Below are 144179 nucleotides of genomic sequence, written 5' to 3'. Positions count from 1 at the left end.
CAGGGACAATCGCTCTCAAAGTTGGCAGACGCATTTAATCGAATGATCTCAAGCAACAGAAGTGCTGCATTGCATGATTTATAGAAGATAATTTCAGACCTTACCTGCTAAATTTGTAAACATCATAAGTCAATCCTTTCCGGGCTAACAAATAGCTGCCATTTAAAAATATGACAGACTATTAGCATAGAGGCATGGGCTAATACTGTGGATCATAGCCTGCAGAGAAGTAATTGGAATCTGACTGTAATTGATGAAGTCAACTTGTCGAGGGGATTTAAGTCAGTAACTGACAATGGATCTGCGGACACCGACCTTAGTCGGGGACTCAGAGGTTGACAGACTACTTCATTTGACATGAATTACAACAAGGCCATGAGGGAACTACTTACAGTTCAATAGGATGGACGATTGTGTGCAGTCAGTGGTGTAAATAACCAAAACATTAGTTGTGAAAAAGTTCAATAGGTAACAAAAAAGAAAACAATGCATGACCTAAGACCTTAAGACTGCATGTCTGTTTCACCCATGTCAAACTAAACATGACATCTAGCCTAATTGCTCTTTTTGTATACATTACGTGTGCCTTACAAAGTTGGTATGACTTCATTGTAAATGATCGGTGCAAAAGGAGTGACCTTATCTCTAAATGTCAAGACAATGAATGGATTAACATGGACTGATGCGTGCCAGTCTTTATCTGTACAATACATGCTGCTCTGAGTGTTTTTCTGTGAAACGATACAAACCACGCGAGCTGAGGAACCGCAGCTGAACACAGCTTCAGCAATTCAGGGCTGACAAATGAAAAGTAATTGACTCAGGAGCTAGAAATCAGACCCAGTGGAGGAGGAGTTATACTGAATACTGATCAGGTTATGTGATTGACATCTAACAACACAGAAAAAGCCCAAAGCACAGAGGGTTTCATCAGCAAGTGTGGAAACATTCAAATTGTTACAGACAGCTAGGATGTCTGCAGGTGAAAAGGAGTTGGACATTGTGGTCCTCTCTTGAGATGTATCCCCAAAAAGATGAACTCAAGCCAGAATTCCAAGACATCCATATCTATGTGCATATAGAATCATCAACAAAACACACAATACACTGTATGACTAATATATAACAAAGCTAAAACAAAAATGCCTGGTTTCTCAATTTTCTCTTTTAGGTTTAAAAAAATATATATGAACCAAACCAACCTGCTACAAAGAGAATCACAAAAAAACCAACCTTTGTAAAGAACCAAATCCCATGAAGCTTTGGGAAAAAGACATTATCAAAAAAACAAAAACTTTGTGAAAATGAACAGTGGGCAAATGATTCAGTAATCAAGTAGTGGTGGCTTTGGGAGTGGCCTCGTAGGACAGCGAAGCATTCTGGGAATTGTTGTCATTTCATTCCCATGAGAGAGAAATACATTTTCTGTCTTTTCTCAGTCTAGAAAGCACCAAATTCAAAAATAATTTCACATTTCCACTACATTATTGACCCGGTTTAAATATAGATTCATCTTCCCAGCGCTGAAGTACCCCTTTAAATAACTAATGCTTTTGTGCCCATCTGCTTGCCCATGCTGGTGTGAAAAGGTCTAAAGTCAATGGGAGAGTATTTTTTTTAGTTATTTAAAGAGCGTTTGCATCTGATTGTTCTGTTGTTAAAGGTGTAGACAGGCTTTTTAAAATATTTTTCTACTGTTGTCTGAGGTCAACTAAATGACGTTAATGTGGTTTTTACATTCAGAAATAATATAATGAATAATTCATAGGCTATTTTCTACACTGGTTTGAGGCTCTCTCCTGAATGCTGGGTTTTGATGAGCGTGCCGCACTGGATATTTAGAAGTGGATGGACCAAGTGGACCATGGATTTGATAAGAATTGCATATTTAAAAAGCTTCTGCTCCCCTGTCAGTTCACGTGAGGGAGAGATTGTTTTGAAAGCAGCAACTGGAATTATTCTCTCACGGGGCTCGCAAAACCATGATTAATTCATTAATTCATGATTCGGATCGCCAATGTCTCGTGATTTCAGCAGTTTGGCAGTGTGACACGAGATACAAATCATGAATCAATCCGCTGATTCATAACCGTTTGAATCTTTGTCAGAGAAGCCAATGCTGAATAAAGTCGTAGTTTTTGTTATTTTTGGATCAAAATGTATTTTCGATGCTTCAAGAGATTTTAATTAACCCACTGAGGTCACATATGGACTACTTTGATGATGTTTTTATTCCCTTTCTGGGCATGGACAGTAAAGCGTGCAGGCACTTCCATATGCTCTCGGACTAAACCTAAAATATCTTAAACTGTGTTCCAAAGATGAACGGAGGTCTTACGGGTGTGGAATGACATTAGGGTGAGACAGCCCAAGGACGCTGGGCTTTGCAAGCCCTGGTCCATTACATTACCTGTCCATGTCTGATCCTGAATCCCAATGAACCAACAAATAAAGGATTCTCCAGTCTTTGACAGCGTGCTAAGGTATATTCTGTTAGACACGTACACAATCAAAACAATCTGTTACAATGCAATAAAATCACGTATAAAAATCATGTTTTACTCGCATAAGTGTGTTGCACCATTCCTGTCGGATCCAATATAGAAGGTACAGTATCAATCTGTGTTTTATTTACAAACAATTCCACAGTGAAATTAAGCAAACAAGACAATATCTTGCCATCTTTGGCATGTTTGTTGCAATCAGTTTAGCTCCACGAGTCGGTGGGCGGGGCTATAGAAGCAGGCATACATATTTACATTTTGAGGCGGCGTTTTCCTGTTCCATTACATCATTGATCAATCTATATTTGAGAGCTCTTGTTTTCTGGGCCTGGTGTTAATAAAAGCTATTTATTTGACTAACAAGGAAGTTTTCAGCTCTGAAACTTATAGGGTAGTCTTATATCACAATTAATATGCACAGATAATGCGATATCACGATAATGAATATGCACGCTATTGTTATCGTGGGCACTTCAAAATATCATTAATAATAATTTATTAACAATTAATAATTTTTTTATAATGCACTCAAGAATACTTTTCCCAACAACCATATAAACGCTCAACACCGCTGTATTCTGCGTCAAAGGGACACGCGCTCAGATGTAAATGAGGAGCACATGAACAAGTGAAGGAGGCGCTGCTGAATGAAAGCCGCTCAGTGTCAGCAGATGGCGCTGATGAACTGCAGAATGCTGCGTTTACCCCGGAAACCCCGCAAACAAAAGCAACTGCGCTAGTTAGAGGTTTTTAAAACAGCCATTCATTTTTGTAATCTTAATGTTGTTCATCACAGTACCAAATACTTAATACTTAAAGACTTAATAGCGTATTTTCAAACTTAAACATTTTTATGTTTTAATCTGGACTACAACATGCCCTAATAATTAGAACTTTGAGACATACGACTTCATTAGTTAACATGTTAATTCATTATTACCAAACTGACAATGAAAAATACTTATAATACTTATTTTTTTTAATGGACCTAAGATAAAACTAACAATGATCAGTATTTCTTAACTAACATTACCAAAAACATTATACTTTCTGTACCAAATGTAGCTATTTCTCAATCTTGGGTAATGCATTAAATAATGAGACCTTATTGTAATTTGTTACCTGTTGTTCTTTATAGCCTAATTATTTTGCATTCTAATCTGTTTGATAATTGTACTTTTACAGCTCTGGAAAAAAAATTAAGAGACCACTTATTGATTTCTCAATGTTAAGTGGTCTCTTAATTTTTTTCCAGAGCTATATATATTTTTGGTACATTGTATTGTATTTAAACATTCAGTTATTTTTGTTATTACAAAAATAATTCTTAAAGCTGTTATGCTATGGCAACACTTTTTTTGCAACTTATTTCAATATCGTGGTAATTGCGTATACCGTGATAAAAGCTTCAGCAATTAATTGCAACATGAAAAAATTATATCGGCACATGCCTAATCACAATTCACTTTTATATATCAAAGGCTCAAGGTAAAGTTGATTTCTCAATTCATCACCACTTTAAAATTGCAAAATTGGATTCGGACATAGCCCAAGTGCACCTGCAACATACACTTCAGACTATGCACTCAGATCCTTAAAACAGAGCCCATAATCACTGGTAATATAATTTTAAAAAAATCTAAAATCACTGGAATTTTATCCTAGTTTTCTTTGTCTTGAATCTAGAGAACATATAATTTACAGAACTGTCATGCTCTGCTTTAATGGTTTAAAAGAAACAAAACAATAAAAAAAATTAAGTCATAGTAAATTATACATCTGCATTAGGGCAAGTGTTGCGAGTAACTCGTTCAAAAGTAATACATTACAGTAACTTATTACTTTATGCTGTTTATGGAATAGTGTAAGGCATTACTAATTAATTTTCAGTAACATTTTACCCCGGTACAGTAACGCTTGTGAGGAAGGAAAAGGGGAAAAAAACAGCGAGACATTAAAGAATGAAAAATGCAAGTTATTACCTGTTCGTGGCCATTTAATAGCCTGTGGTGTCCAGGGCCGGGTTTCCCAAAAACGATGCATCTTAGCTATAAAGAGCGCGGTCTACGAGCGAAGTTACAATCACTCGCAGCAATTCCACGTGTGTTTCCCAAAAATGTACTTAACCTGAACTCGCGAGAACGCGCTCTAAGTGCTACTTAAGAGTCGCTGTCCATTTGCGAAGTGCTGAAATATAACCTTTTATGGAATCGATTCCTCTGAACGGTTCACCTAATAATAAGCAACTTTTATATATATATTATAAGCAAATAAGCAAGCTGAGGCAATGACAAAATGGCTGAACAAAAAAAAGAAAACATAAATAATCAATATCCTTCTAGAGGAGATGGAGCGGGAAAATGTCTAATACATGGCTGGTTTTCGTGCACGTCAGCAAGTCATATAAGTTTATCTCTATTTTTCCAGTTTTTGAAGTATATTTTCTACATTACTTATTCTCTTTTTCTTTTTTTCTGTCATTTAATTCAGATGTATATTTGTATTTTTTGTTTGTTTGTTACCTGCCCTCATTAAAAAAAAACAAAAAAACAATAACAACAAAAAAATATATATAGTATTATCACAATGCACTTGAATAAAGTTAAAGGTGTAATCTGCCGGTTGTCCTGTAGGTGACCTCAGAACTCTCTCTTCTTACGATACACTTAGAACTTTACGATTACTCCAGAGCATTTGTAGATCTACGATCATTTTCAAGTGCTACTTAAGTTACGATGCTTTTGGGAAACAGACCTTAATATTAAGATCACTCGTACGATCATTTTTACGATCAACTTAGGCTTACAATGCTTTTGGGAAACGCAGCCCTGGATAGTAACAAGTGTGCTATGAACAGGGTTTTTCCTACATTGAAATTTTTTTGGCGGCCGCCAAAACAAATTTTTGTCCCGCCAAAGCCTTATTTGATGAGTTATTGTGCTTTATATATTGATGTGGATGACTAATAAGCGTGACAGGCCACACGTTAACTGAGTGACAGATAATGAGCAGAGATCTGCGCGCACTCTGTGTTCAAAATGATCACCGTCTGAGCTCTTTCTCACTCGCGCATATCAGTCAAAATCAGCTGAACTTACACAAAAGTAAAAGGTCGGAAGACTGACTCCATGTTCCACGTGGCGCGTTTGCGTGGCCAGAAAAATTATAATTTTCATTTGTAATGCCATTACCCACAAAGTGCCTGTATGGCTCTTTAATAAATAATAGTGAAGATGTTTTAGTTGTTTAAAGTATAGAAGATTATAACTGCTTGCTTATTTGTAGGTTTTACATTTGAATGCATGTTAGATATGGTTAAATACTAGATTTCTTTAAATGAGAAATTAAAAAAAGTTAATAACATGTAACCTGCAATATGCTCTTTAAGACCTGCACGCATCCAGTTACCTCAAATGTAAAAGTTCCCTCAGGGCTCGACATTAACGCTTGTCCACTTGTCCGGAACAAGTGGATTTTTTGAAGGGACAACTGAAAGAGAATTTTACTTGCCTGACAGACTATGAATAACTAGCGAATCACTAAAATGCAAAAATGATTGTGCATTAATTTAGTGTAAATGGCGATCGATAGTGGATAATATATAACAAACTCACACAGAGAAACTGCGGTAAACATTCAAAATGTGAAGTTTTTATATTTACAACATATACAGTTCATCACAACCAAGAGTGCTGTTTTTCCTGAATACCATCACGACTGAAAATGACACTTTTTTCATATGATGGTTCCATAAACAATTCATTATAATTCACTAACATCATTCGCTTAAAGTCACTTACATTTTAGATGCAATATTGAATGTTTTTGTTCCATTTCAGCAGCGAAAATCGTTCACACCAGAACCGTAACGTGTCTCACAGCAACAAGTGTGTTACTGAACGATTCAGCGTTTGTATGAACGACTCAATGACTCACTCATTAAGACTGTGACCTGCTGCCACCTGCTGGAGGTTTATTTTCATGTTTAACCATTTTCTAAAATTGCTTATTTGACTATTCAAAACTACAAATTTCAAAAGATTATTTAATGCAGTTGTCATTTTTCAGTGTAAATTATTTAATTTGACTGGTAACAGCCCTTTTAGTGTAATTAGTTTAGTTTAATTTAATGTATTGATCAAATTTAACAATATAAAATGAAACCTGAAGCATTGCCTATATTTAATCAAATTAGGGGATAATGGCCTGTATAAAAGGTCAAATATCAGAAATATGCAGATTTAAATATGTAAAAGCTGATTGAACACTGGTGAGAATATTGCTTTGGAATAAATTATATTTAAAACACACACACAATACAATATATATCGGAAATATATTTTTCCGGACCAGCAATTTTTTTACTCAGACAAGTGAATTAGCAATCTACTTGTCCGAAGGACAAGCACATGAACACATGCTTAATATCAAGCCCTGGTTCACTAAAGAAATCCTCGACTGTGTTTACCTGAATATTCGCCAGGATGTGCATTTTTACATTTTTTACCATTCAAACCCAAACTGTGAAAGAACTGAATCGCGATCGCATGTTGTCTGCAAAGCGTGTGCGCGGACTTCAGGTCAGAGTCCGGCAGTGTGAGCACATACAGCGCTTTATTCTCTTGAATAAATGTGCAAATATTTCAGTTTATTTCTTTTTCATGCATATACATTTAACTCTTCTGCATACAACAGTTAGTGAACGGTGGAAGCCTACCTGCACTATCTGCCTTATCTAATGTTCGTTGGGATATTAATGATATTATCGCTAACATTTGATATATGGCCCAGCCCTAATCTGCATATTAAATTTAGAATGTATCTGTGCTTAGTAACCATCTTCTCTGACAGTCTAGCATTTATATTCTGTCAGGAAGCCATGTACCCAAAACAGATTGTTTTGCTCAGCCTGCCAACATGAAGAAAAAAGACTTTGCATGAGAGAACTCTGCACTTTCCCTCAGCTCACTATGCAATGATAGAATTGGCCAATTTCACCACCTGCCCTGGGCGGTGTTTACACCTCTCCTTACTGACAGGAGAAAGAGGCTAATTAAAACCAAGGGAACACTTAAAAGTCTTGCTTGTCATTTAGGCCAGATGTTTTTAACCTTTTTAAGAAATGCGCCCACAATTTTATTAGACACTGTTAGTAGGTTTGAATTCAAGCCCTAAAGAGACAAATTAAGGCTATTAAATCTATCAAAAATGTCAGACAGGTATGCAAGATCTGTGAGTCACTTTTGGTCAGTAAATCAATTTGCAAAAGGAAGACAAAAAATGTAGTTTGTTACACAATGCAAATATCAGATGTAATACTTTCCCTAAGAGAACCACATTACCACCATGTACAAAAGTAACAAATCATATTCTGACCCCATTTCCTTCCACAATAGGCCAAACACTTTTATCAGACTGTTAGTAGGTGTGAATTTAAGCCCTAAAGAGACAAATTAAGGCTATTAAGTCTTTTTTTTTAAATGTCAGACAGGTATGCAAGATCTGTGAGTCACTTTTGGTCAGTAAAACAATTTGCAAAAGGAAGACAAAAAATGTAGTTTGTTACACAATGCAAATGTCAGATGCAGTACTTTCCCTCGTAGAACCACCTTACCGCCATGTACAAAAGTAACGAATCATATTCGGACCCCATTTCTTTGCACAATAGGCCAAACAGTCTTGATTTTATGGGACAAGTCTTGATGCAATTTACAAATTGTGTTGTTGTTTGAAGCACTGAGTTCAACTCTGCAAAGGCCTCCCTGTGAGTCATGCAGTGGAGTGAAGTAGGTCCAAGTGCATTTCACCCAAAGCAGCGAGTACATTATTTTCCCCTAACATGGCTCCCGTTTCGTCTATGCACGCACACACTGACACAATTGTCCCAACAAAGACCAATTTTATCCAGTTTACCATTGAGTTGGTTCCTTTTTATCCCCATTACTGAGCAAAATAACTCAGGGCTTGACATTAAGCATGTTCATGTGCTCACCAAGGACAAGTAAATCTTTAATTCATGTGTGTGTGTGCGTGTGTGCGTTTGTTAAATATAATTTATTCTGAAGCAATATTCTCACCAGTGTTCAATCAGCTTTGACATATTTAAATCCGCACTATGTCGATGTTTTTACCTTTTATAAAGGGCATTTGTTCCTTATCTTATTAAATATAGGCTATGCTTCAGGTTTCATTTTATATTGTTAAATTTGATTAATACATTAAACTAAATTAAGATACTATAAGGCCTGTTACCAATTAAATGAAATCACTTACACTGAAAAAAACAACTACATTAAATAATGTTTTAAGATTTCTAGTTTTGAATAAACGAATAAGAAATGTTGGAAAGTATGTTTAAACATGAAAATAAACCTCCAGCAGGTGGCAGCAGGTCTTAATGAGTGAGTCATTGAGTTTGAATAAATCATTCAAACGCTGAATCGTTCAGTAACACACTTGTTGCTGTGAGACATGTTACGGTTCTGCTGTGAACGATTTTCGCTTCTGAAATAGAACAAAAACACAATGTTAATGTAAGTGAATGTTAATTAATTGTTTATGGAACCGTCATATGAAATCAGTGTCATTTTCAGTCGTGGAGGTATTCAGGAAAAACAGCACTCTTGGTTGTGTGATTATGTTAAACTGTATGTTATAAACATAACTAGAGAGAAAAATCACACTGAATGCAGTGTTAGAAATAAGGAATGGTGAGAGAACTTTGTGCTTGGTTTGTTTTTAGACTTCAAACCAATCTTGGGTCTTCAGCTGACACAGTTTAAATCTTGTCTGGCTAGTGTGCTTCCCATAGTGTTTACGCATTAAAGGGTAAGTTCACCAAAAAATGAAAATTAGCCCATCATTTACTAACCCTCAAGCCATCCTAGGTGTATAAAAGTTATATTTAAATGGATAGTTCACTTTACAATATAAATTCTGTCATCCTTTACTCACTCTCAAGTTGTTTCAAACCTGTATGAATTTCTTTCTTCAGCTGAACACAAGGGAAGATATTTTTGAAGAATGTCAGTAACCAAACAGTTAACTGGAGCCATCGACTTCCATAGTAGGAAAAAAAAAATACTATGGAAGTCAATGATTCCAGTTAACTGATTGGTTACTGACATTCTTCAAAATATCTTCCCTTTCCCTTTAAGAATATCCTGGCTCTTTCAAGCTTTATAATGGGATTAAATAGTAACTTTTATTTTGAAGCCCACATCCAACTATCATAAAAGTAATCCATATGGCTCCATGTGTTAATAAAAGCCTCCTGAAGCAAAGCAATGTGTTTTTGTAAGAAACATATCCATATTTATAACTATAATCTCTAGCTTCCAGTCGAGTTCCGACCGAAGAGTGAACTCAAAACGTTTTAAGCCAGGAACACACAAAGACAACAGCAGGCCATCATGCAAAGTCAGGCCATATTTGAGTGTTGGCCGACTTCGTTTGTTCGGTGTGTGCGAGTGCATTTCTAAACATACTTTCAAAGATCAGTGAAAAACAAAAGCGTTGAGTTTTTCACTATTAGCATGTTTCCAAAAAAAGTACTAAATTATTCTACACTATAAAAGACCAGTTCAAAGTAGGTTAAAATGTAAGGACCTCACAAAATTTCCAAATGTTGAAATGGTTGAGTCAACATTTCCTCAATCAATGAGTAAGATGTCAGTGTTGTGGCAGAGGTCTTAGATCTGCCCAGCACACAGCAGAGAGATTGTGGGAAAACACTGCCTCCACATACCTCTCCACATTCATCTGTCCTAGAGTAAATTGGCTGCCACCAGGGTTGGCAAGGATCATCCCGCTGTAAATGAAGACTGAGCCAACATACACGGGCCTGTCAATTTGGCCCCAGCATCTTGGGACCTTCCGGTCCCCAGACCTGCCCGCTCCAATCCTCACCACTATTAAAAGGTTTCGCAATTCAACTATGGCCAAGGGAAATATTTAACCATAGTGCTGTCAAAGCGAAGACATATAAAAATTAAACCCCCCTCTTCCAGGGCCAAAGATGAGAAAGTTGAAGCCATTTACCGAAGTGGAAGCAGCAAGGCACATTACCTGGGAAACAGAGTGGTTTGTTTATTAGAATAGTAGTATGGGTCGACATACCTGTCAGCAGATTTTACATCTCACTCGGATTAATGTTCCTCTTGTGCGTCTGCATCTTCATCATTTTATTCTCCATTTAGCTGCTTTATGGCTGTTTGTAAACAGAAACAAAGAGCTACTTGATTTCCAACCGCTGAAGAAAAGGCTGTCATCTCAAGCCCTGATATAAACAGTGGTGTAATAATTGAACTGCTTTGTAAGCTTTGACTAAACAAACCACAAAGGGTGGCGGCCGTTGGACATGCTGGCAGCGGGGGAACAATCTTCTATTTGCTTTGATTTGTGTAAACCTATTTACCCGACAAACCACATGGACCAATTGAGATCAATGGTTTAATCCAAATGCTAAGTGTTCCTCTCTGTAAACACACGTTAATAATTATGTCAGTGAGGTGTCATTAAATTCCTGTAAGGTGTCTTGAGGGATCCGACTCCAAATGAGAAAGCTTTGTCTCAATTATGGGCAATTAAACACAGGGTGTTCAAGATGAGGTGAAATAAAAATTACCCTAAAAATATACAGACAAACAAATTGCATAATATCAGGAGTAATGCATCAACAATCCCCTGAAAAGCCTGCCTCCCACAATGTTTAATTTTCATAACTGCGGGGAAAGTGGTTTCGCAGTCTCTGTGGATAATTTCACATGCTTTTGTTTAAAATCTAATACGGTGGAAAATTACCTCCAGTACATTCATTTTCCCCCCAATCCTGCCTGATAAATCGTGCCATTTGAGATGAGAAGAAACAGGTGGGTTTTAAACTCCAGCTTGCCTGAGATGACTAGTGCAAGTCATTTCCATTTTGAGAGGTTTCTTTATTGCTCTCAGTTTTGTTACATCTGTTTTCTGCCATGCTCCTTCACCTTGCCTGAAGTTTCTTTGCAGCATCGGCTTGTTCAATTTGTATTCCTAAATTACCGAGCATGCCGTCACTGGCTTATGACTTTCTGAAGAAACACACCTGCAGCGAACCAGAACATATCGTTTCATCTGCGCTTAAACGCGGCGGTGTTCATGTTCGTTCACATTTTTAACACTGAGCTCTAATTGCGTTTCCGAATTAGAAGTACTCGAGAACGCTTAGACAACTGGATAAATTACTCTGAATTGTTTGTTTTTGCTGACTAACACTCATATTTCACAATTAACAACCTAAAAAGTAGTAATACTCACCGGTTGTCTTCCAAATAAGAGGATTTATGTTCGCCATGTCGATGCCCCGAAAATTATACTGTGTTACGGTTGAAGTGTGCCAACGTTTATCGCTGGTTGAAGTTGGTGGCACGGACTCGAAGTGTTGACCCAAAGTAAGCTACTTCTGTGTGAGCTTTGCTTCGCAACACGCGCGGCCATTCTGTCCGCGAAAATTTTGCTAATATGACCGTTATCTCCGCAACCGTCACTTCCGGCAAGAATAAGTGCTAAAATCTTTGATCATTCGTGTGCAATTAGAAAGTACTGGGGATTAACTAATTAAAGTTGACTATGTTCGTAACTGTATAACGTTAGCTTGTCAGTTATCTGACAAGATTAAAATAGTGTCGTGTGACGAAATGATTCACTTAGCACTCGGAAGTTTGAATCTTTTTTGCAAACCGATTTATTTAAACGGTTCAAAAACGGACTTACCAAGGCTGCGTCCGAAAACCTAGGCAGCTGACTCATTGCCTCATCAGACAATTACTACGGTGGCCCAGTAGTGCAGCCATACTAAATTAAACCACAACACAACGAAATTGCCACAACACAACGGAAACGAGTTAGAAACGAGCCACAACACAACGAAATCACACCACAGCAAGCCGGAATCACCACGACACAAATGCTCCCGAGGGCCTCAGATCTGAGTGCAATAAAGTTAGTTTTCCCTTGCCATTGTTCTATAGATTGGCCAGTCTTACAAAGTTTTAAACACTACAGTGTGTTTAAAGTGTGTAAACATTGTATATCGACATTAAATATCCATTCGAAATCACCTACAGGCATTATAGCTGCATATTTATACTCGAAAACGCTTTTACACGCTGCCATGTGTTGTGGTGATTCCGTTGTTTTGTAGTTCGTTTCCGTTGTGTTGTGGCTGGTTTCCGTTGTTTTGTGGCAAATTTCTTGTGTTGTGTACTATCTATCTATCTATCTATCTATCTATCTATCTATCTATCTATCTATCTATCTATCTATCTATCTATCTATCTATAGATAGATAGATAGATAGATAGATAGATAGATAGATAGATAGATAGATAGATAGATAGATAGATAGATAGATAGATAGATAGATAGATAGATAGATATTACTCTATGGAAATGGAGGAACTAAGGAATGCAAAGTGCGTGACACGGAAGCGACCAATAATTCCAGCATTAAACACCATTCATTTCAGTGTAGGCTATCTCAAGTGCACTCACTGGAAAATTGATGAAATTAATGCATATTTTGAAATGTAATGGCATTATAAGCCTCTCAGGAATATTGACAGAAGATGTATAACTATTATATCCAGATGCTATCTGTCATTTCAACAGTTTTTAGATTCTCTGAGATCTTCTGTCAAATGCGTTTATATTCATTCAAGGAATAACCTATAGCGCTTGAATGTAAAGAGTTGAATAAATTGGTTGCCCTGTTTTTTTAACCACCATTTAAAACTCCTTTCTTGGGTAAATTACATCATTCCTTTATATTCGCCTGTCATATATAAGTATCAAAATAACATTAGGACGTTAACAACATTAAAAATAAAAATAAAACACTATTCCAGTAGATGGCAGGAGAGTAACACGTATTGGCTCATTAGCCTTTTTTTCTATTTTGAATGAATTTTTATAGTTAATCAAATTTATACCTCTAAAATAAAAAATTTTGTTACTTTTTTGTACTGGAATGTTAAATATTTAGGATAATTGTAGGGAACATTACAAAGTCTAATGAAAAACTAAAATATCTGACTACTTCACGGTAAATCTTATGTATGTGCAATTTGTTATGATGAGCAGATTTGTAGATAGTTGGAAGATTTGTGTAAAAACTTTACATTTTTACACAAAAATTTTTTTAACATATGATTGGTTATTATTTTCAATAGAAATGCACGTGATTGGCTACAACACTCAAAGCTGTAAAATCATATGTTGTACTCTTGTGACCCAAATGAAGATTAACGTTGTCTCTTCTTTATCTCTTTCCAGAATAAAATGCTACTGTAAAGCCTTGGCGAAGTCAATGCGCATATTGTGTTAAAGGTGCACTATGTAGTATTTTTGCAGTAAAATATCCAAAAACCACTAGGACGGTGTTATATATTTTGTTCAGTTGAGTACCTACAATATCCCAGATGTTTCCAACTATTTGTAAATTGTGAGAAAATTGCTATTTTAACTAAGGACAGGGACGTTTCAGCATTGCATTTGAGGGAGTCGCCTGTCAATTGCGTCATATCTGCGCTACCCTCGGTTTCGGCTTTTATTTGGCAGGAGCGCTTTACTCTTAGCAGTGTGAACAAGTGAACGCACGGAGTATCGTCATAACATCGTTTTAAACACACTTAAATGTATCTAATATGATAAACAGAGCTGCATTACCTCAAAATCATAACCGGAAGAGCGGATCTGTGCAGGCGCCCGCCGACTGTGTCCCGTCCCGTCATAATAAAAGTCCCGGTATTCGCGAGGCGGGTATTTGTTTAACAATCGCTCCAGCAGCTTTGCTCAGGTCCACAACACTCGGTCCTGCTCTGCTTTAGACTACAGTAACGTTAATAACCGCATGCATGAACGTGATTTCTGCCCGAGTCCTATTTTCCACCGGCTGTGATGAGAAGACCACATCTCCCAAGATGCTGCGCTCACACTTTGCGTCATCAAACTACGATTTGTTTTGAATAGGCGCCCTCCAGTGGACGGAAAGTTGCATAGTGCACCTTTAAAGGGGGGGTGAAACACTCAGTTTCAGTCAATCTCATGTCAATCTTGAGTAGTATTGCATCCTTCATATCTCCAAAAAGTCTTTAGTTTTATTATGTTTATAAAATAAATATAGGCTGTACCGAGTCTTTCCGGGGAAAAAAACGAGCGGCTGAAGGCATATCGTGTGGGCGGAGCTAAAGAATGACGAGCGCACACAAAGCGGTGACGTCCTCAAGCGTGGAAAAGAAAACGCTACCCAGATTCAGCTAATACAGATATGATCCAGAATCAGATCCGGAGGCTGAAATAAATTGAACAGGAGAAACAGCAACAGCAGGACGTCCATCTCTGTGTACTGTATTTAGTGGCCTGTCAACATTTGTGTGTGTTTACTCACAGTTTATGAGGACATGATTCGGTTTATGGACTATTGTATGCGACTAAACCTTAGCAGTAGCAAGCAAAATGGTTTTGCACGGCAGACTTGTGTAACGTTCTACATAGAACAACAATGGAGTAACCGTTAGCGCATTTGAATGACGAAGCACGCTTTGTGAGAACCTCCCCTAGGTTTATTTTTGGGTGGTTTTACAATAATCAAACTGACACCTATATTGGTCAGCTAAACAAATGTATTTAAACACACACCATAGATCGCATGCTCCATTGATAAATTAACTAACGTTATACACGATCGTGTCGTTTACTGATGTTTACTTACGCGACGATAGCCAACAACATAGACATTGAAGCAGTTTTACTCACCGCCTGCTTCCAAAGCACGACCGGGAACCTTTATCGTTTTGACCGCTCTGTCAAAAACACACTTCTTTGGTAACTGCTGATTTCGTGAAGTCCTGTGACAGCAGTGACCGTGGAGATCCACTTTTGCGACGCGACTGAAGCGTGGTGTGACGCTTCTCGTCATTTCTGCGTTCAAATCGGTTGAATTGCAGCGCTGCCTTCCCGGAATACTGTGCTGAAGTGTTGAAGTCGCTTCATGTCACCCATAGGAATAAAGTGGAGCGGGTTGGGACAGAAGTGTTGCTCAGACGACTGGATCTGCAGCTGAGAGAGGTTTTATGGGCGTGCATTTCCTCTCTCGCTCTGGTCACACGCGCGCGTGCACCCTACCGGGAGAAGAGCCCGTACGGCCCATACAAGGACCTTCTGCTCTGTTGACATCAAGCGGACCCATACTCGAAAAAAACTCTCCGAAACTTGTGAGAAACCGGAAGGAGTATTTTTGACACAGAAATACTCCATCAAACGTCCAACATTAGTTTTTGAAACTTTGTCTATGTTTAGGATGGGAATCCAAGTCTTTAACAGTGTAAAAAGCTCAGAATGCATGAAACAGCATTTTCATGCATACTGAGCAATATCAAACAATTTGGAATAATCGCAGCCCAAGTCTCCATTTATTCACAAAAGATATCCTCTCCGCTAGATGGCACCTACATCAAATGATAACAATGGTTGTCCTTTTGCCACAGATGGCAGTGTGCAGATATTGCCAGTTGTTAGTAGATGTTTTTTTTTAATTATTATTGTGCATGTCTGCTGATTACATAATGCACCGCAACTGTGCCTGAAATTAAATACATGAATACATCACATATCTGTTTTAGAGCAACAGTTCTAAAAATAGCTAATAGTGATCTGGATGAATTAAATATTGTTTGCACACACATGCCATGATAAATGAAAAGGGAAACCAAAAAAAGAACAGTGCCAAGAACAATTTGTTCCGCAGCAGGAAGTGGTTTTGATCAGCAGACCATAATCACACTTTATCTCAACTCTGTTTGTGAAACTAAACTAAACTCAAAAACCCCTAAAAGATCACCAAATCAAAAGTTCACTTTTGGTTTTGTCAATCCCACTAACAGTGACATGTTGCTTCACCACATGAAGAAAAACAGAAAACAAAAATGTTTTAAAAATGCATTATTTTGTCATTCATTATTTAGAGGCTGCATCAGCATGATTGATTTGCAGGCTTTCTCTCCCTTTTTTCTGCCTAATTAGCCTTTGGGCACTCGGTCACAATAATACAAGCCATCTTTTGTTTCCTGTGGCAGCCTTTACTCTGGGATCCATATCCACGCACACATGGGAATACTACATGTCACTAGAGAGCAACTCCCCATCATGGCTGCCGGGCAGAAGTGGAGCCACACGGTGGAACCGCCACCATCCCTCTTACTGATTTATGATCTGGAGAGCAACAATAAAACAAGGAGGAGGCCCAATTATTCTTCTGAGGGAAACTGGAGAAAGTATTAGCCTTGACTGCAAGAGAAGTGGGTGTGGGAGAGAGGGAAATGAGTCTGGCCCTACACAGCAGGTTGCTTCTCACCCAAAACTCAGCCATCTAACTAAGTCATGGAGATACCGATCAATAGGCTTTAAAATCTGAAAACGGGGCTTTCAATCAACAATTTCAGTTTATGGTGCATATAAAAAGTCTATACAACCACTATTAAAACAACAGTTTTTTGTGATGTAAAAAATGAATAAGAAAATGTGCCAAACTGATAGACTATTATCTAAACAGACTGTGTGCTGTAATAAAGGGGTGTGCGCACTTATCCAGATGGTAATTCTTTTTTTTCTCTCTCCATCTCTCTGAAATTACACGATTTCAATGGCATTGCAGAGGTTGTAATTTTTACATTAAACCTGCAAAAGTTCTGATACGATTTATCTTTGTTTCCTTTTTTTTACATCACAAAAACAGCTGTTTTATCTCGCCATGCGTAGACGTTTTATATCCACTGTGTGAGTCAATAGCAAATACTGATCTCCCAACAGAGTTTGTCCATGTATTATCAGTGGGTCTCACATAAGCTTTACAATCTTGCAGTGCATGATATATAAGAAAGCTAGATATGACATTTTACAGCCCAAGAACATCTGAACACCCAGAGGAGAGAAAACACAAGCGCTTAAAAGAAGGAAAAAGAGAGCAGTCTTCACATGAAACACTGTGATTCATCAAAGTTTGATTAAAGCTCTGATATATGCCATCTCTAATAGCACTCAACAGTGATCACATATTAAACCTGGACTCTGAAAGCCGCTTGGCAAATGCTTTGATTTAAGTTCAATCAGAAGAATAAGGGGAAGATTGAGGATCCTCAATAAAGGTGTTTGGAGTGCCACCTGGTGACTGTTTACTATTATTGGTTGAGATTAAATGGAAATCTTGACAGTCGCTGTCAGATGAGGTTACTACTTTAACCCTTGTCCCCTGTCTGTGAGACCCCAAGGTCATTTTAATAACTCAAAAAGCATACTTAACATTTTAATATACATTACACATTTACACCATATATATATATATATATATATATATATATATATATATATATATATATATATATTAGAAATTATTAAAGACAATAATAAATGCGTTGAATTTTCATGAATTTTCACATGATACTTTTCACTCTTTGGTGCAATTTAAGAAAATTACTTAAAATAACTATCATTATTGGTAGTAGGGTTTCTGAGACCCAAAATATGATGATCATAAAGTCATTAATAGAACCTGAGTCAATTACATATATGTGATATGTATACATATATTACATATGATGATTACCCCCCCCCCCCCATATAATGGTTCAACAAATATTAATATTTTTCCATCAATATGAATTTAACCATCATAATAAGGATGCAAATGAACATCATAATTAGCTTTCCATCACAGATGGCATTGCACGTTGTTTTCCGTCTGTGCGTCTGCATTTGTGTGATGGGTTTATTTTGGGAGAATTCAGTGACCCTTCAAGAAACAAACACATTTTGTAAGGTGAATCACAAAAAATGAGGCAAACCCTACTCTGTCTTTGTTAGCCAATGAGATGCATTAATACTGACAGGACTAGGCAGATTGGGAGATTTATGACTAAAGTGCCATGACTTCTGAACCCTGTTTTGCCCTGGAGTGCTGTAATGAACACACAACCCTGCCCTCGAAGCACAGTTATAACAATTAGCATACAGACAGGAGCAAGATGGTACATAATTAACTTCTCAACCATGCCATGCTAAAAAACCATTGACATATGAGAACATAGATGTGTAAAACTGTGCTGGATTATCATTCGATAATGAGTTTGTAAGAACAGCATATGTGATATAATCTTTGTTCTTGTATGATTTGCTGTGCACGGTGAAGAGGTGATCTAAATTGATCAAAGATCTGAAATGGCATACGTCATTACAAACAAATAAATGTTTGCCACAAACATAAATCAGATCAGATACACCAGTTCCAGTAAATATATATTTTCTGTGACTGCAAACCCTCAACCAATATCTGAAGGATTCTTGGAGTCAAACCCTTTCACCGGCATTCTACAATTATATATATATATATATATATATATATATATATATATATATATATATATATATATATATATATATATATATATATATATATATATATATATATATATATATATATATATATATATATATATATATATATATATACTATTTGAATTGTTGGAAATGGATTCAGTACATATTCTCAACCATATTCAGCAATTAAAAACAGTGTCAACCAGTTTTACAACCAGCATTGACTGCATCTGCCAGGCTCAACCATTCCAGTTACTATGGGAAATATACATTTGCTAAATAATTCACAAGGGAGTCAGTCAATAAATGGCAAAACAAAGTAACTTACAAAGTAACTAGATATTTAGTTGTTGTAAATAATAAAAGTAGTGTTACTTTAGTTAATTGGAAAAGTAATCTGATTGTGTAACTCAACACTGTAAAAAAAATAATTCAGGCCCCAATTGAACATTTTCTAGTGACTTATCATATCTAGATGTTTCAGTTGGCCAAACTGAATTTCTGTAAATTGATGCAAATGAATTCACAGAAATTGAATTTGGCCAACTGAAAAAATTGCAGTAGATGTGATCAGTAATAAGAAAATATTAGATTGGGGCCTGTTTATTATTATTTTTTTTACAGTGTGGGACACATTTTGCCATAGAGATGATTTGGAGAAAAAAGTCCCAATTGACCTGAATTAATTAATTAATTACAATTTTGTCTGTTAATATATTAATGTAATATTAAAAAAAAAAAAAAAAAAATTCTCCAAATATCAAAACCTAGAAAATAAAACGTCTCATTTAATATTTAGCTAGATCAACTTTTTCTAAAGGTTAAACACCTCACTGACCATTTTGTTGAAAAAAAACAAAACATATTTTTAAGCATTTCAGACCTACTTTGAACTCTATATTTGGAAAGTGCCCATGCACTGACTTTCCACCCATTGAGCAGATAATGGTGGAAAGCTGCCCGGTGGGAGGTCTTAAAACCCTGAGTTGAATGCAGTTCTGCTCCAGATGTGTCACCCTGCCATTTTCCTGAGCAACAAAGCACAATCGCCATGCTCCGCTTGTGTGCTTTCAGAATGGCTGTGTCATGTCACTAATCTCTGGGTGCTTGCTTTTGTGTGTGGCTCCTTCAGCTATTCACTTTGAGCATGCCACACTTCACACCTCCTGTCCTCCTCCTCCCCCTCACTACAAGACAAGAGGCCATCTGCCCCTCTAATAGACTCCTTCTGAGGAGTGAGGTACAAGGGTGAGCCCTCAGATTTTTTTTAGACCATCTTTTGGTATTGGGGGAAATGAGAACGCAAAGAATACATTTGTTGTTTACGTTCACTGCTATAAAATTTACTCCGGAAATGTGAAAAGTGTCCATGTTATCTTTTTTATTGTAGAAAAAGTGTTATTTTGTGTTTTTAAGTGTTACACCTCTGGCCTCCTTCATTTATGGGTCAGGCTCCTTCACAGTCAAAAGTGACTGAAGCCTAAATGTTTTGTTGTTTTCTCTTTAGGAAAACCATATATTTTTTAAATAATATTTTTTAAATATTATTTCGAAATTTGAGGTGATTTTATCATACTATGCAATATTTATAATATTTTTATGAGCCATTTTCCCCTTTGAATATAACACAAAACTTTTTTTCTAATATATTTTTCAATTATTTTTCAATCAAAGCAGTATTCCATGTTAAAATAGAGACCAATGTTTGAAGCCATCTGGTGGGAGTTAAAAAAAAACACTTAGTGAAGTTCTAAACGTAATTTAGGGAGGAGCGAGCCCATCTAATCTTCCTATCAACAGCTAGAGTAGGCCTAGCTGTTAACCTTTCCTCAGTCTCAGATGTTCCAGCATCCACCACCTCCCCAAACTCCACCTTTATATTAGGTACCTTTCCCTACATAATCGTTTAGTCACTCTGGGGGTATATCGCAACCCATCATCAGTAAATGCAAGCAAGCTAAGCCAAATAAGATTAATCTAAATATTTTAAGATTATATGGGCAAACAAACTCATTAATGTAATGCCATGCTGTAACCGCTAGATTCCTGCATAGTTCTTTATAAAGTGGCTTTTACATTCTCTAGTGGTTTTTATATATGAATACTTATTTTTAAGTTGTTAGACATTGACATTCATAAAAACTGCTTTTTGCCAAGATTTATTTTTTTGATTTGAAGTGTCAGTTTTTGCATTGCTCTGTATACAGTCAAACCTGAACACATAAGCACATTTTCTTACACATAACAATACAATTCAATAAAACTCAAGCACAACTGAACAGGTATGCTTTATTTCAGCTTAATCAATCTGGGTCTGATCTGATTTCAACCTCTTATTTGAGCCTTTTTGCTCAATTTTACCATAATGTTACAGCAACTCCAGTTCATTTGTGTGTGTATAATACTGTTTTGTGTGTGTTTGCGTGTGTATAAGCAACATGATCACATGGTAATGCGTATTAATAGTACGAGTGTGAAACCTCGTGGAATGGATAACTCCTTTTGGTGTTTGGCGTGCATATGCTACGCAGTTTATCGCGTCCATATGATACGCACTTTATGGCGTATATATGACACGCTCTTGGGTAGGTTGGAGGTGGTGGGGTGGATGGTTCGTACGTATAATACGCTAAAAGTGCGCATCATATGCACGCCAAAACTCATTTTGCCGTATACATTCCACGAGATTGCACACTCGTACTATTATACGCATTCTCGTGAGATCGGGTTTGACAAACGTCACCAAGTGTCCCATTCCGATGAAGAGAAAAACATTTAAATTTCAAAACATAAAATGTTTCAGTCATTTCTGATTAAAAAAAGGCCTAGAGGGATTTAAGTGAGCCAGCCAGGATATTCATTTGAGCCACGTAAAATAACAACAACAACAAAGCTGAGACCCCTGAGTGTAGAGTTTTAAACATTTATTAATGTCTATTTCTAATTGAACAGGGAGTTAACACAATCAATATAGGGTCTGTGGCTCTGCGACCTTTAGTTTGCCTCCGGTTGGTTTTAAAATGTCATAGAGCATGAGGTCATGCTTTAAAGTGGCTTTTTTGATCATGAATAAGCCCCTCTCTCATTACAGGTGACACAGAGGTGAACTTGTCTGCATGAAAGACCAAAAGACAACAACGCAGCAAGATCTTTTTCTGACAACGAACCAGTATAAATTCTAGCTTGAACAGTGACCTCACTGCATTTTCAGAGAGGAAACAAACAAGGCACAACTTCTTGTTTTTAACCATGCTCTCACGCAATCAGTGCGCAAAACAGGAAAATGGGCCTATGTGACAGTGACTCATCAATGTTCTCGACTATTGATTTAATTTCAGACAGGCGATTTTACCATGCATAAACAGGCTAGTGTGTATGTGTCAGGGAAACTAGACAGGGGAAGTGTCTCTGAGGTTTAAACAACATGAGAAGTAGTAGCCATCAGCAGAACGCCAGCCAGGTTCACAGAGAGTTCAGCCACTGGTACACTGTGTTTGAAGTAACATGTTGAATGGCAGAAGTTTGGTAGGCAGTGAAAGGGAGAGCTAATTACCCCGCAGACATCAGCAGACGGCTTTCAAATGGCACTGGTAAAAACAGCTCTAGAGGAAGGTGCTCAGGCATTTATACTCTAATAGGCTACTTCTTAATGTAAGTGCTTTTAGAAAACCTGCTTTCTAGGGTGGTCTTGTCATTAGCTTGAATACAGAAGTTAGAATACAAGGACAGATGCTTTTCAGTTTTAAAGTCTGGGAAGAAATAATTTTGCAATTAGATGTTCTAATGGGGTTACCACTCTTTATTTAATACATTTTTTTTCAAACTGTAAAAAAACATCCAACCAGGAACTCTATTAATTAACTATGCCCAGGGTTTTGCAGGGATTTTCATATCGACAAGCTCTCTAACCGTCATTTATTAATATAGATTAACAATTAAATGATTACGCATTCTATGCAGGTGTATTTATTACCTTAGGTGCGTTCACGCCATGTTGAAATTTCAGTAATTAGATTTCAACTTGTAAATGAATTTGCAATTTGCAAATGAATTTGAAGAGAGAGAAATTGTCTAATTACACTTTTAAAAGTAAGTATTGGGTTTCAACTTACTCAAATATCTAATGATACTCATGTAGAAAAAGAAAAAGAAACTTTAAACTGAAATGTTGACATATCTTACTAAGATGCGATTCAATTTATACCCTTTACTATACAGAAATGGATCACAAAGATTCACAAAGTTTGTGAACCCTGTTTTGTTTTCAGACAGTTAATGTAACTTTTTTTTAAAGTCTAGTAATGTTACTGTAACTCATCAACGGCAGCTGTCACAATTGCTAGGCGACAACAGTCCTCCGTAGGCTAAAACGTCCCATTTAACAACGCTCAGTCCGACCTTCACAGCCTTCGAATGATGCAGCCTCTGGCACCCCGACTGAGCCTAATCTCTCCCAAGGTTTTTTTTTCTCCATTCTGGCCCCTTGCAACTGTTGCCTTTGGCTTTTGGCTTGCTTAGTTGGGGACACTTACGTTTCAATTATATTACCGATCTGCCCGCATTGACACTATATGATTATTGAAATTAGCTGGATAACATCACCGTTTTCTCCAGAGCAGCATTTGACCATTCTTTGTTGATTCCGCCTTCTCGCACGTCAGAATTGATCACTGCACAATACTGGGCAAACTAAAGTTTGCATTTTCAGGTCCCCAAAACGGACCGAAACGTATAATAACGTTTCTGTTTTAATTGAAACCTTGTCATGTAAACGCCCCCGGCTCACTCATTTCACAGCATGTGTGAATCTGGAAAGCAAAAGCCTCGGCTCATGCATCAGATAAGCTGTGTTCCAATTTTGTATTTATTTTTTATAATATCCCAACACAATGTTCACTGCTTCCTACTCACTGAACAGGCGTCATCAAATATAGACGAAACCTGAAAGTTTTCGGTAAGATTGTATATTTCTATAAATATACTATAAATTATATTGTTCATAGGCTACTGTTTACACCTTGTGTAAACACTTTCGCAACAAATGTTTTCATTTAATTTCTTGAATTATCACAGCATTGAGGAAATAATGTAAGCAAACTCAAAAACAAGATCAGACTAAACTACACAATGCAACAGTCCAACTGCAAGTCATTAAATTGTTCATATTAGTGTGCTATAACAAAGGCACTGTATTAAAAGAATGATTAAAAACACTGTAAAAAAATGACTCCAATTGAAAGTTCTAGTGACTGATCACATCTACATGTTTTAGTTGGCCAAACTGAATTTCTGTATTTCTGAATTGATGCAATTAAATTCACAGAAGTTAAATTTGGCCTACTAAATAAATTTGATGTGCTCAGTCACTAAACAATTTTCAGTTGGAGACAGTGTATTTTGAATGGGTTTATGCTTCAGTGTTTTGAGGCAGGTTTCAGCCTGATAAATATAAAAAAGTGATTTGGCCCTATAGGAACACCTGAGAACAAATCGTGGTAATCCATCTTCTGCAGAAGAAAAGCAGAGAAATGTGATATCGGTGTCTGAGGGCAAAGACAAAGCACTCAGAAGTTGGTTGAGCAATAATTTCTGGTGTCAGACATTGAGGACAATAATAGGTGATTCAGTCTGAGTAATGAACTGAAAGCACAGGTGTTGTCATCACCTGGAATGATAACACTGATTTAATTAACATCAGTCGTGAATGCCAAAAGAAAGTCTGCCCAAATAATGCTTTTAGTGCTCAAATAACAGGACATCTGTTAGGAAGCAACAGTCAACATGTACTATATCTGCATGGGTTAAAACATTCCCAGCACTATTTGAACTCTTCATAACACATGATGAAACCACGGCAAGGAAATGAAGTAAAATAGTGTCTCTTTTTGCATCCTCTATAGAGTTTAGCTCCCTCCTGGTTTCCCAGCTGCATCTGTTGATGTATCTTCAAGTCACTTCATTTTGTCAGTTACATATAAAACCAGATGGAAACCACCCCGGGGACGTGGCCCTGCTAATTCAATTAGACAGGCCTCAGCCGTAGCCCCAGATATAGGCAGTCAGTGGACACCCTGAAAAATGGCAGATTCATCCCCACTGCCCCCCTGAAGGCTCTGAGCACATGATTGATCAGACATTGATTTGATTTGAAGTGAGAGTGAAAAGCACTTTCTTGGGCTCTAAGTAAGAGGTCTGAACAAGATTTCCCTTGTCAAATCGTCTGCATCTTGTGAAGTGACTTTGGCTGTGAACAATAGGGGCTTACAGTTGTATGCATTTCAAGCATGATTCAAAACACATTGGTGTGTGTGAGTCAGAACAGAAGAATGCGGCATTTTGAGAAATGTACAGCATCCAATATCTGTCTAGTTTAAAAGAGTAAACTTAAATCAAGAATTTTGTTAATCGTCAGATCACAATATAGGTTCCATGTCTTTTTAAACAAAATGCTTTTTTTTATATTTGAGATATCCGCCAAATGTGACAATCCACATGTTGTCTAAAGGCCTGTTTACACCAAGGATAACTATTATGATAAAAATAAAGATATAGCTGTATAAATCATTTCTAAATTGTAGTATTTATAAGGATCTATTGAAAGAATTTCAATATAACTATGTTTTCAATGATGTATAAAGACCTTACATAATGAATCGTTATATTTGAATTGCCTTATAATGAGCCATTTCTATCTTCATACACCGCGGGTCCCCTTACAGGGAAGTCGCCATTTTGCGTCATCATGTTTCTACAGTAGCCCTAAATGGACAAACTGCTCTACAGAGTGCTAGTCACCCTCTGTGCTCTCCGACTATGACAATTTTGTCCTGTTTCAGCCCCCGTAGCTTCTCTGTGTGCTTCCAGAGGGAGGGGTGAGCTGTGGCTTATTGCAATTCACAACCTCACCACTAGATGCTACTAGATTTTACACACTGCACCTTTAAGAGAATAACAGTCACCAAGAAAGAAATGATAATGAGGACTTATATCACTGTAATCACTTAAAAAAATCCCCCACCTGATGAATGATAAAAACAATAGCCAATCAGAATCCATCTTGCTTTAAAAACCTTGAATATTTAAAGAGGGAGTAATAAACAGAACTTTAATATGTGTTTGTGTGGACGGTAATATAGTTATTGTTATAGTTATTTTTCTTGGTGTGAATGGGCAATACATTTGTTTCGCTTGTTCGAGCCTTGATTGACACTGTGTTAAACATGAACACAATGCTTATATCAGAATTATATTTTGGCTACTTCACAGCAATGCTCAGTTTCGCTGTCTGGATCCTGTCACCAACAGGTTTTATCGCTGAAGACATCTCAGAATTAACAAGTCATAACAGGAAAAAAGGGAAACTGTGGCGTGAAATATAATACTAAATAAACTAAGAGCCATTACTTACAAAGACCATAATGCAGGGAGCAAGATTCCCTATCTGTCCACAGAAAAAGCCAGGAGGCGGAAACTTTAGCCTGGGGGAAAGGGAGTCCTCTGTTTACCTTTCTTAAAACACAAAGCCTCATGGAAATCTCCTTTCAGTTTCAGACTTTGATACTATAAACTACAAATACAAATAACAAGGCAGTATTATCGGTTGACATGAGTTATTTATATAGTGTACAATGCATATAAATGTAAACGGTAACAGGGAAAGAAGTGTGTGTGCGTGCATGCCCCAATGAAAAGTGTAAAACTGTGCAATATACAGTAATTTCAGGATACATATATGTATCTGTGAGTACTTGGCCTCGCACAGCAGTCAGGCGTCAGAATCTGGAGCTCAGACAGTTGAGAAGCCTATAATTATGCCAAAAGTTTCACTGTGTGGCCCATCATTATAGCTTACAGCCTATGAAATTGAGGAACAAAAACAAGTCATGTTAACAGGTGCTTGTTTTTCATCTATCTCTCTCTTTCTCTCTCTCTTACCTCCAGACATGAAGCAGAGGAAAATTACCATTTGTTTTCAGCTTGCTGCAGGCCATTGCTCTGGTCTCATCTTTCAGAAACCAGATCTCGGAGAAGACAGAGTGTGCCGGTATGACTGGGCTGATTATGAGTGCTTTGTTTCAGTCTAGTGTTTAAAAAACATCTGCATCTCCTAGCTCTATATACCACAGCAGTTAGTGTGAATGTTCTTGATGCATTAAACTATGGTGTTTATGTTGGTGATGCAACGTGCCCTCTTTACCCAAATATTGTCCACTCTATCAGTCTGAGATTTGAATAATATAATAAAGAATATAAAAATAAATATATAAAAGAATATTCAGTGTATTTACTATGTATTATTTTATGACTGGTTGCCTAAATATAAATATTTTTATTTTTAAAAATGCAGTTTCAAATATTCATTAATATTTAGTATTTTCTAAAAGGTCCTAGTACCTTAAGTGAGTTAAGTGGATTTGTCAACTCTACACTTCCTTGTGGCTTGAAACATACAAAATATGATATAAAGTTAGTGGATATGATTTTTTGAAGCAACTAATGTTTAGCTTTTGCTTCACTCTGTGTCTTGACTGACTATCTCTCAAATATGACTTGACATGAGACTAATCACACATCAGAAACCTAATAAATAATAAACAACTCTGAATTGCATTGTGGGTGCCCTGAACACTCATTAGCAGTGTGCCTTTGACTCCGTTCAACCATTCATGAGATCTTCTGAGCTGTCATCTGGTACACCGTCCCTCTTTTCCGAGTCAAGTGAAGCAGAATTGAGCAGGCCATGTGTTGTGTGTGCTCTTTCTCCTCTACTTAAGCCACTCTGGCCATATGGGTGGATTTAGAGCAGGGAACACTTGAAACGGGGACCCCCCCTGACCCTTTTGTCACAGGCTCTTCTGCTGAAGCACACAATAGGCTCTGTTGGCAGTTCAGACACAGGTATATCTGTAAATAAAACAGCTGGTAAGTCAGTCGAAAATGTATGTTATAACTTTTTTACGCAACACATTTCCCTCTTATAGTCCCTATATGTTCTTTTTAGCAAACAAACAGGAAACATTCTCAGAACACTGACATGGCAAGGTTTATGAAAGGCTATGAAAAAAATGTTCTTTCAGTAACATTAATAGAGTTCATTCAAAGTTATCTGGTCTCCAATAATGTTCTCAAAACATTAGCACATGTAAACATTATTAGTCTGAAATGGATGTCTAGAGACGCAAGTTAACTTAACGCTTTTAAACTTAAGCAGCACAGGATTTTTGGATTAAAAAACACTGAAACATATATTTTGTTGACTTGTTGACACAAATGTTTCCAAGAATGTTTAAAGGGATAGTTCACTTTGAAATTAAATGTTGATATGTTTTAGCTTACCTCATGGGCATCCGAGATGTAGGAGTATTTGTTTCAGTAGTTTCAATTTTGATCATTTTAGGTCAAACCGTTCTTGTCTGTGGCTCACATAATGCAGGTCTATGGTCACCACCTCAAAGAGCATACACAGAGAAGTCCAAATTAAACAATCCCCCATCGTAAGTACACACTGATGGCCTAAGACACGAAACGAGCGGTTTGTGTGAGAAAACGAACAGTATTTATATAGTTTTTACCTCTTGTACACCACAGGAAACATACACGCGCACCCTCGGATCAGTAGGACGTAGTGGTGTACAAGAAGTAAAAACGATATAAATACTGTTAGTTTTCTCACACAAACCGCTCATTTCGTGTCTTAGGTCATCAGTGTGTACTTACAATGGGGGATTGTTTAATTTGGACTTGCTCTTTGAGGTGGTGACCATAGACCTGCATTATGTGAGGCACAGACAAGAATGGTTTGACCTAAAATGATCAAAATTGAAACTACTGGGGAAGCAAATACTCCTACATCTCGGAGGTAAGCTAAAACATATCAAAATTTCATTTCAAAGTGAACTATCCCTTTAAATCCAGAGAAATAAGCAATTTTAACCTGGACACAAACCACAATCATGCATCAATTACATCATACCTGCATAACCCTCGATTTCAACACAGTTAGTCTTATTGTTTAAATCTTTTTTTCTTGATTTACTTTGAGTACCATGTTTTACCATGACTAATATCGATCTAGTTTACTGCAGTGTGCAACAAGTGTCTCAGTTGCCGCCGAGCAAACGCACAGAGTGGCATTATAGCATAACCTTTAGCACACTCAAACGTATCTAATATGATAAAATAGCACTGGGTTACCCCACATATGCATGACCAGAAGAAGCAGACGGATAATAAAAGCTCCATTGCCCTAGAGCCGTGTGTCTCACATGTCTATCATTAGCAATCGCTTCAGTAGCCTCATTCCACCCCACCTGCTTCATACTACAGTAACGTCAATAAATCTTTAATACATTAACTCATCCATTAATATGATTTCTGCCTGAGTCCAGTCAGATTCTTTTCCACCGGCCGTAGACAACAACTTCAATGATTCTGCGCAATCAAGGCATCATCAAGCTACGCCTTTGTTTAGTAGGCCCATAAGCGACCTCTAGAAGTGAAAATTACATATTGTGCCTTTAACCATTTAATGGATACATAAACTGTAAAAAGATTCCATTGTTGAAAAGTGAATCCACCGTCAGAATATGGCACTGACATCTTGCTCTAATTTGGTACCTGCAAAGTGACCTCCGGATCTGCCCGTGCAGTGGAGAGCAGGAAGTAGAGCTGCAATATCAAAACCCTGCCAGCACTCACATAGTATCTGTTAGTACAGTTTACTGCAGAGTAACTCATGTCGGTGTGAAATAAACAGTTATGGAAATGTATTAAAGCTAAAGCTCCAATCTCCTTCTGAAAATCCTGAAAAAAGAAAGATGGCTCCTCAGTGATAGCTTCACTCAGAGAAGCTGTCAATCATGCCGTCACACCCCCGTTTTTAAAAAACGAAACTAAAACCAAATGTATTTTAAAAAACGCACACTTGAATTTACATCAGCGTGATAAAAATGACCTAAAATGACAGAAACCATCTTTCAAAAAAAGTCAAATGTTTTTGTCTGCGTCCCATTAGAATACATGGAGGGGTGGGGTTTACAAGCTATACTGGGACCAACCACCTGGAGGCGATCGAGGCACTTTGGCTTCACTTTTTAGGACGTGTGCGGCACGCTTGATATATACCCAGAATAACATCTATAGCAGCGATATAACATTGCATTTAAGCCTCCTGTGTAAATTAAAAAATGGTTAAATAATGAATTTGTTAGCGTAGAGCAGGGCTATTCAAATCTTACCCTGGAGGGCCAATGTGCTGCAGAGTTTAGTTTAGCTGTGATTTTCTAATGATCCTGAAGACATTGATTAGCATGTTCAGGTGTGTTTGATTAGGCTTGGAGCTAAACTCTGCAGTGCATTGGCCCTCCAGGGTAAGATTTGGCGTAGAGCAAACTTGACTAACTCATTATTAAAGGGGTCATATAATGGTACATGCACTTTTACAAGCTGATTGTGTGGAAATGTGTGTTGGCAGTGCCTGTACACAACCATCCTATAATGATAAAAGTATTTTTATTTATTTATCTCCTTTATATGTTTTCTCCTGTCTCAAATCGACTATTCGACCGTGTGACGCCATGGTCAGATGCCCCTCCAACGACTGTTGATTGAGCAGCATTTCACCTCAGACCCGCCCTGAGCAAGCTCATTTTGATGTTCCTAAATCCAAACCACTGAAGATGCAGTTGCTGAGTTTTGTTTTCATCAATACTTTTATGTTTGCGCGAACCGCAAAACATTTCTCACCAGACTGCTTTAGAACCGAGGGTCAGTATTGCTAAGAAGCTGCTTCTGAATAAATATCTGTACCAGCTCTTTGTGTTCCTGCTGCATCTCCAGAAGAAGTGTGTGCACGCATGCTTTCTATGTATGATGTTCTCAATATAATTCATAATCCCACGTTTATAATAAACAACCTGTTATGGTTATTGTGTTATTACAAACTGTGTACGCTGGTGATAAAGATAACGTGGACGTGGTAACAATACACTAAGCTTAATTATGTAGATGGTTTATAACGGTGTCTGTTACTGTAAAAAAAATCGTGTTGTAACAGTTATTGCAATGTATAGATAACGTTACGCATCACTGACAAACCGACATTAACCGTAAATTTTTTTTTATTGGTATTAGCTGTAACAATCTGTCAATGAACTAATGTACACATCAGTAAACATATAGCATTCTATCTCACTATGCTAACGTTATCCTGTCAGTACATAAAGATAGATCAAAGTGACATTACATTAAAGGAGTACTTCCGCGCTGGGAAGATGAATCTGTATTTAAACTGGGTCATTAATGTAGTAGAAATGTGAAATATTTTTTTTTATTTGTTACTTTCTAAACTGAGAAAAGACAGAAAATTAATTTTTATCTCATGGGAATGAAAAACAACAATTCCCAGAATGCTTCGCTGCCCTATAAGGCCATTCCCAAAGCCACCGCTACTAGATTACTGAATCACTGATCACTTTCCCACTGCGACCGTGGTCATCTTCATAAAATCAGTTCAGATAGAGAACAGACACTACAAATAAAAACTGAACGTGTGTGTTCAATATGTGATTTAGCCGCTGAGGGAGTCTCACAGCCCAAAATGCTGCAGAAGTCAGATATATTGACAGTCATGAATGAGCTCGTGATGAGAGCTGAGGTAAACGCAACGACACTCCTGGCATAGATTTGAAAACTTAACTTTCATAGGAATTCGTTTGAGAAGCTCTGCTGGCCGCACCATTTAAACACAATCATTTGAATATACTCCAGGGTTTCTACTGATACAAAGCCATATGCTAATAGCTGAAGTAACCCTTTAACCAATCATTCAGAAACGTCCTGTTTAGCCTTAATTGTTGAATTTCATTGGAGCTGTCATCTTATCCCGGGTCCGACTCCGGTTCAAATTGATAAAGTTGCACAGATGTGTCCTCAGACTTGTAGAGGCAAAATAATGTGTCGCCATTATTTTGCCTCTACTGTTGTCAAGGGCAACAGCTCTACGTGCAGGCCCACAGAAACAGAGGTGCGGGGTCATTTAGCATTTAAAGCCGTATACACTGAAATGGCTTGCTGAAAACAGAGCTGTTTTTTACCAGGTAAAATTAGTGCTTCTTACAATAAAACTTAAATTTAACTGAAACTGGGTTGGGATTTCTATTTCCCAGCATGCTTTGCCATGACACTCGAAAGGGAGAGAATCTTTGTGCTAGATTAATGTTAAGTGGTAGATGTAGTAGTGTTTAATGTTTTGCTATATGCTAATTTAGAAGAGTTTCTGTCATGTTGGGTTTTTTGGGGGGTTACCATCATGGTGAAAAGTGGAGCATGAGCTTGGCTTGAGAGCAAATATAAGTTAAACGTTTTATATTGTTTTATATTCATCTATTGCTATGCTAATCAAAGCATTGTGTAATTACTGAAGTAGCTAGATGTGTTTCCACTACTAAATATATTTACGTTGAGATTACATAAGTGTAAATTAAATTTAAATTTAAATTAAGCTTCAATTAAAACATAGTACAAAATACAAATCTGCTGCTATTCTGCTTACTTAAACCAAATGTTTTGCCAAATTATTTACAGTGGGGTGTTTCGCAATCTTATGACAAACCCAGTGGTCACTTTCCTCAGCTTCAGTATTGCATACTAAACCGCAATTTAGTCGTTAGTGAAGGAAGGTAGTAACTTATCATGGAGAAACAGCAAACACCCTTCCCTTCAGACATTTCATCCAAGAAAGGCTTGTGAGGCACTGCTGTGGTTTGTTTTGGGCTATGAACCAATAATGAATATAAATTCCAAGCAACACCCCAGGGGAAGTGTCACCATTTGAAATTTCATTTTACCAACCTATTTTTTCCTTTTTCATTACCCTTTCGTTTTCAAAGTCGTGTCAGGACATGTGGGCATAGAAAAGGTGTCAGTGATTTTTTTTCTTCTTATATGCAAAGCTTAGTGCTTCCTGTTGTAAGTCTACACCACAGGCACCCACTCGAAGCTCATGGTACAACATGTGACTGCATAACATGGTTTCGGTCTCGATCACATGTACACAGCATGCAGCAAAACGCCATAAGTGAGAGTTAACATTTCTCATTACAAACCAAAATTATCTGAATAGTGCTGTTCAAAACTGACTCCAAAATTTATGAAGGCACATGTCAAGCCTGTCAAACAAATTCTCTAGTGAATAAATTGCCCTCTCCTCTAATTTCAAAGCTCAAAGCCATGACCTAATGCTATAAGAGGAAGAGCTTTCAGAAAGTCAATAAGTCTGCCCACACCCAAGTAGGAAGCGCAAAAAGGTGCCTTTCTTAGATAAGGCAAACCTTTGTCCTTAAAAATGTCCATTGTTCAATCATAATACTTTCCTTAAACAATCTTACAATCTTTCAAAATTACATTAAGACATTTCCTAAATGTTTCTATGATATGCATTGGCTGAGAACTGTCAAAGTGCATCTGAATCACTAAAGTATCAATGTTTTAGTGTCATGGATGGAAAATAACTGTTCTTTTTTCCAGCACACACCTAAATTGAGAAATGTTATATATGAGTAACACTATCATTTAGGCATGATGGATGAAAAATATTCTGGACTGGAATGTGAACGGGCAAATTTGATCATGTTCCGCTAGTAATGTTTCACTGACTCTTGTTGAGGGAAGGTGGGTGAAAAATATGCAGAACATAACCACAAAGATGCTGGAATGAATTAGGCAACAGCAATTCAACATGCAGATCCGCATGTATTACCAAATATCCCAAGGCAGAAACATAAGCACCTTAGAAAGTATATATGGTATTGATGTATGATTTCCAGCTCACAAAACCCGCTTTACTGATTATGTGGCATCTGAGAACAGATACATGAATCTTGAACCTAAACTTGATCTTAAACAGAGTTTTGTATAAATAGCTGCTTAATTAAAATGTATCTAATTAAAATGTAGCTAGTATTTTATTACCCCCTTGAAATAACTAAAGAGAATCGTTTTATTTCATGCAAATGATTCATTTCTGTACTCATGTGATATTTATTACCTGTTAAATCTGTTAAAAAATAAGTGTAAATTTGACTTTTAAATGTTAAAAAACCAAACTGGATGACAAAATGCAAATCCCCCTACCTGCTTAGGGTTTTCAATGTCAGATCAAAGCAGAATAAAAAAAGAAAAAAAAATTCTCTGCACAAACAGCTGGGTTGTAATTACTGGAAACCCCCTAGCTCCGAATTTCATGATTAATTATGTATCACTGCGTATTTTCCAAAAAGCCCTATCTTATGAACCAGAGCTGATCCTTCAGCCCTCATATTATTATGTATGTGATCCTTTGCAAGCTTGCTGATGGCCATGAATGAGTTGTGGCTGCAAAACAAGCATTGTTTACTCTCTGGAGGCTTTACACATTTCGCTCTTTATCTCTGCTGCATTCTTTTACCTTATTTCCATGCTCATTCCCTGCTCCTTAGCTCCCTTGCCGCTCTTCACACTTTATATTTGAATTCTAAACAGCACACGGATCCTTTGTATTCTTGGTACAGACAGCATATACAGACAGATTGTGTTTAGTGCTCTCAGGACAGGGTATCTTATATTTCACAGGGGGGATTCTAGCTCTGGTTAGCGAAACACATCCTCCTGACCTGACCCCTCGCTCATATAATTGAAAGAAAACAAAACATGGTGGTATTGCCAGGTTAATAATTCAGCCTGAAACGACCTGTCAAAACCTGTTTTAACTTCGGCGGTGGAGTTGGAGTGTGAATCCACTTGAAAATGCTTACATTTTACATAAGCTTAAGCTCCGTCTTAAGCTCCCCTGTAGTTCACATGAGGGAGAGGAGAGATTGTTTTGAAAGCAGCAACCGGAATGATTTTCTCGATCACATGGCTCATAAACGTCTTTATCAAACAAACACAATTATTTATTTCTCATCCACCCGCAATTGATTGGACTATTATTTTTATATTACAGCCCGCACGATCGGTCAATTTAAGCGCGCGCACGCCACCCTTCAAATGTCAAGTCGAGAGAGACAACAGCACAGATCAAGAACGGAATATAATAAGATTCATCGGCCTGCCGGGCTTTGCGAGCCTTGGCCCATATGTGTGTGAGTCCAGTGTGCTAAAGGTATGCTCTGTTAGACACGTACACATAAGCAAAACGATCTATAACAATGAAACACTATTACATAAAACACGTTTTACTCACATAAGTGTGTTGCACCATTCCTGTCAGATCCAAATCCAGGATCGACCGGAGATTTGTTTACAAACGATCCCGCAGTGAAATGAAATGAACATGTCTTCCCCATCTGAGCTGGAACTTCATTAAAAATAATAAGTTCAACCACACATTCATAATATTAGGATCCGAAGGAAGCTTATGTGTTGAAGACTGTGTTCTTCCTCAACCAGGAATAGAGCAATATCTTGTTGTTAACCAGCACTTGGTCTAATGCTATTTCACGCATTCTGACTTTATTTACACTGTTAAAGAGCTGGATTCACATGTCAAACATGCCCCCCCCCCCCCCCCCCCCCCCCCCCCAAAAAAAAAAAAAACAAACTCTTGGATTTCTGTGCAAAATAAAGTTTTGGAAAGGTTTTTTGTTTTGAGTATGGTGCTGTATGACGGAAGTGCAGAATTGCTTGAATGGGCACTTCACCCAGATAAGCCAATGCGCATATCAACCAGACGTGAGCTGGAGTGTGCCTATCAACAAGCTTCGTTCGGGTTACAGAAGCCATCGGCAGCGCTGTCATTTTGTTTTTAGACCATGGAATCAACAATGTCAATTGTTTGTTTTTTCCAGACCAGCAACTGAGTTCTGCAAGTGTGTTTGTTTGTTCCTATGAGTCGAAACCCCGGGCAGTGAGTGAAACTGCATCAAATATCTGTTTTGTTGGCTATCGGTGTGTAAGTGCATACAATGTGAACAATACAAACGTATAGTGTAGCGAAAGTTATCATGGGATAATTCCATTTTGTGGCATTAATATAATGTATTTTGTGTAGGCCTATGTGTGTGTGTGTGTGTGTGTGTGTGTGTGTGTGTGTGTGTGTGTGTGTGTGTGTGTGTGTGTGTGTGTGTGTGTGTGTGTGTGTGTGTGTGTGTGTGTGTTCTTGACTCTTTAGCTCCACCCACTGCACGCCTGCACAAGTGTTTTCGGAAAAAAAATCGTTACAGCGTATGTGTCTTTTATAAATATGAAACTAAAGCTCTTCGGAGATATGAAAGGTGGCATTACTTAGGTACTCAAGAGTAAGTGTTATATGCCCTTTCATTTTAGCATTTACTCTCCCTTTCAAGTGCCTTGCAGGAGAAATCCCAGCTCAGTTTCAGTTAAATTTAAGATTTTCTAAATTAAAAGAAATAAGTTCATAAAACTCAAAACAATGAAATAATTTAGATTACTTAAAACTTAAGTTGACTAAAATAATTCGTTTAATTTAAATTTACCCTACACTCTTAAAAATAAAGGTTCCAAAAGGGGGTTTAGTGGCGATGCCATAGATTAGAAGAACCATTTTGGGTTCCCCAAAGGACCTTTCAGGAAACAGTTCTTAAAAGAACCATTTTTTAATGTGAAGACCATTTTGAACCTTTATTGTAATGGAAACGTTAAATGGATGGTAAAGGTTCTTTATGAAATAATAATTGTCACCTTATAGAGAACCTTTATTTTTATGAGTTTACTCACCATTTAATTTATTTGAGCATTAGGGTTTACAGTAAGACTTAGCCTTCCCTTTACAAAATAAAATAAGAATACAGAGAAGAAAAAAATCTGCATAGCTCTGCTGAGTGATTTATATCATCAGCAAAAAGAAAGCTCTACACATTTAAGTGTCTGAACTGTAAGGCATGTAGGATCAAGTGTTTATTTTTATGGGACAAAGTTACATGATCCTTAAGAAATTGCATAAAAAATGTTCTCTTGTCATCACCTGTCAGTGAACACTTTTACATCTACTTATATTTTTCCTGAATCACCTTCATTCCATATCCATTACTCACCAGAGGCCCATGCTGTTGATGTTTCACAGTGGACAATGGATGGAGGAATTCCATCTGTATGGTCCACAGGGCTCTAACTCAAAGGCCTGACCTAATGAGAGGACGGACAGACATAACAACAAACACTGAAGAAACATAAGTTGACTAGATGGCAAAGAAGTTCCTCAAAAATGAAATGAATAAATCACTTAAATAAGTGTCTCATGTTTCAAAGACATGCGATTCTGTCGTTGCTCACATTTAGTCGAGTCACAGAGAGTTTGGATCTGTCATGAAATGTTAGTCTAGGCATCAGACGGAGGTGACAGTGTGACCTTCTTCTTTCATCACTCATGGTTTCTTCAACAATCAGGGTTCTACACGAAACAAATTGCAAAGAGGACCAGAGGAGACCTGTCAAATAGTAAATCACACTACAAAGCCTAAAGCGACCGCAAGTAACGGCCTTCACACTGTTCTTCACCCAAGTAACACAATGTGATCATAAACAAAACTGCTGGGACGTCTGGGAGGACATTTTAGATGGTGGGAAAGTTCAGTTGATCTGATTGAATGAATATGTAAGGAGTAATGCACAGTCAGATCTTTTAAAACAAAATAAACCCTGGCAGGGTTTTCAGGACCCCCAGACACAAACCAGAGTGCCTTATATTGTCCTTAAGGGAATCACTTTACGGTAACGACCTGCTGACTACTCATTATCCCATTATCCGCCTTGTTACTCAGCTACTTAGCATATCTATCTATCTATCTATCTATCTATCTATCTATCTATCTATCTATCTATCTATCTATCTATCTATCTATCTATCTATCTATCTATCTATCTATCTATCTATCTATCTATCTATCTATCTATCTATCTATCTATCTATCTATCTATCTATCTATCTATCTATCTATCTATCTATCTATCTATCTATCTATCTATCTATCTATCTATCTATCTATCTATCTATCTATCTATCTATCCATCCGTCCGTCCGTCCGTCCGTCCGTCCAAACTGCTTTTGTTTTGTTAGCATCTAAAAATTTGGCTATTTTCTGCCAGGCATGAGTTACTCACAGATAGTACAGTTTTTATTTTATTTTTTTATTCACTTTGCAACTTTTCAAAACTTTCAAAAATCTTAGTTAAAAAAAATCGAACTGATCACACTTGTAACACAACTAGGCCTGCTTTTTTCAAAACCTGATCTCGTGCTTTTTTTAATTAAAGTTATACACATTTTAATTCCACATAATCATTTTTAAAACACAAGATTATATGTAATGAGAACATTTGGTATAATCACCGAAACATACAATATACATGTTTCAAATCACACTTGTATCTGAATTAATTACATTAACACAGGCTACAGATGCCACATTAGAAAATACACTTACATTACCTAACTTATGTCTTTGAACCCATATTGTTTGTAATATCAGTGAGCTATCAAAAGGTTTAATGAAGTTATAAAATGAGTTTTTGTGCTAGAACAGAGTTTGCTGGCGATGCCGTAAATGTTCCCACTGAGAGACTTTGTGGGGATTCTCCATAGATATAATGTTTTTTATACTGTATATTCAACTTTCTGGATTTTTACATAAAAAACACCCTCATTATTTAAGATTTATAAGCTTGTTTCCTTACAGGGACCTCAATTTAGGTCCCCAACGGTGACACAAGTCATGAGGTAGTGTGCATTCAAGTAAAAGTCTCCGCTGGGATAGAAAACATGAACACACTCACTCACTCACACACACACACACACTCTCTCTCACACACACACACACACACACACACACACACACACACACACACACACACACACACACACACACACACACACTTTCTCTCTCTCTCTCTCTCTCTCTCTCTCTCTCTCTCTCTCACACACACACACACACACACACACACACACACACACACACACACACACACACACACACACACACACACACACACACACACACACACACACACACACACACAGTGTTTATAGATAAATCACTTATAATGTAGGCTATAGCTAATAAGGAATGTCTATAATCTATGATTATACCAAATGATTCATTGATTAACCATTAAGTTCAGTTGCAGTTCTTTGAAAAAAGGGCACTTTTGATGATCTGTTGTGAGGTTAGTAGCCTACTAAGATTTTTGAAAATGTAACGCATGTGAAAATTGCGCCAAATAATTTTAAAATAAAAAGGCAGCATGCTTCCATTCTGAGCTGAGCTCGCAGCCCTCGGTGCCATGCCCTGCCCTGCTGAGCGTCTCCTGCGTCATGACCCCGCCTTGTTGACTATAACGAGGCGTGTCAGGCTCTAAGGAGGACTATTTAAATGCTTCTACAAGAGATCCGTTGACTGAAGTGTGTGAAGACTTTTGCGCGGTTTTTGCGCTCATCTGGTTTAACGACATGGATTTTTACGATGTAAGTGTTTTTAAGACAAATGTAAAACGCTCTGTAGTCTGATATTTGATTAAATACTTCTTTATCAGGCATGGTCTGTTGTTTATGTTTATCAATGTCTGGTAACCTGCACTTTGGTTGTCACGTTTTGCTATTTAGGTTTTGTGTGGTTTGAACTTTTTTTTTTCGTATTTAAGTTTAAAAATAAATAAATTGTGTTTATAGTATATTTTCATTGGTACTTTTAATGTCAACAACATGTTGCTTATGTGAAATTAATCAATATAATGTTATTTTCTGCAGCACATCATTTTAGACAACAGTTCAGACTCCGGGTCTGGGGATTTTGATGATTATGAACTCTGTGACCTCACGGACAACAATGACTTCCCAAAGATTTTCCTCCCTACCGTTTATGGGATTATATTTGTCCTGGGAATCATTGGCAATGGACTTGTGGTGCTCGTGATGGGCTTCCAAAAGAAGTCGAAGAACATGACAGACAAGTACAGGTTGCACCTCTCCATTGCCGACCTCCTGTTTGTCCTCACGCTTCCCTTTTGGGCTGTGGATGCAGCCAGCGGGTGGTATTTTGGGAGATTTCTGTGCGTCACAGTCAACATGATCTACACTCTGAATTTGTACAGCAGCGTGCTGATCCTGGCATTTATCAGCCTGGATAGATATCTGGCTGTTGTCCGTGCCACAAACAGCCAGACCTTCAGGAAGCTACTTGCAGAAAAGGTGATCTACCTTGGAGTTTGGCTCCCAGCGACCCTGCTCACCGTGCCCGATCTGGTCTTCGCCAAAGTCCACAATACGGGCATGAATACGATCTGCGAGCTCACCTACCCGCAGCAGGGGAACATGGTGTGGAAGGCTTATTTCCGCTTCCAGCACATCATCTTTGGCTTTTTGCTGCCTGGGCTGATCATTCTAACCTGTTACTGTATCATCATCTCAAAACTGTCCAAGAGCTCCAAGGGTCAGGCCCTGAAGAGGAAGGCGCTGAAGACGACCATCATCCTCATCCTCTGCTTCTTCATCTGCTGGTTGCCCTACTGTGCCGGCATCCTGGTGGACACTCTGGTGACGCTGAACGTCATATCTCACAGCTGTTTCCTGGAACAGTGTCTGGAGAAATGGATCTTCTTTACTGAGGCACTGGCATACTTCCACTGCTGTCTCAACCCCATCCTTTATGCTTTCCTGGGAGTCAAGTTCAGTAAATCTGCACGTAACGCTCTGAGCATCAGCAGTAGATCAAGTCACAAGATGTTGACCAAGAAAAGAGGACATATATCATCAGTATCTACTGAGTCCGAGTCATCCAGTGTGCTGTCCAGTTAATGGACATTTTTGTACATAAAACTTTCCGACACGGATGACTAAGCTTGCTTTCTTTTCTTTTTCTTAAAAGAAAAAAAAGGACTACTACACTTTTTGTACATTGTAAACTCTTTATTGTGTTGATAATTGTTATTTTGTAAGACTTTATTTTATTCCTCTACTTAAATTAAACTTTTTAAATGTAAGTCCTTTTTTTCTATTGCAGGACCTAAAGGCAGAGCCTTGACAAAGTCTGTGCTTGCAGAAGTTCTTATCAGTAAATGTTGCATAGTCTTTTGTCTGATTCATAATGCGTAGTGTAAATTATTTGTACATAGTTCATTGTTTGCTTTTGTGTGTGTGTGTGTGTGTGCACTTAGCTTTTCCTGTTTCCCTATAAGCTTTCTGATATTTATTTTAAATGGTAGCTTACACTGTAAAAATGTTTAAAAAGGAGTTGTAATTTAATCATGTCACAATTGTTGCATTTTGACTTTTTTTCATAATAAAAATGACCAGTTTAATGAGGTCTGACATGGTGTTGTCTTGCATCTCTCCAGTGGCACCACACACACACACGCACACACACACACCCCTCTACCTCCCCCCAATCTCTCTGTGGGGGTGGGGTAGAGCTGAAGGTCTGTCAAGTTACCAAAACAAAAGCTCCACCTGACCTCCCGCTAAACAGAATGGCTGAGGAGAGGGTCTGTAATTTTAAGAACATCTGTGTTCTTTAGTGTTTTAAGCAACTGCTGATACAAGACACCCATCAACCTACAAAGGGACAGAATTGGCTTCCCTTTGGGATTTCTTGTTGTATCAGATAACAAGAAAAATAAGTAAATCAGGTAGCTTGAAGATGTAAAGTGTGAAATGATAAAATCTACAATTTTTCACTTTTTTTAATAGTAATAAAAAATACAATTTAAATCTGTGAATCTCACAAAATCTTTCAAAAACATTCTCACAAATTCAAAAGATAAAATAAGGTATAATAATTTTCATGAAGATAACATAATGCACCTGAAAATGCAAGCATCTTAAAAGCTACTTTTTATAAAAAGAATTCCTGTTTGTACATGATGACAAAAACAAAACTTTTGATGTTGTCATCAAATATGAATGGGAAATTTCTCTTTCTTCTTTCTTAAGAGTCACGGTATTACTGTTACTTCTGTTTGAAACCCAGACACGTTTGATCTCTGTTTGCAATGCAAAGATCTCAGTCATTGTTGTGGTCTTTAGCTTGATGAATAATAATCAGGTTATAGCAGCAAATTAGCAGCCCTGATGTACCTATAAACCATTCAGGCAGAACATTGATATTCACAAGGATTGTATTGTAATTACCAAGCTCATGTTTAATACAGTATGTTAAAATTACAATTTCTAAAGAGTCCAATGAGGTGTGAAGTGCCCTGCATCAAGTCTCTAAGGTTTATGGTTATTTTTCACTGTCTGCTCCCACAGTAAGAGGCCAGTAAAAATAGAGCATTCTGTGCTGCATTTTGTTCATTTGGAAATGTCCTGGAATGGTTATGTCATTAGCATGAGAGCTGTTCTCAAAAGCCACGGCACACCATTAACACTCCATTGAGCTCAGCTGGACCATCTCTCCCGTCTCTAAAGTGCCATTTGAAAAGAGACCAACCAAAAGGAGATTCTGGAAATTTGCTGGGAAACCCTATTATCAACTCCACTTAACTTAGAATAACCTCAGCCAAGCACATCACGGGTCAAAAACTCTCAAAACACACTGAGTCTGTTATGATTAATATTTTAAAAGAAAATTATTATGAACAAAATATTATAAAATAACCTTTGACAAATGGTTTGTACACATGAAGGTACTAAAGTATTTTTGTTTTGTTTTTGCTTTTTCAAAGCATCTCAAATATGATCAGAAATGTGATCAACCTTATTTTGTGTATAAAGCTGGGAATGCTCCGAAGGATGATTAGACTGTATTTCCTATTCTTGCCATTAACTTATTATTACATTTACAATGTTTTGGCTGGGAGATCAGGAAGGCAACTTCCTGCATCAGGATATACTGTGATCAATAGCTGCTGAAAGACTTTATAGCCGCCATAACCGTGTCCTCATAATGTAGGGTTTACCGGGGAACAAACACACCTGATTTCCATGTTTTATGGGGATTGTCCATAGACATAATGTAAATTCTATCCCCTACACTAACCCCACACTAAATCTACCAATCACAGAAAACTTTCTGCATGGTTACATTTTCAAAAAACTCACTCTGTATAATTTAAAAGCTTCCTCAGGGGGACCTTGATTTGGTCCCCATGAGTCTCTGTATGCAGGTTGAAGTCCCCACTTATAACTTATTTTGAACTTATAACAACTGGATTGGCTAAATGACACTCATATTTTTGCGTCAAAAGACAGGCTTAAAAGATTGCCAAATGTGAAAATAGCATGGGAAGAAGAGAGAACATGAGAAGAATATTCAATTCGTTGCAAATAAAATTATTTAACAGAAAAGAAAAGGTATATAGGGCCTTTATTATCTCTCCGAAATTACAGGAGTAGGCTAGTTGGGGGTTTGCTCTTGAAAATGTCAATGATTTCATCAAAGTCAGCCGCGTTTCCATTACCCTCCAAATTGCGCAAATTGAAATTGCGAATTGAAAATGTGCCCAATGGAAACGCGGCAATTTAGCAAAAACTCTCATAGAAACAATTCACAATAGCCTACTCTGTCATTTGTAGTTATACAGATAAGTTCAAGACATAATTATAAACTATAAACTGCCTACTTTTATTTGTGGACTCAGGGAACAAATTATTTTGCATGCGCTCACTCCAAACGCTGTCTTCATTTAAAAAAAAAAAAATTGTTTATTAAATGCAAATTTTTTCTTTTCCAAAGCATTTCTAAATTCAGTTTATATCACCAACAAACGAAAAGTCAAGCCAAAATAACGAAAGTGGTAAAAAAAAAAAAAACATAAAAAAAAAAACATGAGTTAGGCTATACCATGCAAATTCAAACATTTCGCGCAGATGACGGTTTCGGTTTGTTCGGAGAGAAGACAAGATGGGGTTCTTTATTAAACTCATAAAAGACAAGAGGATTACAGTAATACTGGATTCTAAACACAGAAATGCCAAATTATCATGAAGACCTTGAAGCAGATCTGACACACACCTCATATCCGTGCCGCTTAAGTAACCTAAGGGGCTTTCCTTTCCATTAATGCTTGGACATTGGACACATCTCCTTCCAATAAAAATAATGGCTAGTGCGGTGGATGGGATATACAAACCTACCAAGTGCCATCATTTTGGAATGACCTATCGCGAGAAGAACATAGTCGCATAAATGCAGCTATGGAAACGCTGTCATTTCGCAATAGTTTTTTTTATCGACATTTAAGAAACATTGCAAATTTTTTTCGCAAATCTGTAATGGAAACGCAGCTACTGAGCTCTCTGTCAAATGTCAACAGACTGAGGGACATAAGGCGAGAAGTAGCCTAAGCATGGTGCTCCTATTTGGTGTTTTAATTCAGTTGACACTGGAAAAGACGCGTTCATGAAGCCTTACACTGTACATGAAGTCATTGGCAGTGTTATCAGAGTTGTTAGGCAGTGTTGTGTCCTGCTGCTCTCCTTTATCTCTTGTTTGGAGCTGACTCCGATACCGTTCGCGCACGTTTAAGGTACATAAACAACGACTGCTGCAACATCCTTTACTGGAAATTAATTTCACGTTCACAAATATCCGATCTTGAACCTCACTGTCTGCTGAACTTGCGCAGAAACATCAAAATAGACACAACTGTTTAAAATTTGTTAAAAACAAAACATTTAGACTAGCCTATTACCACAAATTATGAGCTTTGCCATTCTCAACCATCTTTTGACTAAATTAAAATATATTAAAAGTTTGTATTTTTTTTTAAAGAAAAGTTTTGGATGGGCCTGTTGAAATGGGTGGGCCTAGGCCCGTCAGGCCCACCCATAACGCCTGCGCTTATATATATATATATATATATATATATATATATATATATATATATATATATATATATATATATATATATATATATATATATATATATATATATATAAACACCACTTAGTATGATTTATAAGCTGTTTCCCTCACCAGATATTGCTTTGTGGTGACATTTTGTCCTCATAATGTAAGAGTTAACAGCACGCACGCAAACATACACAATAAACGAAGAATGTAGATTTTTATTTTTATTGTATTTTTATGATGCTTTATTTGGACGAACTAAGGAGCTCTAAAGAGGACAAAACAGTAACTAGGAACCTTTTATGCGGAAGCGTGTTCTACACGGATAAGTGAGGAAGTTGTGAATGTGTAACAGCAAAACACTCCTTCCTTTTTCCACATGTCCAGCGTTCCCAGTGGCTGTCATTTCACATCAACACAACTGAAATTATAATACCCAGTGCTGTTTTTCCCCACTACATTCGAAGTATGACTAAAGAAAATGTACAAGGGTGAGAATCCAATCTCATTGTTTTTTGTCGGATGCTTAATATTTGTGATCAATGCATTTATTAGCTAGCTAGTCTTGCTAGCTGAGTAATAGAGTTGCAGCTCATTGCATCAGCAGTTTAGAGACCTTTAACTATGACAGCTGAATAGGGTCTTTAAATAACAACAGGTGAAGTTAGACAGGACATTAGAAATTCTAGATATTCCTTTTTGCAACAGTGGTGACTTTTAGGTGTGAATTCACACTTAAGTATCTAACGTTAGTCTTAATGACTTAGTTGGGGATATAAATAGAATAATAACTATTCTCCAGTCTTAAGTGTCACATGTTCCGTCAGAAATAGACTGTTTTGCTGCTCAAGAAATATTCTCTCAGAAAACTGTTGTGCTCCTTAATATTTTTGTGGAAACCGTGATTCCTTTTCCGGAATCTTTGATATAGATAACATATAAAGTCCATAAGAACAGCAGCTTTTATTTAAAAAAAGTAATCTACTAACTTTTACTTTGACATAAGATAAATTTGATGCATCCTTGCTGAATAAAGTATATATATATATATATATATATATATATATATATATATATATATATATATATATATTAGGGCTGTAACGATACACCAAACCCACGATTCAGTTCGTATCACGATTTTTGACCCACGGTACGATACAAACCTCGATATGGGGGGGACAAAACAGTTTTATTCTGTACAGTATTCTGTAGCCTATTTTGCCGTCAATACCATATATCTGTATGGTCAATAGGCTACTGCCGACGTTTTCTTTGCGGTACCAATAGGCAATATATATTTAACATGAAGTATAGGGCCTCCTGTACATCAATACCAACAGAAGCGCCGTGTCAGACACGCTTCTGGTGTGCAAAGAAAGAGAAAACACCACGCAGCCGCCCCGCGGATGACACGCAACAGAAACGCCACGCTCACACCACTTTGCCAGCCGGTTGGGGAAGCTTCTTGAAACATTTACGGCAAATTGTGTGGGTCTTGTCAACTACACGATTGCCATCTTTGTTCTCCACCGGGTAGCTGAAATGTTGCCATACTGCTGACTTAAAAGTTGGACCTGGACAGGAAGGATAATTCTGGGAGTTGGAAGGGGTGTGTCGCGATTCTGCCTTCTTAGATCGCGATACAGGTTCGTGGACCTGCGTATTGCGATTTCGATTTCATATCGCATATCGTTACAGCCCTAATATATATATATATATATATATATATATATATCCAATCAAGTTGGAAAATTGAATTTATAAAAAAAAAAAAAAGTTTTGTAACCCAACATGATACACTTTTACCTTTCAGAAAACCAAGTAAAAGTGGCATTTCAATTACAAAGTGAAAGTAAGAACTACAATTTTGACCGCAGAAATGTTTGCAAACTTCAGATGTTCTGATCTTTTCATTTTAATTATTAGATTTGGCAGTTGAAATATTAATGTAGATAATTTCTATAATAATGCTACACAGTTCCCAAAGCAGTGTTACTTGGACAATCCTGTTTATGGTTTAATATATAAACCGCAATTTGATGAGTCATATGATAACAGCTGCTGTGTGGAGGGCATCTAAAACCTCCACCCTTATTTTTATATCCCTGCTTTGCCCCGGGCCTTGTGTTTCTGTGTAAATACATAACCCCAAATCTGGCATAGGCCTTTAATTATCGGCAGCCTTCTCATTCTCTTCTATCTGCCTCAGTGCTTCCAATTTCCTGTGAGCAGAAATTGCAGCGTTGCTTTGGTGGACTGTCATCCGTGAATTCCCTTGAAAAAACTGTTCCATGCTGCTCATACCTTCACTGTGGCCCTTAATGTCCTCCGTGGCATTACGTGCTAATGCATAATGTAGTGGTGGTGGTGGTGGGTTGTTTATTGCCCACTTTGGCACGGCCGAGGCCTCAGTAGAGGCCTGCGGCTGGACCATTTTTGCCTTGTTGGCAGGGGTAGTGCTTGGGAAGACATTCACAGATCTGTTTTGTTTAAACTTCTGCAGAACTGTGTGTGTACAGGCACTTGATCCTGTGTTGCCCGAGGGCTGCCATATGGTCGCCTGCCCGGATTCTGCTGTTTTTGGGGGTCCTTTGTAGATCAGAGTTGGATAAAGAGCAAGACTATTCATAGTTTCTTTGTTTTGTTCTGTTGTATGGAGCAATTAGTGTAATACAACATTCTGTTAAATGTCTGAAGGTGGAGGATAGGCTAGTCTTTCTCATGTTGTTGACCACCTGTTACTCTTGTGGTTTCAGATTAAATGGTCCCTTTCATTGCAATGCCATATTTAACATTCTTAGAGGGAGAACAGAATATAAATTTGGCAAATGAGTGATTTGTAACTGGCGTGTTTATAGTGGTTGGTTGGCCATGAAACCATGTGTTTTATGCAGAGTTAAATGGTAATAGAGATCACAGGGGCATTCCATTTCCTTTGGCCTATGCCCTGTGATCAGTTTACGTATTGTTGAGGTTTCAGTGTAATTGTGTTTGTTTTAAATAACTGTTGTACTGCTTGGTAATCCATCTGTGCCATATTAACTAATGATGGATGGAAGTTTTGGTAATTGTTGGACTCACTTGGTTAATGGACTTGGTCAGCCAAGTGTCTGCACTAACCTAATGACTAATTTAGTGCCAGTAAGGAAACTACAGTATTAAAAAAAAATAGTATCTATTCTCCATTAAGCAGAAATAAGCCAATGGCTGTGTTTTAAAAAAACAAAAAACAAAACAAACATATATATAAATATATATAGTTGATGAAAGCCAAAATCTGAAATGTAAAAAATTTATATTCTGAGTAATGCCTATTATTTTGTAGAGGGGGTCAAAATGACAATTTTCATCTGAGATTTGGAGCCAAATTAGAGGGGTGTACAATTACTTTTGAAAGATTTGAGCAAATATGGGGAAAACACAAGCAGTTCTTTTTGCCATTTTTTAACTGTCACTGTTAGCATAGTGAAACACTAAACAGATTGTAATAATATTCACACCTATTTCTATTTCAAAATAAAATAATGATGCCACCATCTTTCTAAAATCATTTTTACACCCCTCTAATTTGGCTCCAAAAATGAGACTAGTTTTTTTTTTTTTTTAATTTGACCCCTCTCTACAAAAATAGTGGATTACTCAGTAAATACACATCTGTGAAATTTAATATTCTGTCTTTCATCACTATATGTTTGTCTTCTACAGGAAACATATTAACAAAATAAAAATTTGAGCCTGGAACCTCTGGTTGTGTTGACACGGAATGACCTTAATGTAATTTAATAATATTGAATTAAATGGCCAGAAAAAAACAAGATGCTACAGTAATATTTTAAAATATTATTACAATTTAATTGTAATGTTTTCATATTTTATATTTTAAAATGTAATTTATTCCTGTGATGGCAAAGCTGATTTTTCAGCATCATTACTCCAGTCTTCAGTGCCACATGATCCTTCAGAAATCATTCTAATATGCTGATTTAGAAACATTTATTAATATTTTCAGTGTTTAAAACAGTAGTGCTGCTGATAATTTTTTTCTGGAGACCTTGATATGTTTTTTTGTAACATAAACAAAACAGAATAAAAGCGTTCATTTATTTAAAAATATGCATTTGAATAAAATACCCGACACCTAGCAGTACAAAGAGTACTAAAATGAATAACCACATATTACATATTTGCGTATATATATAAATATATTATAATTGTTCAGTACAATCAGATCACCATGGTTCCACCACACAACATCTTTTTGCCCACTATTAGCCATGTTACTTTTTGCAGATGTGATAATTTTTCTTGCCAACATGAATCAAATGCCATTAATCGTTGCTGCTCAGGTAGGCCTACTCCCACCCTAGTCCGTTGTTACAGTATGGGACAGTCATATCGCGTGAGTGATAACGTGTGTTACTGTAGTAGACAGACATCACATTTCCTGTACTGCTATAACTGGACTACCTAGACCACAGGAGCACAAACAAACATCACTGATGAAAGTTTAATTTAGCCTCTGTTGTTTTTTTGGGCACGCTGAAACAATAGATGAAAGACACAGCAATTTAAAAAGTCAGCGGGACACTGTTGGTTGGAATGCTTTTCCCCCCCATATATCAGCAAAGCTTCCCGGAAGGAAGCTAAAAAAGGTAGATGGAGGTTTGACAGAGCTGTTTTTGTTGTTATCCTGTTTCAGAGCCGGCGAGGAGGAGCAACAGGCCCAGTCCAAGAAAGGCCTGAAGAAACAGCAGAAGGAAGCAGAGAAAGCAGCGAAGAAGGCAGAGAAACAGGCCAAGCTGGTGAGGCTTCTGTTGTTTTGCAATTCCTGTCCTGTTGTGTGCTCAAACAGGTGTTTCTGCATACAGAATATTTTAAACTGTCACATCAACCATCTGGATTATTTTGTTTGCTCAACTTATTTCATTTGAAATGAATGAAATTTAGGCTGTGAGGCTGAGTACTGTGTGATCTGGCTTTTTAAAATAATTATATATATATATATATATATATATATATATATATATATATATATATATATATATATATATATATATATATATATATATATATATATATATATATAATATGAAAATTCGTTTTTTTAAAGAATTAAAAAAAAATGTACAGAGGTATTGTAGCAAAACAAATAAACTTTCACAGTAAGCAAAACATAAATAAAACAACATACAGCTCTGGAAAAAATTAAGAGACCACTTAACATGGATTTCTCAATGTTAAGTGGTCTCTTAATTTTATCCAGAGCTGTATAATAATACATACATAAGTATATTAAAACAGTACAAGGCACCAAATAATGCTGATGTTACATTATAGTAATCTTGTCTTAAAGGGATAGTTCACTTTAAAATGAAAATTCTGTCATCCTTTACTCACCCTCAAGTTGTTTCAAACCTGTATGAATTTCTTTCTTCAGCTGAACACAAGGGAAGATATTTTGAAGAATGTAAGTAACCAAACAGTTAACTGGAGCCATCGACTTCCATAGTAGGAAAAAAAAATACTATGGAAGTCAATGATTCCAGTTAACTGTTTGGTTACTTACATTCTTCAAAATATCTTCCCTTGTGTTCAGCTGAAGAACGAAATTCATACAGGTTTGAAACAACTTGAGGGTGAATAAAGGATTAAAGAATTTTCATTTTAAAGTGAACTATCCCTTTAACTAAACAGAGTTCTTTTTTGTCCGCTGGACATTTGTGGAAAGTTTATTTGCTTAAGTCATTGACACTCGAGTACATAAGTTTTATGAAACACAAGCAGAACAAATATTTAAAATCATTCTTATATAGATGAATTGACTGGAATAATTTACACAGAATCCACTACTGCTGTAACTACAACATTTTGTTTTTTAATTTAGAACTTTTAGTTTTAGTGTACGTGTAGAAATAAGTGGTTTGTGATCTTGCAGTGCTTGCCTTTGTACAGAAAAAGCAGCATGTGTTTTATCTTGATGTTAGCCCTTACGGAGGGTCTGTTTTCCCTCTACTGTTGATGTTTTATTGAAATGAGTCCCTCTCTTTGATTCAGGCCGCAGAGCAGCACGAAACTGATGAGGATGTAAGTACCACTCGCTTATCTGGAATATCACATTTCACATTAAAATGTTTTTTTATGCACTCACCTTGTTATTTATAATTTTTTATAATGTTCTGGTCACTTTTTCCCCATGCATTTACAATGAATGGGGACTAGAATTTTTTGTGGGGATGCACCATAAAAGTGGTCCAAATGAGTAATTTATGAAAACATATGAGCTCTTTGTTTGAGGAACATACCAATTTAAACTATTATTCACTGAATATCTTAACATAACCCTCTTAATGTTTTTTTCATGAACAAATTAGTCTTTTGAGTTTGAACTTTTTCAGTTGATCCAGGTCAGAAAAACAGTCTGAAAGATTTGTTCACAAATTAAATTGATCTTGTTCTCACATTCAACTCATTGATGATCCATTATCCAATCACAAGGTCCTCAAATTAGCGGCTTACTGGAGTGGATGATTATCAGCATTCCACTTTAGTAACTGGGGTATAGGGCTCATATGGACTTCTTGAATGGTACTCTGGTACTTTGGTACTTTTGTGACTTTCCTGAAACTTGGTGCTTCAGCAGTACCCATTTAAACATTCTCTTTTGGTGTAACAATGAAGAAAGTAAGTCTGAACTTTTTGTCTGAACTGTCCCTTTAAAATTCATTACCATCCCTGTCTTCTTTTCTCCTATCAGGACTTTGCCAAGGATCGCTATGGGATCTGTCCTATGGTCCAGTCCCAGCAGAAACTGGGTCAGTGTCCTTCTCAGTTTTTAAGTGAAGATTTAGGAGGGCATCTCATTTCCACAGGAGGAAGATAGACAGGTTTCACTTTGCAAAACTTGCCGTAGAATGATAATTAGGAATGTCTTCGAGCTTAAGAGATAATATAAAGCTTTCGGGATCTCCCTGATGTCTCCTTTAGCTCTCCCTGATGTTCCTCCCCTCACTGTCACACATAATAGTCTTGAATAATAGTACAAGATAAATCTTGGATGAGGAGTTAGGGTGACATTACTCCCAACTGTCCGGCTGGGAATTTTTAAGCTCTGCTGCTACAGAACAAAGTCGTCTCCCACCAGCATTGCTCTCGGGCAGAGATAGACGAAGCTTTCATGTGGGTGGATTCTGGATCAGCCAAATGCCCTGAGTACTTTCACTGGGGCTAAGCAAGACCGCCCCATCCCCGCTGCCTCATAATAAAGTCATATCGTGAGTCAGCTAAGCCAGGGTGACTCTGGGTTTGTCAAAACGGAGAAGAATTCACGTGATGGTCACCTTTCAGACTGGGCTTGTTATGTTTCATATTTATTAGCCCTCCTCCCGGTGGCTTTGTAATCCGAGTGTATGTCTTTGTGGGATCTGTGTACAAGGGGGAGTCCTGTCTTCTTTGATGTCTTTTCTCTAAAACTTTCTCTCTCTCTCTCTCTCTCTCTCTCTCTCTCTGTCTGTCCTGGATGGAGGCAGACAGGGCGTTGGTGCGTGTCCAGGACCTGAAACCCGAGAAGGCAGAGCAGCAGATCTGGGTGCGTGCCAGAATTAACACCAGCAGAGCTAAAGGTAAACTCCTCCTCACTATTACACAAGCTCATCTGCTGCTGAAAGTGTTGCTCAATTCATTTCAACACGTGGAAGCTGCTCTTACTAAAGCTCAAGAGTTTCTTATTTGACATTTCGGACATATTATTGCATTAATATAAACTTCAGTTAAAGTCATTGTATGGTCATAAAAAATGGGTTAGTATCATCTGAAACTGTAGAATATAAAGAAAGATATGGAACTGCATTCTACCATACTACAAATACTGTTGCTAGAGTATGCAGCGTTTATACTAGGAAGGTTCAAAAGTCATATAATACCCACATGACGTGGGGTGCACATTTACATTTACATTTACATTTACATTTATGCATTTAGCAGACGCTTTTATCCAAAGCGACTTACAACTCAGGAGAAAAGGAAGCGATCCGTCAAGAAGAGGCAACGAAACACAAAAAGTGCCCTAAATACTAAGATTTGTACACTGCTTAGAGTAGCAAAGACCAGAAAAGGAAAGAAGAAAGGAGAAATAGAGGGGGAATTTTTTTTTTTTTTTTTTTTTTTTTTTTTTTTTTTTTAATGTAAGATTAAGTGCTCATGGAAGAGATGAGTTTTTACCTGTCTTTTGAACGAAGTGAGTGATTCTGTTGTGCGTATGGAGGACGGAAGATCGTTCCACCAACCCGGAACAATGAAAGAAAAAGTTCGAGAGAGGGATTTCATGCCTCTCTGTGATGGTACCACAAGCCTTCGCTCATTAGCTGAGCGAAGGCTTCTGGTGGGTGTGTAGACGCGTAGGAGTGAGTCGAAGTATGCGGGTGCTGCGCTTGTGGAAGATCCATAAGCAAGAGTCAGGGCTTTGAATTTGATCCGGGCAGCGAGTGGTAGCCAATGCAGAGAGATGAATAGAGGTGTGACATGAGCCCTTTTGGGCTCATTGAATACAAGACGTGCTGCAGCGTTCTGGATCATTTGCAACGGTTTGATTGCACAAGATGGAAGTCCAGCCAGAAGCGCGTTGCAATAGTCAAGTCTAGAAATGACCAGGGCTTGGACAAGAAGCTGTGTTGCATGCTCCGTAAGGAACGGTCTGATTTTCCTGATATTGTGCAATGCAAACCTGCATGACCGAGCCGTCTTCGAGATGTGGTCTTTGAAGGACAGCTGGTCATCAAAGATTACTCCAAGATTTCTGACCGACCCCGAAGGAGTAATCAGAGATGAACCTAGCTGGATGGTAAAATCGTGTTGTATGGAGGGGTTAGCAGGGAAAACAAGCAGCTCAGTCTTTGCTAGATTGAGCTGCAGGTGATGTTTTTTCATCCATGCCGAGATGTCCGCCAGACAGTTTGAGATTCGTGCAGCTACTGTGGGATCATCTGGTTGAAATGAGAGGTAGAGCTGTGTGTCATCAGCATAGCAATGATAAGAGAGACCATGTGCCTGAATGATGGGTCCCAGTGATGTAGTGTAAATGGAGAAGAGGAGAGGTCCAAGCACTGAGCCCTGAGGAACCCCCGTGGTCAGTTGATGTGTTTTGGATACCTCTCCTCTCCAGGCAACCTTAAAAGACCTACCTGTGAGATAGGACTCAAACCAGTGGAGTGGAGTCCCTGTGATGCCCAGTGATGAGAGGGTGGACAGAAGAATCTGATGATTCACAGTGTCAAAGGCAGCAGACAGATCAAGGAGGATGAGGACTGATGATTTGGATGCAGCTTTAGCCAGCCGCAGGGCTTCAGTAACTGACAGTAATGCCGTCTCAGTAGAGTGGCCCTTTTTGAAGCCTGACTGGTTTACGTCCAGTTGATTAGACTGTGAGAGGAAAGATGAGACCTGGTTGAACACAACTCTTTCAAGTGTTTTCGCAATGAATGGTAGGAGAGAAACAGGTCTGTAGTTCTCTACAAGTGATGTGTCTAATGTGGGTTTTTTAAGCAGTGGGGTTACCCGAGCCTGCTTGAATGTGGTGGGGAAGATGCCGGTGGAGAGAGATGTGTTGATGATGTGTGTGAGTGCTGGTAAGAGTGTAGGGGAGATGGCTTGTAGGAGATGTGAGGGGATGGGATCTAGAGGGCAGGTAGTGGGATGGCTGGAGAGGAGAAGCTTAGATACTTCGTCCTCAGTGAGTGTAGAGAAGGAGGAGAGAAGATGTTTGGCTGTGGAAGTGGCTGATTCAAAAGTGTGTCTGTGTGGAGGTGTGAACTGACTGCTGATGAGTGTGGTTTTGTTTGTGAAAAAATGGGCAAGATCGTCTGCAGAAAGAGAGGTGGTGGGAGGTGGTGGAGGGGGACAGAGGAGAGAGGTGAAAGTTCTGAAAAGTGTGCGTGAGTCTGAGGTGGTGTTGATTTTGTTGTGGAAATATGCGGATTTAGCTGTATGGACGTCCTGTGAGAAGGAAATGAGCAGAGATTGGTACTTACTCAGGTCAGATGGGTGGTTTGATTTGCGCCATTTTCTCTCTGCTGCCCTAAGTTTGGTCCGGTGTTCACGAAGAACATCCGATAACCAAGGGTTAGAGGGAGTAGCGCGAGCTGGCCTAGAAGACAGAGGGCAGATAGTATCTAGACAAGTGGTTAAAGTGGAACATAAAGTGTCTGTTGCAGCGTTGACATCCATAGAGGAGAATTGTGTGGGTGACGGAAGAGAGGATGATACAACGGAGGAGAGGTGAGAGGGAGAAAGAGAACGCAGGTTTCGTCTGAAACTAACTGGTAGAGGAGGTGGAAGCATAAGAGTAGTGAGATGTAGATTAAATGTGATGAGGTAGTGATCCGAGAAGTGTAAGGGTTTGACCAAAGTGTTTTCTGTAGTGCAGTTGCGTATGTAGATGAGGTCAAGTTGGTTGCCAGATTTGTGTGTGTGTGAGGTAGTAAGAAGTTTGAGATCGAATGAGGATAGAAGGGAGTGAAAATCTGTAGCATACGGTTTGTCCAGGTGGATGTTGAAATCACCAAGGATTACAAGTGGGCTGCCATCCTCAGGGAATGAGGACAGCAGCACATCTAGTTCCTCAACAAATGTGCCCAATTGACCTGGAGGGCGATAAATGACTACAAGATGGATTTTAGCAGGAGCTGTAACTGTAATAGCATGGTATTCAAATGAGATGTTATTACAGAGAGAGGTGTGGGTTGAGTATTTCCAATTGTTTGTGATAAGAAAACCTGTACCTCCACCTCTGCCAGTGTGGCGAGGGGTGTGTGAGAAGGAGAAATTGTTAGAGAGAGCAGCAGGTGTTGCTGAGTCTTCTGGACGGATCCAGGTCTCAGTCAAGGCCAAGATATTCAGATTGGAATGAGTGGCGAAGGCTGGAATGAAGTCAGCTTTGTTTACAGCTGACTGACAATTCCATAGACCCAGAGAAAAGGAGGGAGGGATATTAGTAGAGGAAGGAATAAGACGCAGATTAGCAGTGTTGCGCTGCCGTCTGCGTCTGATAGTGGAGCGAGGGGTAGAAATAGTGGGTATGTATTGAAAGCACATTGTGAGAAGAGAGAGAGAAGGAGAAAGAGGATAGAGAAATAAATAAATACTTAAGTGCGTTCTCGGTGTTCGTTCTACGGTGGAGTCGATCGTAGGTCGAGTCGAAAACGAATGTCTTTACACTTGTCGGTCTTCACACGAGGCGGCTGAACACGAGGGCTGAACGCTCCCGCTGACGCTACCGCGACAGCGCTGACACGCTTATTAAATACACACTGATCACTGCTTGAGGGATAGCAGGTGTGGACGCTTTTATAATTATCCCTATATATTATTTACATATATAGAAAAATTCTGTGGGGCGAAATACAGTCATCTGAACAGGAATCCACCTGATATGGAATTTAAGATGAGGCAAATAATTTCTTCACATGGATTTTGCATTGAATTAAATTTTGAAATTAAATTTAAACAGGCAAGATCCCAAGACCACTATAAAACTGCTAAGTCTGGAAATGACCTAATTTCTGAGTAAGTGGTTCACCATCCATCTCTTCACTATCGGTAATGGACAATGAACTTTCTTTGCCCACCAAAATTTTGTTAACATGACAGCACGTTTCTTCATTTACCAAAATATGAATGTGAATACATTTTCTCAGAATGCACTCAACTTTCAATTCTTATTGTGATGAATGAACAGGAAGTATTATCAACCACTATTATGATCTCTGTATTGATTCATTTTTTTTATCAGACTGCCAAAAATTAAGGTATTGCACTGCATTCTGCACTGTATACACTGCGAAGAGCACTCTACATTTCATGTGCTGGTCATATAGTTAGAATATCATCTAAAAGTTGATTTATTTCACTAATTCCATTCAAAAACTGAAACTTATATAGTATATACATTCATTACACACTGACTGATATATTTCAAATGTTTATTTCTTTTAATTTTGATGATTATAACTGACAACTAAGGAAATTACAAAAAATCAGTATCTTAGAAAATTAGAACATTTCTTACGACTAATACAAAGAAAGAATTTTTAGAAATCTTGGCCAACTGAAAAGTGTGAACATGAAAAGTATGAGCATGTACAGCACTCAATACTTAGTTTGGGCTCCTTTTGCCTGAATTACTGCAGCAATGCAGTGTCGATCAATGAGTCGATCAGTCTGTGGCACTGCTCAGGTGAAATGAGAGCCCAGGTTGTTCTGATAGTGGCCTTCAGATCTTCTGCATTGTTTGGTCTGGCATGTTGCATATTTCTCTTCACAGTATCTGATAGATTTTCTATGGGATTAAGGTCAGGCAAGTTTGCTGGCCAATTTAGAATAGGGATACCATGGTCCTTAAACTAGGTTCTGGTTGCTTTGGCACTCAGCAGCAGTCCAGTCCTTTTCGTCTTTAGCCCAGGCGACACACTTCTGAAGCTGTCTGTTGTTCAAGAGTAGCTTGACACAAGGAATGCGACCGCTGAAACCCATGTCTTGCATACGCCTGTGCGTAGTGGTTCTTGAAGCACTGACTCCAGCTGCAGTCCACTCTTTGTGAGTCTCCCCCACATTTTTGAATTTGGTTTTGTTTTACAATCCTCTCCAGGGTGCGGTTATCCCTACTGCTTGTATACTTTTTCTACCACATCTTTCCTTCCCTTGCTTTTCTATTAATGTGCTTGGACAATGACAATGTTTTCAATGTTTTGTTAATTAGCTGATTAGAGTGTGGCACCAGGTGTCTTCAATATTGAACCTTTTCACAATATTCCAATTTTCTGAGATACTGAATTTGGGATGGTCCTTAGTTGTCAGTTATAATCATCAAAATCAAAAGAAATAAACATTTGAAATATATCAGTCTGTTTGTAATGAATGAATATAATATACAAGTTTCACTTTTTGAATGGAATTAGTGAAATAAATCAACTTTTTGATGATATTCGAATTATATGACCAGCACATGTATATTACATACAAGAGCACACTACATTAAATTACACACAAGAGCACAGTAAATTGGCTTATGCCACAGTGGAGTGCACCCAGAATGTCCTTACACTTTGAGTGGCTGTTATAAACATGTCTTCCCAATTATTTGATCTGACCACAATAAGTTTAGTTAGCTTAGTTAGCAATAAGTTTAGTTAGCAATAAGTTTAGTTAGCAATAAGTTTAGTTAGCAATAAGTTTAGTTAGCTTTAACCCAAAGTTGAATTAAAAAAGACATGTATTTTTAATATATAAAAGTGATAACTGGATTCTACTTGCTTAACAAAGTTTAAAAAAAACGAATTTTAGAAATTTAAAATGATAATTTCCTGATAATTTACTCACCCCCATGTCGTCCAAGTTGGTCATGTCTTTCTACAGTTGAAAAGAAATGTAAGGTTTTGAGGAAAACATTCCAAGATTTTTCTCCACATAGTTGACTTCAAGGGGGTACAGTGGTCCAAGTTGCAGTTTCAATGCAGCGTCAAAGGACTCTACAAGATTCCAGCCAAGGAATAAGGCTCTTATCTAGTGAAATGATTGGTCATTTAAAAAAACAAAACAAATGTATATACATTTTAACCACAAATGCTCAACTAGCATTCTCTGCGATGCGCCATGCTTTACGTAGCCGCTTTGGAAAGGTCACGCATGACGTAGGCAGAGAAGTACCGACCTTGTTTACAAAGCTAGTGTGCAAAGACTAAGTCAAATGTCCTTTACAAAATAAAAAAATAAAAAGTTAACCAACTATGTCGGACTATTTTGAAGTTGGAGTTTTTCACCCTACCCTACCTTTTTCAACATCACATTTTTAGAAACGTTTGGCTAGATAAAACCCTTATTCCTCGGCTGGGATTATGTAGAGCCCCTTTGAAGCTGCATTGAAACTGCAATTTGGACCTTCAACCCATGAAGTCTAGCCTGACAAGCCAGACCCACATCAAGATGTTTGGTCTGGAAACTCACCATTGACAGCTCAATCCGAGGGGCGGGATAAATGGTTGTCTTTCAAACTCCCTCTCCACGCGATAGGATAGCGCTACACCAACCAGAGCAACGAAGGTGAAGCAGAGCTTGTTGACAGATTAAACATTCGCCATATCCGGTCAGCAAAACCGTTCTTTTCTCAGAGAAAAGCTCAACTCCAAGTCTTCCAGATTCGTGGTCAAAGCTGATTCGAAAGACCGCCGCCGTTCGCCAGTTTCTGTGTTTACTAGAAGCACGCAAACGCAACTCGGCCGTCGTCATTATGGCCCCGCCCACCGACTCTATACACGATGTGATTGGCCCGGCAAGAGTTTGGCGTTTACAGCTCAGAAGGGTATTGAGAGTTGCTAGACGCCACTCGTGGGCAGATTGGATTTGCTGCCGCCAGGGTGCATCTAGATTTCTAGGCTACGTGAAGTCCACTATATTGAGAAAAATCCTGGAATGTTTTCCTCAAATAACCTTCATTTCTTTTTGACTGAAGTAAGACAGACAAAACTTCAGTTAAATTTATATTCTGACGTGAATTACTCTTTTAAATTAACATGCAACGGTCATAGCATACTACAGTTTGAAAAATGTATTGTTGCATACTTCATACTGTTTTTGTAGTATACTTTGTATGTGTAATGCACAGAATGCAGTAAGCTGTATGTCAGTATTTAACTTCAAATGTAGACTTATTTTCTTATGTTCCTCAATGCATGTACCGTAATGCACATTTGCAAAAGTAATAGTCATGACAAAAATATTTTTTTCTAGGTTTCCAGTCCTGTAATTTACCACACGCGTGATTAATGCGGGTGATGAGGACCATGGGGGATATGGGTGCCCTCAACATGTGCCTTATCATTGCCACATTTTTATTTGGATGAATTGTAATGTTGACGAAGGCTGATGAAAATAGTGGCCACTTTCACTACAAAACTGACATGCTTTCAGTGGTTGTGTTTTGTTAATAATAAATGACATTTATAGAAACTGTTCAGGAAGCTTGAATCCTCAGCTTAAGTGAAACTTTGTGGGTTCCCCTGTCTCTCCCACTCCCACACAATCAAAGTCTAAGTGATCTGCGTGTAAATGCCTGGTTTAAGAGTGCAGTAATGAATAAACCATGTACTATGGCTATATCATTAACTTTTCCTTCCAGGACAACTTCCATGTCAAGAATCCTTTAACCTCCAGCTTCCCTTCTGTCAGTGCACTCTGGCCTGAAGGATGTTCTTTATCACAACAACATCCTGGTTTGCTCTGGGATGAAGGGTTTGTTTTTTAAGTGTCTGTCAGTCTCTGAACACTGAGGGGGACTTCAAAGAGTCTGGGTGGTCTCTGATCTTGACCTGGTCCGTGTCAAGTTTACACAAATCAGAGTTTGTTCACTCTCAAGGTGTCTGATTAGCAATTTGGTGACAAGTCAGAAGTACGTACATTGTGTATTTCAAAGAGACATCCAGGCTGTTGATAGCTGATTAGTGCCAGTGCATTTGGTACTTTTGTTTAACTCTTCTGATTATGATTAGTGTTGAACCGAACTGCTCTACAATCTCAGGCCCAAATCTGTTTGTTATAAGGGTCTTTGACGGTCTAAATAGGAAATATTCTCAAGTATTTGGTTCATATTTATTGTTGATACAATCATTCTTGTAATTCTGGTTTTGTAATCGGAAACCATATGCTAACCACGAACGTGTTTGAAACTGCATTTGCAAAGCTTATTTTAATTTGATGCACTCATGCAAGAGTAAGATCCCTTTAGAGACTGGATTGTGAAAATGGGAACATTATTACCATGATGATAATAGATGTGGTGTTATTATTGCTCATACTTTGAAGAATCCCCTAACATTGTGTTTGTGTGATGTAGTAGGTTACCACTCAAATATTTGAGGCCTGTCAAGGTTTTCATGCTCACCAAGGCTGCATTTATTTGATTAAAAATAAACTAAAAGAGTAATAGTATGAAATATTATGTCAATTTAAAATGTAATTTATTCCTGTGATGGCAAAGCTGTATTTTTAGTATCATTACTCCAGTCTTCAATGTCACATGATCTTTCAGAAATCATTCTGACATGCTGAATTGGAGCTCAGAAACATTTATTATTATTATCAATATTGAAAACAGTTGAGCTGCTTAATATTTTTGCGTAAACTGATACTTTTTTTCAGGATTCATTGATGAATAGAAAGTTTGTTTGAACAGCATTTATTTGTATAGTCAGCATTAATGTGTAATGCTGAATAAAAGTATTAATTTCTTTAAAAACAACACCAACACCAACATTTGAATCATAGTACCATCCTGGTTTTAATGTACAATGTTGAGGTGTGTTAACTGACAGGTTGTTTTTCCTCTAGGAAAACAGTGTTTCTTGGTCCTGCGTCACCAGCAGTTTACCGTGCAGGCCCTGATCGCCGTGGGAGATCGCGCGAGCAAGCAGATGGTCAAGTTTGCAGCTAAGTGAGTAGGCTATGTTTCCTGTCAAACAATGGTGGGAAAAGTGAAGTCCTGGCGACTCATTCCAGTTGACCATGTTAAGTGGCGATCGATAAAGTTTCACTTCAGAACAAAAGGTCCATTTTTGCAGTCGGAAACAGCTTTCCCTCAACACCGAAATGGGTCGTTCCCTTTAAAACAACAAACAGTAGATACATCAGAGAGACAGGGATCTACTTAAACGTCTGGCCTGAATGAATGACTCTGGGTTTGGGGTCAAATAGAGGGTTGTGGGACAATAGAACCAACATTCAGTCACAAATACAACACACAATGTAGCACTTGAGGTGCCATTTAGTTTCTTATTTATTATCGATTCAGTCTGGATGTATGGAAATGTTTCATCAGATTCATCCGTTTTAATGCCTTTATTATGGTAGACAAGTCACTTTGTTTCCAAGACAACTTCCGGTCTTTTAAGAGGGTCCGAGGGTTTGTTGGTTGACCTTATTAACATCCTCTGCTCATGTAGTATTGAATGGAAGCTAAATTCTATTCACTTTATCAGTCATGAATTAGGAAGGGTGTTGTGGTCTGGGGAGTTACTTTCCAGTTCCTTACACTGCTGATCTTGTTTCCCATTGCTTACATTTTATTGTAAATGTTCTTGACTCAAAGGGTCCTGGTTGATATCTCTGCACTTGGTTATTTCTTATCTAACTGGAAGATTTTACCTCAGCAGAAATCTTAGATGAGAATTTCCCCACATCGCATATCACTTGGGCAGATTTTGTGTTTGTTAGAGAAACTTCCTCTCTTTGTATTACGCAAATGTTATTGGAGTAACATAACAGTTAAGTTGGAGAGTGTCAGTTAGGGGATGTTAATGAAATAATCTAGTTGCCACATGAAATGCCATTTTTGACTGTTGTTGCAGCATGTTTGACACACTCAAATTGTTCTATCAAATACCTTGTTAATTAAATTTATGTACCCGAGTAACAGACTTATCTAAAATAATGATTTGGCTTATTTGAAATTAATGAAGATCAATATTAGCTTATTCTAGGATGCTCATTCTCAATATTTACCTGGAATTTAGTTTAAGAGCAAACACACATTTCCTAAAACAGTTTTTTTGAAAGTCTTATTGACAAAAAAAATATCATGCTTGTTTGAATATTGCAGAATGAAGAATAAAACCCATTGTAAAATACATAAAATACAGTTTAGTCAGATTTACTAAACAGAAAATTAGCGTGAGAGCGCAATTCCAAAAAAACGCAGACGTGATTGGAAAGTTGTGCATGCTATCTTCTCCCCGGGGTCCCACAAATGAAAGAACACAGACACAGCCGGATCATTTCCATAATGACCAGCACAATCTACCAAGAGAAGCACAAATTAGCATCTGGTTTAAGACGTGCTTTTTTGGGTGGTAAATAAGGGTGCAGACACCTGTAAATTGACGAACGCAAACCTTAGTAAATCTCCTTGCATTACTCATTTAAATACTGTCCTCCCATAAATACTCTGTCTGAAAGGGAAACTCCTAGATATGCATATGCCATAAGGTCAGCCGCAAAAATAACTGCCCATGCCATTTAGACGTTCATTTTGCATTGTGCCTTTTAAAAAATAAAATTAACCCCAATAGAGGGTTTGCACTGGCGCAAGCTGTTCATTAATCTGGCTCATAACATAAATAAGTTTGGACGGGTCATGTTCAAAGAAATATTTTAAAACTCGCTGAAATAAACATTTTTATCATTACTTGGCAGAAATGTTTTATGTTTTCTAAAAACAATAATCAACTTGGATGCATTACAGTGTACATTACATGGTTATTTTATATCGAACCTACCATGGTAGATTTTATGCCTTTGTATGTATGGAAATTTATCTTGGATATCAACCAAGCTATAAAGCCACTTAGTGCTGATGTCCACCATAATTTTCTTTACACCACTTCACCTCCTCAATGCCACATCTGTGCATAATAGATTGTTACGGATTGCTTCCGGAACATAGGGTGCTCAAGATCCTGATTAGAGATTCTTTCCTGGTTAGACCATGCAACCTCAAACGCTACAGACAAGCACCATGTGCTTTGGAGCACAGCTCCTCCTAGATGATGGTCAGTGGATGTGTAGTCTTCATCCCTGAAACACAAACTCATATTTGAGACGAATAGCTCTCTATCTTACTTTTTAGCAGTGCTTGCTCATCTTCTTCAGTAAATATAGTTGAAAATCGAAATGTTTTTGGATAAAGCGCACAAGCGGAATCAGAGGGCAGGTCAAACACACTTGCTCCCTGTGTAATCCTCTCTTTATATCCACCTCTCCCTTCAGGCCAGCATCCTTTCAATACACGGACACTAATGCCGAGCCCATCATTGCGGCTTAGTGTTCAGTAACCAGACTTAATCAGGACTTATGAAGAGTGTCTGTATGGAGATTGTTTGAGCGAGCCGTGTGAGCAGAACTGATCCCAGAGCGATGTGGCCGCTCTCTGAGCAGCAGCTGGCAGGGACTGGCGCGTCTCAACCTCACTCTCTCTGGTCTCTCATTACTCCTTTGTAATGACTAGAGCTGAAGGTTGCAATCTCAATTTGTTCCGTCTGCTTCTCCAGCAGACAGTTGGCCGTCATCTTTACGTTTGACCTTAGAGAGGCGGCGTGGCTTAGGCTTGCCAATCTAATATTGTTTCACTGAAAGGAGTAGGTCATCCAAAATGAATGTGGTCAATTACTCACCCTCGCATTTAATTTTTGGACAGATCTTAAATGATGGTTCAAAGTGACCGTGTCTGTCATGCTTTGAAAAAATATTGTGTTCCACTGAAAAAGAATATAATGCTTAACATATTCATTTGGAATGAGAAGAGGTTAAGTAAATTATAGAATTGTCATATTTTGGCAAATTCCCGTTATTGCTAATATTTTTTATCAGTGTTTGTGGTGGTGAGAAACCTGTGGCCTTTCGGATTGTGATGTAAAGAACTTAAAATACATGCTGTTTCGCCAGAGTCAAAGTGAGGTGGTTTGTCTTCACAACAGCAATGTTTGTTTGAACAGTGAAAAGGAGAACTGTGTATATCACATGGGAGAAATAGTTGTAACAAAATAGAATTGCTTAGATGCCGTTGCCTAATGATATGATCTCATCTCATGAGTTTCCATGAAGTTGTTTTGCAGTTTTTGTTTCATGTGTGCTATTCGGAAAGTGGTTTGAAAAACAGTTTAGTTTTAAAGTGAAATGCTTTGTTGCAGATCATTATCATTAAGTCTTAAAAAGTATTTATTATTTTTAAAAATATATATGTTTTTGCTTTTTTAAATGAGACTCTCATATTCAATTTATTATTGTCCAATTTTTTTAAAAAGAGAAGTGTTCTGTATACTACCATTGGAAAGTTTAGGGTCTGTGAGGGGATTTTCTCTGGAGCAGGTTTTCATCAAGGATGTCTTTGTATATCGCTGCATTTATCTTTCCCGCGATCCTGACTAGTCTCCCAGTTCCTGCCGTTGAAAAACATGTCATGGTATTGGCCAGGTGATGAGCGGAGTCTGGTTTCATCCAGACATGACGCTTGCCATTCAGGCCAAAGTGTTTGAATAAGACGAAGATATTCAAGATGGTGTCTTTCCAGCTCGTGTCCCACATTCATCTCAAAGCACAGACCGGCATGACGCATCTTTGCTATAATAGGCCATAAAACAAATATTTTTTAAACAAATATAAAATGTTCTTATATTCTTAAGATTACCATTATTTACTTATAATCATTTAAATGTTTTACAGGCTAGTGTGTTGTTTCACTGATGGAAAATAAACATGCATGCTTATGAAAAAGATGTTTGAGTGTTTATTATTTTAAAATGTAGGCTATATCTGGAATAGACTACAGTATTCAAAGTAGCATATGCATTAGTTATACTCTCAATTGAATTTACAGATCAAACTACAGAAAATTACTAGTGTGTGTCACACGCGCAACAGAGGAGTGGCGCTATGCCTGTTGCGCGTCTTGTGTGTGTGCGCGACACACACTAAACTTTTTAAAAAATATCACAGGTTTAAATTGGGTTTACCACTGAATCGTGGGAATTTCTTGCTTTTCAACCGTGGTAAGAAAAAACCCATACCGTCCCAGCACTATTTACAGATGATGGAGGCCACTCTGCTCATTGGGACCTTCAATGCTGCAGAAATGTTTCTGTACCCTTTCACCAAATCTGTGCCTTGATACAATCCTGTCTCGAAGGTCTATAGACAATTCATTGGACTTCATGGCTTGGTTTGTGCTCTGACATGCACTGGGTGCGTTTACATGCACGTTCTTAAGCCGATTATGCCTAATAAGCCGACAATGAACATGGTCATGTAAACGCGGTAACCCGTTTTCTTTTATCAGAGTAAGGTCATAAACGGCGCAAGCATAAACCGGTCAGAACAGGTAGTTTTTTGTCTCTTACCCTGATTTTGCGCTGCATGTAAACGCATTAACTTGCTTTCTGTCTCGCTTATTAAAGTGCGCATGTGTGATAGGTGACAAAAATGCAAACTTTGAGCAGATTTAAATGCATCCTGTAGGGCTGCACGTTTTCAAGTTTTTCATTAACCGTTAACCGAGGCCCTTAGCGGTTAATACTCGGTTAACCATAGTGTGCGTCAGGGTTATTTTTAGCTTATTAATTTGACGATCACCATCTCCGTAGTGAACGCGCCTATAGAGAGAAATGCACATTATGGATTACATAATCAGAGAGTAGCCTATTTCTTTTCGTTTTAAATTGTTAAAAGACATTTCAAGTTTCTTAAGATCTATTTCATGTCTGCGAGGCGTATGCTGAGTTTCGTTAAATTAGGATGAGATGCGCTCCAGTTCACGAGCAATGCGAGTGGCCGCGAGGGCGCCTGCACGATTAGAGCATGTAACGTTAGTAAAATATGCAGCCGAGAATGATTCAAACAGACACAGCGTTTGACTCGCGCGGCTGAGCCTCTCCCGGCAGAGAAAGCATCTGTGGACTCGTCCCTTCAGCTCTGGCCATCTTGCTTTCAGTCCGCGATTAGCTTTTTTGTTTTCTTCATTATAGTTAAAGTAACGTCTGCTTTTCGCTAGTCATTCACAAGTTTCTCACTTCAAACTTTCTTTCTTCTGATCCGTTATGCACAGCGCGCGCGGCTCCCGCTCTGCTTCTGCCCTAATGCGACTTTTAGTCCAGTGCAACTTATGTTATTTTCCTCTTCATGACGCATATTTTGACTGATGCGACTCATACTCCGGAGCAACTTATAGCCTGAAAATGCGGTAAGCACTGCATTGCAATACTTGCATTTTGCCACTTCACTCTCATTTTTAAAGTGCTCCCACGCTTTCTTTGCCCGCTTCATTGCCGTTCATTGCCCGCTTAGAAAGCTGGTCATGACTTCTTCTTGTGGATATTACAAATGTCTGGGAGCGCTCTGGCGGTCTCTAGGGGTGCAAACATATTTTACAACTAAATTCAAGGCACGTCATTGACGCCACTTAACCGAGCAAAATGTTTCACTCGGTTACGCAATTTTTAACGGTTAATCGGTCAATCGGTAAACCATGGACACCCCTAGCATCCAGACAAATCGAGCTAGCGTTTTCCATTAAATAAGGACATATATCACAAACACAGACTCTTTTAAGACCCAGAAAATTGTAAAGATGTGTTCTCTTCTCATACAGCAGAAGTAGAAGAGTTTTAGTCAAAACGCTGCATCTGGAACTGCATGTAATATAAGAGCCGTAAATATCCCGCTGACAAACTTTATTTAACACCACAACTGATTTCACTACAAGGAAATAACCTGGTTTATTAATAAAGTCATGTAAACGCGGTTTACCTGCATTGCCAATTTACTGGTTTGATCAGTGGAAGCAGGCTGCACCTGAGCTCATTTTTGAGCTTCATGGTAAAGGCTGTGAATACTTATGTACATGTGATTTTTCTCATTTTTATTTTTAATACATTTGCAAAGATTTCAAACAAATTTCTTTCACTTTGTCAATTTGGGGTACTGTTTGTAGAGTTGAGGGAAAAATGTATGAATTTAATCCATTTAGGAATAAGAAGCACTGTGAATACTTTCTGGATGCACTGTAAATACAGCTGTTGATGGTTAGGTCATGTTAGTTCACAGTGCATTAACTAATGTTAACAAGATTTTAATAAAGTGTAAGTAAATGTTGAAATTAACATTAACAAAGGAAAGTGCAGTTTATTATTAGTTCATGTTAACTAATGTATGAATGAATGAATGAGGCATTTATATAGCGCTTTCATATGTACTACTGTACACCCAAAGCGCTTGTCAGGGGTCTCTCCTCAACCAACACCAGTGTGCAGCACCCACTTGGATGATGCGACGGCAGCCACAGTACAACGGCGCCAGTGCGCTCACCACACACCAGCGATAGGTGGAGAGGAGAGAGGGTGATAGAGCCAAATCAGTGGATTTGTTAACTATTCAATGTTCAATGTTGTTAACTATTCAACTATTCAATGTAGTTAACTATTGTAAAGTGTTACCAAATAAAAAGTTATTTTGAATGTATTATTTATCAAACTCTTGAAAAAAGTATAATGGTTTCCACAAAACAGTTTTCAAAATTGATAATAGTAAGAATTTTGTTGAGCAGCAAATCAGCACATTTGAATGATTTCAGAAGGATCAAGTGATACTGAAGACTGGAGTAATGATGCTGAAAATTCAGCTAAGCTTCATATGAATAAATTACATTTTAAACTTTATTAAAATAGATAAGTTATTTTAAATTGTAATATGTTTTACTGTGTTTTTTTGATCAAATAAATGCAGCCTTGGTGAGCAGAATAAATAAACAAACAAAATCATACCAATCCCAAACTTTTAAATTGTAGTATGGTCTCTAAAACGACCATAAATCTGTGTATATTTATATATTAAAATGATACATTTGTAATAACGTTTAGAGTGCAGTGTTTAACTTTGCAGGATACTGCTGTCTCATGTCATATCAGCTGTCTAAATGCATTTTTCCCATTCATCCTCATGCTGAATTTTTCCATTCACAGCATTACAAAGGAGAGCATCGTTGATGTGGAGGCTGTGGTGAAGAAGGTGGAGCAGAAGATCGAGAGCTGTTCTCAGCAGGATGTGGAGCTCCATGTTGAGAGGGTAGAGATCAAAGATTCATCTCAATTTAAGCCGGGTTCACACTATACAATTTTGGCCACGATTTCTGAGACAAATTTTGAAAATCCTAAAGCTTTTTATCCTCTGATCCTAGGCTAAAAGCTGAAGTCTTGGTCGTTAGTTTGACTTATTCACCGACAGCCGATTGATGAATGCAGTCAAATTTGACCTCTGAAATTCTGGCAGTGTCAAAAGATTTGGCACACAGTCCTGCAGTGTGACTTCTCCCACAGCAACCATCAAATTGTCTTCATTTTTCAAGACAAACTATGAGTTAGAGTGTTTAGCCTCCATTTAATTCCCGCGTGTAATGCAGCCCAGTTACCGCACGTGAATGGGTTGTTGATGTAAAACTCTGGACAAGTTTTCATGTGTCTTGACTGCCATATGGTCTGACATTAATGACAGCTGAGAGCCTAGATCATGGTCGTACAGTCTGACAAGCAGAAATCGTCAAGGACCATTATAAATTGCTCAGTTACACAATAATCCTCATTATCTTTCACTACAATAAGGCCTGCAAAAAGAATGTGTTGTCAATGTTTACTAATCCTCATGTTTCAAACCTGACTGTCTTCTTTCTTCTGTGGAATATAAAAAGAGCTGTATAGCAAAATGTCTACAAGCTGCTTTTATCTAATTCTGTGAATAGCGACCAGGGACAGTTGAGGTCAAAATTCATGTTAATTTGATGGAAAAGGCCCTTTCACACCAAGGGAGAATAACTATAGAGATATAGTTCTTAAAATCGTTCACACCTCACAGATAAAGGCACAGAGAAACAATATAGGTGGACGCACTTGCAGAACGATGTTATCCGAGCTGATGAACTATAAAAACATTGACAGCCAATCCGAATCCATTCTGCTTTTACAAGCTTGAGCATTTGAAGTGACAGACAAGCATGCACTTAGAATGATATCGCCTTCTAGTGCAGACGTTAATAAAGTTATCTTTATATGTATCGTTCTTGGTGTGAACCTTTAGACATTATGCTAGATAACGTCTTTTTCTTGAGGAGTCTTGTATTAAAGCTTCAACCATAGTTTAAACTCTCTTTCCCTTTTTCTGTCTTTGTCCTAGATCTATGTGATAAGCCAGTCTGAGGCCAGACTTCCTCTTCAGCTAGAGGACGCTGTCAGACCTGAGGGAGAAGGAGATGAGGTGAGATACAGAGAAGTGAGAAGTCAAAGTGTTGCGGGTGATGAGTCAAGATCCAAACTCAAATGCAAGCTTAAAGCGTTTAACAGTTCTCTCAGTTCTGTGTTACGATAATCCAGTCCAAGTTCAGTTAGGCAGGTTGAGTAAAAAGGGGATGTTTTCTCTCTACTCCTGCGTGCTTCTCTTTGTTATAAAGTTCAAGCATACTTCCCATTAGATACATTATATATGCAGCGCCAAACTTATAAACAGTAGTAAGTTACATTGTTGACAGTATTGTCGTTTTTTTAGCGTGTGTACAGTCGAACATTTAGCTTACTCCATGTGTTGGCGTGTGTGGATGCAGGCAAGTCAACTCATCTTTGTCCAGGCTGTGCTATTTTTCTCCGGAATTATGACCAATAAAAATGTCTGTGTCCTTTGAAACTAAAGTGTGCTAGATAACGCTTTTCATAGAAGCGTTTGTCAATGCGGACATTTGTTGTTAAAGGGGGGGTGAAATGCTGTTTCATCCATACTGAGCTTTTTACACTGTAAAAGACTTGGATTCCCATCCTAAACATGGGCTAAGTTTCAACAAAAAAAGTTGGATGTTTGAAGGAGTATTTTCAGAGTATGGGTCTATCTTACGTCAGATACGGCGGAATGTCCTTGTACGGGATCCTCTCCTGGAAGGGCGCGCGCGACTAGAGTGAGAGAGCAAAGGCTTTAGGGAAGCCAGCTGCTGCTCTGCAGTCACAGGACTTCACGAAATCAACAATGTCACCAAAGAAGTGTGTTTTTGGTTGTCAGGGGAAGACAACCCTGTACAGATTCCCAAAGAACCCAGCGTTAATGGGACAAGGAATTTAGTTTGTTTTTCCGGATCAGCAACGGAGCTGTGCAATTGTTTTTGTTCCCTGCATTTTGGCGACGATGGTTTATAAACAAGGTACAGTTCAACTCCGGATTTGTAGCTTATCTAATCTGAAAGATGGAGCGGTTCCAGCGATTAAGATTCACTGTCGTATGTAGTAGAAGTAAACCTGCTTCAAATATCTTTAGCTATTGACTAGTTTATTCAATTTCCATTGTTTTTCTATGTAAACACGCACTAGTCTGACCTGTCAAACCGTTCCGCTTGCTACTGCTAATGTTAAATCGCATACAATAGTCCATAAACCAACTTATGTCCTCATAAACCACAAGTAAACTCGCGATCATGAAAGGCTGTTAAGCAATTATATATGTATATATACTGTACTGTTAGATTTAGATTTTATTTTATTTTCTTATGACCATGACTAGTCAAACAGTCAGAGCTACAATTCTGACTGTTGCTGATTGCTGGCAGCCACTGAGAGGACGTTGTTCGCCGTTCACCGTTCACCACCGCTTCTCTGATGTTTTTCAATTGTTGCGGTTGCTTCTGGTTTGAAGGACTTTTGATGTTGGTCGCTGCGGCTGCTCTCTCTTCTGGGTGTCGGCTGCTCACTGGTCGGCTCCCTCGAGCTTGAACTGCATGTACCCGGAAACTTTGCCTCCTGCATGGTGCTGCAGCGATCCCCTCCATCTGGTGGTCTTCAGCTGTGTGTGTCATGCCTCGGCGACGTCATCAGGACACTGCTGAATAGGGAATATGTAGCAATAGAGTCTCTAGCGCTGGGAGAAATGTAAAACATGGAGTGGACCACAGTATACTGGAGCTTACAGAGACTTCCACCATCAGCTCTGTTTTCTGTTCAGAAAAGCTTTTTTCCATTGTTGCACTTTGAGATTCTTCGGAAGGAAAAGCGCGCCATAAATAAAATCTATTATTATGTTACAGTTACAGTAGATACCATTGAGACGTCCTGCTGTAGTCGTTGTTGCTGCTTCTCCTGTTCAATTTCAGCCTCTAGATCAGATTCTGGATCATATATGTATGGCTAAATTTGGTTGATCTCAATGGGTTATTTAGGATATCTTTTTTTTCTACACGATTAAGGATGTCAGCGCTTTCAGACGCTCTCAACGCAATAGCTGCACGTGCTTGTCATTCTTTAGCTCCATCCACACGATACTCCTTAAGCTGCTCGTTCCCCCCCCAGAAATACAGTGTATCTTTCTTATAAATATAATAAAACTAAAGACTTTGCGGAGATATGAAGGATACTGTACTACTCTATAGGTACTCAAGATTGACATGAGATTGACTGAAACTAAGTGCACACGCTTTAAGAGGACCCTTGTGTAAAAACCGAAGTATGCTTTAAGCTTAAGATGTTGTGGACTTTTCATAGCAAAGCTGGTCATCCAGCCATACCATACAGAACGTTTGCATACTGTGCACAGTATACATACTACACACATAAATGGCTATTTATAGCTTCTTTCTCTGCTCCTCTTTCTTGACGTCAGACAGTTGATGGTGTTTATGTAGTAAGACAAAACCAGCTGCAGTTGCTGTCCAGGTGTTCTCTGCAGGGATTCAACAATGCGAGTCAGACAGCATCTGCCGCCTCATTATGCCTGTGTCTTATCAGCCTGTGTCTTATCAGCCTGGTCTGAGGATGAGTTGCCTGTTGATCAGTCTTGAACTTCTACAGGCTTTATGAAGGAAAGATAACTTAGGAGCCATGTGGCAGCCACTGCAAGAGAAACTAATCTAGTTTTAAATGTAAATGCTACTGTTCAAAAGTTTGGGTTTGAGTCCCTTATGCTTAACAAGGCTGCATTTATTTGGCCAAAAGTACAGTAAAAACAGTAATATTATAAAACATTATTACCATTTAAAATAGATGTTTTCTGTCTTTTATATATTTAAAAATATAATTGATTTGCTGATGGCAAAGCTGAATTTTCAGCATTATTCCTCCAGTCTTCAGTGTCACATGATCCTTCAGAAATCATTCTAATATGATGATTTGCTGCTCAAGAAATCTTTATTAATACCAATATTGAAAACTGTTGTGCTGCTTTTTTTTGTGGAAAACAATGCTTTTTTCCCAGAATTCCAGAATGTTCAAAAGAACAGCATTCATTTAAAATAGAAATTTTTGTAACATTATAAATGTCTTTTCTGTCACTTTTGATCAATTTAATCCATCCTAGTGGACGAAATGTATTAATTTACTGACTGTTCGACTGGCACTTCATATTATATCTGCATAAATTTCAGCTTGTTACAATTTTTTTTTTTTTTTTCAAAAGAAAAATTTAAGTTCAATGGAAAATATAAATATTTCAAGCAAATATAAAATTAAATGAATAAAACATTCAGGCCAGCGATTTGGCATGGCAAGTGCAAATTAGTCTGGCAGAAAAAAAATCCTTTTGTTGATCTCTAATGGAAGAATCGTATAGGTTTAGAAGGATGTGATTTTGGACCAGTCAGATTTATTTGTGAGCTGTCAACAAAATGTTGAAGAAATTATTTTGGAGTAATCATGATCTTTTTCTTTCAGGAGGGAAGAGCCACTGTCAATCAGGACACCAGACTGGACAACAGAGTTATCGATTTAAGGGTAAGCCAAGAATAAAGTTTAATCATAAGCCAATACTGTTTAAAGTCAGCATAAAATAAGAATCGACACTATTTACTTTGTTAGCACGCATTACTAGCCTTATGGTGAACAATTAACCCATGCAAGTTAATACACGGAGAAATTTTTTTTTATCGTAGAATTATGGAAAACATTATCTAGATTATTTTATTACTTTAATATAATGCTAACATTGAAATCCATTTTCATTTTTACAAAATACTTTTTTATTTAAAACTTATTTAACTGTATGTTTGGCACCATGCAGCAGTGGTGTAAAATGGGACAAAAAGCCACAGGTGACAATATGAAACATTGTGTTTTTATTATGTCATGTTATGCTATGTATTTCAGCTCAGTTATTAAAACATTAATATTACAATATAACGAAGATAAAATACATTACAGGAACTATAGCGATAGTAACATATATGCGGAAACCTAGTAGCAATACGGGCTGGGCTTTGTGGGCACATACTCCTCATCACTGCTCTCACTGTCACTCTCACTGTCTTCTGGGATATTCCCTATTACTCTCTACTGAGTGCTTGACCTAAGCTGTCCCTGTTTGGAAAACAAAATGCAAATTTCTCTCGGTATGTATGTGTAAAGTTGACATTTTAATGCCATATGTAATTTTGAATGGTTTTATGTTGGTGTAGCAAGTTCGTGAATGTGAGGAAGGAAGAGGACACGGGGGTCGGCTGGACGGTTGATGCTTTCTTTATTTAGTATCTCAATACTCAGCAGCACACTCATCGTGTGACTTCTATCAAACTCAAAACACAATGATCACTTCCGGGTCGGCACTTCCGGCTTCCGGTTTCTCAGTCTCTGGGTCTCTGGCATCAACCGTCCGAATCTCTCTCTCCCTGGTCTCCGGTTCCACTGGCGTTTTATCCCCTCTCCACGGCCATTACTAGAACAAGATACAGGTGTTATTAATCTGTGTCCAACCCACTCACTTACCGCTCGTCCCGCGGCTCTCTCTCCCGCTGCAGACCTCGCTGAACCACGCCCCCCTTGCCACAGTTGATATTTTCAAACTTTTATTGTTGATATGCCCTGGGGCATTTGGCACATGGCTATAGCTGTCAGCCATCTTGGATTAATGATGTCATCAGGCAATGAATATTTCAAGAGTTCAGATGCAAAAGCCCCTAAAATCCACTTCGGTCAACATTGAGATAACGTTACTGAGTGAATGCTCTCTGCATACAATATCTGTTCATAAAATACTTTCACTTCAAACCACTAAATCCCAGCCTCAGCCCAAACAAAAGTAGTGGTACTTAGGTAGAAACCTATACATGCAAGTCTGACAAAAATGCTTATTTAAAAAAAAAAGACTTTTGCATTTGAAGTCTTCATTGTCACAAGACAGTAGCTACATTTTTGCTGATGATCTACAGTAGCTACAATTTTGCTGACGATCTACTGACACTGCCCTCATGTGATTTGGAGAAAATTACCATGATAAATGAACCCTAAATGGAGTTAAATTAACTGTCCACAAATGTGGACATCATGCGTGAAAGGGTTTTAATCGAAATTTAAAAAAATGTGCTTCCACTCTGGAATGGTGTTTGGGTAGAATATCCTTAACCACTCCCATCCAACCGTCAGTTTGCTGTGAGCAAGGCATGGTGAGTAGGTGTGCTAAAATAAAACCCTGACCTCTGTTCAATATTCTGTTTCTCTTGGGAATATGTCACAACACTGAAGTCGGTTCCGGTTCACGCAGACTTTAGATCCAAATAAAGTGGGGTCTTATTTTTTATCTGTTTTATTTTGATAAACATGACACAATATAACACTATTATATGAAAATAGTTTTTGCTGTTATAAAATGCGTATTTGCAAGCATAAGCGGAACTAATGGTGTCCAAATAAACACGTTGTCTGTGATAAATCCGGCCAACTGTGAAACGGCTGTATTGTCATCATTACAACTTGTGTAGCAGCTCCGGAGAAACTTCAGTGATTGAACCAGCTGACTGCTTTCGAATCGCCCTCGCGATATGATGGCATACGTTGCGTGGCGTCAATGCCGTCACAAGTTGGACAAGATCTCTTACTGGCATGCCCTGCTTCAGGTTAGACGCTAAACTTTTGACGCAGCAACGTATGAAGTCGAAAACACCCATCGAGATAGATGGGAATGCTATCGGATAGCTGTCTTCAGCTACCATACAGACCTTAGACTGTCCTCCCTGACTTCCTGATATTGTGAAATGTGGACAAAGCAAAAAAGGTTCTGAAATAAAGGAGAATCCCAAATAAGCTTATTGTTGATATCTATGAAGCCCCTGTGAGAGCACCTGTTTCTGAGACAATGCATCTGTATGCTTTCACACTTTCATTTTAGTGAACAGTAAAGCAATAAATGGTTTTCAGCAGTGGCAGGATTAGCTCTGACATAATGAAAGGCCTCCGTGTCACGCACCCACACACCACCTTTTTTTTTTTCACACACCAAATGAGATTAAATCTGGCAGTGTTATAGGACTGTCATAGCTCACCTAGATCTGTGAGAGCTGCTCTTTTTTTGAGAACTTCCAGAAAGTAAAGGCAGAAATCTGAGAGTGTGAGGCGGGGGAGTCAAACCACAGGACAGCTTTTTGCGCTTCTTCGGTTTTCACTGCAGCCTTGTGAACAATAAAGTGACGCGCACAGCTCCTTTCTCCACGCCTACTGTGGCAGACGTGTGAAGACGGCAACTGAAACCTGCGTGTTTCCACACTCCACTGATAACAGCTTTGCATATTAACTGTACAACCGCTTAAGCTTCACATACTAGTCACCAAATGTCCTGGCAGCATATCCCCAGTGCCGGGTTATCAGGATCTGCACTAAGAATATAGACAGACTGTCTTAATATGTTGACTCTTTGAAATTTATTAGCAGATTAATAAGAGGAAGTTTTACTGCATGTTTACTGCATGTTATTAATGTCATAAATTACTACACAATACCTGTTATTTAAAAATAAATTAATTCCTGCAGAAATATCAAGGAATATTAAAATGGTTATAGTAAATAAAAAATATTTCAATTTATGTTTAGCTATATTTAATTGCTTGAAATGTGCTTTTAGTGAGTGCAATCTCTATTTAATGTTTTTTTTTAAGGGTGCTTTCACATCTCTAGTTCGGTTCATTTGGTCCGAACCAAGGGCAAACAATTATACATTGTAGCATTTTTCAGCTTTTTTGGTTCCTTTTCACACCACACTGATTGCTTTGGTCCGAACCAGTTGAAACGAACCAAAACGCAGGCACGTGACAACATCCACATCACTCATTGGCCATGGCGTATTTCCTAAACTGCTTTTCGATTGGTCAGAATTTACTTTAAAAAAAATTACAACAGAAGAGGCAAAGCCAGCAAACTATAATAACACTATGGTGAGACGACTGCGCGGGCCAGTTTTGTCCCTGGCCATAAACTACTACACTGTGTGTATTTACCACAGTATGCAAACAATACATTTCTATGATGAAGTGCAGATGCGACGTGAAAACAGCACTGCAGACGGCAAGCGCGCATCACTCGTCACTTCAAGTGGAGGCATGCATTAATTATTCTTGACATCTATCAGGTAATAATGTCATGCACACAATGTCAGCGCAGCTAACTACGGCAGCTGGTGAAGTCCAAAAATGATCAGTACTTTTGCAATTGGTTCTGTTCAATGTCGGATGACGTTCTCACCAAAAAAATGAACCGCTCCAGAGTTTGTTTGAAAGCGTACCGAGACCATCTCTTCAAGGAGGTCTCGGTATGCTTGTTTGGTGCGCTTTTGGTGCGCACCCGAGTGCGATTGCTGCTTTCAGACCTGACCAAATGAACCGCATCAAAGAGGGAAACAAACTATAGTACGATTCAACCAAACTAAATGAGGCAGGTGTGAAAGCACCCAAATACCAGTCTAATTCATTAGTCAAAACTATGGCAGGAACCCGTTTTCAAATTATGATTCAATTCAATTAAATGAACTTTATTGTCCCCAATGGGGTAATTTGTCTTGGACTCTGGTGCCCACATACACATACATTGATAAAAACATAATACAAAATACAAACAAACAATACACCAAAAAACAACAACAACATACTACTTATTTAAAAGTCTAATCGACGATAAGCCATTAATGATAATTTGCACTTTTTTCCTGTTCCACAACCAAAGCTGTCTACCTAGATTAGGGATGTGCATTTCAAGCAAAAATAATATTCGATGATCGCTGGGAATTATTCGAATATTATTCGAAAATCGCACCCCTCCCCCGCATGCATGCAAACTGGCATAGGTATATCCTTAAATAAAAGCCTTTGGTCAATTAAACGCCGGGTCTCTGATAGTGGCGTGGTCAGCACAAACAAATAAAGGCCGGGGGGAAATGTGTGTATAATCTCCTAAATGCCTTTAATTTAATGTGCACTCAAGTTCATCGTGTAGGCTACAGTAGGGTTGTGCCGTGAAGGCTGACCAACATCACGCAATCATCCTGATGCCACGCCCGTTCTTGCGATCTCTTCTATAGTTAACCTAAAAACTTTGTAGGGATGGCTCTGTAAATTAAATTGAGAATATAACTGATGCATTTATACCATTTTAAATAGGCTTAACGAGGAGAGATGAGATCTGTGAAAATACCGTGTCAGGCAGGCTACACAAATATTGATCTTCTCGTCTTTTTTATACGTCTTAAACACTATTCGCACCGGATTAGTATTATCTAGGGACCTCTGTGATTTAGAAATTACTCCCCCACATCTGAGTTTTGCGTGGCGCGCATTCGCACGGGAAAAGCCTGTGATTTTACTCGAATTTACTGACTTATCTCCCGGATATGATGTCAAGACTTCGTTATAGATATAGCTGTATGAAATCATTAAACAGGCGTCGATTTCGTTTTGATTATTTTATAGTAATAAATAAACATAATTTCGTTTTTTATTTATTACGCAAAACTCAGATGTGGGGAATTAGCCTAATTGAGGTCCCTAGATAATACTAATCCCGTGCGTATAATTCTATAGCCTACTCTGCATTTAACTTAAAAAATATTTTATTTTGTACACAGAACAAACAGAATAGAATAGGCTTCAAAATAAACTATGTTGATGAAATATTGTAAAGTGGTCATGAACTATAGGCTACACGAACGACCGTTAATAAAAATAGGCAAAATCAAGAATGAATAGGCCGTATCTCCGAGAAAAGTGCGTCAACCTATTGGAAGCACGGGTGAGTAATTAGTTTGGTCAGAAAAATAACTAAATTATAGTTAAAAAAATTATGTAAAGCGACATATAAAGTGCATAAACTCTTACGTGGAAGGAAGCTTTTTTCCCCTCACGTGCAACGATAGCCTTTAGAAAGCGCGGAGTCATTAATTGGGTTAAAAAAATAACGAAATTATATATATTTTTTAATAGAAAATAATATTTATGTAAAGAAATATACTAAATTAAAAAGTGCTTAAAAGTACACTACTCTTAATGGAAGGAAGCTTTTTCTCTCACGTGCAACCTAAAGCACTGAGTAGGCTAATTAGTTGGGTTAGTAAAATAACGAAATTACAGTTTAAGGATAAAAAATATTTATGTAAAGAGATATAGTAAAATAAAAAGTGTTTAAAAGTGCACAACTATTCTCAAGTGGAAGGAACCTTTTTCACTCATGCGCAATATAGAAAGCGCAGATGCATCATTAGTTGGGTTGGAAAAATAACGAGATCAGTTTTTTAAAGTAGACAATAATATGTATGTAAAGAGAGAGCCTATATTAAAATAAAAAGTGCTTAAAAATAGGCTATACAACTCTTAAGTGGAAGAAGGCTTTTTTCCCCTCACGTGCAACCAGGCGGTGGAAAGCGGAGTCTGGTTCGGCTAAAATAACCTCACGTGCAACCTATATAAAAAATTAGGCGAGGAATAAACATTTTACATTTTTCTCAATGCTTGTTACCGATTAGGCTACAGTAATTCTGACCGAAATTGCTTTTTCGACTTTCTAGCTTGTTGTTGTATAAATAGTGATATGTTTGCATGTTTCGAAAAAAAAAAAAAAATCAATGATAGATATCTGTCCACTGGAACGTTATCGCTTTTATTCGCTATTAATTTAAAACGGTTTAAAGGCTACATATATGAAGAAAGAGAGGGAGAGAGACCAATGGTGACTGTTTAATTCATGATGGTATAGTTAACAATTAATTCACTGTAATGTGGATAAACGCGCTGTCCATGAATCTGTCGTCAGTGCCATTTTTTCAACTATCCCTAACTGACTGTGCAGCTCCCTTACATGGTCATCAAAAAGTTTCTCCAGTCTGACAGTGATCGTCTTTCTAGACGGGACAGTAAACTCGGGTTCTACAAACTCCATCAGACTTCTAACCCTTTCCTTCTACAAAGCTGATCGGAAGCATATCTTTAGCGATCATCTTCGTGATGAGGGCCGTTGTTTGCTCTGCCCGTCTAGCATCCGACTTGGTTGATCGGATCATAAAACTAGCCACTGATTGCTGCTGACCTGTGGATGGACCTGCTGGGTATTTTGCTCTCAGATGACTGTGCATTGTAGTGGTTGACCTATGATAAGCAAGCATCGCATGGCAGAGTTTGCACTGCACTTCTTTTTCATTAATTTTATTATAAGAACTCCACACAGAACTCTTATTCATCGTGACTCTACGTAGTGTGCATGATGATGTATTATTTTTTTGTTGTGTGAAAATTGATTGACAGCTTTTACGTGCGGTTTTGACAGCGCGCGCCACCCGCTGGTTACATTAACACGTCACCACCGCATCAGCGCAGCAAACCTGGATTTTTTCTAGACGACAATCGCACAGCCTATTCGATATTCTATAGTTAAATCAACTAATCGAATATTCGAAAATCGTGACTCATCCCTAACCTAGATGTGAACGTTTTCCAAAAGGGTGCCTTCTAAGTTATCTTGTTTTGACATTTTTTTAAAGCAGAAATGCATTTTTTGGCAATGCCAGCAATACCAGAATGTATTTTGACAAGCTCGGCGATGAGAAATATCAGTCATATAAATATAAATGGCTTTTGAAAAGTTTGGGGTAACCTTTTATTTTTATTTTTAAGGAATCAATACTTTTATTCAATAAGATGCAATAATTTAATTAAAAGTTACACTAAATTCTCACAAAATGGTTTATTTCAAATAAATGCTGTTCTTTTAAACTTTCCGTTCCTTTTAAATAAAATCCAGCAGCAAATCAGCATATCAGAATCATTTTTGAAGGATCATGTGACACTGTAGACTGGAGTAAATAAAAAAAAAAAAATTGTTGAAATTAATTTTTTAATCAAATACACTTCTTAAACTTACCAATCTTACCAACCCCACATTTTGAAATGTAGTGTACTTACTTTTAGTACTGAAACTGACCATTTTAAAAGTTTCGTCTGATAAATAATCACCTATTTTACCCTTTGTCTATGTATTTCTGCATTATTTGCCCAAAAAAAATGTTAACCTCAAACCTAAATTCGCCAGTTATATTGATAAACACCCTTTTACAGTAATAGCGACTCTTATCTGATTGAAGACCAGCAACTCTAAAACTGTTTGTCAAGTTTGCCAATATTAGATTTAAAATCAGCAATAAAAACTGACGGTAATGGTATCATAAATTTAGCCTCTTCAGCTGAAATCACACCAAAAGGGCAGGTTTAAGATATCAGTCCAGCTAATGCACAAGCATGTTAGATTTCAGAGCTGTTGCTTTTTAAATCAAGGAAGCTGCCTATGCAGAGTGCACTGCAAGACAACTTACTTTAGCTCATTTATGTGATGCATCCTGTTCTAAAATTTCCCCTTAGGGAGTTTTAGAGGTTTATAATGTGGTCATAATGAGGTTGAAACTACAAACATGCGACCAGGATAGATCTGATTCATTTAAATCTCCAAAGAAATCTTAATATTATACTATCACATAATGAATTCTTGCCTGCCTAAGTGAGTATGTCCTAAATGAAACAACCAATTAACAAGAGCCTTGAAGCTGAAGCTGATTGTTTCTCTAGGATTTATGCAAGCTCTGTAAGTCATGAAGAATCGGAAACGTGGCACATATCACGAGTCATCAGGGAGTCATCTGATTCATGGGAAATTCAGCCTGAGAAAGCTTTTTTGCTCAAGACCGAAGGATTCAGGAGGTTTGATTGTTGCTGAAGATTGATTTTGCAAGTACTGTGTCCCTTTGGTATTGTGAAGAGGACCTAATTTATTTGTATGTCTGAAAAAATTACCACAATATATTACGTTGCCAGTGAGATTTTATTATAACATCATAAAAAGAGGTCTTCTGAGATCTAGTGTTCTGTTTCCTCCAGAATGTCTGCAGAAATACTTACAAAAACTTTGCAGTTGAATGTGAAGGGTAGATGACAAGGTGTCACATTGCATAAAAAGAGAAGTGCTGACATCAGTCCCTGTCACACCCAAAGGTTATATAACATGTTTACTAATCTATGTGTCTTCTCTCACAGACCACGACCAGCCAGGCCGTCTTCCGGCTGCAGTCTGGCGTATGTCAGCTCTTCAGAGACACGCTCATCAACAAGGGCTTTGTGGAGATTCAGACTCCCAAGATCATCTCTGGTATGACCTTCTCCAAGTTCACCTCATTTTTGAAGAGTCAGAGGAATATTTCACCAAGTCAACATTAGCCTAAGCATAGTACCAAGAAGCCACCAGTGATCTCACCTCTTAATCCTAACCTTATTGTAACAAATGCTACAGTCAAACAATTAGTAAACTACAGTAGATTTTCATAAGGGCAGTGTCCAAGGTAGAAATATAGCTGCAAGCAGCAGTTATCGGGGTTCAAGCGATTTAAGGAGTTTAAGCGTCATTTGAAAAAGGTATTATGGTTTCTTTAGTAAGCCCGGTTTTTAAAGCTTTTGAACTCTTTCTCCGGCACAGAATATTCCGTTATTTATGAGAAAATGCCTTCCTGCCAAACACGGAATTTTCCAGGTGTCCTTCTTTTCAATGTGTCATGGTAGGGGTGCACTATGACACATCTTTTGAAAGAGTACTGAATCTTCTGATCAAAACACATGAAAAGATGCAAAAACAAGCAGTCTTATATGTAATCATATGCATATGTAAAATAACACAATCATCCACACTAAACAAAATATAAATCAAAAATACCTAATGTTACTGAAATAAAAATATCGACCCAGGGTGAGCTAGAGGACTCTGAAGCTTTGAGGGTGTTGATGGACTCAGTCTACTCCATTCTGATCAGCCTCCATTAACCTTGTCTGACAGCTGCTCAACTCATTGGTCGACGGCGGCCGTCTTTTTTGAAATACGCGAATGTCCCTGTAGACAATTGTGGCACTTTGGACAAAGACACAGCATTGACAGTTTTCAAGTCAGTCGGACTGACTGACTGCGTAGCTTTTTCTTGTATTTTTACCAATTGGCCAGTCGCCACACCCTTTTACACGTGACCACAGGCCGAGCGCATACACAGGTGTACCAAGTGTGGAGAAATTATCTAATTCCATTCAAGAGGGATTCAAAATGTTGGTGTCCTTTTTAAGACATCAGTCAGATTTTCGAGTCAGTTTTTTTTTTTTTTACTACAATACAGCTCCAGAGAATATTTCTGCACTGGTTTGGTTCCTAGCAGATTCTGAAAAAAAATCCAAAATACCTGAAAATCCGAGACGTGCGCTTTGTTCAAGGATTCCAACCATACAAGTGTAGCGCCACCATCAGGCTGATTTGGGTGAGTCTTGGTGTCTTTGTAGACAGAGCAGGTTCTACCATCCCTCAAAGTTTCAAGTCTCTTCGACTGAATTTTTGGTCTGCCTGATCACTTTTAAAGGAGAATGCTGATCCTCGGAAATTTTTACATTTACAATAGGGTTTCAGCACTACCCTAATCAAGAGCCATGTGTAAAATGTGTTCTAATGATGATTAAAAAACCTGGCCCTCAGATATTCTAAGAAATGATATACTGATGAAATCATTAGGAGCCTAATGAAGTGTTGAGTAGGAAATAACCCATTTCAATGTAAGAAAATGTTAAGTAAAGTTAGTTTGACTTCACATGGCACTTTGAATTAGAACATTCTGTCAACTGATAAGGTTCCAGGGTCTTAAATAATATAAAATACAGCATGTATCTTATGTAAGTAAGTAATTGTTAACTAGGCTATTATTTTATTGCAGTTATGTGTCAATCAACTTTGCATGTGTGGATAATACTACAAAAGGCCACTTTGCACAAATAAATAAATAAGGAAACAATGTTTACACGCATGTTCTTAAGCCAATTATGCTTAATAAGCTGACAACGAACATGGTCATGTAAACGTGGTAACCCATTTTCTTTTATCGGAGTAAGGTCATAAACGACTTAAGCATAAACCGGTCGGAACAGGTCGTTTTTTTGCCTCTTACCCCAATTACGTGCGGCAAATTTCTTGATTTAACGTCAGACTTCTCTCTGGTGACGAATGCTGGCTCCAATCATTTAGTGTTGTTAAGTCCCGCCCCTTTCTTACAGTCGACTGTAAGCTTGCTTTCAGATCTGCTTCCATCCAATCAGCAACCGATGGACAGAACCCCACATTACTTCTTTTTTTTTCCCCCTGGTAATGTGTTTTAATCTAATGTACCTCACAATACGGAAGAAAAGATCTGACTCTACTTTCGCTTTAACTTCAAAGAGCATCTGAGATGACATAAGGCGAACAATCTTGTCTCCGTGTTCACACTGGAGTATCTGTATTCATGACGGCAGGGACCGAGTAGTACAGGTCTTATCTCTGTCTTCACACACTGAGCCTTCTGAATGATTTCCTGCTCATGCTGTCCAACTTAGTTTATTGTTCTTTCTCTGCACCTTCAGTCTCTAAAAATTTCAATTTCAAGGATTGATACTTTTTCATTTTCTGAGGTAAAAAAAAGTCAGCGGCACTGTCAAAATAGTGGCTGAATAAAAAGTGGTGTTTATTAAGGAGATATGTCTCCAGTCACTGATAGGGTGCCATGTTAGCAGTCTTGAAATGGTGGATACACCGAGTGCTATCGGATCTGCTGGGATTCATGAGCACAGCCGTATTTGTGACGAGTTCAGGACCTGTTTTTTTTGTCTTGACTCAACTCTTCAAATTGATTGCTTTCTCAGCTCTTAAAAGCATAGGTCACCCAAAAAATGAAAAGTTTCATATATATTATGTTACAAAAGGTTTCCATTTCTGATAAATGCTGTTCCTTTGAACTTTCTTTTCATCAAAGAATCCTGTAAAATATCGAACATGTTTCCACAAAAATAGTAAGCAGCACAACTATTTTCAGCATTGACAATGATAAGAAATGTTTCTTAAGCAGAAAATCAGCATGTGTGTTCCTGGACCACAAAACCAGTCATAAGTGGCACAGGTATATTTGTGGCAGTAGCCAACAATACATATATGGGGTCAAAATGATCCATTTTTCTTTTATGCCAAAAATCTTTAGGATATTATGTAATGGTAATGTTCCGTGAAGATATTTAGTAAATTTCATATATATATATATATATATATATATATATATATATATATATATATATATATATATATATATATATATATATATATATATATATATATATATATATATATATATATATATATATATATATATATATATATATATATATATATATATGAAATTTACTAAATATCTTCACGGAACATTATCATTACATAATATCATTACATAATTATATATAATATATATATATATATATATATATATATATGTGTGTGTGTATGTATATGTATGTATGTACATATGTATGTATGTATGTATGTATGTATATATATATATATATATATATATATATATATATATATATATATATATATATATATATATATATATATATATATATTACTAATAATAATATATAAAATATTATTATTAGTAATATGCGTTACTAAGGACTTTACTTTAAAGGTGGTTTTTGCACCCTCAGATTCCAGATTTTCAAATAGTTGGATCTCGGCCAAATATTGTCCTAACTTAAACAAAATCATACACCAATGGAAAGCTTTATTCATCTTTCTTATGTCTGGTTTTGTGGTCCCGGGTCACATATTAGAATGATTTCTGAAGGATCATGAATAACTGAAGGACACTGGAGTATTAGCTGCTGAAAATTGAGATTTGCCACCACAGGAATAAATAAGATTTGTGTGTGTATATATATATATATATATATATATATATATATATATATATATACTAATAATAATATATAAAATTTTATTTTATATATCACACACCCAAATGTATGTATAAATGTTACTTTGAGGTACAAATGGGCTTTTATTTTAATGGTATATTTCGGAATGATATGAGGTTAGGTAAATATTGAGGGGGAAAAAACAATACAAACCAGACAAAATATAACAATTTGTATTGCTTGTAATATATTAATTTGTTATCAATGTGTTACTTTATATATGTATGCGTGTTGAACAGGATACCGCCCTTAGATGCTGAAAGTCTTGTGCCAAAATGGTGTTCAACTACTTCAACAGCCACTTATATATGCTTCTTTTTTAGTCCACCAATGATTTTAAATTCACTGTATTGCGTCAGTAAAGGTCTCGGTGGTGTTACAACACTTTCCCTCAACAAACCCCCTCTTTATTTGTGTGGTTTTCGCTGTTAAGGAAAACAGTTGCTTTCATTTCCTCTGCACCCCGACCGGCCAATCAGAACACGTCTTTGTGACGCATTTCAAATTTAAACTTTGCCGCCTTTGGTGTGATCTGCCACCCGCAACATAAACATTGTGTTCTTTTAGTAAACCGCATGACATCCGGTGCACACACCCAAATGTACGTCCCTTTTAGAACATCATGTTCATATTTACCATAGATGCCATGAGAATTATCAGCTCACGTTTGGTTACATGATGTTTCCCATGACTGCACTACAAATGTTTTTGTGTGTTTTTAACAGCTGCCAGTGAGGGTGGCGCAAATGTCTTCACCGTCTCCTACTTCAAAACCAGTGCGTACCTGGCCCAGTCCCCTCAGCTCTACAAGCAAATGTGCATTTGTGCTGACTTTGACAAAGTCTTCTGTGTCGGACCAGGTAAAGCATAAAAATACACCTCCATGTCTCTTTATTTTCCCTCTATATGCTGTTCCCATCTTCAGGTCATCTTTAAAGTGGACCGTAAGAATCCACTAAACATCCATAGACAATCACATAGACATTGGCCTAAAAAGTATCTGGCCACTGTATTTGTATATCTATCTATAGAGATGACCTTCACCAGTATATCCTCCCTACCAGTATGCAGATCAGGACATAAACTGCAGGATAAATAGACGGGTTGCGCTATTGGTGCGTTTTGGCGGGCAAAAAAATCCCTCCTTTGCAGCTCACTGAATAGAGCAAGAATATCAAACACTTTCAGCAGAGCCAAGGGACATAGACTTCAGAAAAATACAGCTCATCAGGGACCTCTGCTGATAGGAAGTCATATTGTAGAACATTTCATTAATGCTTTTTTGTGTACCTGAGATAATTCAGTGAATTAGGTGATTTTGGGGCAAGAATATTTTGATTGTTGATGGTCTTGTTTTGTGGTGCATTTTACAAATGTAACTACTATTAATGTTGCTACGCAGTGTTAGTATATTATTTTTAGTTATTGTGTAAAATTTTAATTGAACTCAAATTCATATCCGGTTTTAGTAATTTTATGTTCTTTCATATTTTATTCATTTTTTTATTATATCTCTATTTAGCTTTTCTATTTACTTTTAGTTTTTAGTACTTAAAGCGATAGTTTACCCCAAAATGGAAATTGTCATCATTTACACACTCTCAAGTTGTTTCAAACCTTTTTTTCTTTTGCTGTACACAAAGGAAGAGACTTGGAAGTTTGTAACCAATTTGTTACATTTATATAGCGCTTTTTCTGGGTCCACAAAGCACTTTACACAGAGATCATGGGGATCTCCTCAACCACCACCAATGGGCATTTATTATCCACCTGGATGATGCGACGGCAGCCATATTGCGCCAGAACGCCCACCACACACCAGCTGATTGGTGGAGAGGAGATAGTGATTAAGCCAATCAGTATATTGGGATGATTAGGAGGCCATGATAGACAGAGGCCAATGGGCAAATTTGGCCGGGATGCCAGGGTAACACCCCTGCTCTTTTTCCAAAGAACATCTTGGGATTTTTAATGACCACAAAGAGTCAGGAGCCTCGGTTTAATGTCTCATCTGAAGGACTGTGCTCTTTGACAGTATAGCATCTCCATCATTATACTGTGGCATTAGGACCCAAACAGACCACAGGGTGAGCGCCCCCTGCTGGCCTCACTAACACCTCTACCAGTAGCAACCTAGTTTTCTCAGTCATCTCCAGGTACTGACCAGGCTCAGCCCTGCTTAGCTTCAGTGGGAAACCAGTCTTGGGCTTACAGTGTGATATGGCTGCTGGATAAGCTGATCTTGACAGCCATTGACAACCATAGTAGGATTTACTTGGTTACAAACATTCTTCCAAATCTCTTCCTTTGTGTACAGCAGAACAGAGAAATGTATACAGGTTTGGAATAAATTTAGGGTGAATAAATAATGTCAAATTTTCAACTTATTTTATTTCAGGTAATTGTCAAGGCAGCATTTCTAATTTAGTTTCTTAAAGATTTTCATTATTTTTTTATTTTTATTTTTCTCTTTATTTCAATTTAATACAAGTTTTTAATAGTTTTGGTTTCAGTTAACTATAACAACTATAACTGCAACAAAGCATTGCATGATCATTTTGTGTCAGCTGGAAACAATGTGTTTATGTGTATTAATGTGTTTAACATCAACTTGTACTCTAGTTTCCTCAGTGCTTTAAAAGAAATACTATGAATGTGAATCTCACAGTTGTCTGTGTTTCTTTTAGTGTTCAGGGCTGAGGATTCCAACACTCATCGCCATCTGACGGAGTTTGTGGGTCTGGATATTGAAATGGCCTTCAATTACCATTACCATGAGGTCATTGACTCCATTACTGAAACCATGGTTCAGATCTTTAAAGGACTACGTGACCGGTAAGGGACGTGACTCCTCCAACATCCCTTAAATTTTAGTGAAGTCCTGTTTCCTTTTATGAACAATCAAATCACATGAGAATAAAGTCACATGAATTTCACTTGAAATTCATCAAAAGTGACGTCATTTATTCATGTGAAAGAAAGGGCAACACGTTCATTTGGTTTATTATAACAAGGATATACACTGCCATCTAGTGGTCAGACTTTTAGTTATAAATATATAACTTCATAACTGGATTTTTACTGTGTCATTGTGTGGTAAATATTACATACAAATGGAACAAGCAGCGTAATGCATAAATATTGTATCCAGTAATCACAAACAACCTGACCAGCAATAAGAAAAAGTAATATTTACCTACTAATGGTTTACGCTTGAAAGATGAAACGGAGACGCCTTGAGAGAAATTTTTCAATCAAATTTTTGGGCCTACATTTCATGCTAAGCCTCCATTCTACCTATGTGTTATCTCTTATGGTGTCTCTGTGATGTGGATGCACTGCAGGTTCCAGACAGAGATCCAGACCGTGAATAAGCAGTTCCCCAGTGAGCCGTTCAAGTTCCTGGAGCCCACGCTGAGACTGGAGTATAAAGAGGGAGTGGCCATGCTCAGAGCGGCTGGGGTGGAAATGGGGGATGAAGAAGATTTGAGGTCAGTGTGGCTTTCTTTGATTTAAAAGTCCCCACATCGCGCACACAGATTTTATAACAGATCTAGAAGTTTTTTTTTTCTTTCTATTTCCTCAGCACACCCAATGAAAAGCTGCTTGGTCGTCTTGTGAAGGAGAAGGTAAAAATACATCTTTTAAACATCATAAGTGTTATACACTTCTGTTCAAATTAGGGATGTCAACGATTAATCGATGATCGATTAATTGTCGATAAGACATTTGATCGATAAGACTTATCGATCATCGATTAAGCAGGGTCATGCGCGTGCGTGAGGAAACGGGAGGAAAAATGATGCGAGCGTGCCCGAGTTCTATTTGGGACCATTTTACAGCTGGAGTTACACCTTCATCATGACTGCAAGCTTGCATGTGCATTCGCAGCCTTTTGTTTTGTGCAAATGTAAGTTGTAATATTGTGTTTATTTTGTGCAGGCCTATCTTTAGCTGATTTATCTCATAAGGATGCATTTGGTTAATAATTAACGTTAGAGGCGAGCGGTAGTAAAAGCGTGGCGGTGATCAGCTTCAGCTCCAACAGCACTAATAATGACTATGATTGGGACTGTCATATTACACAACATTAATGAGAACACCATTGTAATAAAACATTGTGATTGTTAATTATTTGGGTTTATTTGCCGTGTGTTTTATTGCGTTGATCCAGGAAGAGCGCGTGCACAACATGAGTGACGCATTCTGACTCGCGCATGTAACTTAGTTCAAGTGCACTTGTGCATTCGCATCAGATTGTGCTGAAGTAATTTGTAATATTACATTTATTTTGTGACGTTATATATGTGATCAATCATATAGGATGCGTTTCTTTCAGCGAAATAAAACGCACTAACAAATGGCTTCAGTCAGTAATGGCTACCGGTTTTCATTCAGTTTAGCGCATACAGAGCAATGCATAATAACGATGATTGGGACAGTCATATTATATAACAGAAATGAGAACACTGTTTTAATAAATGGTTGTAAAGTCATTGGGTTTAGGTGCCGTGTTCAGAGCGTTGTTCCTAGAGCGCGTGAACACCACGCGTCTCCCATTCTGAAGATGAATATCAGCAACTCAATTCAAGTTCACTTGTCCATTCGCATCATTTTGTGAAGATATATAATTTGTAATATTTTGTTAACTTTATATAAATCTGATTAATCTCATATAGGAAGCTCTTTGTTGAGTTAAATAACGTGCTAGCCAAGTTTCAGTGTAACTTACCAGTGATTCAGCGCATCGGCTTCAGCTTGCGCTGTTCAAACAGCAACGCGCAACTAATAATAACTATGATTGGGACTGTCACATTACATAACATTAATGAAAACAATATTTTAATAAATCGTTTTGAATTAACTGGGTTTAGGTGACGTTTCAGCACGTTGCTCTTGCAAGTGCGTCCACAAATTCTGAATAACAGATCTGAGGCGGCGTTCGTGTTGTTTTACAGGTTATATTTGGTTATTAAATAAGTAATTTAATTAAATTATAAATAACATCGACTAATTTTACAATCCCATAGCCCTTTGTTTAGATAAAAAAAAATCCTTCTCATTCATTTGGTGAAGAACATGGCGTTTTGAGCAGCGTTGCACATAGGCCTACTGTCATGCTGTCGGCTATAAGCCACTGCTGTAGACGCATATTTCAGTATTATGGTTAACGATTAATCGATTAATTGATCGTTAATTTAAACGACGATCGATCATGGGAATTTGTGAAAATTGTCATCCCTAGTTCAAATGTTTGGGGTCGGTAAGTCTAATGTTTTTAAAGGAAGCAGGGGCGAGGCCAGAAATGTTCATGGGGAAAGCCTTCATAAAACAGGGTGGGCAAAGTGTAAGCTAGAGTATGAATTTGAACCTAACCTAAAAAACTACAATGTAAAATTGTTTCACTTCAGCTTGCAGCTACACTATGTATTTTTTTTCGCTGCTAGGGGTCGCTCACCTCTTTAAAACAATAACAAAGGCGTAGATTGATGACACAGTGAATGAGCGTGCAATCATGGAACTTGTCGTCATACCGATGCATCTAATAATGTTAATGGGGAAATTATGTTTATGATTCATGTTTTTTAACATGTCTGTTGTATGAAGCGCGATTACTTAAGAGACAGATATCGGCGCCACACGCGAGTCACGGGGATATGAAGAAATTAGGATATTTATTTTACCGAACTATCCGCACTGCTGAATCACTGCTCATACAGGGCAGTTTATTTGACAATTAAAATTGTGAGGAAGTGCAGTGCTGTTTCACTTAGTCTTCACTATATAAATTGCATTTGAGTGTGTTGAAAGAATTGTATAACTGTAAACACATTAAGGAAATGTTTGTACTTAACTTTAAAAGTCTTCCTGCAATATTAGTCTGAGAACTTCTGCTTAAAAACCGAGAGGATCTCATCATAATCAGTGTGGGTCAGTTCCTTAAAGGAAACCCAGATTCATTGCTAGACTTGCTATTTTTGCAGCAGTACAATTGAGATATCCAATGTAGACTTTTAAAAATATCAACTGATTGATATTGGCTTCACCATTTTCAAGTTTTACAACCTTGCATTGGAAAGAGATCTTTTTAGATAGGACAGAAACTGACAAATCATAACGTTTCATTTTGGAAAGCGTACATGTATATGAAAACTAGGAAACATGCAATTGACCATGGCAACTTGCATGCAATCATTCTTTTAACTAAATAAATAAAGTTATAGTGTAATAAGATATTAATTATTAATTTTGTATATAAAGTTATTTAATCTATTTTGAAGAAGAAAAAAAACTACTTTTGATTGTAGAATCAAAACTGGAAGGAAAGTCTCACCAAGGTTGCATTGATTTGAAAAAGAAAATGCAGAAAACCAGTAATATTGTGAAATATTATTGCTTTCAGATTAAATCATTTCATAGATTTTGTAATTTGGACCTGTCATAACAGCTACATTTTCAGCATTATGCCAGTCCTTCAGAAACCATTCTTAATATCCTGACTTACTACTCAAGAAAAATGTCTTATTATTCTCCAATATTATTCTTTAATATGTTTGTAGGAACTGTTATACTTTTTTCTGGATTATTGGATGAATATAAGAACAGCCGTCAATTGAAATATATCTATTTTTTTACATTAGAAACGTTGTAAAAAATATTACATTTACGGCATACTTGCGAAAGAAAAGTTTTATATATATATATATAAAAAAAAGCGAGATGACGCTTAGTGACCGCCCAAACCTTTGCATTGCATTTAAAATGAAAATGATTGAAAAAAGAAAATCAAAACAATAAGAGCCAACATACTATTCAACCTCACGCTCCCTCTTCAGTCCACCCAGTCATTTATGGAAACTGCAAAAATGGGTAATTCTGAAGTCTGTTCGACTCTTTTGTTTACTGCTTAAGGTCAGAGAGAGTGAAAATGGCCTTGTAAAACAACATATTCAATGTTTTTACTTCCAGAAATCTTGAAATCTGAACTAAATGTAATTCTACAAACATGCGCGTGGAATATGGTTTATTTAATCAAAACACACCTTTGTGATTATTTTAGTATGACACAGACTTCTATGTCCTGGACAAATACCCCTTGGCAGTAAGGCCATTCTACACCATGCCTGATCCCAACAACCCGGTAAGTGTTTTGATGCCTAGTGGATCTAAATATATAGCTTTTTATTTAGAGACTGTGTGGTTCATAACAATGTTCTTCCTGCAGAAATACTCCAACTCATATGACATGTTCATGAGAGGAGAGGAGATCCTATCCGGAGCTCAGAGAATCCACGATGCTCAGCTGCTCACTGAAAGGGCAATGCATCACAGCATTGGTAACTCTATGGAACTGTGTTACAAAACCTAACTAGAGTTTGGTGTTAACACGTGTGGCTAAACTAAAAACATGATCGCTCTAGAGACAAGAACACACAAAACATCTAAATGTTACTTCATGTGTCCTTGTTACAGTGTTATTAGGGATTTTATTACTGGGTAATATTAATAACCTATTTTGTGCTTACTATAGGGTAAAGATTAGGTTGTGGTTTAGGGTTAGTTTCATGTAATTATGCATTATTTATAGTTATTACTATAGTAACTACATGTAACACAGACACTGTGAATGTATTATTTTTATGGTAAATATTGTCTTTTTTGTAGTATATGATTAAGTTTTTGCTCTTTGTTACAGACCTGGAGAAGATCAAGGCCTACATTGACTCATTCCGTTATGGAGCTCCTCCTCATGGTGGCGGAGGCATAGGTGACAACATCTTTTTACATCTTCAGTAAAGATTTGACATGCTTCCAAAATCATTTTATTTCAAATAAATGCTGTTCTTTCAAATGTAATATACCTCAAAGAATCCTGAGAAAAATTAAGCAGCACAACTGTTTTCAACATTGATAATAAGAAATGTTTGTTGAGCTTTTGTTGGATCGTGCATTTAAATTACATTTTAAAATATATAAAGATAACATTTTTAAATTGTAATAATACCTCAAAATAATACTGCTTTTATTGTATTTTTGATCAAATAAATGCAGTTTTTGTGAGCATAAGACATATTTTCAAAACATTCAAAACAAAAATCTTACAGACCCCTAATTTTAAATGGTAGTGGATAATTTGTAAAACATTCACTTTAAGTGTTTTAGTTCTCGTAAAAAAAAACAAAAGTGCCCAATGTTAAATGTATGCCATCTTTTAGGTCTGGAGAGAGTGACCATGCTTTATCTAGGCCTACACAACGTACGCCAGACCTCCATGTTCCCCCGTGACCCCAAACGCCTGACCCCGTAAAGATTAAAGTAGCCGGTCGGGCCTCTTTTCTTCCACCCCGCCTGAAACAGAACAAGCTCTCGGTCAACCAGCCATCAGGCATCTGGACGTGCCAGGATGTGGAATTGCCATGATGATTAACCCACGAAAAAAGCCACTCATCAGATAAACAGTAGGATGTCAGATAAATCTAATATACTTAAACTATAAAAGGGATTCAGTGTTAACTGTTAAATGATGCAGATGATATTGTGACATGTAGATCTTGTGTTATAAAACCTAATAATGTACATGTGGGTTTTTTTTCTACTGATCTATGTTCCTTGACACACCAAGTTTTTGAGAATTCTAAAAAAATTAAACAGCACATGCACAATAAATTAACTAAATAATATGTTTTTGAGTGTTTTCTTGTGAATGCTTAGCTATAAATGCAAATACCTGCAAAAAAATGCAAGTGAAAAGTTTCAAGTGAATAAATCAATAGTACTCAACATTACATCACTTTTTTCTGTTCTTTTTTGTTTTGTAGTTCTTTAGGGATAGTTCACCCAAAATTATTTTATTTATAAAAATTGTTTAAAAAAATTACAAATTATTTAAAACTGGTTACCATTGACTTCCATTGTATGGACAAAATTAAGTATTATTTATATACTATTACAGGTTTTATTTATATTTTGATTTTTTCATTTAAATCTGTTTCATGTGATTTGTCATTTTATCATTGCTTTTGTCGTTTATATTTATTATATTTACTCTTTTATATTACTATATTGGTTTAATTCTTTATTTCAGTTTCAGTTCTATTTATTTATATTTTTATATTTAAGTTAGTTTCCAAGGAAATAGATTCATATAGATTTCTACATTTCCTGCCTTCCCAATAGTTATCACACAATACAATTATTTCTCTTCATTTTATTTCCCTTCAGGTTGTAGGCTAAATATTGATAAGACAATTATCTAGCTGTTTTAGTACACACTCAGGCTCTTCAAAATGCAAATAAACTTGATGGAGACAGATGGAGCGTTACAAAAATAAAGTGCTTATTATAAATAAAGTGACAATCAACATGGTAAAAGTATGAGCAACCTCTGTAGCACAACATATTACACAACACAAAATACTTCTAATAACAGTGTTGAAGTTGATATTTGAGATTCATGTGATTGAAAAGGTCAAGATAAGCTCAAAAAAAGATGAGTCTGTGTAACAGAAACGCTCAAGCGCATGTGTGCGTTTACTCAGCGCTCCCTGTGATGTGCAGCAGGAAGATAAAGATCTGGACGATATCAACGTAGAGGGAAAGTGCTCCGAAGACATATTCCTCAGGGCTAATGGTGCTCGCTCGGTTTCCAATGAGCAACTGAGTGTGGTAGGCCAAAAACTAGAAAAAGACAAGGCATCAGTAAGCATTACCTTGTGTAAATGTACTTTAAATGTACTAAACTGCAACTTCTTTATTACAAATGTGTTATTACAGTACACACACAATTTATATTTTCAAGACAAAATAAGTGATATCGGTATTGCCTAAGACCTCGGTTTCACAGACAAGGCTGAAGCTAGTCTCAGACAAAAATGCATGTTTGAGATGTTTTAACTGAAAGCAACTTGCACTGATATATCTTAAAACATGGTACTATTGTTTTTTTTAGCCTAATAACGCTACTCAGATTCCAGTCGTGTGTCTACTTAAATGTTGTGGGCGGGGATAAGGTTGGCTGGCATCTAGGCTAGTTTTTGTCTCAAGATGCACAGTAATGTTTTTTTTTTTTTGCCACAATATGTATTTTTTTGCTACTAGAGGTCGCTTATTCAAAACAAAGTCGTAGCTTTGATGCCTGGGTTTTGCAGTGTTTATTATGCCGCAGACAACGTTTCTGCTTTTCCCGGTCATGCGTACGCAGCACTGTTTTATCATATTCGATACATTGAGTGTGTTGAAAGTTATGGTATAGTGCGTTTGCTTTGCGGCTACTAGGAGACAGTTTGCTAGATCGATATGAGGCATGGTAAAACATGGTACTTGTGGGAAACGAGATTCAAACAGTCAGAGTAACTGTTGAGTAATGTTTAGTTTTCTGCCTATAAATGTATCCAAACAGTTGCTCACCGAGGGTATTGCAGGTAAGTATGATGTCACGGTAAAAATTGCTTTCTCTGATTGCTTTCTCTAAAATTGACTTTTCTGGATTTAAACATTCTTGGGAACACTTAGAATAAAGCAAGTACACAAGTCAACAAAATAAATGACATTCTTCTAGTGGTTTTTGGATATTTTAATCCTTTTTTTATTATTATTTTTTATTTTTTACATATTGTACCTTTAAATGCCATAATCGAAATAAGGCCTAATCCTGGCTTAATCTATACCCTGTCTGTGAAACCAGGCCATAAATATGTACTTAAAGGGTTAGTTCACCCAAAATTGTAAATTCTTTCATTGATTAATCAACCTCACAAATTAAGATATTTTTGACAGGGCAGGCCCCTCCATAGACAGTAATTAAAACGTCCAAGGCCCAGAAATGTAGTAAAAACATTGTTAAAATATTCCATAAGACTCCAGCAATACTTTTTGTGCAAAAAAACAAACAAAAATTACTATTTTATTCAACTATTTTATTTAGCCTGTGTCGAGTCATCACTTGAATGCATCGGCTGCCATAGAACTCAAAAGAGCGGCACTGTTTACAACAGGAACTGTGTAGGAGACTGACACAGGCTAGAACGAAATTATTGAATAAAGTCTTTAATTTTTTTTGTTTTTTTGCATACAAAAAGAATTCTCATCACTTCATTAAATTAGGTTGAACCATTGGAGTCACATGGATAATTCTAACAAAGTTTTTTTACCTTTCTGGGCCTTGAAAGTTTCAATTATGTTGCTGTCTATGGAAAGGCCTGAGAACTCTTGGATTTCATCAAAAATATCTTAATTTGTGTTACGAAGATGAACGAAGGTCTTACGGGTTTGGAACAACATGAGGGTACGTAATCAATGACAGAATTTTCTTTTTTTTTTGTCTTAAAGTCCTTAAATGGGTCAAAAAGCAATCTTACGTTCAACAAATTACAATCTAAAATAATTACAATTAAAATAAACATTGATTTAATTGTAAATAACATGCCATTAAGTGTCCAAAAACATTAAGTTCTGTTATTTACATAATAAGTACTCAAGTATTTTACTTGTAAGAAGTGTACTTCTTTTTCGCATGGGTTCCGTTTAATTTTTAACAATTGGCGAATTACTGAACAAACAACATAAAATCCTGTTTCCTAAACTCACCAAGGTGAAGACTATTGCTCCACAAGCACCATACAGCATGTGCAGCCAGGGCACCTGAGACATTGCAAAGACAAGTTTGGTAGGCAGCTTTGCTAATATGTGTAATGTATGCAAAATATGAGCTGTTACACTGTTTCAAAAGAAAAAACTTTAACCTTTAAAGTATTGGTTCTCAACCTTTCTGTTTTCAAAGACACCCCCACCCCCTCACACGCTTACATTTCTGTTCCCCCACACAATGTTAAGTCTTAAGAACACTTGGAAGACAAAAAAGGTCTAAAGATAATCTGGTGCAATTTTTAATGCCCTTTTTACCTGACGTTTTGTGACAAGAGTGTAACAATTCTTGACATTCTACTCCATTGTACCACAGAAAAAATAGCAAGATGTGGGTTTGAAATGACATATGGTTAAGTAAAATATTTTTTACTATTTTGGGATAAACTTTTATTCACAGTGCAACCCAGTTTAGTATGTCACTTGCTTCCATTGTAAATGCATTACTGTAGCAATGTTTTTGTTTTCAACAAACTGAGGAGCGTGACAAGATCATTTTCATGCCACAAACTCTGTTCAGTTCAGTTCAAAAACTGTCAATGTTGAAAAAATGGTCAATTATGAAACCAAGTCGATTCAGATATAAATAAATAAAAATGTTAACATGGTAATTCATGTTAACAATTATGATACTGTTAATGACATGCTAATACATGTTAGCAACATGTTAATTCATGCTATAAACATGCAAAATCATGCTAGCAACATGGTTACTCATGATAGCAGTCTGCTAAAACCTATTAGCCACATGCTACATGCATACATGCATACACCATGGAAAATCATGTTAGCAAATAGCTAATCAATACTAACATGTTAAAACATGCTAATATTGTTAAAACATGTTAAATCATGCTAGCAATGTGTTATAACAAAATGCTTACAAATTTTAAACATGCTAACAACATTATAAATAATGTTAGTGACATGTTAAAAACATGCTATTTAATACTAAATAATGCTAAAACATGCTAACAATGAGGCAAATCATGTTCCCCACTGTCTGAAACTTATATTTCAACAATTCAATTCTTTATTCAATTCTTTCTTCACACTTTAAGCTTGTCAAAGTTATTTCACAAGTTATTTCAAAGTTATTTTTTATTATTATAAGGCTTTTTCAAGCTAATTTTAAAGTATGTTTACAAACTTTACCCATCTAGTTAGTGAATATTAAGTGTCCCCAATTAAGGAAGCCAAAGGCAAGAAAAGGGGGAAAAAAATAGGAGAAACTAGACTCAGTCTGGAGGGCCAGTTTTCCTCTGTTCCTTTATATAAGACGTTGACTTAGAAGTTTGCTGAGGCCCTCTGCTGGAGAACCACTGCTTTATCAAAACATTCACAATGACTGAAACCTTGCCATAATGGTCTCACTTACATACTGAAAGGAGAGTACAATGGATGTGATGATGCCAGTCACCAGGACAACCACACAAAGAGCACAGAGCAGACCTGTACAGGAGGTGAAGTCAACCTGTGCAAACACACACAAAAAAGACACTTCACATGACATGTGAACATGACAGCAAGCCTTGATTAAAAAAACTCATGAGTCACAAATTGTAGCAGTCATAATAATAGAAATGGAAATATATATATATATTTTTTTAAAATTTCTTAAGTAAAATAGGTGAGAAAAAAATATGCATGCATAATTACTGTATATACAAATCGCAGCAAAAATCGATCCTTTAAAAAACAGAGCAGAAAAAAAAATTGTTTTTGTCTCAAGCAAGCATGAGACATTTACCAGTAAGCATGAATGTTTAAAAAGAGACAGAAGATCATTGTAATCAAATACAATGGGTTATTTTACACGGCCAACAAAGTGGCATTCACCGCTGGCCAGACGATCAGAGCCGTGGCTGCTGCTGCTGCTGCCACAGCAGGTCTTACCTTAGTCTGAAAACAGAAGACTGTCACGATTACACACACCATTGCTGTGATCCCCAAGGCCAAGAACACTGCTTTGGTGTCAAAATAACTGTAAATAATGTCAGACGGAAAAAAATTAACGCTTATCTGATGTTTAAAGCTGATGAAACTGATGAAATTCTAATCAAACCTTGATATTGTTCCTGTCATGTAAGACAATGCAAGGGTCTGTGGAGAACAGAAAACATCTTTCATCAATTATAATCTAGAATTCAACATTACTGTCTATGAAGGCATAGTTAAATTAAATCATCACTTACAAAAATGAACAGGAGTATTAAATTCCATGGATGACGTCTCCTAAAAACAGAGGCCGGGTTTCCATAATGAAATAGATGTTCTATCACTCATGTAAATAATAAAAAAATGACTAAACTCACCTCGGCCCCTCGCAGCAAACCAGCATAAGGTAAGTAATAAGATACACAGGGCTGCGAAAAACATTCCACTGTTACTTCATTATAATATTCGCTACCATTTAAAAGTTTGGGGTCAGTACAGGAAAATTATCAGTTTCCCCCTGAATATGTTTTCAACATTGATAATAGTAAGAAATGTTTCTTGAGCATCAAATCAGCATATTCTAATGATTTCTGAAGGACCATGTGACACTGATGATACTGAAAATTCAGTTTTGCCATCACATGAATGTAGCAAACATTTTATACAATATATTAAAATATTTGACATTATTACTACATTAACTCTATTTTTGATAAAATAAATGCAGCCTTGGTGAGCAAAAGGGGGTTCTTTCTGAAAAATACTGCCCCCAAACTTTTGTGATGATATTTGGGCAACACTTTACTTAAAGCCCTTATGTGTAATACATTATACAATTATTATTTAAGGCCTTGTTAATGCACCTTATAACACACGGTCTCACGAATAATTGTAACCACAGTTATAATTGATTATAATACTTATCTATTCAATGAACACACCTTTAGAGTGTATAATGCATTAAAACACACGACATTACAGAACCTGCAGATATAATAATGTATTTTCACTTTGGTTACAATTGTTTATGAAAGTATATAATTTATTATAATGCACATTATAAAACATGTATACTGCAGCCATTATACACAAGGGCTTTAAGTAAATTGTCCCTGATATTTGTCTTTGTAATTTATTTTTATACTTATCAGATAGGAAAGTCAAATAACTCACAATGATACCCAATACATGGCAGGATTTTGGACCACAAAAAGCCGCACAGGCTCACTGTAAGATGAGGAATGTATGGAAACACACCCATTTCATTACATAAGTATGCAAAATGGATGCAATTCACACAGAAGTTCATAAAAATTCAGTTGTTGTGTGGATTTGTTGTACTCACACAAATGTGAACACTGCAATGATTGAAGTAGTGATAAACAGCTGGGCGGCTAAAATAAGGTAAACCTGGTACAAAAATGCACACAAACCAATTTCTTTACATTTCTTTTCTTTTCTGTTGCTTATTTTGTTGCATTTATAGATTGCTATATTTATAAATAGTAAAAAATAGTCTCAATACCTTTCTAATGAAAGCATGGCGAACACTCATGCTGTCCCATACGCCAGTCGATGAGATGACCTCTGCATCTCCTACAGCAAAACATAAAAAACATGATAAACCCAAAAAAGTATTTGGACAACCTAGATCACTTTTAAAAATGTTCTGCACCCACACCTTGTTTATCTATGCCTTTTGTCACTATAAAAGTTTAGTTATAGTAAAAGGTTTGGACACACTATGCAACAGGTTAAAGGAAAACTTGAATTTTACAAACAAAACAAACTGATAACCTCAGTATGGAAGAAATGAATTCACGCAATAACTTTTATTTGATTCTTACTTAGGTTGGAGGGATATATTCCTGGTGTTATAAAGGATGGCATTGCTGAAGGCGAGTATCCAGGGCCCTGCCACAGACCTGGCTGGGGGTGTATGCCTGGCTGTCCCAGGCCCGTGTACACTCCTGGCGGGGCTGGATATCTGTAGGGAGGGTATGGATAGTTTCCATGCTGCTGCTGTCTTGACTCTTCGTAACTTGGAGGGGGGTCTGACTTTGACATTGTGATATCCCTGAAACACAAAACATTGATATCTACATCACGAATCTCTCTCTCTCTCTCTCTCTCTCTCTCTCTCTCTCTCTCTCTCTCTCTCTCTCTCTCTCTCTCTCTCTCTCTCTCTCTCTCTCTCTCTCTCACACACACACACACATACACACACACACACACACACACACACACACACACACACACACACACACACACACACTCTACACACACATACAGTACATATACACAGGATAACACACATACAACAATAATACAGTCAAAGTAGACATACTAAATATATACCGTTATATAAACACTATATTATTTGCTCTTGATTTTCACTTAAGGTTTCTTAAACAACAAACGTGATTTATTCTTAATTGTTTTGCCAGGATAACATCAGCATAGTCATAATACTTGTGAAAAAATGTAATATGTGGCTTACCGCGTTACCCCAGTCTGCAGAGTGTAGAGAGAGCGAGAGAAGTGTGATGAAATAACGAAGCCGGTGATGTAGTGAAGAGCGCGAGGTGCGCATTGGAGCGTTCCGATTGGTTGGAACGGCTGGAACAAAGCAACTCGAGGAGGAATTGAGTTGCTCCGTCTAAAGTGTCCAGGTAACTGTCCTCACTGGACTGGGCTCAGTATCTGTTTACCGAATTAGTCATCATCTTTCCAAAATACCCAGTGGTGTGACCACCTGACCACTGTTTAGTGAAAAAACAAAAACAAAAAACGTTAATTCTTTCAGATGACCTCACTCGACCATATTGCCTTATTCTTTTTAACATGCTGTATTCAACAAGAAAAATGAGTGGCACTATATATATATATATATATATATATATATATATATATATATATATATATATATATATATATATATATATATATATATAATTATTATTATTATTATTAATTGCAGCCGTTGTTTGAAGCATGACATGTTCTTGATTGGAATGTAAATAAGAAAGGAAGAAAAATAAAAAAAATAAAACATTTTCATAATGCCGTGGGTTCAAGAAAATGTATGACTGTAACATCTATCACTAAATTCTGCATTGGCATGAAAGAGTCTGAATGCCCCACAGAGGACCTGCTTATCAGCGTCCTGCAGGAGTCAGAAAAAGGGCTCTATTTACACCTTTGAATGCTCTTATGTACAAGTGCCCCCCTTTTCAGTTTACTGGACACAGCATCAATATTGAGCATTTATTTGCACATCATTCAGCATAATGTTTTCTGATACAGCAATGCTTCTGATACTGGGGATAAACGGTTGTCTTTCAAACTCCCTCTGCACGCGATAGGATAGCGCTACACCAACCAGAGCAACGAAGGTGAAACAGAGCTTGTTGATAGATTAACATTCGCCGTATCCGGTCAGCAAAACTCCGAACACATCTTCCCTTTTTAAGAATGACTTCAGTGCCGTTCTTTGTTCTTTTCTCAGAGAAAAGTTCGCCAGTTTCTGTGTTTACTAGAAGCAAGCAAACAACTCGGCCGTCGTCATTATGGCCCCGCCCGCCGACTCTATACACAATGTGATTGGTCCATACAGCTCAGAAGGGTATTGAGAGTTCCTAGACGACACTTGCGGCCAGATTAAATTTGCTGCCGCTAGGGTGCGTCTAGATTTCTAGGCTAGATCTGTGCCACATGAGAGGAAAAAATCGGAATTGGGTCACTTGAACCATGCAGTGTAAATAGGGCCAAAGACACCAACTTGATTAATGTGACTGAGTTGGAGCAGACACTAAAATTAAAAACTGAACGTGTCTGTTCAATATAATGAGTGAGTCACCGCGCGAGTATCACAGCACTGAGCACTAACTGCAGGAGATAAATGAGCTGATGAGCTCTCATGATAAGAGCTGAGGTAATCGCGACAACACTCGCAGCATACATTCACAACGCGAGTTCAGTCTGGCGCGTTTCAGTTCATGCCTTTGCAAGCTTAACTTTCATAGAAATTAATTTGAAAAGTTAAAAGACTAACATTGCTCACCATAGCTCCGTTTAAATGAGTGCCTGTAGTTGGGAGCTGAGCTCTGAGTGTAATCTCCATCCCCCATGTGTGGTTTCAAAACATGCGGAAATGACTCCCTCTGCTGGCTGTAGTCTTTAGCCTTTGGCCAAACATTCCTCCTATGATGCAAATATCGTCAATTTGCGTCATAGGAGGAATTTTTCCAAAAATAAAAAGCAATAAATCTCTTGTCTCAGGGGGATATGAGGGGGGAAAGCACAATCATTTGAATATACTCCAGGGTTTCTACTGATACAAAGCCATATGCTAATCGCTGAAGTAACCCTTTAACACAATATTAAGTAAAATATCTAGCTCCTGACAGGCTGCCTTCTGTATTCCACTTACGAAAAAAGACGCAACATAGTGGCCTAAGCGTTTTGAACTGCGAGAGGCGTTACACTTTCTTTGTAAGTTGAATAAGGAAGGTGGTCTGGTGGAAGCTAGATATTTTTCACTTTATAACGTTTTAAATATAGATATTTTTCTTGCTCAAATGCATCGATTCACTTCAGAAGACCTTTATTAACCCCCGGAGCCATGTGGATTACTTTTATAATGGATACATGCACTTTTTGAGCTTCTCTCAATGGACTGTCTCTGTCATTATAAAGCTTAGAATCATCAGGATGTTTATTAATATAATTCTAAAATGTGTTCGTCAGAAAGAAGAAAGTCATATACACCTTGGATAGCTTGAGCATGAGTAAATCATGGGACAATTTTAAAGTGAACTAATCCTTGCATGTAAGTCTAGTGACATATATAAAAAAAGATTTTTTTAATTAAAAAAAAAGAAATTACATTTTGTTTAGCAAGGATTCATTCAATTGATCAAATACCATACCATGCACATTTTACTAAATAAATGTTCCCACTAGATGGCCCCTTTTTTGTTGACCAAATGATACCCATTTATCTCCAGACACTTACATTCAGACAATAAAAAAGGTTATACATTGAGGGTAGCCTGACAAGCCAGACCCACATCAAGATGTTTGGTCTGGAAACTCACCATAGACAGGGCTCAATCCGAGGGGCGGGATAAACGGTTGTCTTTCAAACTCCCTCTGCACGCGATAGGATAGCGCTACACCAACCAGAGCAACGAAGGTGAAACAGAGCTTGTTGATAGATTAAACATTTGCCGTATCCGGTCAGCAAAACTCCGAACACATCTTCCCTTTTTAAGAATGACTTCAGTGCCGTTCTTTTCTCAGAGAAAAGCTTAACTCCAAGTCTTCCAGATTCGCGGTCAAAGCTGATTCGAAAGACCGCCGCCGTTCGCCAGTTTCTCTGTTTACTAGAAGCACGCAAACGCAACTCGGCCGTCATCATTATGGCTCCGCCCACCGACTCTATACACGATGTGATTGGTCCGGCAAGAGTTAGGGGCAGCTCAGAAGGGTATTGAGAGTTGCTAGACGACACTCGCCGGCAGATTAAATTTGCTGCTGCTAGGGTGCGTCTAGATTTCTAGGCTACATCAACGGCAGAGCACGAAGAAATTTGGGCAGCGTCAATTCAGAGTTACACGATGTCCAGCCCTATCAGGTGAGTGAACACTTTTTGCATCCTTTTGCATCCAGTCTCAAAATACATATATATTAGTATTTGTAAAATCATTATGTATTCTTTCCTGTCTTTCTGTAGCCTTGGAATCCAAAGCTATAACCTGTCCAGCCTGTCTAAGAAGTACCGCAATAATGCCAAATATCTCAACACTTTCTCCACCTATGCTAAGTCATTATGCTGTCATTTTCATCACGTTCATCGTTTATGTGCGTTTCTGGTGGCTGTGAATATACGTGACAAATTCAAGCAGAAATTCTCAGGACCTTGCTCTCAAAAATGGTTTGGATACCAAAGAGTCTCTTCTGGCCTTAAGGTTGTGTCTGTTTGAGACACTGAATGCAGCTTTTGTCAAGTTCATAATGATGTTGTCTTTTTACAGCTGTATCTTGTACCCAGTACCTTGCTTTATTTATAACCAGTGGAAGGTGTTAATGATGTACTTGTTGCCTTGTATGTCTTCAGTATTTTCATAACAGAGCTATGCAAAATATATGTGGGTTTTATAGGTGTTAATATCACATCTGTACCTGGTGGTGAAACAATTATGCATCTTTGTTGGGACATTTTAAGTGCCCACTATGTCAAAAATGTTTTTAATTTAAGAGACATTTTTAAAATGTGAAGGTGGTTTTCTAGGAACACCAGAAAATAATTGTAATGGTTTATTGTTTACAAATGATTCATGCTAAATACAGTCACATTTAAATGCATTCATTCACTCAACATGAGGTCTGACAGGGTATAAATACATACATTTGTTTTTAAAGAATCACAAATTACCAGCCGCTCAATGCGTTAGCCAGTTCTGTTTCAAATCCAAATTGATGTTTGGAGATTTAGACCACGAGGTCAAAGTCGTCCCGCTGAAAAGAACAAACACAAAATTGTGATGTTAAATTAGCAATAAGTTCAAAAACTATTTTTTTGTTTAAACATTTCTTAACAGAGCAAAATCAGATTCTCCTGATGCTTATATGAAACACTTTAAACACACATTTAGAGTGTTTAGAGAACATGTCTAGCGTCATACCTTTAGCCCATACATGGAGGCATTGATTAAATATGAAAATATTTTCCTGAATTCATTTGATTAAGCTTTGTGTACAGTAGTGTTCAAATGTACAGAGTCCTTAGATTAAAAAGAGGAAATGAAGGCTAATGTTTTAACAAGAACACCTTAAATTGATCAAATGTACATTTAATAAGATTTCTATTTCAAATAAATGCTGTTCTTTTGAACTTTATATTCATTAAAGAATCCTGAAGTATCATTTGTCTGGTTATCACTATACCAAGCTCAATTTAAGATTGAACATTGGTCTGGAGAATCTGCTCTGTATTTTCTACTGCACAAGAGGAGTGATAAACGAGCATAAATTAAACGACTCTACGCAATCAAGTAGTCCTTCAACCAATCAGACCACCAGAGGCTTGATCAACGGGCATCGGGTTAAACGCGTGGAAAGCAGCACATCCCAAAGACTTTCAATTAATTCAATTGGAGAGGTACCAATCATAGACCATAAAAAAATAATTCATGTGTAAAAATGATTCTTCATGCTCCCTCCATTCTTTTACAATTTGAGCCTGATGAATTTTGACATAGACATAGTAATCTTGGAATATTGCCAAGATCTTTCTACATGGTTGTTTTTTTTTTAAATATGTCATCAATCAGAGAAGTAGCCTATAGGTTAGAAGAACTGTTGCCAAACATAAACTACAATATTGATCCAACCATAGGCTCTTAAGTGATTGCCATCAATTAGGATAATACTAAAAATGCAAACATATATTTTCAAACTACAACCTTTTATATATGTTTGTTTCTTTTTCTTGCTATTTTCTTAGTTGAAATTTCTAGGATCGGAACTTTTGGAATGCGAAAGCCGGGAAGAATTTGTGGTAACACATCATCTTACGGCCAAACTCATCTGAAGTTGAACTCTGCCCTTAGTGTAGTTGTGTCACTTAAATGTGTCACTTTATGCCAACAAGTCAAATAATCGATACTCTAGCCTATGAAAAAATTCTCGCACAAGGTGGGACACTTGTTGCTGGCATGCACAAATATTTTTTAGCAAGTACATACAAATTAGGGAAAATTGCTGAAAATTAAGTTAATGGATCATGCATTCTGGGCCAATACAATACACACTAAACACATCTCACTTTACGTGGGAAAACGCTCCATTTGGAAACGCTCCCACACCAGATGTAGTGTCTGTTATGTGACATCTCTTATGTGGAGCCTCCATATCTATCTATATAAGAATATCTTCTATATCTATATATTCTATATCTATAATTCTAATTTAGCCTATATGAATATGTCACTAGCCTATATCTATTCTAACTATCTGTTGCTGTCTATACCTATCAGTCAATACATGTTATTTAAATCTAGCCTAAATATAACTTACCAAAGTGCACTATAAATCTCACTTATGTCACAAAATGTATCTTCTCTCACAAAACCCATGAGGTGAAGATGGATTAACTTCACTTTTAAACTGTGGGGAATGAGGTTCATTCAGATGTGTGACTGTGTGGTTTGTTCCCACCCCTTTTAATCAAAGCAGTTTCGACCGTTTCGACAGGCGCACCTGATGGATGAAACACTTCGGTGCTTCGTTTAGCTGTAGTCACGTGGTGACATGGGTGTGTCGAATCACAGCTCGGAGCAGTGTTTCGAAGCATCTGCGCTTCGGAATCTCGACACAGCGTCAGGTTCGAGTCAGCCATCCCTAGTTCAAGCGTGAAGACCACAGCCAAAAATGGTTTTGCAGACGATGATTGTTCGTGTGTCCGACAGTCTGCCACTTGCTGCATCAATGCAGGAAGACGAGCAGGTATGAATATGGCAGCATAAAAGAAAAATTGTTCAAAGTTAAAATGCAAAACGTTTTTTTATGCTGAAAACTAGGCGATACATTGAGAAGTTATCGAGTCTTTGTTATTGCTGCTTTCTTTTGCCATTGTGATCTACTACATTTACGTTACTAACGTAATTATCTCTACAGTCTGGCCGAGACTTACAGAAGTATCAGAGTCAAGCCAAGCAGCTTTGCCAAAAACTCAACGAACAAAGTCCCGCACGATGCACTTTAGAGGCAGGTGCCATGAGCTTCCAGTAAGTAATGTTACCAACACAGCTAATAAACATGAGGCAGAACTGTCATTCTAATTCGTTAAAGGATCATTAAAATGCAATTAACTTTTTTTTTCTCATTAAGAATTGAATAACATAGGCCTACATATGTTGTAATACACTATTTCCAGAAACTATTTAAATATTTAATAAACATTTATTTTATTATATTTGATAAATTCATTTGGATTAAATTTATATTTTATGAACCGGAAGAACACTTGATTTCTCTTATTTAACCTAAAGTATTTATCCAAACATCAATATATAATAAATAAATTAAGATTTTGATGTCAGTATGATTTTTTTTTTTTTAAGTTATCTGGAAAAAAGGCTGTGTAAATGGACAAAAATCATTAGTCAATTTTGAGAAGCATCACACAATAAATATGCAGATATGGTTCACATAACTTATTAATTATTTTGGGTAACACTAACAGAAAAATAAGTTCTCATTTGTTAACATTAATTAATGCACTTCTAACTAACATGGATTAACAAAGGGTACATATATTTAAAAGCTACAGCATTTATTAATCTTTGAAAATGTTTCTTGATAAAAAATATGTTATTCACAGTTCATTAATGTTCCCCTATTATGCTTATTTTGAATATTCCCTTTCGTGCAGTGTGTAATATAGCTGTCTGTGAATGTAAATGGCATGCAAAGTTGTAAAGTCAAAAGTGCACAATAAATAAAGTTATTGTCTTCCCAAAGAAAGAATCAACTCTGAATCCCTTGACCTGTCGCTCAACACTGGATTCGCAAAATGCTTGCTCTTGAAAGATGGATCGGTACGCAGTTTATTTGGGCCAGCTTGCTCCTCTTACTTCACGGCTATTACCTAAAACTGTCTATTAATGCAGATTGTCTGACGTTTTAGGTAATAGTGGGCCCCAGCTGCTTAACATAAGTATTTTATTAAGACAGTAATAACTAAACATAAGTTTAATAAACACTTAACTTTCCTGTGTTTGGTTGCCTTTTCACGATGAATAGCTTGCTGCTGTATTCCTCATTTGTAAGATGATTGAATAAATGTAAATGTTCTTTGAGTACTTTAAAGGGGTGGTTCCGTGGTTTTTTCTAGACGTGGTTGTGTTTATGGGGTGCAGTATAACATGAATTAATACTTTTTTTATGCTGTATTTTTCATATTTTACCTTAATTCCACACAGCTGTCCACTGTCCTTTGAATGGCTCATTTGCTTCCTGTTTCTATGAAGGCCATCCCTTCTAAAAACGCAATGGTGTTAGATGGCCAAATGTAGTTTTATCGGTTTTTATTGGCCGAAGTGCCAAGCACAAGTTGTCCGGAAACGCCACGCCCCTTACCATCACGGGCAGAAGTCACATCTGCGGTGACTAGCAAGGGTTTATGATGTCACCAATCCGGGAAGAAGCTCATTGTAGTCCAAACCTGTTTTTGTTGGCAATAAACTGCCATAACTGTATAAGACAATATCTCCATTTGCATTGAACTTTCAGCACTGTAACTTTGCAGATACTGTTCATGCTCAAGCAGCAACATTACACACTAACTAAAGTTAAAAAAAATGAAATCGCATGCAACCACCCATTTAAGTAAAGGTAAAAGAAGGTGTGAGATTTGTTTTACCCACTTTAATGTTACATCAGTCATTCATGTTAGTGCTGGGCTAACGTATGCGCTGTTGATAGATTTCCCGCATGTGCACTGCAATAAATTAGAAATATAAACATCGATTTGTTGGTGTACATACTCTTTTTAAAGCTGATGGTGAGGAGTTACAGCTGCAACATCTCATAATGTACCTCACAATGAGTAGCGTATCACTGAGAAGAGTCCTGCTCAAGTCGTACTTACGATGGAGGTTCGGGTTGAATAACTAGTTCTTCCAATATTTCATCATTGGACTCGTGCTCGTAGATATGGTAAAAACAACGTCATCGTTACTGTCTTTACAGTGTACAATCACTGAGCTTTAGGAAGCCTCCAGAGCTGAAGTTCAGTTATGGCGATGGCCGTTTAGCTTCTGACGTGTGCTATATGTTGTCTTGGAATGGCAGATTAAATGTAGACAAAAGAATTGTAATGGTTTATTGTTTACAAATGATTCATGCAAAATACAGTCACATTTAAATGCATTCATTCACTCAACATGAGGTCTGACAGGGTATAAATCCATACATTTGTTTTTTAAGAATCACAAATTACCAGCCGCTCAATGCGTTAGCCAGTTCTGTTTCAAATCCAAATTGATGTTTGGAGATTTAGACCACGAGGTCAAAGTCGTCCCGCTGAAAAGAACAAACATGTAAGGTTATTATGGTAATGGGAGTTTGATTATGACATGCACAGTAATCGGTTTACCAATCAGAGCAGAAGTAGAGGAGGGTCTCGGAAAAGGAGGGACTGAATCATCTGACGAGTACTTTGAGAATCATTGAAAAAATGTGATGTGCATTTGAAAATTTGATGCATGTAAACCTGTTTTAGGAGACATCCAAAACAAATTCAGGAACCTTTAAAATAGCTTAATAGGGGCACTTTTACTAATGTTCACAGATGTAACTTTTGATCTTAAAAATGTTTTAAATGTGGAGATACTATGCTGTAGAAATATTGGTCGTAATTTATTTAAAATTAACAAATTTTAAACTGTTACCATTTTTTTGCCGTAAAACAATTGTGTGACTCTTTAAATTGCAATTGAATAAATGATTGTTCTAGTGTTGTCACGATACCAAATTTTTGACTTCGGATACCAGACTAAAATACCTCGATACCGATACTAAAATCGATCCCACTGTAAAAACAAACAAAAAACAGGTAATATGAATAATATGACAACAGAACTTATTATTCATTGTTTTATTTTTTAACTAAAAATTCACTTGGCCAGCATGTTCCTGCCCTGGTTTTTGACCATTCCCTTCTGTTATTGCTATAATAACTGCATGCCAGTGTGAAGATCTTTACAGAGATCATCATTATCAATCATGTTATCATTCACTAACCTTTCACTTCTCAACAGGTTGGGATGACCAAAATCTTATTTTATTATACGAGTAATTTGATATTTTTTAAATGTAATCTTATAATTATAATATAGATTTTTAATTGTATCTGTTTTTAAAAATAAGCACAAAAAAATGCTAATTACAAACAATTCAACAAAAACAGTGCTTTATTTTTCAGCTTCATTAGGTCTATTTAACAGTACCATGTCAAGAAAGAAATTAAATAATCAAATATAAAACTGCTTAGTCGTCACTCTTTAATTTAACTATACACTGATTCTTAATAAATATATTTTAGTTATTTAGCCAATCATGTGGTGGTTTTCTATTTTTCATTGTTTGCTTAACATTAATCACAGAATATTAGGTCTGGCTTACCTGCAATGATCTAATTACCTCAGCTGTATAGGCTACGCTCACTGAAGAAATATCCGACTGTGTTTACCTGAATACTCCCCAGACCATGCATTTTTACTTATGTTTGACCATTCAAACCCCAATAATAATCCGCGAAAGAACTGAATGGCGATCGCATATTTGTTGTCTGAAAGGCGTGTGCGCGCGCTTCAGGTCAGAGTCCGGTAGCGCGAGCTATATCGTGCAACACTAGATTGTTCCTGTCAATCCAATTAAAATTCCAATTCAACATCCTGTGGGATGTGTGGCCAATTTAATTCAGATTGACTCGTGAACCTGAAAGGGGGCCAACTCTGATAGATGATCATAGAGCTTGTGGTTGAATCTGGTTCATAAATCCATTTTGTTTTCCAGCTATGTCATTGAGAAAGGAGTGTGTTACTTGGCCTTCTGTGAAGCAGGATTCCCAAAGAAACTAGTGTATGGCTTTCTGGAGGAACTGGAGCGAGAATTCAATGATCAGTATGGGGCAAAGATCCTGTCAGTGTCACGGCCATACTTTTTTATCGAATTTGGTGAGAAACATCTTATTGATATAAGCGCAATTAGAATGTATAACTTAACTTCCTCAAGGTTATATATACTGTTCAAAAGTTAAGGTTTAGTTCACTTTAAAGTGAAAATTAGCCCATGATTTACTCATCCTCAACACATCCTAGGTGTATATTACTTTCTTCTTTCTGATAAACATAATCAGAGTTATATCAATAAATATCTTGATGTTTCCAAGCTTTATAATGGTAGTGAATGGGGCCTACATGTTTGAAGCTCAAAAAAGTGCATCCATCCATCATAAACATAATAAAAGGTTAATAAAAGGGCCTTTTGAAGCGACTAAATGGGGTTGTATGAGAAAAATATCCATATTTAACACACTATTAAGTAAAATATCTAGCTCCTGTTAGGGGTTGACAGTTTTGACCCATAGACCAGATATGTGAAATGAAGACCAGGAGTCAGGATGTTCAATCATCGGAGAGAATTTTACTGAAGAATAGTTTGCAGTTTCATCGGTAGAGTCAGCTTCAGAGTCTCTCAGGGCGGTGGCAAGACAGACTCTTCTCTACCTTACACAAAATTACCACACCAGTTATACCAATTTCAAGGGCATGATTTACATCATTACAAACACGTGGAATATTACTGATTGGCTTTAAGTCTAAACAATGTGTCACACGAGAATAGATAGGAGATGTTGTTGTTGTTGTTAATCAGGATGTATACATCAGACAATCCCAAGATTGGGGTAGTGCTGACTTCAGAGGAGTCCTAGAAAGACGCCAAGAGGTCTAGGGTGTGAGAAAAGCGGTCCCATCCAGTCGGAAGACCTGCACAGTACATGTAACACACACACACAAGACTCTAGGGCACATCTCTCCTCCAAGGTTAGTGCAGCAGTGAGCTTATCAACAGAACAGAGAACAGAATCTCCAGAAAGAAAAGTATGACTAATGTCATCTTCCTCATTCTATAAAGAAATATAAAGACAAAAATGTACTTCTATCAATGGGAAAAATCACAATTGGGAGACTCAAATCCTCCCACCCCTTCCTGTCCTGGGGTTACTAACAACAGGCAGGATTCACCTCTTGGAAGTTCTAACTTTCTCTCCAAGGCCCTGCTGGTCAGGACCCAGAGATACAGGTCTGGCTATCTCGGTCAGACTGTCTTTGTCAGACCGTCTCTGGAAAGCAAATTAGACACCATACAGCAGACATCATATTAAATAATAGTTAAATGTATTAATAATCACATAATTATTGATTGTCAATAATTATTCATTTTGAAAGGATAATAACTGATTATTTAATTCATGAGGTTATTAAAAATCATTCAAAAGGATAAGATGCATATGATGAAGAGGCAAGGGTGTCGGCCCACCCCCCTTCACTCCTGACAGGCCGCCTTCTGTATTCCACTTACGAAAAAAGACGCAACATAGTGGCCTAAGCGTTTTGAACTGCGAGAGGCGTTACACTTTCTTTGTAAGTTGAATAAGGAAGGTGGTCTGGTGGAAGCTAGATATTTTTCACTTTATAACGTTTTAAATATAGATATTTTTCTTGCTCAAATGCATCGATTCACTTCAGAAGACCTTTATTAACCCCCGGAGCCATGTGGATTACTTTTATAATGGATACATGCACTTTTTGAGCTTCTCTCAATGGACTGTCTCTGTCATTATAAAGCTTAGAATCATCAGGATGTTTATTAATATAATTCTAAAATGTGTTCGTCAGAAAGAAGAAAGTCATATACACCTTGGATAGCTTGAGCATGAGTAAATCATGGGACAATTTTAAAGTGAACTAATCCTTGCATGTAAGTCTAAGATTTTTTTAATTAAAAAAAATTAATAAATTACATTTTGTTTAGCAAGGATTCATTCAATTGATCAAATTTGACCATACATGCACATTTTACTAAATAAATGTGCCCACTAGATGGCTATTTTTTTATTTTACAAATGATACCCATTTATCTCCAGACACTTACATTCAGAAAACCAAAAGGTTATACATCGACGACAGAGCAAGAAGAAATTTGAGCAGTGTCAATTCAGAGTTACACGATGTCCATAGGATCATGGTCGCTAATATAGAGGAAGTGCTCCAGCGTGGAGAAGCCCTATCAGGTGAGTGAACACTTTTTGCATCCTGCTTCAGTCTCAAAATACTATTTGTATTTGTAAAATCATTATGTATTCTTTCCTGTCTTTCTGTAGCCTTGGAATCCAAAGCTAGTAACCTGTCCAGCCTGTCTAAGAAGTACCGCAATAATGCCAAATATCTCAACACACGCTCCACCTATGCTAAGGTGGCTGCCGGTGCTGTCATTTTCATTACGCTCATTGTTTATGTGCGTTACTCAACACGCACATAAACGTTTTATGTGCGTATACGTTTTATGTGCTGTGTATCTCAACACTTTCTCCACCTATGCTAAGGTGGCTGCCGGTGCTGTCATTTTCATCACGTTCATCGTTTATGTGCGTTTCTGGTGGCTGTGAATATACGTGACAAATTCAAGCAGAAATTCTCAGGACCTCGCTCTCAAAAATGGTTTGGATACCAAAGAGTCTCTTCTGGCCTTAAGGTTGTGTCTGTTTGAGACACTGAATGCAGCTTTTGTCAAGTTCATAATGATGTTGTCTTTTTACAGCTGTATCTTGTACCCAGTACCTTGCTTTATTTATAACCAGTGGAAGGTGTTAATGATGTACTTGTTGCCTTGTATGTCTTCAGTATGTTCATAACAGAGCTATGCAAAGTATATGTGGGTTTTATAGGTGTTCATATCACATCTGTACCTGGTGGTGAAACAATTATGCATCTTTGTTGGGACATTTTAAGTGCCCACTATGTCAAAAATGTTTTTAATTTAAGAGACATTTTTAAAATGTGAAGGTGGTTTTCTAGGAACACCAGAGTAAATGTAGACAAAAGAATTGTAATGGTTTATTGTTTACAAATGATTCATGCTAAATACAGTCACATTTAAATGCATTCATTCACTCAACATGAGGTCTGACAGGGTATAAATACATACATTTGTTTTTAAAGAATCACAAATTACCAGCCGCTCAATGCGTTAGCCAGTTCTGTTTCAAATCCAAATTGATGTTTGGAGATTTAGACCACGAGGTCAAAGTCGTCCCGCTGAAAAGAACAAACACAAAATTGTGATGTTAAATTAGCAATAAGTTCAAAAACTATTTTTTTGTTTAAACATTTCTTAACAGAGCAAAATCAGATTCTCCTGATGCTTATATGAAACACTTTAAACACACATTTAGAGTGTTTAGAGAACATGTCTAGCGTCATACCTTTAGCCCATACATGGAGGCATTGATTAAATATGAAAATATTTTCCTGAATTCATTTGATTAAGCTTTGTGTACAGTAGTGTTCAAATGTACAGAGTCCTTAGATTAAAAAGAGGAAATGAAGGCTAATGTTTTAACAAGAACACCTTAAATTGATCAAATGTACATTTAATAAGATTTCTATTTCAAATAAATGCTGTTCTTTTGAACTTTATATTCATTAAAGAATCCTGAAGTATCATTTGTCTGGTTATCACTATACCAAGCTCAATTTAAGATTGAACATTGGTCTGGAGAATCTGCTCTGTATTTTCTACTGCACAAGAGGAGTGATAAACGAGCATAAATTAAACGACTCTACGCAATCAAGTAGTCCTTCAACCAATCAGACCACCAGAGGCTTGATCAACGGGCATCGGGTTAAACGCGTGGAAAGCAGCACATCCCAAAGACTTTCAATTAATTCAATTGGAGAGGTACCAATCATAGACCATAAAAAAATAATTCATGTGTAAAAATTATTCTTCATGCTCCCTCCATTCTTTTACAATTTGAGCCTGATGAATCTTGACATAGACAGACCATGCGTCTTAATCAGCTCCCTAGTTCACTAGTCAGGGCACTGATCAGGACATAAATCAATGGGCTGACTCCCTGATCAGTGCCCTGACAACTGAAATAGGGAGCTGATTGAGATGCACCCATAGTCATCTTGGAATATGGCCAAGATCTTTCTACATGGTTGTTTAACAAAAAAAAAAACAAAAAAAAAAACAACAACAACACTTTTCATACGTCATCAATCAGGGTTAGAAGTATCCGAGGTTAGAAGAACTGAAAAAATAAAATAAAAAAATAAAGGTTAGAAGAACTGTTGCCAAACATAAACTACAATATTGATCCACTTAAGCGTTTGCCTTTTTAAATCCATCAATTAGGATATATAATACTAAAAATGCAAACATTATCAAACTACAACCTTTTATATATGTTTGTTTCCTTTTCTTGCTATTTTCTTAGTTAAAATTTCTAGGATCGGAACTTTTGGAATGCGAAAGCCGGGAAGAATTTGTGGTAACACATCATCTTACGGCCAAACTCATCTGAAGTTGAACTCTGCCCTTAGTGTAGTTGTGTCACTTAGTACAAATGTGTCACTTTATGCCAACAAGTCAAATAATCGATCACTTTAAATAGACTGAAGTTCAAGCTAGTGATAGGCAGAGCGAGGCTTCGTGAAGCACTGAAACAGTTTAAGCAAATGTACCGAAGCTTCGAAACAACCAAGGGGGTAATCTAGCGCTCGGAAAGCGTTCCACCCCTAGGGGCTGCCATTGCTAACCAAGCCATCACCTGCTGTTAGCATCCCATTGACTCCCATTCATTTTTGAGTCACTTTGACAGTGAATAACTTTACATCTGAGATGTTTAAAGACTCCATTTGTCCATTGTTTATTTCTAAAGAAACACGACAATGTATAAAAGGCCCCATTACCTTGTATCTTACACTATCGCCCCGCAGAAGCTGTTTTTGTAAAAATAGGCTAACGATTGCGTCATAACCAACGCGACCCTGTCGCACAGTTGAGAAATTACCGTATAGACCTGAGGAGACGCTCGCAGGCAATCTTTTACTGTCTATGAGGCAGTCGGGGGGACGTGGAGACATAAAGTCTGATAAAGTCAAGGGGGAAGAATGGGAAGAAGCCCATAGTGAGCCAAAAGCAACGGGAGAAAATATTTAAACAACGTGATTCAGATTTCGCTTTCCACAACTACTAGAAGACCTACAGCTGTCCGACAGGAGGCTCACGTCACATCTACGTCGTCAAGCTCAGTCTGAGCCTGCGCAGTTCGCTCAGCCATCAGGAAGTGAGTGCTCCTAGGTTGACTTCATTCTTTCGCCGTTGACGTCAATGGGAACGCTCCGTCCATTTCTTTTACTGTCTATGGAAACAACACCCGACACCCGTCTCCATGACGCCATCTATAGACACCTGCGTGTATTTATCTGAAATAACCTTTCTTTTACTGTCTATGGAAATAACCTTGACAGCGATCTACTACTGTATGTAAAAACAAAAAAAAAACAAAAAAAACAAAAAACAAGTTTTTAACATCTGTCTGACAACTACTTGGTTTTGTAATCTGTAGCCTTCTCATTGTAAATAACTTTAGTCTTTTGTTTTTTTGTCATGAAAAATTAAGATTAGCCTATTGAAAAAATAAAGCCACAATGTGTCACAATTATTTCCCCGTGAGTTTTGAAATGAACAGTTACTATATATTATAACTGTATGAGTAAGAGATAACAATGAAAAAAGATGTGACAGTTCACAGAACACTACAGTTAATAAAGAGCAAAAAATGCTCAGTTTACTTGAATATAGTTAAGGGATTTAAAAAAAAAAAACTATTTTTATTTTTAGAAATAATAATAATACTAATAATTATAATTATTTATTTTTTATTATTTTTATTATTATTATTATTATTTTAAAAATGACGTCAGACGTCTTGTTAATGTATGATGACTTTTATTTTGAAACAAAAGCTCTCTCTCGGCGCTTCCGGAAATGTCACTGTGTCTGTGAGCTTTTTGGATTTTACAATACTGTCATGTTGATCACCTCAGTAGGTGATATGGGTAGATAAAAATATATATATTTTGTATTTATTCGCACGTTGAAGCCAACAATGTAACGACATGTATGCATGAAAGAGATTCACTGTAGGAACTTGAGTAATTCCTGCTCAACCATCCGTTTAACTTCAACCTCAACAGTATTTTTTTTATTTATTTTTTTTATTAGCTTTTTTTCATATATATGTAGGCTTTATATAAGATCAAAGTAAGTATGCTGAAGGCTGTCATTCTTATAGGAGGTCCTCAAAAAGGTGAGTTAATGTCCCTCACACTCGTATCATTGAATATTGACTGAATGGCATAACTAGCCTACTATAAATATGTCCTACAAAGGACGTATGGACACTTCACCTGATAAATGTGTATATTTATGTCTAATAGTATAAATGATTATTGAATATATGGATGTCTTATTGTTCTTACAGTACTGTATGTCTATAATAGTATCCATTGATATAGGACTCGTTCTAAAATTGGGGATTCACAGCAACAAAAAAACTACCAACACAGTGTGCTTTCTCAATGGAAGGACTATTGGATTAGGTTATATTTCCTCAGTGTATTATAACTGGTGGTTGCTAACGTTAAGCTTAATCATACCTAATTTTGATATTATAAAGGAAATGATATATTCCCTGGTTTATTTGTCAACTATGTTACAGACAAACTGGATGGCACTACATCGCTTTTGTGCAGCTATCCATATAATATTTATTCATTACAGTCACTAAATACAGGGCTTTTTTATTATTATTAGGAAACTGCCTTAAAGATATTTTTGTTGTTAATTTTAAGAGAAGTTATGAAAACTCTAACCTTTGTGATATAAAATGTACCCTGAAATAATATGAGCAGCATTATAGTACACACACACACACACACACACACACACACACACACACACACACACACACACACACACACACAACAATCCATGGTAAACTATTTATAAAAAAGAAAAAAACCTGAACGTTTTAGATTTTAGAAATAACATCAAATAGACAATATGTAAGATTTTTGGATTAAAATATCCCCAAACCACTAATGTAGTATCTTTTATTGACATATATCAAAAATGTTTCCAAGAATGTTTAAATCCAGAGAAATAAGCAATTTTAACTTGAACACCGACTGTTATCCTACGTTGCCTATTAATTACATCTTATTTTTTTACCCTAGATTTTCGTTAGTGTTAAGGTTATTGATAAGTTTTTATTTTGTAGAAACTGTTAGGGGACAATAGTTTAGGACCCAAGACCAGTTGTGAAGAATGAAGACCTAGAGTCAGGAGTGCAATTAATTAGAGATAAATTTAGTCAGCTTCAAGTCTCACAAGGAGATTGTAGGCTGAGCTCCCTCTATACCAGTTTTTTCATACAGTTTCTCAACAGTTATACACTTTTCAAGGTCTGGTTACGCCATTACTCCTCCAGGTTGAATGATTCTGATTAACTTAGAGAAAATAGACAGTCATAGTAAATTTTCACATATTGTCAGTTAATCAGATGCACGTCTCCATAGATCACTTGTTGATGATTTCACCCCGGTATTAGGCACGTAGTGACCTTCAAGTCCTGTAGCAGGCAACAACTTGCCCAGAAAACAAGTCCACCCATCTACTACGATGCCCATACTCTACCTCTAATACTGAGCTGTAACACTGAATACTACGCACATAAACAGATACACAGTTTCTTCAAGGTTGAAGTGTCAACTGAAAACAACCTAGTTCTCCAAAACATACAGATAACATGTTCTTTTTCTCAGAGAGAAGTACAGGCAATATTTATATTTATTCTTTAGTGTTTCAGTAAAAGGATATAATATAAAATTAACATAAATAAAAGCATATCAAAAGCAGTCAAAAGGAATGAAACCAAACGTTCAAGAGAACATTCAAACTGGAAGAACTCATTTCTTCTTCTTCTTCTTCTTCTTCTTCTTCTTCTTCTTCTTCTTCTTCTTCTTCTTCTTCTTCTTCTTCCTCTTCTTCATCTTCATCTTCATCTTCATCTTCTTCTTCTTCTTCTTCTTCTTCTTCTTCTTCTTCTTCTTTTTCTTCTTCTTTCGGCTGTTCCCTTCAGGGGTCACCACAGCGAATCATCTGCCTCCATTTAGTCCTATCCTCTGTATCCTCTTCTCTCCGACTGACTACCTTCATGTCCTCCTTCACTACATCCATAAACCTCCTCTTTGGTCTTCCGCTTGACCTCCTGCATGGCAGCTCTAACCTCAGCATCCTTTTACCAATATATTCACTCTCCCTCCTCTGAACATGTCCAAACCATCTCAACCTGGACTCTCTAACTTTGTCTCCAAAACATCTCACATGTGCTGTCCCTCTAATGTTCTCATTCCTGATCCTATCCATCCTTGTCACTTCCAAAGAGAACTTCAACATCTTTAGCTCTGCTACCTCTAGCTCTTCCTCCTGTCTTTTCCTCAGTGCAACTGTCCAAACCATAAAACATTGCTGGTCTCACTACTGTCCTGTACACCTTTCCTTTCATTCTTGTTGGTACTCTTTAATCACACAACAGACCTGGCACTTTTCTCCACCTATTCCAACCTGCCTGCACACGCTTCTTCACCTCTTTTCCACACTCCCCATTGCTCTACACTGTTGACCCTGAGTACTTAAAATCCTACACCTTCTTTACCTCTTCTCCCTGTAACATCACTGTTCCACTTGGTTCCCTCCCATTCACACACATGTATTCTGTCTTGCTGCGACTAACCTTCATTCCTCATCTCTCCAGAGCAAACCTCCACCTGTCTAGACTTTCCTCCTCCACCTACTCCCTGCTCTCACTACAGATCACAATGTCATCTGCAAACATCATAGTCCATGGAAATTCCTGTCTGACCTCATGTCAGCCTGTCCATCTCCACTGCAAACAAGAAGGGGCTCAGAGCCGATCCTTGATTCAGTCCCACCTTCAGCGTGAAGTCTCACCTACGGCACACCTGACTGTCCTGCTGCTCTCATACATATCCTGGACCACTCATAACATACTTCTCTGCCACTCCAGACCTCCTCATATAATACCACAGCTCCTCTCTTGGCACTCTGTCATATGCTTTCTCTAAATCTACAAAGACACAATGCAGCTCTTTCTGACCCTCTCTGTAGTTCTCCATTAACATTCTCAAATCAAATAATGCATCCATAGAGCTCTTTCTTGGCATGAAACCATACTGCTGCTCACAAATGTCCTTAGCCTTGCTTCCACTACTCTTTCCAACAAATTTATTGTATGGCTCATCAGCTTAATACCTCTGTAGTTTCCACAACTCTGCACATCTCCCTTGCTCTTTAAAATCGGCAACAAAACACTTCTCCATTCCTCAGGCATCCTCTCACTATCCAAAAACTTGTTGAACAACCTTGTTAAAAACTCTACTGCCATCTCTCCTAGACACTTCCATACCTCCACTGGTATGTCATCAGGACCAGTTGACCAAGCCTTTCTTCTCTTCATCCTCTTCAAAGCTCTCCTAACTTCACCCTTGCTAATACTTTCTACTTCCTGGTCAACAATATTTGCCTCTACAACTCTTCTCTCCCTGTCATTTTCCTTATTCATCAGTTCCTCAAAGTACTTCTTCCATCTTTCCCTCACCCTCCTGTCACCTGTGAAAACATTTCCATCTCTATCTTTAATTACTCTAACCTGCTGCACATCCTCGCCAACCAATACACATCCTTCTCACCTTCCTTACTATCTAACATTGCATACATGTCCTCATACGCTTTCTGTTTGGCCTTTGCCACCTCTATGTTAACCTCGCGCTGCATCACCCTATATTCTTGTCTACTTTCCTCCGTCCTCTCACTGTCCCACTTCTTCCTAGCTAACCTCTTCCTCTTGATACCCTCCTGGACTTCCTCATTCCACCACCAAGTCTCCTTGTCTTCTTTCCTCCTTCCAGATGACACACCTAGCACCTTTCTACCTGTCTCCCTGATCGCTTTGGCTGTAGTAGTCCAGTCATCTGGAAGCCCTTCTTGACCACCTAAAGCTTGTCTCAACTCCTCCCTGAAAACCACACAGCACTCTTTCTTTTCCGACTTCCAGCACTTTGTCTTCTGCTCTGCCTTTACTCTCTTAATCTTCCTCAACACCAGAGTCATCTTACACACCACCATCCTATGCTGTCTAGCTACACTCTCACCTACCACTACTTTACAATCGCTAATTTCCATCAGATTACAGCGTCGTCGATTCAGAACTCATTTAAATCATCTTAATATGTAGGAGGATAGATCTTGATTAAGGCTTTGATTATAAATGTAATTAAGGTTTTACCATGCCTGATATTGATTTAGCTTACTGCAGTGTGCAACAAGTGTCTCCTAGTAGCCGCTGAGCGAACACACAGATTTGCATTATATCATAACTTTCAGCACACTCAAATAATGTATCTAATATGATAAATCAGCACCACATTAGCCCATATACGCATGAAAGCTCCGTAAAATTCAGTTGTCATCCAGCTACGCCTTTGCTTTAAATAAGTGACCTCTAGCGGTGAAAAATTACATATTGTTGCTTTAACATAGATAATGTTGACATTGAAAAAACGATTTAATGGACATCAAGGCAATTTCAATCAAACTGAAACGCATTGTACACACAAACTATTTGACTGAGATTATGCGTTCCCTTAATGCACAATTAAAATATAACTGTCGTAAATGGACATGGTTCAAAATGGTTCATAGATATAGACTGTATGCTATTAGAGTATATGATTTAGTAATTTCCTGCTGTTCATACAGGGACCCGGTTTCGCCCGCTGTCTTTTGAGGTGCCCAAACCGCTGTTTCCAGTGGCTGGGGTGCCAATGCTGCAGCATCACATTGAGGCGTGTTCTAAGGTATATATGCTCCGTTCATTTAATGATAAATAGATGCTTTTATTAAGTCTTATTATGCACTTGTATAATATCTAATATATTGTTTTACCTTTTCCCCCCAAAGCTTCCAAATATGAAGGAGATCTTACTCATTGGCTTTTATCAGCCCAATGAAGAACTTAACAGATTTTTGTCATGCGCCCAACAAGATTTCAAAATATCAATAAGGTAAGTTACTGTATAATTTTTGTATTATATTACATTCATATTTATTGTTTGAAAATCGGAAAAGCTCCTTTAATCTTTCATTTATATTGTCCTAAATCTTCCTCAGATACCTTCAGGAATATGCTGCTCTGGGCACTGGAGGAGGAATCTACCATTTCAGAGATCAGATCCTGTCTGGTGGTCCAGAGGCATTTTTTGTCTTGAATGCTGACGTGTGCTCAGAGTTTCCTCTGCCAGAGATGCTTGACTTCCAGAAGGAGCATGGAGACGCTTACAGTTTTATCATCCTCGGCACCACTGTTAGAAGTTCTTGTGTCTTTTATTTGTGTATCAAACCATTCACGTTTTATAATGCAAACGTTTCCTGGGCTCAAGCCAGGCCACTTATAAAGCAGGATTCTCACTTGAGTATTAGCTTGTTTTAAACTTAAGATGAGCTTGGCTATGAATCCATGATGTTTTGTTATGTTGTGGTGGTGCCTGAGAATCAACTGAATAAATTTCAATCTGATTGTTTTAGGCCAACAGAAAACAGTCCCTGAACTACGGCTGCATTGTTGAGAATGAACAAACTGACGAGGTAGTTATATTTTCATTGTGGAAGGATAAATGCGATATTGGGGAAACATTTCTCTTCAGTTAAGATTTAAATGATAATGAATAAACCACGATTTTTCTTTAAAGCAATAACAAATAAGATCATAATTGTCTCATCATATCCCCCAGGTCTTGCATTATGTAGAGAAGCCCAGCACATTTGTGAGTGACATAATCAACTGTGGAATATACCTGTTCACTCCGGAAATATTCCAGCACATTGGAGAGGTTTTCCAGAAGAACCAACAGGACATGCTGTTGTGAGTGGGACAAATCCTGTAGGGTTCTTGAGTGGAAATGCATGCATACCTAATCCATTTCTTTTCCTTGGTTCTCTTCATTTGTCTTTCCCCCTCCAATTTCTTCATGTCTGCCATCATTCTGTTTCCTGTTCCATCATCAGATATTCGTATGAGGGGTAAGTTTGAACAAGGGCTGAAGCTCTGGATTGGTTATTATGTAGACTGATAGGAGCAAGTGTGATGTAGGTTTTGTAGTGAGCGCACCTGCTTGTATGGTCTGTGAACTGTATTCATGTTGGCATGTTGTGGTGTGATGATAACAACAGCACACATTTTCATACCATCATACCATTATGAATAGGTTGTTTTTCAGGTTTAATCCACTTAATTCCTTTTAAAAAAAGTTTGTTTAAAGTCATTATTTCATCCAAATGTAATTTTCTTTCCCTCTAAAACTGCTTTTCTTTTTCTGTTGACTTAAAGCTACACTATGTAACTTTTCCGTCTGCTAGAGGGTGCCTATTCAAAACAAAGACGTAGTTTGATTGCGCCAAGTTTGAGCACAAATTCTTGGGAAATGTGGTTTTCACTTCACAGCCGGTGGAAAGGAATTGGGATAGGATTTGGGCAGAAATCATGTTCATGGATGCGATTATTTACGTTACTCTAGCATGAGCAGGACTGAGTGTTGAGGGAGCTGAGCAATGCCTCTGGAGCAATTTTTACGCAAACACACAGCTTGCGAGCAAAAGGACTTTTATTATGATGGGACACAAACGCCAGCGCCATTTCCGCCGCTTTTCTTGTTATGAGTATGAGGTAACACAGCTCTGTTTATCATGTTAGATACATTTAAGTGTGTTTAAAATGATGTTATGACGTTACTCTGTGCGTTCGTTCAGCAGCTGCTGTGACACTTGTTCACACTGCTAAGAGTAAAGCGTTTCTACCAAATAAGACCGGAAACCGATGGTAACGCAGATATGACACAACTGACAGGTGATTTTCTTAGCTGTCCCGGCTCCTTGGTTAAAATAGCATTTTTTTCACAATTTACAAATAGTTGGAAACATTTGGGATATTGTAAGAACTCAACTGAACAAAATATATAACACTGGCCTGGTGGTTTTTGGATATTTTACTGCAAAAATACTACATAGTGCACCTTTAAACAATGTTTGGTGGATGGGAATAATACAATTAACCAATGATATTATAGACTATCAATCAATATCCAATCAAATCCTGATGGTTAAAACCAAGTCCTAAACTACATTACCCACTTTATCAGCAGCCTTGGTTCTGGATCAATTTTTTTCCCATAGGGATTTAAAAAAAAGCTAGGGTAGGCAATTTCAGAGAGTTTTTCAGAGTACCTATAAATAATGAACCTAAGCAACTTAAAGGGATTGTTCTCTCAAAAATTATCCCGTAATTTACTCAAGCCATTCTAGGTGTATATACCATTCTTTTAACGAATACAATCAGTTATATTAAAAAATATCCTGGCTAATCCAAGCATTAAGATTACAATAAATGGCTGCCCAACATTTTTCTAAAATAAAAAATGAATAAAAACGTAACGGTACATTATGTAAGGTCTTTATACACCACTGCTTGTATGAGAAGAAAATTCAAGCATTTTAGAAACGTGTTAATTGACTGCATTTTGTGCGAAAACGACATGAATTGTGTTAATGGTATGGTCACAACAGACCGATGTTGTGCTAATTGTGTTTAGAGTTTTGAAAAAGGGACAGATTGGACAAAAGTATTTTAACAAATAAAAAAATAAAAACCTGTAACAGCTTTAATGAGAGACAGAACTCTCATTAAAAAGCATTGCTATATATATATATATATATATATATATATATATATATAGATATAGATATAGTTATAGATATATATAGATATATAGAAACAACATATTTTAAGTTTATTGTAAAATATGCATAGATAGATAGATCTCTTTCTCTCTCTCTCTCTCTCTCTCTCTCTCTCTCTCTCTCTCTCTCTCTCTCTTTTTTTCTCTCTCAATGGGGGGGATTTCTCTGCAGTCACAAGTAGCTTTTTTTTTTTTTTTTTTTACTTTGAATTCTGCTGCAAAAGTTGATTTTCTTAAAAATAAGTTGAAATAATGTGGGCTGATGGCTTCAATAAAAACATACCATTACCAATGTAGCCCACAGAAGGTATGTCTTTTAAAGGTTCATAATTTGTAGTTAAAAAAATCAATTCCCCTTTGGAGAAAATAAATGTGATTTATATTTCCAGAACCAGACTGTTGCACTCTACTAAATATTCTGAATTACTCACAAATGTGACACGTTGTGAGAGTTGAATACACTGCAGATGCAATTTCGTGTTGGTTTTAACACCCTGCACATTCAGGATTTACCTTTAATTTTCATGAATGTATGAATGAATTAATTAAATGAATTAATTCACTCACTCACTCACTCACTCACTCACTTACTCACTCACTCACTCATGTTCAAATGATACTTCCTAATTATGTGTTTGTCCATCATAGTGTCATTTTATGTCGTCCTTTGTCCTGGATATTAGAAAAGTCTCCAGACATCACCAGAGGGTTGAAAGTAAGACTTTAATTTGGTACTTGTGTGCTTTTCTCAGAGAAGAGCAGTCCAACGGCTGGCATCGAGCAGAGGTGATCCGTCTGGAGCAGGACATCTTCACCGCGTTGGCAGGACTGGGAAAGCTGTATGTGTACAAAACAAACCGCTTCTGGAGCCAGATCAAATCTGCAGGGTTAGTTCTTGACATGTGCTGTATCAGTAGACGTAGGCACGGATTATGTCCACATTTCATAATAATGTTTGTATTATTATAGTTGATCTTTTGCCCTTCCCTCTGTCAGATCTGCAATCTATGCAAGCCGCTTGTATCTTAACCAGTATCACAAGACACATCCAGAGAGGTTAGCTACTAATACAGATGGAGGGCCGAAGACCAGAGGTAAATACTTAATTGAAATAAGACATTATGTCTGAAAAAGCTCTTCATGCAGTCCTTCTAATGCATTTTTTTAAATTATTTTTTTATTTTAGGAAATGTTTATATACATCCAACTGCCAACATTGATCCAACTGCTGTAGTAAGTGTTTCTCTTTTATAGTTAAATTGATATTTAGAGTTTCCCAACACAATGCATTGGTATGTATTATACATTTACAATGGGACATTGCATTATGTGTAAAATGCTATGTTCAGCAGGAAAAGTGCAGAATATCAGCAGTAAGTATTTGATTTGATCTTATGTTTGTTTGTTTATAATATTTACTAGTGCTGTCAATCGATTAAAACATAAATCAGGTGTTTTTCTGTAGTTTATCAGGGTTGAAAACATTGGAGTTTTTAATATTTTTATATTGTAATAATTTCACAGTTACTCTCCGATTTAATGTAGAAACAACTTAAAGAAAGTAAATATTAAATATTTGTTGTAATTTCATCATTTTATGAATAAAGGCCAGTATCACTGATTCAAATTCTGATGTCTCTATGAAATAGATTTTTTAAAACATTAATTATATACATTTAACATTACCGTGTAATTGAAAGCTATCAATTTCAACATTATGCTTTAAAAACCTTTTTCATTTAAGTGAACTGAAAACAATCTTCGTGTAAACCCATTATAGTAAATGTCATATGTACCTGTGCCCTTACTACTTGACAGTAGGAAGTATACAGAAACTGAATAAAGTTATCATTTAAATATAGATTAATCCTTATCAAAGCTAAAATATTCTGTTACTTTTGTTCATTGATTCATATTAATGACAGACATCACAGCAACTGTTTTGTTAGGCTGCTGAGACTTTAAGATCTGTTGCTGCCAAACCTGATAATGATGCCCCCCCCCCCCCCCCCCAACTCTTTAAGTTCATTCAAGACATTATTTAACTAATTTAAGACTGCTCTTTAGGCCAATTCACACCGCACAGACAAACAGGAACAAACATGTTTGTTGGTGATCAGCCCTGTCGGCGTCTGTTGCCTGTGCAGATTGTTGTGTGTAAAATATTTTGGACAGTTGACTTGTTTTATTATCTGTGTTATAAATGAACTGTAATTCATTTTATATTGGTATTTAGTTAGGTCCAAACGTGTCCATAGGAACAGGAGTAACGATCGGCGCAGGAGTTCGCGTGAGGGAGTCCATCATCCTCCATGGTGCTACTTTACAGGTGAGTTCATGCCACTTTCACTCTGTATTGCTTTATATGGCTATTAAAACCAATGACACATAATGACACAATATAAAGTGTATATATACTGACTGTATTTACTGTAGGATCACAGCTGCGTGTTGAACAGTATTGTGGGCTGGGGCAGCACCATTGGGAAATGGGCCAGAGTAGAAGGGACCCCTAGTGACCCAAATCCTAATGACCCGTACGCCAAAATTGACAGCGAGACACTCTTCAGAGATGGAAAACTAACACCCTCAATTACAATTCTAGGTAATTTTATAGGACACCATCGTGAATATATGATATATTAGAGAGCGATTCATCTAAAGGCTGCTTCTCCCTTTGTCTCATCAGGCTGTAATGTAAATATCCCATCTGAGGTCATCATACTCAACTCCATCGTCCTGCCACATAAAGACCTCAACAGAAGCTTCAAAAACCAGATCATACTGTAGTTTCAGTTTCATCCAAGGCTTTTGCATACAAATAAAACAGATCTTTGAAACGAAGCATTAATAATGGATGAGCCATCTGAAGATTCATTGGTATTTATGTAACATGTATTGTGCTCAAGGATTTACCACCTGTTATCACGTCAAAGCTGGATAAAACAAATGCTATAATTGTTCTATAGAAAAATCTTCGTTGTCAAACTGTTTCTGAAAAGACTTGAAATGTATTTTATTTACAGCTTGTTGGCTCTTGTGTCAGTGAAATGCCAAAGAAAGGTGCAAAAAGTGGTTTATTTGTGCACTTTACAATTTCGTTCCAGCATTTAACATGTCATGTAGAACAAAATTCTTTTTTTAATGATAAATGGTAAAATCTTGTAATTGGATACCAGTCGTGTTGGTAATTGTTTTGAATAATTGATGTTTCTGTGCGTGCAGTGCAAGAGTCGGACGTCTGCAATAAATTATATTTTGATTAAGTCACATAAGGTAATAAAGTACATTACTGCTGCCCTTGTACAAAATCACAATGTCTGTATTTATGGTTAGAGAGCTACAAGGCCATCAATTATTTTTCTTAACCTTGAAAGGCGAAGACAATTTATTCCATTACATTAATATAAATAAAATACCCCCAAACATTTTTGCAGTTTGGCAAGAGTTAAAATCTCTCACAGCTTTTATATTAATTTATTATACTGGCTGACTTCTGAGGGCACTAGTGAAGATGTTGCCATCCACGTGTGACATACAAAATACATAAAGACAACATAAATTCATCTAGTTTATTTCAAATCAATATGCATTTCACCGTGTTTATGCAACCTTTAGACATTCTCCAGGACATTTCCTTTATACATAATTATTACAAAAACACGTAAACCCTCTACAAAAAACACAACTAGTGTAATCTCCTGATTTAAGATTTTTTTTCTTTTTGGACAAGACTTATTGTACATTCATAAGAAAAGTTAGTTTCCAAGATAGGATATACAGTGCTAAAGTGTTTCATTTTTTATGTGGCAGGAGAGAAAAAAAACACTTCAAGCCACTGAAGCAATGTGCCTCTGTGCAACTATCTGGCACACAAAATACACATTTATACACACACATAAATCATTTGGGGGATGTGAAGAATTTCTTTTTTCCTGGTTCATTTTTTGGTTTGCTTCTAAAAAGGAGAGAAAGGTTATGAAAATGCAATATTAAGCTCAAGACCAAAACAATAAGAGTTGCATGAGAAATACTAGCTTACGGGTTATTGAAAGTGCCACCAAAGTGCTTGATCCGACCCTTGATTGAGCCGCCAGATGTGCTTTTAGAATACTTGCTCAACTCAGGAGAGGTCAGGGGTTTGAATATCTGATCTAAAAGACACATTCAAGAACAAAGTTAATGATTCAAACTACATCTTAAAAATACAATTGGATAAGATCACTAGAACAAATTAAATAGCATGAAATATGCAATAAGTGAGCAATTTGGTGGACACATGGTAGGCACTGATGCCTGTACCTCGGCTAGTGCTTGGGCAGATATTGCCGATGTTGGAATCGACCACAGGAGGGACAATCTTCTTCTCAGCTAGAAGGCCTTCCCAGAAATCTGAGGGGAATGACAGTAACCGAGCCACTACCTGTTGCAAAGAAGGTTTATTTCATGAAATATAAGGCAAGGAATTTATCACATCCCAATTTTCTTGCAACTCACTTTGGGTTGTGTGTTTGTGTCTCTCATAATGGTCATGGGAGAAGGTTCTAGCATCCCATGACCAATGAGAGTGGGGCCAAACACTCTGGACAAGTTATTCTGATCCATCTGACACAATGGACTCTGCGTTACCCTGAGAAACAAAATGAATGCGGTTGCAAAACACGCATGCTTCAAAACAAGCATATGAAGGAAGAGTTAAAGAAATGTCTAAATTAAAGCATTTTACCTCTGCAGATGCAGCATTAGGAAGGCCAGGGTGTCTCTGTTAGGCTGCGGCAGCTCTTTGATATTCTTTATTATTGTTTCTATGCTCTTGTCTTCATCAGCCATCTCTGTGAGTGAAAAAAATTACTGTTTTGTTGAGACAGTCACAGTATCAGATTCAATTACGCTTCCTTGCCAGAGCAATACATCAGATATTAAAGGTGAATTAATCACTTTATCAACTTTTCTGACTTTAAGGATATCAGCTTTCATGGAGCAGGAACAAACACCTGTAGCAGTGATGCATTATAAAGGACTTTCTCTCATTTACATGCCACAGCCATTCCTGGGCAAGGATATTAGACAATATGACTCTCCCCATGACATCCAATCCAATTTATAATTTAAAAGGGAGGTACTTTACCCTGGAGTCATCCTGAATCTATAAGGGCTAGGAAAAAAAAAAACTCCATAATAATAGCAGAAGCACCCTGACTGCTCCTAAATCTGCCACTTACTCTCCATTCAGCAGCGGCGACTGAAATTAAAACGCTGAGAAAGACAAGCGCTGGTTTGGGAGATAACGTTCGACATTGATTGTTTCCGAGTCATCAGGGACTTGTCAACTATATCACAAGTAATGGGAAATAACCATCCGCCCTAAATGAATGAGGGTAGCATATGTCCTCATGCCTCCGGCATACACAAGTGCCAGACGCTTTTTATAGAATCCACCCTCTGCAAAATTGCAACTATTTTGTATAATCTAGTCAGACTGCTCAAAGAATACCAAATTTTGAAAGTCAAATTGAGACTATTAAATGTCAGGACAAGATGGGCCTACTGACAGACTCAATGATGGCTGAGGGGGAAAAAAGTTTTAGGGGGTAAGGTCAAGACGTTCTGGACAGACAGCTTTCGAAAACCAATTGAATGACTCTATCCCGCAAATGTCAGGTTTTTTTCTGCACTGAAAACATTTCACCCAGTGTTGTAGTCGAGACCTGTTCATTCCAGTTTGGGTTGAGACCCGAGTAGGATGAGTCATTCAAGATTGAGTCCAAACTAATATTTGATCTTGGACTCGAATTCATGGACTACAATACTGGTTTCTCCTGCCAATGATGCAACTGGTTAGACCAGCTGAATGGTTGATGAATGGAGAAAAAAAAAAACTCCCGGAACAATCTGTTTAAGGGAAGAAAGAAAATTGCATGGTTTGCAAGGACCAAAGCCCTGAATGCCTGCTGTAAAAACTACTGTAAAGGTGATGATACATGGAGCAACATTTGAGGGATGTTGTTTAGGCATTTATTTTTATTTTTTTACCATTTTCAACCCCAAAAATTCTGCATTCATCACATTTTCTACAAAAATGAATCGGCACAACTGTTTTCTGAGAACATGAAAAACGGGAAGAAGAGGAAGAAAAGGAGAATTCAGCTGTCATCAGAGGAATAAATTACATTTTAAAATATATTAAAATAGAAAACAATTATTTTAAATTGTAATAATACTTCACAGTATAACTGTTTTTACTGTATTTTTTAATCAAATAAATGCCTTAATGAGCAGAATAAACTTCTTTCAAAAACATAAAAAAAATCCCCAAACTTTTGTAAAGTATTCACAGCGCTTCACATTTTCCACATTTTGTTATTACAGCCTTATTCCATTTCCCCCCTTTTAATTCTACAAACAATACCTCATAATGACAATGTGAAAGAAGTTAGTTTAAAATTACAAATGGAAAAAAAAGCCTTTGCTCGATACTTTGTTGAAGCACTTTTGGCACCAATTACAGCCTCAAGTCTTATTGAGTATGATGCTACAAGCTTGGCGCACCTATGTTTGTGCAGTTTCTCCTTTGCAGGACCTCTCATGCTCCATCAGGTTGGATGGGGAGTGTCTGAGCGCAACCATTTTTAGATCTCTCCAGAGATGTTCAATCGTGAAACAGAGTTGTCCCGGAGTTGTCCTGTTGGAAGATGAACCTTTGCCCCAGTCTGAGGTCCAGAGCTCTCCGGAGTAGGTTTTCATCAAGGATGTCTCTGTACATTGCTGAATTCATCTTTCCCTGGATCCTAACCTGTCTACCTGTCCCTGCTGCTGAAAAAAACGTCCCCACAGCATGATGCTACCACCACCATGCTTTACTATAGGGATGGTATTGGCCAGGTGTTGAGCGGTGCCTGGTTTCCTCCAGACATAACGCTTGCTATTTAGCCAAAAAGTTCAATCTTTGTTTCATCAGACCAACAAACTCATCAAACTCCGGGCAGCATTTTACTGAGGAGTGACTTCCGTCTGGCCACTCTACCATTTAGACCTGTTTGATGGTGTGCTGCAGAGATGTTATTCTTCTGAAAGGTTCTCCACTCTCCACAGAGAAATACTGGAGCTCTGTCAGAGTGACCATGGGGTTCCTGGTCACCTCCCTGAATAAGGCCCTTCTCCCCCCGATCGCTCAGTTTGGCCGGACGACCAGCTCTAGCAAGAGTCCTGGTGGTTCCAAACTGCTTTTGGATTTTGGAGGCCACTGTGTAATTTTTCTGTACCCTTCCTAGATCTGTGCCTCAAAACAATCCTGTCTTCGAAGGCTACAGACAATTCCTTGGACTTCAGGATGCACCTGAGCTCAATTTTGAGGCTGTGAATACTTATATACATGTGCTTTTTAATAAATTTGAAAAGATTTCAAACTAACTTTTTTTACACTGTCATTATGGGCTATTTTTTGTATAATCAAGAAAAAGAAGAATTTAATCCAATTTGGAATAAGGCTGTAACATAAAATGTGGAAAATGTGAAGCGCTGTTAATACTTTCGTCATGCACTATTTAAAATTAATATGAAATCCTACTCTATTATATTATTATTAAGAAAACATACCAGAAGCTTCCATAAATGTTTTGTGAAGCTTAAATGTTATGAGAGGCTCCTTGAGTTTCCTCAGGAAGTCTTTGAGGAGTCCACAGACAGCATGAACCTCTTCTACTTTGTGGAGCATCAGCGGGCCTTTCCCACACATGTATTTCTCCCTCAGTTCCTTCACCAGTCGCTCTCCTCCTGGCACTCTGTAAATACCCTTCTACATACCCCAGTCAGCCAGAAAATATGAGTGAGATTTCATACATCAACTGTATACACTGTAACTGGATGTTGTAATGTACTGCAATATGATAGAAAATATTTGTTTCTCATATCTAAATTAAGCTTAATTATACAGCGCTGCATTTCGAGACCTGTAATTATATTTTCAGCTTGACAAACTATCCCCGTGTTGGTGTATTATTTAGAAAAAAAAAACACCTCTTCAAGTCCTCTTCTCTCAATTTCATGAACACACTGAACAATCAAAGAGGGAATCCGTGGACGTGTGGAGGGGGCAAAGCTCTCTAACGTCCCCTATAAAGGGGAACAAAACAGAACTTTGTAACATGTCATCTTTACATTAGGATGTGTATGTAGTACACTACTACAGTAAGAAAGGTGAATACCTCACTGGGCTGAGCTGAACCATGAGCATTCGGGTTGCACTTCTCCAGACACAGTTGTTTGCACTCAGGATGGCTCACCACTCGACAGTCTCTGCATTTTACGGCCATCTTCCCAAAGCGAATCCTCTTCCCACATGGTATGCACGTCTCTGGACGAATCACCTAGAAGAAAAAAAAGGCAGCTTCAGGGGTCGTCTGCAACATGCACAGTGCAATCAAATACAGACCCCGTTTACACCTGGTATTTCTTTCTTTACTTTTTATGTTTATTTTATTTTAAACAATTCCAAGGTCAATTTAAAGAAAGGAAAAAAAACAAGGAGATGTGTTGTAGGCCCACAGACTGTTGAAGTAAAACTGGGGCTGTAAGGGGTGTTAAAAATTTAACACAGCATGTTTGACATACTTTCCTTATATTGCACTTTATTGCTTTATTTTTGCAATTCATTATATACTGGAATAATAGCCCATAGATTATAATTTATGATATTTGATATAATAAAGTAATGATGTTCATATAATAATATAAAATTGAATATGTTTTTACATGAAGTTGATATTACATGAAGTATTATGTGATAAATGATATATAATAGCAAGGACCAAGTGAATGGTGATAAAGTGAGACTTTAATAATATAATATAATATAATATAATATAATATAATATAATATAATATAATATAATATAATATAATATAATATAATATAATATAATTAATATAATTAATGCTGTCAAATCAATTAATCACATTTAACATAAATGTTTTTCTTTAGATAATAAATGGGTGTGAGTTTTTATGTTTAATGCGATTAATCATTTTGACCGCACATAATTAATGTAATATAATATATAATTAGTGCTGTCAAATCAATTAATCCAATTTAACAAATGTTTTTCTTTAGATAATACAGGCCTGTATTTGCGTGTGTTTTAGGGTCAATGTGATTAATCGTTTTGAAAGCACATCATTATTATAATATAATAAAATAAAATAAAATAAAATATAATGATTTTATATGGACTTTCACAGACTGTGATGATGCGTTTCTAGTTAATAACATCGTAAATCTCAATTTGGTCACACTTTAGTTTAGGGTCATATTCTCCCTATTAACTATTAACTTTGACTCCTAATTACTGCTTATTAATAGTTAGTAAGGTAACTGTAAAGTTGTTGGGTAGGATTAAGGGATGCAGATTAAGGCATTAATGTGTGCTTTAGGAGTACCAATAAATAGCCAATATACTAGTACTCTATATGCAAGGTAATAAGCCACTTAATAGTGATAATTGGACCCTAAATTCTTACCATCTCTTGTGATAAACACTATTAGAAACTACTTGATACATTAAAAGATGGTAATACCAGGTGTAGCCTCGCAACATGTTGAAAAGTGCTATTGAATGGCCTCCTACTGTTTTTTGCTGGAATACATGCTGCAAAGTCTTATCCATGGTGGGCGTGAAGTGCTGAGGGACAGCTGGCTCAGGGGCGATCACCTCCATTTCAACAAGCGTTTCAGCCTCTGTGACTTCACTATTTGCCCACACAGACGTTTGTTCTGCATGCACGGCTGGTTAGTTTGGGAAGGTTAGAATGTGTCAATGAAAGTGGCACCTCTGAGGCTTATTTACCATCAACAGACGGAAAATGTTCATTTCTGAGAGCCCTGGATAGATGTTCTGGAGTCTCCTGGGTTATGTCTATTACCATGTGAATCTGACCTCCAGTCTCTGGGGTAGTGACAGACGCCTTCACAGTCGTTGTCTCGATTTCCTTAGCACATACACAGACAAAAACACACATAAGAAATCCATTTGAAGCCAATCATTCTTTCTGCAGGAATGCAAGACCCTTAGAGTAGCATAACAATTGGTTATCTAGTGCGTGTCCACGTTCCTGGAAACAAGGACAAATGTAGTTTCTCAAAGTGCCAAATTGCTTTGCTTCTCTCTTAGTGATCAGTGCCAGCTGAGTGGGAGTGATATGAGTCCCATGGAGGGAGACAGACAGGACATGGTCCACTGCTGTTCTCATCTGAACAGTGTGGTGGTGGGCGTGGCCAATTGATGGCAAGCAGTCAAATGGGGACTGATGAACGAATAAGCTGATTAGAAGTGGCACCAGACTAACCTAAAGAGGGGATATGATCCCCCTACTGATAGAAAAAAAGCTGCATAATTCACAAGACATAGCTCACATTTTGCTAACTGTGTGCTACAATCCCAACTGATATCTAAGCTTGAGGAGCCATTTCATTAAACTGTAAATGGAAATGTAGGATTACTGAAGATTTTAAACTGACTGTGAAATTAACAGGATGACTCAGAGTGCCTTAACCCAAACGTTACAAACGAAGCATGGCGGCATCTAATATTCAACATGCAGATCAAGATTCTGCTTAGTTTTTATTTTTTTTATTTTTTTACTGAAACACTTGTGTGCATTTACTTACTCAGATGAGATAAATGAGAGGGAGAAAAATAAATATTAGCCTCAAAAACCTTCTACCAACCTTCTCCTGTGGTCTTGTCCCCAGTAGATCTCCTGAACGCCCACTGACTCGTCCCCGCTTTGAAATCGGAGGACCAACACTTGGGCCCATTGATGAACGCTAAAAACAAGCAATGAAAAAGTGAGACACATTACGACTAGCACAAAACTAATGGTTGTGTCCCAAATGATGCACTATACACTATGTGGCATGTACATTGTGTGATATTTTAAAGACATTTGAGTGCATTTGATGAAGTGTCCAACATTCCACTCTTTATTTTTTTCAGTTAATCATTCAGTATTTAAAGTGTACTTTTTCTTAATGGAATTTTCAGTGTGAACAGTAGTGCATAGGTATGCAAATTATATATACTATATACTAGCACATATAATGAGATCACTTTTATAACTTGAGTAATCTGAAAGAGAGAATATCAATATCAGAATAGGAATATTAAATTAGTGGTCTATACATTTGTATTATATTATATTACACAATATTGAATTGACACAAATCAATGTATTCAAATTGTAAGCCAGAATTAGAGTAGCCAGAACGTTAAATATTTCATATTCATAATTTTTTTTTTTTTTTGCTTTTTTTTTGCTGCTTAAAACTCTATTTGGAATCCAAGCTTTTTCCATATATCTTACACTCCCGTTCAAAAGCATTTATATTCTTTTTTTAATATATATATATATATATATATATATATATATATATATATATATATATATATATATATATATATATATATATATATATATATATATATATATATATATATATATATATATATATATATTTATTTATATATATATATTTATTTGTTCAGCAAGGAAGGATGCATTACATTGATCTAAAGTGACAGTAAAGTCTTACATTGTTACAAAAAATCTATTTAAAAAAATGGTGTTCTCTTAACTCATTCGTGCAAAAATATTCAGCACAACTTTTACACATTTTGGAAAATGTTTCTTGAGCATAAAATCAGCATATTAGAAACGATTTCTGAAGCTTCACGTGACTCTGAAGACTGGAGTAATAATGCTGCAAAATCAGCTTTGATGTCACAGGATTAAATTACTTATATGCCTAATGATTAATGATTAAACACTTCAATATTTATATGTACACAAAAACACACATTCATTCTCTTTTATAGGCGCCTCAGTGCAATTTTCTTTTTTGTATATATCGTTATAATAAATTATATTATTTTATATATATATATATATATATATATATATATATATATATATATATATATATATATATATATATATATATATATATATATATATATATAGTAATGATGTAAAAAATTATATATATAGCTTTTTTGGCCCACCAGGTTTGGTGCACAAAGGGATAAAAAAGTACCCCATACCCAAGGTTAAATATACAGCTGGATCTGTAAAATTTGTGGGCCGATTTTTCTATTGGAGGTCCTGGACATCTAGCAAGTACCAACAGAAAAAATATACAACAACATATAAATAAACAACATTTATCTGGGAATCTGAATCTAGAAAGATTCTGTATGAAGGAATGGTCTCTGATCTCGTCAGGAGTTCTCCAAACTCATCAAGCTATTATCTTGGGAAAAGAAGTTTGCACAAAGTCTTTAATAAAAGGGTGCCATTAATTGTGGCCAACATGTATTGGAGAAAAAAACATGGAGGGAATAAAGAGATTTCTCTTACATTTTTAATTATTTTACTTTAATGTAAATGTAAAAGAAGGTTAATGTAAAAAAGAAGGTTACATTTTTGTGATTTTTTTTCAATTAAAGATCAAAAGGATAAACAATGCAAATGTATTTTTACAGGCTTCATTGTTCAAATTTGCTGTGTAAAGAACAGCAAGTATTAAGAAAACTGGCAGCACTTACTCTTCTCTCACGAGCTCTTGACTTGAGAGGCTTTACAAATGCTGTGCTCTCCAAGTCCTAGAAATCATACCAGTGAAATAATCTTTTAGAAACAATTGCTTTGAACTTTTCAGTGATTTTTACGCATATTCACTTTGCTTGTGTCTGACAATAATCCTACATCATGAATAAAAATGGGATACTTCACCAAATCATCATCCGTTCTGTCATAACTAATGTCAGAGTGCGACAGGAAGGAGGACTCATCAATCACTGATAACCTGATATAAAGATGCATGATGGAAAACAGCACTGTGAAAGGGAGGGAAAACACCAGCGAACTGAGAACTAAAGGAAGCACATGCTGAACATTGAGGTACCGTTTTCCTCTGTGTTGTGGGACACTGGCTCCTTTGTGACTGAAGCTGGTCAGCATTGACCTCTGCTCTTCATTGAGACAGGCACTTGACTTGCTGTCATGCACCAGTACGTCACATATCAACTGCATCTGCCGCTCCTGTCAAATGAATTAATAAGTGATAAAGACACTATAAGTATCATTAATATACCCTCACATGACCGGCCACATACACATGATGTCCCTCTCAGCACCTGATGCCCCCTTCCCAAGGCCATGCGTTAGTCGTGTAATGTTGCACTAACCAAGTGAGCGTAATGTAAGGATATGTTTTTTCTTAACTAACCAGGCACTGGTAGTCGGCTTCAGCTTTGTAGCGCTTCTTGATCTCCACGTCCAGCTGGTTTCGAGCATGTTTGAGCTTGACTTCCAGAGCTGATCGAGCAACATCAGACTTCACCAGGAGCTCCTTCTGTTTTTTCAGCTCCAGCTCTGCATGCAGCCATTTCTTCCGGGCAGCTTCAAAGTTCTTCACCAGCTCAATAAATTCTAAAATAGATATGAGACAACTGGTGAGAATTCAATATGGCGATACATATTCTGATCAAAGAAGAACTATCAAGACAAAACTTGCAGCTTCTATAAGCAGTAGTTTCTTATAATTCTAGCACAAAGGTATGAAGCTGTTACAAACCTTTTAACGATAAAATGTGGGTAATTTGTGCTAAAAATAAGTGCTTTTAACAAATAACCACGCTCCCTGTCGCTTCTAAAACCCCAACTGTTAAATAAAATGTATTCCCCACTTTAAAAAGCGCTGTACAAACAACGCACCTTACATTTTTTTGTCTAAATCAATCAATTTTTTTTGTCTAAATCATCCCTCACATTATACTGTGATTGACTTCCCTTCTTTTTGACCTCCATGTGAAAATAACAGTAATTTCTAAAATTGTTATTTTACTTCCAAGTGATTTTAATATAGCCCTGCTGCAATGGACTGGCCATCCATTCATGGCGTTTCCCTATGACCCGAGACACTGAAATAGGCTCCAGCATCCCTGTGACATGACAAACGGTTTGAAAAATGGATGGACGGATGGTTTTAATACGTTCCTCTAACACAATGAAAACCCAGCAGACATGTTATTAAAGTGCAAAGCATATGTTTTACAATAGGGTGCACATTCAATTTTCACAGTTGTGATTGCTATCTGAGAAAGTGGTGTTGTTCCTGGTTAGGATCAAATGGGAGATTAATTTAGCCTCAGAAAAATGTACTTCGTAGAAAAATACCCTTGTTAATATATATCAACATACTATTTTGAAGGATCATGTAACACTGAAGACTGGAGTAATGGCTGCTTAAAATTCAGCTTTAACGTCACAGGAATAAATAATAATAATAATAATACCCTTGTTAATATATATCAACATACTATTTTGAAGGATCATGTAACACTGAAGACTGGACTAATGGCTGCTTAAAATTCAGCTTTAACGTCACAGGAATAAATAATAATAATAATAATAATAATAATAATAATAATAATAATAATAATAATAATAAAACAAAACACAACACACTCACACAAACACACTAATAAATGGTAATTTTCACGTCATTACTGTTATTACTTTAATTTTGATCAAATAAACGCAGCCTTGGTGAGTATGGAGACTTCTTGAATGGTAGTGACTTTAAATAAAAATTAGACACAGGAAAAAGCAAGAGTGAACAACAGATCGCCATCTATCAAATTCATGGAAAGGAAGGTGACCTAATTTTACCCCACTGCCAGGACAATGTGCATGCCACATCTCAACATGCCAAAACAACTCAAATATCTCAAACTGTAAAACTGCCATTGAACAACACACATGCAGCTAGGTGGCAAATCAACAACAACAAAAAACAAAACAAAAAATCAAAACATTACTAGTCAGTCGATCATAATTATAATTCGGATGTGTTGAGAGCCTATATGTGAAGGGTAAATATGTTTTTAATTTGAGTTCAAGCTCAAATATAGGCCTAAGATATAAAATAATATTACAATTTTAAGAATTAAACTAAAGAGACCTATAATATCTTACCGAGCTCAGAGATAGTAGCTTCTTCTATAGTAAGCCTTTGCAGACACAGACTGAGGACTTCTCTAACAAACTGATCCCCCATGGTCGAGTCAGCTGATGATCCCGCATCAAACTCAAAAAAGTAGCTTTAAATGCGTCACGTGACGTGAGTGTAACGTCACATGGATATATTTGCTCATCGTTTCTAAAACTCTGTGGACTCGTTCGTTCCGGAAGTCCATCCATCAGCAACAATTGGAAAGTTCTTCATCAGCTAAAGCAACCTGACCTCTGAGCCAAGGTAAAAGCTTTATTTCACTAAAGGACCTGAAGTGTTTTGAAACTTTAATTGCAGGCGCCATGGGATGGGATCGAATGTGCTGATATTTACAATATATATGTGTGTAGGTAGCCTACTATGAAGTTTCACCAGGACCACAACTTCTCATTGGTCTTTAAAATGACTGTCACTCTTATGGAAAAAAAAAAGTTTTGTATTCTAATATTTTTATCATTTGAATCTGACTAATTTTCAAATTAGTTATAAATCAACATCTCAGGAAATGTGTATGGGCTTTTTTAATCAAAATGTGACTTTCTGTTACATTGATTTCATACATTTCCTCAATAGGGGACACCGGGACTGAAACATCAGATGTTTTTAGGAGACACAACAAGTGAATAGGGAAATAAATTATGAGCTATTAGATATTATGATGCTGATATTCTGATTATCATAAATATTGCCAACAATAACTCCTATTATTCCATTTCTTTTTTCATTACATGTTGCTCCAAGAAAAAAAATCGAGATAGTGTAAAGATACATTGAATGCATTGCAGAATTGCGTTGCATTGCATTGCATTGAATGGGAAAACTCATGTATTGACATTTTCCCCACATACAGTATGGTATATCAATTCATTCCATTATGTCCTGGTATCCGCTTACGAGGACATAGCATGACATATTAATACAATTGTATTTTTCCTATTTGTTTATTATGCTCAATGTAATGGCATAAAAAAAAAAAACTAAATTTAAAACACGTTCTCCCCCTGGATCTTATAAGGTTAAAATAATTGGCACTGTAGAAGATGGTATGTATTTATTTAGATATTTGTTGTAAACGGCAAAAGTCTTCCATAATATATGTATACAATACAATAAATATGAATCATCTTTGGTCTAATGCATGTTTTAGTAAACATTTTAATGCCAGTCTTTAAGAATGAATAAGGATGTTCTCTTATTTCGCCCCCTAACCAAGCCCCTCATCCACTCTAGCCAGTAGAGGGCAGTCAAGGCATTTTGTGTTGGGCATCCCCGGTTGTTGTACCTTCCCCGTATGGGGCTTTGCGAGTTTGCCAGTGATTAGGGTGGTGTTTGAGCAAAGCTTTGTTGTGTTTGTTTGATTCAAGACTGTTCACAAGAAAATAAGCTTCTCTGTGATATCATGCTCCGAGTCTCTGCTGCAAACGCTCCATTACACAAATAATGGGTTCTGCTGCTACTGGAGTCACTTTAATTTAGCACCCAAAAATCTTATTACAGTCATTTTTAACATGGCTGCTTTGAGCATAGGAGATCAAGAGCGGTGGTGTTTGGAGAGACCGAATTCAATTTTGTAGGAAATAAAAGACTTGCAACACCAGGTCTTTCTCATTGTTGAAAGTTTAACTGGCTTGAAAGGCCTTGGTCAATGTTTGTGAAATATTGCATTTGAATTTTAGTGCTATCTTTAGTGCTTTCCTGGGTTTCACAGGTCCCTTGCATATAATAGAATCAGCGATGTTCTTCAGTCATGATGGCAAACATTTGGGTTTAGCGGGTTGAGCTAGATTGATTGCTTCCTTTTATTCTTATCTAATGTTTAATTCAGCTCATTTGTGAGACTGAAAATATATAGATAAAGTAACGCAAACCTGTGGTTCTTCTAATTGTAGCTCAATCTGTATTGCTCTATTTTTAGTTAATCTGTATGACCTGTCTTCGTTTACAGCTATGGACTACGAGTATTGTGTTTTTTTTCTTGTTACATTATAAGGATTAACACAAAAATACATTAACACATTTTTTTTCCCTTCTTCTCCATTTGTGTTTTTGATTCACTTTTTTGCTGGGGATTTTGAAAGTTGTGTTCAGAAGATTTCCCCCCTAAATTAAAGCTCCTTTTTACGACTAAATTAAAGCTCCTTTTTACGACGACGTTGATAAAAATGTAATTGTGATTGTGTGTGCTGTGTGGAATGCAAAATCTGTTTTCCTCTGAGGGCGCTAAGGGTATTTGCATTGTTTAGAACGCCTCAAAATAATCAGTTTCTGATGGCAAATGCACTTTCTTTTTTCTTTAGCAAGTGAATGTCGTGTTAATCTGGGGAAAACATACATAAATGAAAATAATTGATTTAATAAATGGACATGGTATGCAGTTTGATTAATATATTTATCTGCCATTGTTTAAAAAAATATCCTGAACATGTAGACATACTATTTTATTACAGAGTCATTTGTAATTAATAGTAATTAATAATAAGTCATGAGTTTAATTTATAAACCAATTTTAAAATGCATGTTTTTTTCCTATTTATATTTTTGTTTTGTTTTCTAAAAATATGTGAGTTATGTTAAATTGGCTGGCACTCTACAGCAAAGAACAAATAGATTTCTGGAGTTCTGCCTATAAACATTAGAAAAGCAATTTATTGTCTGTTGGCTAATATTAATGTTTGCTTTACAGTGCATTGGCTCATTAGGAAACCTATTGCTTTTGGCTGAGTATATACACAGCTCAGCAGATGAGATGCTAATCTGAGGATGAGAGATGAATTTGTTTGATACTAGTCTCTATTTAGTCAACACAGTTTTACTGAATGAGCCATTTCCCTCATTAAGTAATTTACCCAAACCCAAAGAGGCATTCATTTTGAGAGTATGAGTCTTGATTTGTTCATGCTTTTTATGAGATGTGCTGTCCATGAATATAAAAGTGAAGATGTTAGATGTTTGGTGCTTCATACTTGTATCTGTGCAGATTGTCACATAAAATATGTCCTGTGCTGTTCAGACATTATAGTACTCAGATGAGGGTGCATGGTCAAATCTTATCTGTTTAATGTCCTAAACCTGTATTTTTTTTCTTAACTGTTTTGTTGTATTATAAAAGGGAAAGCAAATGTCATACGTATTTTGAAGTGATTTCTATAATAAGCTTACAATAATGAGCTTTCCTGTAGACTGGGGGTTCTTAACTCTGGACCTTGAGGTCCACTTTCCTGCTAAGTTTATCTCCAACCCTAATCAAACACACATGACATGCCAATTGAGGTCTTCAGGAGTACTGGAAAGTTACAGTCAGGCAAGTTTGATCAAGGTCGGAGCTAAACTCTGCAGGAAAGTGTATCTTAAAGGCCAGAGTTGAGAACCCCTGCTGTAGACAGTGTTCAGTCTGAATGGTAAGCGTTTCAGTCTGGCGCCGCTGACCACCTCATCTCTCACCAAAGATCTCATGGTTTATTAAAACAACTGTGACTTAAAGTCAAACGCATTTTGAAAATAAATATGAATGCAAGGGTGGGACTTCCCTGTGCTCGGTTTTGCAGCCACGAGCAAACCATATCAAGACAGCATTCGGATGGATGAAAGGATAAATTAATGGATGGATTGAAAGAATTAATTGATTAACCCTTAAAGACATATAACATTTTTTGGTTGCCGGACGTGCCTCTACTTTTT

General features: G+C 37.2%; 7 protein-coding genes across 9 annotated transcripts in view; 4 read left to right on the top strand and 3 right to left on the bottom strand.

Moving 5' to 3' along the window:
• thsd7ba (thrombospondin, type I, domain containing 7Ba) overlaps window positions 1-12075 on the bottom strand; it is a 385534-nt gene extending 373459 nt beyond the window's left edge. The window contains exons 1-2 of the mRNA XM_067443589.1: window positions 11799-12075; window positions 10623-10713 (exon numbers count right to left, since the gene is read on the bottom strand). The gene's annotated coding sequence lies outside the window, so the exon portion shown is untranslated. The remainder of the gene's footprint in view (window positions 1-10622; window positions 10714-11798) is intronic.
• A 27182-nt stretch (window positions 12076-39257) lies between these two features.
• Window positions 39258-41182, top strand: cxcr4b (chemokine (C-X-C motif), receptor 4b). The gene is made up of 2 exons (XM_067444978.1): window positions 39258-39369; window positions 39652-41182. The coding sequence occupies exons 1-2, from the start codon at window positions 39355-39357 to the stop codon at window positions 40696-40698; spliced, it is 1062 nt and encodes a 353-aa protein (XP_067301079.1). The 5' UTR covers window positions 39258-39354; the 3' UTR covers window positions 40699-41182.
• Window positions 41183-45027: 3845 nt separating this feature from the next.
• dars1 (aspartyl-tRNA synthetase 1) lies at window positions 45028-94012 on the top strand. Its single transcript, XM_067443586.1, has 18 exons — window positions 45028-45183; window positions 49395-49497; window positions 50750-50779; window positions 51450-51507; window positions 52222-52314; window positions 61067-61169; window positions 68242-68344; window positions 69446-69526; window positions 72949-73008; window positions 81564-81675; window positions 86057-86191; window positions 88019-88166; window positions 88676-88822; window positions 88918-88960; window positions 92392-92472; window positions 92557-92668; window positions 93028-93099; window positions 93548-94012. Exons 1-18 carry the CDS (start codon window positions 45161-45163, stop codon window positions 93637-93639), a joined length of 1596 nt encoding a protein of 531 aa, XP_067299687.1. The 5' UTR covers window positions 45028-45160; the 3' UTR covers window positions 93640-94012.
• LOC137075245 (protein lifeguard 3) lies at window positions 93744-101449 on the bottom strand. Its single transcript, XM_067443587.1, has 12 exons — window positions 101413-101449; window positions 100760-100989; window positions 100438-100508; window positions 100258-100322; window positions 100086-100139; window positions 99290-99340; window positions 99170-99209; window positions 99040-99077; window positions 98871-98958; window positions 98353-98448; window positions 96918-96971; window positions 93744-95009 (listed from the first exon to the last, which is right to left on the bottom strand). The coding sequence occupies exons 2-12, from the start codon at window positions 100977-100979 to the stop codon at window positions 94863-94865; spliced, it is 924 nt and encodes a 307-aa protein (XP_067299688.1). The 5' UTR covers window positions 100980-100989; window positions 101413-101449; the 3' UTR covers window positions 93744-94862.
• Window positions 101450-107348: 5899 nt separating this feature from the next.
• On the top strand, window positions 107349-114313 carry LOC137076037 (vesicle-trafficking protein SEC22b-A-like). The gene is made up of 6 exons (XM_067444977.1): window positions 107349-107423; window positions 107595-107704; window positions 111498-111658; window positions 113632-113778; window positions 113869-113960; window positions 114091-114313. Exons 1-6 carry the CDS (start codon window positions 107349-107351, stop codon window positions 114151-114153), a joined length of 648 nt encoding a protein of 215 aa, XP_067301078.1. The 3' UTR covers window positions 114154-114313.
• Window positions 114314-117783: 3470 nt separating this feature from the next.
• gmppaa (GDP-mannose pyrophosphorylase Aa) lies at window positions 117784-128706 on the top strand. 2 transcript variants are annotated; one of them, XM_067443583.1, is made up of 13 exons: window positions 117784-117867; window positions 122400-122497; window positions 122601-122704; window positions 122811-123003; window positions 123225-123284; window positions 123431-123561; window positions 123705-123719; window positions 126184-126318; window positions 126428-126525; window positions 126618-126664; window positions 127668-127760; window positions 127868-128036; window positions 128121-128706. In XM_067443583.1, exons 1-13 carry the CDS (start codon window positions 117828-117830, stop codon window positions 128219-128221), a joined length of 1284 nt encoding a protein of 427 aa, XP_067299684.1. In that variant the 5' UTR covers window positions 117784-117827; the 3' UTR covers window positions 128222-128706. The 2 variants fall into 2 exon arrangements, with proteins under 2 accessions (XP_067299684.1, XP_067299685.1); XM_067443584.1 differs by lacking the exon at window positions 123705-123719.
• Window positions 128707-129032: 326 nt separating this feature from the next.
• si:ch1073-416j23.1 (rac GTPase-activating protein 1) lies at window positions 129033-140616 on the bottom strand. 2 transcript variants are annotated; one of them, XM_067444975.1, is made up of 16 exons: window positions 140465-140616; window positions 138714-138916; window positions 138390-138526; window positions 138218-138290; window positions 138031-138087; window positions 136155-136253; window positions 135274-135415; window positions 135055-135200; window positions 133636-133797; window positions 133448-133543; window positions 133028-133226; window positions 130158-130263; window positions 129929-130061; window positions 129734-129854; window positions 129474-129585; window positions 129033-129389 (listed from the first exon to the last, which is right to left on the bottom strand). In XM_067444975.1, exons 1-16 carry the CDS (start codon window positions 140544-140546, stop codon window positions 129335-129337), a joined length of 1923 nt encoding a protein of 640 aa, XP_067301076.1. In that variant the 5' UTR covers window positions 140547-140616; the 3' UTR covers window positions 129033-129334. The 2 variants fall into 2 exon arrangements, with proteins under 2 accessions (XP_067301076.1, XP_067301077.1); XM_067444976.1 differs by lacking the exon at window positions 135055-135200 and having other exon boundaries at window positions 135350-135415.
• Window positions 140617-144179: the final 3563 nt, after the last annotated feature.

Source organism: Pseudorasbora parva, chromosome 5 (assembly GCF_024679245.1).
Source record: "Pseudorasbora parva isolate DD20220531a chromosome 5, ASM2467924v1, whole genome shotgun sequence".
Taxonomy (NCBI): Eukaryota; Metazoa; Chordata; class Actinopteri; order Cypriniformes; family Gobionidae; genus Pseudorasbora; species Pseudorasbora parva.
The sequence above is the reverse complement of the archived record's forward strand: the minus strand, read 5'-3'. Positions and strand labels throughout refer to the sequence as shown.

Coding starts and splice junctions, on each gene's coding strand:
- dars1 (XM_067443586.1), top strand. CDS start 45,161: ATGACTAAAGAAAATGTACAAGG. Junction 69,527..72,948: donor CTGAGGGAGAAGGAGATGAG/GTGAGATACAGA, acceptor TTTTTCTTTCAG/GAGGGAAGAGCCACTGTCAA. Junction 73,009..81,563: donor ACAGAGTTATCGATTTAAGG/GTAAGCCAAGAA, acceptor CTTCTCTCACAG/ACCACGACCAGCCAGGCCGT.
- LOC137075245 (XM_067443587.1), bottom strand. CDS start 100,979: ATGTCAAAGTCAGACCCCCCTCCAAGTTACGAAGAGTCAAGACAGCAG. Junction 100,323..100,437: donor GCCATGCTTTCATTAGAAAG/GTATTGAGACTA, acceptor TTTTTGTACCAG/GTTTACCTTATTTTAGCCGC. Junction 96,972..98,352: donor TTGTACTCTCCTTTCAGTAT/GTAAGTGAGACC, acceptor GCAATGTCTCAG/GTGCCCTGGCTGCACATGCT.
- LOC137076037 (XM_067444977.1), top strand. CDS start 107,349: ATGGTTTTGCAGACGATGATTGTTCGTGTGTCCGACAGTCTGCCACTT. Junction 111,659..113,631: donor ATACTTTTTTATCGAATTTG/GTGAGAAACATC, acceptor ATTTATCTCCAG/ACACTTACATTCAGAAAACC. Junction 113,961..114,090: donor CACGCTCCACCTATGCTAAG/GTGGCTGCCGGT, acceptor ACCTATGCTAAG/GTGGCTGCCGGTGCTGTCAT.
- gmppaa (XM_067443583.1), top strand. CDS start 117,828: ATGCTGAAGGCTGTCATTCTTATAGGAGGTCCTCAAAAAG. Junction 117,868..122,399: donor TATAGGAGGTCCTCAAAAAG/GTGAGTTAATGT, acceptor CTGTTCATACAG/GGACCCGGTTTCGCCCGCTG. Junction 126,665..127,667: donor ACATTGATCCAACTGCTGTA/GTAAGTGTTTCT, acceptor ATTGGTATTTAG/TTAGGTCCAAACGTGTCCAT.
- si:ch1073-416j23.1 (XM_067444975.1), bottom strand. CDS start 140,546: ATGGGGGATCAGTTTGTTAGAGAAGTCCTCAGTCTGTGTCTGCAAAGG. Junction 133,544..133,635: donor GTTCAGCTCAGCCCAGTGAG/GTATTCACCTTT, acceptor TCCCCTTTATAG/GGGACGTTAGAGAGCTTTGC. Junction 130,264..133,027: donor AACATTTATGGAAGCTTCTG/GTATGTTTTCTT, acceptor TTTCACTCACAG/AGATGGCTGATGAAGACAAG.